This window comes from Ranitomeya variabilis, chromosome 4 (assembly GCF_051348905.1).
Source record: "Ranitomeya variabilis isolate aRanVar5 chromosome 4, aRanVar5.hap1, whole genome shotgun sequence".
Classification (NCBI taxonomy): domain Eukaryota; kingdom Metazoa; phylum Chordata; class Amphibia; order Anura; family Dendrobatidae; genus Ranitomeya; species Ranitomeya variabilis.
In genome coordinates this window covers 69,025,653-69,147,548 of record NC_135235.1, presented here as the reverse complement: position 1 = coordinate 69,147,548, position 121,896 = coordinate 69,025,653, and the positions used below count along the sequence as shown (strand labels likewise).

Sequence of the window (121,896 nt, the reverse complement as noted above, 5' to 3'; positions counted from 1 at the left end):
GGCATTGTGCTTGGTGGTGTAAGGCATGCGGCTGCTCAGCCACAAAAACCCATGCCATGAAGTGCCCGGTGGTGGCACAGTTTTGTGCTTATGCTAACACCAGGGGAAGCTTGGCCTCTGCAGATATGGAGTCATCAGAGCGCTGGTGACTTTTCTGCCTTCTGCTCCTCAGCACCTGGCCTAATGCATATCCCACTGCTGCCACCAATATGTGATGAACAGCATTTCGCAGACCCGCCTATTATGTTGGAGGGATCACATGGTATAGTCTTCCCACTTTCACCAATGTGACGTTCCGCACCCCCTAGGAAAATGTAAGGTCAGCTTGGCACAGATTTACACAGACATCCCCTTTCCATACTGGCACAGGAAGTTAAAGAGGATGGCCCACACAGCCACTGGCATGGTACAACGCTCACAACCCTGGCATGCTGTGTGGCCCCTTACACTAGCATCAGTGAAACAGAGCCCTACCAGCCCAGTAGGACTGCCACCAGTTCCTCGCTAGATATAAGCCTGGTCTGTAAACAAGATTATATTGGGCTAGAAACCAGCCCCCGTAGCATGTGAAGTTAAACCGAGAACACAGATGTGTGGATTCGTGAATCGAGATAAAAGAGCAGCCCAAGGTTAAATTATATATTTAATCGCCTTAAGGGCACACTAGACAAAACACTATATACACAATGGATATACTGTACATATACAATGGTCTGCTATGCAAATACAGGTGTAGTGTACAAGGTATAAGCAAATGAAACATGTCAGTTACCATCTTAGAATTTGGCCTTGGAGTTGGACCACATGGGGGTTGTGGGGTGCCAGCCGTTTCCAGTTCCTTCCAACACATTACCCAACGTGACTCGCCTCAAAAGTGAACATCAAGAAAAAGACAGAGACAAGACGCCACATGGCATCCCAAGAGTGTTTAACCACTTGGTCGGTCACTCCCTTTTCCGCCCCAACATGGCCCTAATCCCCCTCCCCTGGGTTTTTGTAGCTGAAACTCCAAACCTATGATGGCTCATAACTTTTCCTTGAAAGTTCATAGGGTGGTGGTTTTGGCACCATCGTATCTAGCCAGGCCCTGCTATGTTTGGAGACCAAACACGACTTCTGGCTTCTACTAGCTGTTCCACGGATCTCCTCATCCTGGGGTGCTAGTACAGATCGAGACACTGGCGGGCGTTTGGCTCGTTCCCGAGATCTCAAAAATGTAACCGGTATACAGCTAGGACATACAATAACTCCATAATGTTCTCATGAAATTTTGACGGGGGAATTTGATTGAAGCAGTTACACTGGAGGTAAGTGGGGTGTAAGTTTGTTCCTTTTGAAGCTGATTAAACTAGACCACTTGCTGAGCCAAGTGTCCTGTTTCAGTTTCATATTTTGAAGGAGGATTGCAACCTCTGACTTGATATGATACAGTTGATTGGCATGACATTAAATGGCATGACATTAAATCAGCCCATATTCTTCACAGTTAGTAAAGACAGACAGCATTGCTAGGGTCTGGATGTTATACATTTGTGCCAATGCATCTATCAATATATAGCATGTATATAATTGTAGAGATATCTAAAATATGGAGGCCATATTAGAAATGCTTTAAGAATGACAGAGCAATCTCTGAGATCTCCAGGTATCTGAATGCCAACATAGTTTGGTAAAAAAGAAATACCAGTCCAGTACGTAATAATTACCTCTTGCCTTATATTTTAAAACCAGTTATTCCAGTCACAGTATAAGGTGTGCTCTCAAATATTGTGTCTGTGTCTTTATTTTTCCGGTCAAATTCAGACAAACTTTTTAAGAGCGCAATTTGCAAAATTTGTTTTCCAAACACCGATCCAAATTTATAAGGTTATCAGACAGGATTAAAAGAAAATCTCCAAATTCTAATTGGTTTTCTACAACTAAGGTAGGTTTATGCTTTATTCTTTCCACTTCATGTGACATAAAACACCTGAATAATAGAAGTGAGATAACTATACTAATATATGATCCCGCACTCACATTTTCCAGGGGCATTTATCACTGGCAGTGGTCTGTTTTTTATACTTACAGCAATTGAACTGATATTTATCACTTTAAGCAAATATTACCAATAACCATCATTGTTAAATAGTTAATTTGTGTTAAACGGCAGGTGACTTTGTTATATTATTCTGTGTGTGCCTAAAGAGTTTTCTTTGATAGGCGACCATTGCATCCAGGTAAACTGATCAGAATACAACCCCTGGCAAAAATTATGGAATCACTGGATTTGGAGGATGTTCATTCAGTTGTTTATTTTGTAGAAAAAAAGCAGATCACAGACATGGCACAAAACTAAAGTCATTTCAAATGGCAACTTTCTGGCTTTAAGAAACACTAAAAGAAATCAAGAACAAAACATGTGGTAGTCAGTAATGGTTACTTTTTTAACCAAGCATAGGGAACAATTATGGAATCACTCAATTCTGAGGAAAAAATTATGGAATCATGAAAAATAAACAAACAAAAAAACACTCCAAAACATCACTAGTATTTTGTTGCACCACCTCTGGCTTTTACAACAGCTTGCAGTCTCTGAGGCATGGACTTAATGAGTGTCAAACAGTACTCTGAGTCTTCATCAATCTGTCTCCAACTTTCTCTGATTGCTGTTGCCAGATCAGCTTTGCAGGTTGGAGCCTTGTCATGGACCATTTTCTTCAACTTCGTCCAAAGATTTTCAATTGGATTGAGATACGGACATCTTGCAGGCCATGACATTGACCTTATGTGTCTTTTTTCAAGGAATGTTTGCACAGTTTTTGCTCTATGGCAGGATGCATTATCATCTTGAACAATGATTTCATCATCCCCAAACATCCTTTCAATTGATAGGATAAGAAAAGTGTCCAAAATATCAACATAAACTTGTGCATTTATTGAAGATGTAATGACAGCCATCTCCCCAGTGCCTTTACCTGACATGCAGCCCCTATCATCAATGACTGTGGAAATTTGCATGTTCTCTTCAGGCAGCCATCTTTATAAATCTCATTGGAACGGCAACAAACAAAAGTTCCAGCATCTTCACCTTGCCCAATGCAGATTCGTGATTCATCACTGAATATGACTTTCATCCAGTCATCCACAGTCCACGATTGCTTTTCCTTAACCCATTGTAACCTTGTTTTTTTCTGTTTAGGTGTTAATGATGGTTTTCATTTAGCTTTTCTGTATTTAAATCCCATTTCCTTTAGGGGGTTTCTTACAGTTTGGTCACAGACGTTGACTTCAGCTACCACCCATTCATTCCTCATTTGTTGTGCATTTCCTGTTTTGGAGACATATTGCTTTAAGTTTTTGGTCTTGACGCTTTGATGTCTTCCTTGGTCTACCAGTATGTTTGCCTTTAACAACCTTCCCATGTTGTTTGTATTTGGTCCAGATTTTAGACACAGCTGACTGTGAACAACCAACATCTTTTGCAACATTGCGTGATGACTTATCCTCTTTTAAGAGTTTGATAATCCTCTCCTTTGTTTCAATTGACATCTCTCATGTTGGAGCCATGATTCATGTCAGTCCACTTGGTGCAACAGCTCTCCAAGGTGTGATCACTCCTTTTTAGATGCAGACTAACGAGTAGATCTAATTTGATGCTGGTACTATTTTTAGGTATGAAAATTTACAGGGTGATTCCATAATTTTTTCCTCAGAACTGAGTGATTCCATAATTTTCCCCTATGCCTGGTTAAAAAAAGTAACCATTACTGACAACCACATTTTTTTGTTCTTGATTTCTTTTAGTGTTTTTTAAAGCCAGAAAGTTGCCATTTGAAATGACTTTAGTTTTGTGCCATGTCTGTGATCTGATTTATTTCTACAAAATAAACAACTGAATGAACATCCTCCAAGGCCGGTGATTCCATAATTTTTGCCAGGGGTTGTAGATGGTCATCTGTTATGTCATTCATTTAACTAATTTATTTTAGCCCCTTCCTTACAATTTTCTTCATTTTTGCATTTTTTTTTTCCTCCCCTCATTCAAAAGTCGTAATTGGCATAGCTGTAAGGGGACTTGTTTTTTATGGGACGAGTTATACTTTTGAATGACACCAGTCATGTTTGCATACATTGTGCTGGAAATTAGGGACACAAATACAAGTGCGGTGCAATAGCAAAAAAAACCCCAAAACCCTGCAATTCCACCAGTGTTTTTTGGAGTTTGGATTTTTACCATTTATTTTACAGTAAAAATTACCTGATAAAATACATAAAAAAAATAAATCTCAATTTATTCAGAATCAGGTATGATCTGCACATAGAGAAATCTCCGCACTTACACACCTTGGCTACTAACAGTGAGATTATTAATGGTTGTCCGAGAAATGTTCTGCCGCACTGAATGCACTTGGGCAAATTATCAAGGTCCGCTGCTGGCATCTCCCTTTACAATTGTTGATCAATGCTGTCTCGGATGTGCTCACTGAGAGACAAATCTGGAGATGATGTATACCATAGTAGCACTTTTTTCAATACGATAACACAATAGGCTGCATGTTGTTCAAGTTATTCAGAGCAGCCTGCGTGACCTGACCTAAACTCTACCATAGCCTGCAGCATCACCAGACTTGTCTCCTATCAAGTACTTCTGGGACATCATTGGTCAGCAAATACAAAAGGAGCTGCCAGCAGTGGATGTTGATTTGCCAAAATGCATTAAATGCAGCAGAAAATTTCCAACACAATCATTAACAACCTCATTGATAGCAGCCAAGGCCATACTCAAACTGAATAAATCGAGATATTTTGAACTTTTTGTTTCCTTTTTCCCATAATTTGCATATCATTAACATGTCCATCCCATGATTTCCATAATTCCGCAACTTTTTCTTTCTTGGTTTTGTAATTTCTATGATGAGGAGTGTAATTATATAGTTCGTTATTCAGTGTAATTTTTATACTGATCATATTAGATCAGTTATAGTTTATCATATAATCTCTATGACACCATTAATGCTTCACCATAACTAAGCAAATTTGTAAAGAATACTGGAGATATAATTCCGTGTCAATCATTTGTATCCTATTTGGCACTGGATTATAAAAAATCCTTCAAGTGTGCAGTGGTAACATAACACCTAGCAGCAGCAGGGGGGAGTCAAAGGGCTGTGAGTGACAGATCTCACCTCTTGACCAGCTCAGAGCAGAACAAAAGGCTTGCTTGTCATGTGTATCCAAACCACGCAGTCTAAAGGTACCTTCACACGAAACGACATCGCTAGCGATCCGTGACGTTGCAGCGTCCTCGCTAGCGATATCATTTCGTTTGACACGCAGCAGCGATCAGGATCCTGCTGTGATGTCGCTGGTCGCTGAATAAAGTCCAGAACTTTATTTGGTCGTCCGATCGCTGTGTATCGTTGTGTTTGAAAGCAAAAGCAACGATACCAGCGATGTTTTACACTGGTAACCAGGGTAAACATCGGGTTACCAAGCGCAGGGCCGCGCTTAGTAACCCGATGTTTACCCTGGTTACCAGCGTAAAAGTAAAAAAAAAAAACAGTACATACTCACCTGCGCGTCCCCCAGTGTCTGCTTCCTGACCACTGAGCGCCGGCCCTAAAGTGAAAGTGAAAGCACAGCGGTGACGTCACCGCTGTGCTGTTAGGGCCGGAGCTCAGTCAGTGTCAGGAAGCAGACGCTGGGGGACACGCAGGTGAGCATGTACTGTTTGTTTTTTTACTTTTACGCTGGTAACCAGGGTAAACATCGGGTTACTAAGCGCGGCCCTGCGCTTAGCAACCCGATGTTTACCCTGGTTACCCGGGGACCTCGGCATCGTTGGTCGCTGGAGAGCGGTCTGTGTGACAGCTCTCCAGTGATCAAACAGCGACGCTGCAGCGATCGGCATCGTTGTCGCTATCGCTGCAGCGTCGCTTCGTGTGAAGGTACCTTAACTGCTTTGTTGAGTCAGTTCTGATGTCATTAGGAGAATTTGGACTTAACATATGTCATGGCCACACACTGCTTACATTTACGAGATCCTCAGAACATGGCGAACGCTCGGCTGGGTCTTGACCCGTTCTAGCACCCTGGGGTATGGAGATATATAGAACAGCCAGTAGTAACCAGATAGTAAAGCTGTGTTTGGTCCTAACACATAGCAGGGGCCCGGCTTGATCTGATGGTGCTAAAACCACCACCCTAGGATCGCACAGAAAGAAGTAATGATCTTTCATAGGTTTTTGGAGTTTGCAGCTGCAGAGGCAAGGGGAGGCTGATTTAGGTTCAGTCCAGAGGGCAGGTGGGAAGTGACCCAAAGGGGATAAATGGTGAAAGGGTGTTCACGTTGAGTAATGTGCTGTGGAGGACCTAGGCCCCAGCTGGCTGCCCATGCACCCTGCGGCCCAGCGCACCCATGATGTAACATAACCCGGTAGTTGACATATATTCTGTTTATATCTTTTGTCCTACCACTATCTGTATTTCTGCATATGCATATCTAACCATTGTATATGTGTAACCTTTGTGTATATAGTGTATTGTCTAGTGTGCCCTTAAGGTGATTAAATATATAATTTAACCTTGGTCTGTATCTCAGTTTGACGCTCCATGCTATTAAAATTTGACATATTCGAAGCCCAATTAATAGTTAGGATGTAGAAAGTAGGCTTTTTTACCCCAAAAGCAAGGATGGGAGTCTAGTTCTTTAAAGTTCTGTTCCTCTTAGTTTTTTTGCCTGATTTTCTTTCTTAGTCTAGGTCACACCCGCATATATTCTCTAATCAAAGAGAATTGGGCCGATTAGGCAAATCACACTCTCATCAGAGTTTGACCAAAGTGTGATCCAATTCTCTCGGATGATAAGAAGATGGAGATGAAAAAATGTCTCCATCTTCTCCATTCTGTCATCTGTTCTTTTCATGCACTCATTGACTTCCGTGCAGAGGGGTAGCTAGGGTTTTGATTCAGGGGGGCTGAAACTTCTGAGTGGGCCCCTAACCAGGTAACCTTGATTACAACTCGGTGACGCACCCTAATAGTGGAGGAGAACCTCAGTATATGACAGCGCTATTACTGAAGATAATCTCTATATAAAGACCAACATGGATATTTCCTCCATATGGTCAGTGGTAAATACCAGTCCTACAGAACATATAACAGATCACAGTACAGTTACAGATAATTACTTACTGCTGATGTTCTTTCTGATGGAGTTGTTCACTTTTCACATCTTTTCCATCTGGCCCAAACCGACAGCACCCCATAGGCAGACCCTGTAGTATAAGGCAGCAACCCACAGGCAGACCCTGTAGTATAAGGCAGCACCCCCATAGGCATACCCTGTAGTATAAGGCAGCACCCCCATAGGCAGACCCTGTAGTATAAGGCAGCACCCCCATAGGCAGACCCTGTAGTATAAGGCAGCACTCCATAGGCAGACCCTGTAGTATAAGGCAGCACCCCCATAGGCAGACCCTGTAGTATAAGGCAGCCCCCATAGGCAGACTCTGTAGTATAAGGCAGGACCCCCATAGGCAGACCCTGTAGTATAAGGCAGCCCCCATAAAAAACAAACAATATATACTCACCTTTCTTCCTCCTTGTTCCCGTGGTGCTCCGTGCTCCCGCTCATCTCCTGACAGCGGGCGCCGGGCATTGACATCATCGCGCCCGCTGTCAATGTCACCTTCAGTAGCGTCAGACACTGACAGGGGGATGATGGGAGAAGGAGTGTAACGCTCCTTCCCTCATCAATGCGGTCAGCTGTACCAGGAATGACCTGATAGTTAAACACAGAATCAGGACGAGCTCTGGGGAAATGAGAACTATGCTGACCGCAAACCCTACTCCTATCAACACAACTAGAAACAGCCGTGGAGCGTGCCTGACTCTGCCTAGACGCCTCTTCACAGCCTAAGAGCTAACTACCCCTAAAGAAAGGAAACAAAGCCTTACTTGCCTCAGAGAAATTTCCCCAAAGGTAAAAGCAGCCCCACCACAAGTATTGACTGTGAGATAAGAGGAAATCACAAACACAGGATGAAATAGGTTTTAGCAAAGTGAGGCCAGTCTAACTAAACAGATTGAGGATAGAAAAGGGATCTTTGCGGTCAACACAAAAAGCTACAAAAACCACGCAGAGTGTGCAAAAAATACCCCCGCACCGACTCACGATGTGGTGGTGCCACTCTGCACCCCCAGAGCTTCCAGCTAGCCAGGTAGTTTCATGATAGCAAGCTGGACTGGAACTTAGCAAGAAAAACCATATGTAACAAATGAACAAGCAGGAACTTAGCTTGTGCTGGAGTAGACAGGTCCTCAGAAAGATCCAGGAGAGATCTGAACCAGTACTAGAACATTGACAGCTGGCATGGAGTAACGATCTGAGTGGAGTTAAATAGAGAATCAGCCTAGCCCCAAACGAGGGCAGCTGGAGAAGGAATCTCAGAACCAGCAGCTCCACTCACAGCCACCAGAGGGAGTCCACGGACAGAACTCACCGAAGTACCATTCATGACCACAGGAGGGAGTTCGAGAACGGAATTCACAACAGTACCCCCCCTTGAGGAGGGGTCACCGAACCCTCACCAGAGCCCCCAGGCCGATCAGGACGAGCCAAATGCAAGGCACGAACTAAATCGGCAGCATGGACATCAGAGGCAACAACCCAGGAATTATCCTCCTGACCATAGCCCTTCCATTTGACCAAGTACTGAAGTTTTCGTCTCGAAATACGAGAATCCAAAATCTTCTCCACCACATACTCCAACTCCCCCTCGACCAACACCGGAGCAGGAGGATCAACGGAGGGAACCATAGGCACCACATATCTCTGCAGCAACGACCTATGGAACACATTATGGATGGCAAAAGAAGCAGGAAGGGCCAAACGAAATGATACAGGATTAAGAATTTCAGAAATCTTATAAGGACCAATGAAACGAGGCTTAAACTTAGGAGAAGAAACCTTCATAGGAACATAACGAGATGATAACCAAACCAAATCCCCAACACGAAGTCGGGGACCAACACGGCGACGGCGGTTAGCGAAACGTTGAGCCTTCTCTTGGGACAAGGTCAAATTGTCCACCACATGAGTCCAAATTTGTTGCAACCTGTCCACCACAGAATCCACACCAGGACAGTCCGAAGGCTCAACCTGCCCTGAAGAAAAACGAGGATGAAAACCAAAATTAATGGCAAGAAGGTCACCCAATCATCCTGATCAGCAGAAACAAAGCATCTCAGATAAGTTTCCAAAGTCTAATTGGTTCGTTCGGTTTGGCCATTTGTCTGAGGATGGAAAGCCGAAGAAAAAGACAAATCAATGCCCATCTTAGCACAAAAGGACCGCCAAAACCTTGAAACAAACTGGGAACCTCTGTCAGACACGATGTTCTCCGGAATGCCCTGCAAACGAACCACATGTTGGAAAAATAATGGAACCAAATCAGAGGAAGAAGGCAATTTAGGCAAGGGTACCAAATGGACCATTTTAGAGAAGCAATCGCAAACCACCCAGATGACCGACATCCTTTGAGAAACAGGAAGATCTGAAATAAAATCCATGGAAACATGCGTCCAAGGCCTTTTCGGGACCGGCAAGGGCAAAAGTAACCCACTGGCACGAGAACAGCAGGGCTTAGCCCGAGCACAAGTCCCACAAGACTGCACAAAAGAACGCACATCCCGCGACAGGGAAGGCCACCAAAAGGACCTAGCCACCAAATCTCTGGTACCAAAAATCCCAGGATGACCAGCCAACACCGAACAATGAACCTCAGAGATAACTCTATTAGTCCATCTATCAGGGACAAACAGTTTCTCCGCTGGACAACGGTCTGGTCTATCAGCCTGGAACTCCTGCAGCACCCGCCGCAAATCAGGGGAGATGGCAGGCAGAACTACCCCCTCTCTGAGAATACCAGCCGGCTCAGGAACCCCAGGAGAATCAGGCACAAAACTCCTTGAAAGGGCATCAGCCTTCACATTCTTAGAACCCGGAAGGTACGAAACCACAAAATTGAAACGGGAGAAAAACAGCGACCAACGAGCCTGTCTAGGATTCAACCGCTTGGCAGACTCGAGATAAGTCAGATTCTTGTGATCTGTCAAGACCACCACGCGATGCTTGGCTCCTTCAAGCCAATGTCGCCACTCCTCGAATGCCCACTTCATAGCCAACAACTCCCGATTGCCAACATCATAATTACGCTCAGCAGGCGAAAACTTTCTCGAAAAGAAAGCGCATGGCTTCATTACAGAGCAATCAGAACTTCTCTGAGACAAAACAGCCCCTGCTCCAATTTCAGAAGCATCAACCTCGACCTGAAAAGGGAGCGCAACATCTGGCTGACACCACACAGGAGCCGAAGAGAAACGACGTTTCAACTCCTGAAAAGCCTCAACGGCCGCAGAGGACCAATTCACCACATCAGCATCCTTCTTGGTCAAATCAGTCAATGGTTTAACAACACTAGAAAAATTAGCGATGAAGCGACGGTAAAAATTGGCAAAGCCCAGAAATTTCTGAAGGCTCTTCACAGATGTAGGCCGAGTCCAATCATAAATAGCTTGGACTTTAACAGAATCCATCTCGATAGTAGAAGGGGAAAAAATGAAGCCCAAAAAGGAAACCTTCTGAACTCCAAAGAGACACTTAGATCCCTTTACAAACAAGGAATTAGCACGAAGGACCTGGAACACCATTCTGACCTGCTTCATATGGGACTCCCAATCATCCGAAAAGACCAAAATATCATCCAAATATACGATCATGAATCTATCCAGATACTTTCGGAAGATGTCATGCATAAAGGACTGAAATACAGAGGGAGCATTAGAAAGGCCGAATGGCATCACCAGGTACTCAAAATGGCCCTCGGGCGTATTAAATGCTGTTTTCCATTCATCGCCCCGGTTTAATACGCACGAGATTATACGCCCCTCGAAGGTCTATCTTGGTGAACCAACTAGCCCCCTTAATCCGAGCAAATAAATCAGACAGTAGAGGCAAAGGGTACTGAAATTTGACCGTGATTTTATTAAGAAGGCGGTAATCTATACAAGGTCTCAGAGAACCATCCTTCTTGGCCACAAAAAAGAACCCTGCTCCCAATGGTGACGACGACGGGCGAATATGCCTTTTCTCCAAGGACTCCTTTATATAACTCCGCATACCGGCGTGTTCTGGCACAGACAAATTGAAAAGTCATCCCTTAGGGAACTTGCTACCAGGAATCAAATTAATAGCACAATCACAATCCCTATGAGGAGGTAGGGTACTAGACTTGGGCTCATCAAATACATCCCGGTAATCCGACAAAAACTCAGGGACTTCAGAAGGAGTGGAGGAAGAAATTGACAATAATGAAACATCCCCATGTACCCCTTGACACCCCCAACTGGACACCGATATTGATTTCCAATCCAATACTGGATTATGGACCTGCAGCCATGGCAAACCCAACACGACCACATCATGCAGATTATGCAACACCAAAAAGCGAATATCCTTCTGATGCGCAGGAGCCATGCACATAGTCAACTGGGTCCAGTACTGAGGCTTATCCTTGGCCAAAGGCGTAGCATCAATTCCCCTCAAAGGAATGGGATGCTGCAAGGGCTCCAAGAAAAAACCACAGTGCCTGGCAAACTCCAAGTCCATCAAATTCAGGGCAGCTCCTGAATCCACAAATGCCATAACAGAATAGGATGACAAAGAGCAAATCAGAGTAACGGACAGAAGAAATTTAGGCTGTACAGTACCAATGGTGACGGACCTAGCGAACCGCTTAGTGCGCTTAGGACAATCAGAGATAGCATGAGTGGAGTCACCACAGTAAAAACACAGCCCCTTCTGACGTCTATGTTCTTGCCGTTCAGCTCTGGTCAAAGTCCTATCACATTGCATAGGCTCAGGCCTTTGCTCAGAGGATACCGCCAAATGGTGCACAGTTTTGCGCTCATGTAAGCGCCGATCGACCTGTATGGCCAAGGACATTGATTCATTCAGACCAGCAGGCATGGGGAACCCCACCATAACATCCTTAAGGGCTTCAGAAAGACCCTTTCTGAAAATTGCTGCCAGGGCACACTCATTCCACTGAGTAAGCACAGACCACTTTCTGAACTTCTGGCAATATACGTCCGCTTCATCCTGACCCTGACACAAAGCCAGCAAAATTTTCTCTGCCTGATCCACAGAATTCGGTTCATCATAAAGCAAACCCAGCGCCAGAAAAAACGCATCTACATTACGCAATGCAGGATCTCCTGGCGCCAGGGCGAATGCCCAGTCTTGAGGGTCGCCACGCAACAAAGAAATAATGATTCTTACTTGCTGAATAGGGTCACCAGAAGAGTGGGGTTTCAGAGCAAGAAACAGTTTACAATTGTTTTTGAAATTCTGAAATTTAGATCTATCTCCAGAAAACAAATCAGGAATTGGAATTCTAGGCTCCAACATAGGATTCTGAACTACATAATCTTGAATGTTTTGTACCCTTGCAGCAAGTTGATCTACACTAGAGGACAAACCTTGAATGTCCATATCCACACCTAAGTTCTGAACCACCCAGAGTTTAACGGGAAAAGAAAGGCAAAACACACTGCAGAGAAAAAAAAAAAAATGGTCTCAGAACTTCTCTTTTCCCTCTATTGAGATGCATTAACACTTTGTTGGCCAGCTGTACTGTTATGGACCTGGTGGTTAGGTGCACCAGGAATGACCTGATAGTCAAACACGGAATCAGGACGAGCTCTGGGGAAATGGGAACTCTGCTGACCGCAAACCCTACTCCTATCAACACAACTAGAAACAGCCGTGGAGCGTGCCTGACTCTGCCTAGACGCCTCTTCACAGCCTAAGAGCTAACTACCCCTAAAGAAAGGAAACAAAGCCTTACTTGCCTCAGAGAAATTTCCCCAAGGGTAAAAGCAGCCCCACCACAAGTATTGACTGTGAGATAAGAGGAAATCACAAACACAGGATGAAATAGGTTTTAGCAAAGAGAGGCCAGTCTAACTAAACAGATTGAGGATAGAAAAGGGATCTTTGCGGTCAACACAAAAAGCTACAAAAACCATGCAGAGTGTGCAAAAAATACCCCCGCACCGACTCACGATGCGGTGGTGCCACTCTGCACCCCCAGAGCTTCCAGCTAGCCAGGTAGTTTCATGATAGCAAGCTGGACTGGAACTTAGCAAGAAAAACCATATGTAACAAATGAACAAGCAGGAACTTAGCTTGTGTTGGAGTAGACAGGTCCTCAGAAAGATCCAGGAGAGATCTGAACCAGTACTAGAACATTGACAGCTGGCATGGAGTAACGATCTGAGTGGAGTTAAATAGAGAATCAGCCTAGCCCCAAACGAGGGCAGCTGGAGAAGGAATCTCAGAACCAGCAGCTCCACTCACAGCCACCAGAGGGAGTCCATGGACAGAACTCACCGAAGTACCATTCATGACCACAGGAGGGAGTTCGAGAACGGAATTCACAACAGGCCCCATAGCGGCAGAGCAGGGAGATCGATTCTCCCTGCTCTGCCGCAGAATGTAACTGTATCGGCGCGCTGTGCACGCCAATATAGTTACAGTAGCGTAGCTCCGGGTGGGCCCCCTCTGAGCATCGGGCCCGGGGCCACCACCCCCTCTGCCCTCCCCGGTAGCTACGCTACTGCTTCCATGGTTGAGTGCGATCCAAATATCGGATACAACTCAAGCATGCTGTAATTTTCTCCTCTGACAGTCTCGCTCTATGCTATCCCATGGTTTGTCGGATTGCACTTGGACCGAAAATTCGTTTAGTGATCAAGACATGCAGGAGCTCCTTACTCTTCCCTGACAGATGATTTTGGGGAATAGAAGGAATATTGGTATGTTGACTTTGGAGATAAGCAGATGAAAGAGGAGTCTGGCAGCAACCTAATCAACTTAGGGTACCGTCACACAGTGCCATTGTCATCGCTACGACGGCACGATTCGTGACGTTCTAGCGATATCGTTACGATATCGTAGTGTCTGACACGCTACTGCGATCCGGAACCCCACTGAGAATCGTACGTTGTAGCAGATCGTTTGAAACTTTCTTTCGTCGTCTAGTGTCCCGCTGTGGCGGCATGATTGCATCGTGTGACACAGGTTGTATACGTGCGCACAGTAACCAACGGCTTCTACATCGCAAATACATCATGAAATTATCGCTCCAGCGCCGTGTATTGCAACGTGTGACCGCAGTCTACGCTGCGAGCGATAATCATACGACGCTGCAACGTCACGAATCGTGCCGTCGTAGCGATGAAAATGGCACTGTGTGACGGTACCCTTACCCTGTTGAAAACACTTGTATATCTATAGAAATAGCAATCGCTCGACAGTCATCTAAAATGCATGAGATGAGCACCTTTACAATAAAGTGCTAAAAATTATAAATAAAAAATAATTTTTATGTTTGTGCTGTAGAAATCATCATGGAAAGGGTTCTGAAATACTTGAAGTCGGGAGCTGAAGCCAAGCTGAACATAGTTTGCGGGGCAGTTCTTCTAACGAGCATGGTCGTTTTCAAGGCCTATGAATTCAAGTGTCCATGTGTACCAGGCTTCAACAAACCTTATTCTCTGATGGTCTTGTTGGCTCCACCATTGATCTTCTTCTTTGTTGGGGTTCTTGTCAGTCAGTATTGTGGATCATTGACAATCGAATATTCTAGACCTGAAGGAAGCCGAGCTAAAAACAAGAAAGTTTTACGGTAAGCCTGAAAAGTATAAACAATTTCCAATCTACCGCTATTTGTTTACTCACATATATAATTCCACAGCACATTACAGACATTATAATTGCTGTCTCCAATGGGGCTCACAATCTAAATTCCCTATCTGTATGTCTTTGGATTGTGGGAGGAAACCAGAGAACCTGGAAGAAACCCATACAAACATGGGGAGAACATACAAACTCCTTGCAGATGTTGTCCTTGGTAGGATTTGAACCCAGGACTCCAGCACTGCAAGGCTGCAGTGCTAACCACTGAGCCCGCTATGACATAATACAGTCTGTGTAATGCTGCTGCAGTGCAGTATAGCGCAACCTCCGCCAGGGCATGGTGGTGAGGGAAGATAGGTTGCACAGACAGCGTAACACCACTGAGCAGCAGCACAAGCGCCACCTAATGGCGAAAGAGTAGTCAGACAGGCCAAGTAAAAAACAGTCAGGACAAGAAGTACCAGAGGTCACAGCAATACACGTGGTCAAATACAAGCAAGAAGTTAGAGCCAGATGGGAGCAGAGATAACAGAGACGAGAGACAGTCAAACAGGTCACAAGACAAGCCGGGTCACATGCCAAGAGGTCCAAGAACAGGGAACGAATACTAAGACAAGCGGGGTGGCAGGAAAGGGAAGTCACGGGAACAGAGTAAACGGGTAGAGGACAAAAACACGGTATCAAGTGGGTCAGCTGCTCTAGCCTGGGAGCATGAACTATCACTGACATTGGTCTGCAGGCACACCAGACTGAAATAGCCACACCGAACGTAAAACGAGGCAGAAGAGGTTAACCCCAGCATGACCAGACCGGGGATAGAATAACATGAAACAAACCCCGGCCTGGATCATTCAGTCTGCTCCTCGAACCCAAACATGGCCTTGAATTTGATACAATCTCCATTCCTTTTCATTGACCCTTGGGACAATTCCTCACTCTCAGATACTTCACAGATTCTCATCAACCACTGCCAGTTGGTAAATAACCCAACGAGAGTGGGTCAATTCTCCCTGATGGCATCACGGTCTTCCTCTATGGTATAGTATGAACGTTCTTGCACTCCTGTTGCAATTATTGAAGGCAGTTAGTGTCCAGTGCTAAACACCGAACACGGACTTCTTCCGGAAGTCCATTGCAAATTTGGGAGTTCCGAGGGAAGTCCGTTGCATAGAGAGAGAATTTTCCAGCTCAAAAGTTTGGTCCTCATTGGGTCAATGGATTTTGGGTACACTTCTGTTACCCGAATTGAACTTGGAATAAAGTTCGGTTTGGGTACCAGAACCTGGACTTCCATGGGTCGGTTCAACCCTAATCAGAAGTTATGAAGTTGCTCTTATATAACATAAATCTTCATCACTATGACAGAAGATGTAAGAAAAATTGTGAGATTTGTGTTTGTAACAGTTCCATAATTATCACATGGAGGAGATGACAGACATCATGTCTTGGACCAATCGTCCTGATGGGTTTTAGATGCCCCCCATCATGTACTTTCTTTCTTACAAGATAGTAAAACCCACTTGGATCAAAGCATGAAAAAAGACGACCATTGTGAGTCCCACTGGAGAGGACACAGCTTTTTGTAAAGATCAAGGCCGCTGATGTGAATTAATTTGCCCAATGAGTAATTATAATGAATCATTCCATTCATTTTACAGAGCATTAAATAGGTGTCCATTATATTTCTCATGCAGGTCAATATGCCAATGCCATTGTGTTTCAGGGTTTTCAAGCCTTTTAACTTTCATCCAGTGGCATTGTACAGCTGTGTACACACTGCTTCAAAGTGAATGCATCTTCAAACTAGTGAATGATGTTATTCCACCCATATAGTGTTTGCATCCTCGTGAGAATGGCAATGAGTAACCAAGGTACTTGTCCTCGAGTCACTTACATGTGTATCTAAGGGCTGAATAGTTTTATTTCTCTAAGTTTCTCCTGTTTTATCCAGATTAGTCCACCAGTTAGTTCTGAGGCCATCATACATGATGGAAAACACTGAAAAAATCCCCAAAAATACTACTATTATCTCCCTCTAATAAATGGACACTGAAAAAAAATGGTCAAAGTTTCATATTTTGGACACTGCCTCACAATGATAACATGTTTAACCCCTTACCAACATCCGTTATAGATGTATGGCGCAATTCGGTAGCGGGTGCGGACTTACCGGGTGAGGTCACCCCATACCCAGCAAATTATGGCTGTGTGGCATGAGGTGCCACCTGTGATTGCTAACTTGTTAAATGTCAGATTATTGTGCTGGTACCCAAGTGGCAGAGAAATATTTTGTTTTTCTGATGATAAGGGATTCCTACAATGTCATGAAACACCACAGATTCCAAACCTCTAATATAGCACTCACTGGTATTCTCTTGTTTCAGGCAGATGTTCATTGCAATGATGATTAGAGCATTGGCACCACCCATCATGTGGATACTGGTCTGCTTTTTAGATGGAAAGTTATTAGTCTGTGGATTCAGTGAGACTCTTGATCCTGACCAATTTGGGGGATTTGATGACTTCACCGAGTATGATACGTCAGTCCTACTTGCTAAAGTGCCCTGCAAGAACTTTGACTTGCTCCATCAGTCTTCAACCAGGAAGGCAATCTCCAGGTTTCTCAAATTTGTATCACAGGTAAAAGCTCAGAAAAAATAATGATGTATATATATATATACATATACTGTATATATATATATATATATATATATATATATATATATATATATATATATATATATATATATATATAACTATGGTATATATCTAGCTGGGAGAAAGAGCAATGTTGTTGTAATCCAGCACAAATAGGTTCCTAACGATATGCACTAAATTTATCCAAAGGCAATGTAATGCCGAGATGCCATAGGTCACGCCCCATGTGGGGTGAGGATGGTATCACTTTGCTATGGCAGGGACAAAAAAAAAATAGGAAACAAAGTTTGTGACTCCAGGATCCACTTAATTAACCTCTGCTTCCTGCTTGTCTGATGTAATGTGGTGCACTCCAAATAGTCCAGAAAACAGGGAGGCATGAGAAGCTATTGATAAACTTTATTTGTTACACGTATACACAGGTACATCCAGATAAACCAGTATTTAATAGAGATTCAATTCTAATGGAGAAATTACAGTTACTTTCCAGTATAGTAATGGTGCAGTGATTTTTGAGTCTCCACTTCTGCTTTTATGTACAGTCCTTATCACACAGCTCTCCAAGCTGAGACTGTGGTTTACAGGAGCTCTACCTGTTTCCTACCTGTTCCTTCAGTCTTTCTAGGCACCTCACTTGTGCATACAAAATGTCTTCTTCTCTCAGTGCTAAACAAGGACTGGTCATGTGGTCTAACCATGTGACATTAAGGCTATATACAACAACTGCTTTGTTAATTCTTTACAGCCTCCTGATAGCAGAATATAATAAGCACATCACTTTGTGCATACATAAACCACTTCTATGTACTGAATTCTCATGTACATTATCTGCAATTGGAAATGTGACCATTGTGCAAACCTAATGAGGTAGTAGCTAGCTCTGCTACATGTTAAAGGTAACATCAACTTTGGGGCATTACAACAACGCTCCTATAAATAAGAGGTATAAATGTATATAGAATTACCATATCCCTCTAAATAAGTCTTATATGAGACTCCAACATCAAAGCTGCAAACTAAGTAGTAGTCTCCTGATTTTCAGAAGTTTCAAAAATGAAAATAAGCTACCGTAAGTGGTGAAACTGTTTTTAAAAATGATATAATAACTATTTCTATCCTACTCAATCTCCCATCGCTCTTGAGCTCCAGTGGTCCAAACCAGTCCTGCTGTGATAATTTCATATACGTTAAACACAAAACTGCTGCAGGCAATCACACCCCAAACACATCCAAACAACGCTGCGAGCAGTTATTTGCTGCAGCACCGTGAGAATGATGGACAGGACATCATCAGTGCAGGAGAGGTGGGAACTACCGAAACAGTATGATTACTAAGTGGATACTGTACATGAATGTAGACTTTCATGGGAAACTGATAGCTGATACCTACTGCCCGATCCACAGGCTGCAGTTATCAGTCACTCTCTGTATGATTTTAGCCATATATATGTTTAACTCTGAAACATTTTCAGAGAAAAACATACCTTAAAAGCAGCCATGGTCCAAGCTGCTTAGGTGACTAGTGGGACACGTGGATCTTTGGCTTCGTCTCCCCACCTGCTGCCAATGACTGACAGGCCTCTCTATACACACACAGCAAGAAACATGTCACTACAAGGATGCGGGAAGAAAGAAGCCACTTGGAACCCGCCTGTCTGACTAGTCTGTCGATTCCTCGGTGGCGTTTGAAGTATTCGCTGTCAGGTTCCCTTTAATTCCTTTGCCTTCTTTAGATTGATATCTCTTGTCCTTTTTTTCTTGTGTCTTTTCAGGGTATTGGCTATATAGCAGTTCTTGCACTTATTCTTCTTGGTGCCATTGCTCGTTGTGTGTTGCCGCTTTTTGCCTCACATGAAACTCTACAAGTCCGCTACTGGAACAAATACTCGGACATGGAGGAGAAATGTTTTGAGGAAATGTGCATTATGCATAATCATAAGGTTGCTGAGAAGTGTGTGAAGAATTATTTTGAAAAGACAAGAAAGGAAAAAGAAGAGGAAGAAGCCTATCACAATAGAAGAAAATTCAGCGATGCTCAAGTGGACACACTGGTGTTCGTGCACCAATGGTACCAATGTCGTCCACCAATACTTGGTGGAGATCTCCCAGATAATGAAAGCTAAATAAAGATACACATCTGACCAGAAACTGAGAGATACTGAGTATGGTTGCATTGTAAGAGATGTGGACCTGACTGTTACGTTCCTACCCTTGAAGACACCAGTCGCATTGTCTTGTGTCTTTATATATATTGTGTCATGTGAATTGTGTTGTAATGTTTAACCACTTCCCCCCCAAAAGCCTATTTTCACCTTCCTGATCAGGCCAAATTTTACAATTCTGACCAGTATCACTTTACGTGATTATAACTCTGGAATGTTTCAATGGGTAAACAGCAAAACATGGCAGAGATGCTTACCTGCCTAGGCCTCCAAACAAATGCACTATCAGGATGCAGTGGACCCATGTGGTTAAGATGGAAAAAACACAGGTGCAGCATAACCGATGAGGCAGCCACTCACGACCTACCAAACTAATGGAGGGGGTGGCTGCTTGGCACATTGCTGCACATAAGACTTGTATGTGGCGCTGTTCACACTATGGAGATGCAAAGCATCCAGGCAGGCCTAGTAGTGACACCCTTCTATTAGATCAGGCGGGCTGCCCAGTGCTATCCAAATGCACCCCATGTGAACAGACACCACAGTTTACAAGAGAAAAATGGGCCCAACTGCACCCCGGAAAAAAGTGCAAAGAACACATTAAAAAATAGCTACCATTAGTTTGGTAGGTCGTGAGTGGCTGCCTCATCGGTTATGCTGCACCTGTGTTTTTTCCATCTTAACCACATGGGTCCACTGCATCTTGATAGTGCATTTGTTTGGAGGCCTAGGCAGGTAAGCATCTCTGCCATGTTTTGCTGTTTTTCTCATTTTTGGAGGATCTCTGAATCCTCTTTTTGTGCTAATGTTTCAATGGGTCCCACTGATTCAGAAATTGTTTTCTCGTGACTTATTGTACTTCATGATAGTGGTAGAATTTGTTCGATATGACTTGCATTTATTTGTGAATATATCGGAAATTTGGTGAAAATAATAAATAACGTTTCTTACATGTCAACTTTATATCAGCACAATTTTTAAAACATATTTGTTTTTTGTTAGGATGTTATAAGGGTTGAAATTTGCCATCAATTTCTCATTTTTGCAGCAAAATTTACAAAACCATTTTTTTAGGGACCACATCACATTTGAAGTGACTTTGAGGGCCTATATGACAGAAAATACCCAAAAGTGACACCATTCTAAACACTGCACCCCTCAAGGTGTTCAAAACCACATTCAACAAGTTTATTAGCCCTGCTTCACAGGAATTAAGATAATGTGGAATGAAAAAATTAACATTTAACTTTTTTTTCACAAAAATTTTACTTTACAGACAATTTTATTTATTTTTGCAAGAGTAACAGGAAAACTGGACCTCAAAATTTGTTGTGCAGTTTTTCCTAAGTACATCGATGCCCCACATGGGGGGAAAACCACTGTTTGGGCACACGTCAGAGCTCGGAAGGGAAGGAGTGCCATTTGACTTTTTGAATGTAAAATTTGATGGAATAATTAGCAGACGTCACGTCGCATTTGAAGAGCCCTTGATGTGCCTAAACAGTGGAAACCGCTCAAAAGTGACACCATTTTGGAAAGTAGTCCCTTTGATGAACGTATCTAGCTCTATGGTGAGCACCTTAAACCCCCAGGTGCTTTATAGAAGTTTGTGACGTTGAGCGGTGAAAATAAAAAAAATCAAATTTTTCACACAAAAATGTTTTTTAGCCCAATTATTTTAGCTTCACAAGGGTGACAGTAGAAAATGCACCATTTGTTATGCCAATTCTCCTGAGTACGCCCAAAATGTGGAGGAAAACTATTGTTTATGCGCACGGCAGGGCAAGGAATGGAAGGAGTGCCATTTGACTTTTTAAATGCAAAATTTGCTTGAATCATTAGTGGACTCCATGTCAAGTTCGGTGAGCCCCTGATGCGACTAAAGAGTGGAAACCCCCATAAATGACCCTATTTTAGAAACTAGACCCCTCAAGGAATTTATCTAGATGTGTGGTGAGCACCTTGTTTTCACAAGGTTAACAGGGGAAAATGGACCCCAAAATTTGTTGTGCAATTTATCCTAAGTACACCAATACCCCATATATACCTGAAAACTAAATTTGAGGCACAGTGCAAAGCACAGAAGAAGCTTCATATTGGAGTTCAGATTTTGACTCCATGGGTGTTTTCCAGAAACAAGCCGCAGTGGATGTTGCTGAGTGAAAATTCCAAACTGCCATTGTGGTCAGGTGTAGATTATGGGTAGCCAGGGCCCCGGGCTGTTCAGACACTGTGGGCCCCCCGGTCATGTGACGGGGTCATGTGACGGGGTCATGCGACGGGGTCATCATATACCTGAACCAGATTATTCCAGAAAAATAGTTGCTGTGTGAAACTATAACCTGTCAAACATCCATCTTCAGTTAGGAAGAAAAAAAAAACACAATACTATCACCATAAGTGCCAGTATTCACAGGAGATCTGTACTTAGTATGCAGTGTCTGTGTAGAGGTAATACAGTGATCACCGGCGGTGACATTATACACAGGACCTCTGTATATAGCATACAGTGTATAGTGCCATTGTATAGGTAACACTGACTCACCAGTGACGTCTCTAGGTGAAGTCCTTCGTCTTTCATCCAGCACAGACCGCCATCACTTCTTCCAGCCAGGACTCGTCTCTGCAGGAAATAACACCGTTATCTCGAGCTCCGCTTGCAGAACACATTATTTAATTTTTCCTAACTTCTACATTACACCACATGAAGAAAAAGAGGCAACATAGTGTCACTCTACACAGTAACAGGACCGCCCCCCATTTAAAACAGGGTCCTCAGTGCCCCCCCACACCACTGGGCCCTGGGCCACCGCCCAGATTGACCTCATTATAATCCGCCACTGATTGTAGTGACCGTACCTTGCAGTCACCAGTAGGTTGCAGTCACCAGTACATGGTGGTGCCCAGCTCATGCTTCTGGAGACATGTACTGAAGCGTAGACAATTTGCCAAAGAACATATCAACTGGCCTAAAGAGAAATGGAGAAATATTTTGAAGACTGATGAAAGTAAAATTATTCTTTTTGGGTCCAAGGGCCGAAGACAGATCGTCAGATGAACCCCAAACTCTGCATTCAATCCACAGTACACTCTGAAGACAGTGAAGCATAGTGGTGCAAGCATCTAGATATGGGCATGTTTCTCTTACCATGGGACCGGACCTATTTACCACATACCAGTATCATGCACTAGCTTGCATATATTAACCCCTTTCTGACCTCAGACGGGAGAGTATATCCGAGGTCAGAACCCCCGCTTTGATGCGGGCTCAGTAATAGTGCCCCCTTTATACCTTAATATAGTAATAGTGCCCCATTTGTACCTTCTGTGCTTCTTTATAGTAAAACCTCCCCCTCTGTCCCTTCACATAAGTACCTCCTCTATAACTTCTCATAGTCAGAGTGTGTCCCTTTTTTGCCTCTGTAAAGTAACAGTGCCTCCTCTGTGATTTTACATATTAACCCCTTTCTGACCTTGGATTGGGTTTGGACGTCTGAGGTGAGATCCCCAGCTTTGATGCGGGCTCCAGCGGTGAGCCCGCATCAAAGCCAGGACATGTCAGCTGTTTTGTACAGCTGACATGTGCCCGTAATAGCGGCGGGTGGAATCGCGATCCATCGCCGCTATTAACTAGTTAAATGCCGCTGTGAAACGCTGATTGGGGGTCAGCGATGCATCGGCATGACAACCAGAGGTCTATTGAAGACCTCTATGGTTGTTGATGCCGGATTGCTGTGAGCGCCACCCTGTGGTCGGTGCTCATAGCAATGCAGCAATTCTACTACATAGGAGCTATCTGAGCATCGCTCCTATATAGCAGAGCCGATCAGTCTATGCCAGCTTCTAGCCTCCCATGGAGGCTATTGAAGCATGGCAAACGTTTAAAAAAAATGTTTTAAAAAATATGAAAAAAATAAAAAATATATATAAAAGTTTAAATCACCCCCTTTTCGCCCCATTCAAAATAAAACAATAAAAAAATCAAATATACACATATTTGGTATCACTGCATTCAGAATCACCCGATCTATCAATAAAAAAAGGATTAACCTGATCTGTAAATGGCATAGCGACAAAAAAATTTGAAACGCCAGAATTATATTTTATTGGTGGCCGCGACATTGCATTAAAATGCAATAACGGAGAAACAAAAGAACGCATCTGCACCAAAATAGTATCATTAAAAACATTATCTCGGCACACAAAAAATAAGCCCTCATCTGACCCCAGATCACGAAAAATGGAGACGCTACGGGTATCGGAAAATTTGCACAATTATTTTTTTTTTTTTAGCAAAGTTTGGAATTTTTTTGACCACTTAGATAAAAAATAACCTAGACATGTTTGGTGTCTATGAACTTGTAATGACCTGGAGAATCAAAATGGCAGGTCGGTTTTAGCATTTAGTGAACCTGGCAAAAAAGCCAAACAAAAAACAAGTGTGCGATTGCACTTTTTTTGCAATTTCACCGTACTTGGAATTTTTTCCCGTTTTCTAGTACATGACATGGTAAAACCAATGATGTCGTTCAAAAGTACAAAAAATAAGCCCTCGCATGGCCATATTGATAAAATATAAAAGTTATGGCTCTGGGAAGGAGGGGAGCGAAAAACGAAAAGCGAAACCGAAAAAAGATGGGGTCATGAAGGGGTTAACCCCTTAATCCCATATGACGTACTATACCGTCGAGGTGGGGTGGGCCTTAATTCCCGGTGACGGTATAGTACGTCATACGCGATCGGCCGCGCTCACGGGGGGAGCGCGGCCGATCGCGGCCGGGTGTCGGCTGCATATCGCAGCTGACATCCGGCACTATGTGCCAGGAGCGGTCACGGACCGCCCCCGGCACATTAACCCCCGGCACACCGCGATCAAACATGATCGCGGTGTACCGGCGGTACAGGGAAGCATCGCGCAGGGAGGGGGCTCCCTGCGGGCTTCCCTGAGACGATCGGTACAAGGTGATGTACTCACCTCGTACCGAACGTCTTCTCCCTGCAGGCCCCGGATCCAAAATGGCCGAGGGGCTGTATCCGGGTCCTGCAGGGAGCACTTCCGGGTCGGAGCAGGCTGCAGATGAAAGCTGCAGCCTGCTCCGATGAAAGTATGATCACGGATCTGATAGAGTGCTGTGCACACTATCAGATCTGCGATCTGTGATGTCCCCCCCTGGGACAAAGTAAAAAAGTAAAAAAAAAAATTTCCACATGTGTAAAAAAAAAAAATAATAATTCCTAAATAAATAATAATAAAAAAAAAATATTATTCCCAAAAATACATTTCTTTATCTAAAAAAAACAAACAAAAACAATAAAAGTACACATATTTAGTATCGCCGCGTCCGTAACGACCCAACCTATAAAACTGGCCCACTAGTTAACCCCTTCAGTAAACACCGTAAGAAAAAAAAAAAAAAAACGAGGCAAAAAACAACGCTTTATTACCATACCGCCGAACAAAAAGTGGAATAACACGCGATCAAAAAGACGGATATAAATAACCATGTTACCGCTGAAAACGTCATCTTGTCCCACAAAACGCGCGGCCATGCAGCATCATCAGCAAAAAAATAAAAAAGTTATAGTCCTCAGAATAAAGCGATGCCAAAATAATTATTTTTTCTATAAAATAGTTTTTATCGTATAAAAGCGTCAAAACATAAAAAAATGATATAAATGAGGTATCGCTGTAATCGTACTGACCCGACGAATAAAACTGCTTTATCAATTTTACCAAGCGCAGAACGGTATAAACGCCTCTCCCAAAAGAAATTCATGAATAGCTGGTTTTTGGTTATTCTGCCTCACAAAAATCGGAATAAAAAGTGATAAAAAATGGTCACGTGTCCGAAAATGTTACCAATAAAAACGTCAACTCGTCCCGCAAAAAACAAGACCTCACATGACTCTGTGGACCAAAATGTGGAAAAATTATAGGTCTCAAAATGTGGAGACGCAAAAACTTTTTTGCTATAAAAAGCGTCTTTTAGTCTGGTTTCACACTTGCGTTTTTATCTGCATGCGTTTTTTAAAAAAACCGCATGTGTGAAAAAATGCATGTAAACGCGGTAAAACGCATGCGTTTTTATAGAAAAACACAAGAAAACAAGAAAAAAACAAAAAACCCTAACCCTACCCCTAACCTGAAATACGTGGCACTGAAATACGTGGCACTGAAATATACGTTTATATACGTATATACGTATATAAGTGCCACGATATTTCAGTGGCCACGTATTTAAGTGCCACGTATTTAAGTGCCACGTATTTAAGTGCCACGTATTTAAGTGCCACGTATTTAAGTGCCACGTATTTAAGTGCCACGTATTTCAGTGCCACGTATTTACGTGCCACGTATTTTTCAGTGCCTGAAATACGTGGCACTGAAATATACGTTTATATACGTATATACGTATATAAGTGCCACGATATTTCAGTGGCCACGTATATAAGTGCCACGTATTTAAGTGCCACGTATTTAAGTGCCACGTATTTAAGTGCCACGTATTTAAGTGCCACGTATTTCAGTGCCACGTATTTACGTGCCACGTATTTACGTGCCACGTATTTTTCAGTGCCTGAAATACGTGGCACTGAAATACGTGGCACTGAAATATCGTGGCACTGAAATATCGTGGCACTGAAATATCGTGGCACTGAAGTATTTACGTGCCACGTATTTTTCAGTGCCTGAAATACGTGGCACTGAAATACGTGGCACTGAAATACGTGGCACTGAAATACGTGGCACTGAAATATTGTGGCACTGAAATATCGTGGCACTTAAATACGTGGCACTTAAATACGTGGCACTTAAATACGTGGCACTTAAATACGTGGCACTTAAATACGTGGCACTTAAATACGTGGCACTTATATACGTGGCACTTATGACTGTCAGAAAATGTTCAGTAAACGGTTAGGGGTAGGGTTTCAGGTAGAATTGGGGAGTTTCCACTGTTCAGGCACATCAGGGGCTCTCCAAACGCGACATGGCGTCCAATCTCAATTCCAGCCAATTCTGCGTTGAAAAAGTAAAACAGTGCTCCTTCCCTTCCGAGCTCTCCCGTGCGTCCAAAAAGGGGTTTACCCCAACATATGGGGTATCAGCGTACTAGGGACAAATTGAACAACAACTTCTGGGGTCCAAGTTCTCTTGTTATCCTTGGGAAAATAAAAATTTGGGGGGCTAAAAATCATTTTTGTGGGAAAAAAAATATGTTTTATTTTCACGGCTCTGCGTTGTAAACTGTAGTGAAACACTTGGGGATTCAAAGTTCTCACAACACATCTAGATAAGTTCCTTGGGAGGTCTAGTTTCCAATATGGGGTCACTTGTGGGGGGTTTGTACTGTTTGGGTACATCAGGGGCTCTGCAAATGCAACGTGACGCCTGCAGACCAATCCATTTAAGTCTGCATTCCAAATGGCGCTCCTTCCCTTCCGAGCTCTGTCATGCGCCCAAACAGTGGTTCCCCCCCACATAGGGGGTATCAGCGTACTCAGGACAAATTGGACAACAACTTTTAGGGTCCAATTTATCCTGATACCCTTGTGAAAATACAAAACTGGGGGCTAAATTTCATTTTTGTGAAAAAAAAAAATATATATATTTTCACGGCTCTGCGTTATAAACTGTAGTGAAACACTTGGGGGTTCAAAGTTCTCACAACACATCTAGATAAGTTCCTTGGGGGGTCTAGTTTCCAATATGGGGTCACTTGTGGGGGGTTTGTACTGTTTGGGTACATCAGGGGCTCTGCAAATGCAACGTGACGCCTGCAGACCAATCCATTTAAGTCTGCATTCCAAATGGCGCTCCTTCCCTTCCGAGCTCTGTCATGCGCCCAAACAGTGGTCCCTCCCCACAAATGGGGTATCAGCGTACTCCAGACAAATTGGACAACAACTTTTGGGGTCCAATTTATCCTGATACCCTTGTGAAAATACAAAACTGGGGGCTAAAAAATCATTTTTGTGAAAAAAAAAAATAATCTTTATTTTCACGGCTCTGCGTTATAAACTGTAGTGAAACACTTGGGGGTTCAAAGCTCTCAAAACACATCTAGATAAGTTCCTTAGGGGGTCTACTTTCCAAAATGGTGTCACTTGTGGGGGGGTTTAATGTTTAGGCACATCAGGGGCTCTCCAAACGCAACATGGCATCCCATCTTAATTCCAGTCAATTTTGCATTGAAAAGTAAAGTAGCGCTTCTTCCCTTCTGAGCTCTGCTATGTGCCCAAACAATGGTTTACACCCACATATGGGGTATCGTCGTACTCAGGACAAATTGCACAACAACTTTTGTGGTCTAATTTCTTCTCTTACCCTTGGGGAAATAAAAAAATGGGGGTGAAAAGATCATTTTTGTGAAAAAATATGATTTTTTATTTTTACGGCTCTGCATTATAAACTTCTGTGAAGCACTTGTTGGGTCAAAGTGCTCAACACACATCTAGATAAGTTCCTTAAGGGGTCTACTTTCCAAAATGGTGTCACTCGTGGGGGGTTTCAATGTTTAGGCACATTAGGGGCTCTCCAAACGCAACATGGCGTCCCATCTCAATTCCAGTCAATTTTGCATTGAAAAGTCAAATGGCGCTCCTTCCCTTCTGAGCTCTGCCCTGCGCCCAAACAATGGTTTACACCCACATATGGGGTATCAGTGTACTCAGGACAAATTGCACAACAATTTTTGGGGTCCAATTTCTTCTCTTACCCTTGGGAAAATAAAAAATTGGGGGTGAAAAGATCATTTTTGTGAAAAAATATGATTTTTTATTTTTACGGCTCTGCATTATAAACTTCTGTAAAGCACTTGTTGGGTCAAAGTGCTCACCACACATCTAGATAAGTTCCTTAGGGGGTCTACTTTCCAAAATGGTGTCACTTGTTAGGGGTTTCAATGTTTAGGCACATCAAGGGCTCTCTAAATGCAACATGGCGTCCCATCTCAATTCCAGTCAATTTTGCATTGAAAAGTCAAATGGCGCTCCTTCCCTTCCGAGCTCTGCCCTGGGCCCAAACAATGGTTTACACCCACATATGGGGTATCAGCGTACTCAGGACAAATTGCACAACAATTTTTGGGGTCCAATTTCTTCTCTCACCCTTGGGAAAATAAAAAATTGGGGGTGAAAAGATAATTTTTGTGAAAAAATATGATTTTTTATTTTTACGGCTCTGCATTATAAACTTCTGTGAAGCACTTGTTGGGTCAAAGTGCTCACCACACATCTAGATAAGTTCCTTAGGGGGTCTACTTTCCAAAATGGTGTCACTTGTTAGGGGTTTCAATGTTTAGGCACATCAAGGGCTCTCTAAATGCAACATGGCGTCCCATCTCAATTCCAGTCAATTTTGCATTGAAAAGTCAAATGGCGCTCCTTCCCTTCCGAGCTCTGCCCTGCGCCCAAACAATGGTTTACACCCACATATGGGGTATCAGCGTACTCAGGACAAATTGCACAACAATTTTTGGGGTCCAATTTCTTCTCTCACCCTTGGGAAAATAAAAAATTGGGGGTGAAAAGATAATTTTTGTGAAAAAATATGATTTTTTATTTTTACGGCTCTGCATTATAAACTTCTGTAAAGCACTTGTTGGGTCAAATTGCTCACCACACATCTAGATAAGTTCCTTAGGGGGTCTACTTTCCAAAATGGTGTCACTTGTGGGGGGTTTCAATGTTTAGGCACATCAGGGGCTCTCCAAATGCAACATGGCGTCCCATCTCAATTCCAGTCAATTTTGCATTGAAAAGTCAAATGGCGCTCCTTTGCTTCCAAGCTCTGCCATGCGCCCAAACTGTGGTTTACCCCCACATATGGGGTATCAGCGTACTCAGGACAAATTGTACAACAACTTTTGGGGTCTATTTTCTCCTGTTACCCTTGGTAAAATAAAACAAATTGGAGCTGAAATAAATTTTGTGTGAAAAAAAGTTAAATGTTCATTTTTATTTAAACATTCCAAAAATTCCTGTGAAACACCTGAAGGGTTAATAAACTTCTTGAAAGTGGTTTTGAGTACCTTGAGGGGTGCAGTTTTTAGAATGGTGTCACACTTGGGTATTTTCTATCATATAGACCCGTCAAAATGACTTCAAATGAGATGTGGTCCCTAAAAAAAAATGGTGTTGTAAAAATGAGAAATTGCTGGTCAACTTTTAACCCTTATAACTCCGTCACAAAAAAAAAATTTTGGTTCCAAAATTGTGCTGATGTAAAGTAGACATGTGGGAAATGTTATTTATTAAGTATTTTGTGTGACATATGTCTGTGATTTAAGGGCATAAAAATTCAAAGTTGGAAAATTGCGAAATTTTCAAAATTTTCGCCAAATATTCGTTTTTTTCACAAATAAACGCAAGTTATATCGAAGAAATTTTACCACTAACATGAAGTACAATATGTCACGAGAAAACAATGTCAGAATCGCCAAGATCCGTTGAAGCGTTCCAGAGTTATAACCTCATAAAGGGACAGTGGTCAGAATTGTAAAAATTGGCCCGGTCATTAACGTGCAAACCACCCTCGGGGCTTAAGGGGTTAAAATAATTGAAGAGGTCATGTTGTCTTACGCTGAAGAGGATATGCTCTTGAAATGGGTGTTTCAACAAAACAACGACCATAAGCACACCAGTAAACGAGCAAAATCTTGGTTCCAGTCCAACAAAATTGAGGTTATGGAGTGGCCAGCCCAATCCCCGGACCTTAATCTGATAGAACCCTTGTGGGGTAACATTAAAGATGCCGTTTCTGAGGCAAAGCCAACAAATGCCAAAAAATTGTGGTATGTAGTCCAAACATTCTGTGCTGGAATAACAGGTGACAGGCGCCAGAAGTTGATTGACTCTATGCAACATAGATGTGAAGCAGTTCTAAAAAACTGTGGGTATACAACTAAATATTAGGTTAGTGATTCACAGGAAATCTAAATCCACAAAAAAGTGCATATTGTGAGTTTGTAAAGACAAATGCTATTTTTTAGAATAACTCAATGTTCATTTTTTGTTATTTTCCGTAAAGTAGATAAAAATTATATACATTTCTCTACATGTTTTGAATTAAAAAAACAGTGTGAAATGTTCCCAATGCTGGAAATAAAAACTAGTATAAAGATTTTGTGATTAACTCATGTTTTTGAACACACTGCTATTATTTTGAACACTACTATATGTAAAATTGTGCTTTTAGTTGGGTAGAAAAGCACCGATAAAATATTTCTACACTATTGGTGTCATTTTCTCCTAATATTCTGTTGAGGTCTTTTGTTATATTGTCATTCCATAAAAGACACAATTCCCTTTCAATAAACCCGTCAGTGATGTATTCAAGAAAACAAACATTTGACTAGCTCATTTACCTACACAAGGCTGACACCACCTCGACAGTCCACATCACGGGCTTCAAGAACATTCTGCAGACTGAAATCCTCCAGGAAGAGACCTCCACAAATCTAAGCACTAAGTGTCCATACAGGCAAAGAACTGCAATTTTTCAGATTTCATCTACATCATATTGGAATAGAGAAGAAATCAGAACACCATGGATCGCTTTAAGATGATATTTCAGTACTTCCAGTCAAACTCAGAGTCGGTGATGAATGGGATTTGCGCACTTTTAGCTCTGGCCAGTGTTAAAATCTACAATTCACTAGATTTTAATTGCCCATGTCTTCCCAGATACAACATGATATATGGCATGGGTATTATGTTTGTGCCTCCAGTCGCCCTTTTTCTTTGTGGTCTTATGGTGAACAGACAATCGGTGATTATGATGGAAGAGTGGATGAGACCCACTGGAGGGAGAAAAAAAGATTTGGCGATTGTGAAGTAAGTGTTAATGTCAACTTTGTATGAAATTTGGGTTGAAATATTTCTACAAAAACAGTAAAAAAAACTTAAGAAGTAGTAATATAAAAGAAATAGATATTAATTAATAGTATGGGTATAGATATAGGGCTAAATGTACAAATGATAAATTAGATGAATCTGAACTGGGAAGACTTTGGCCAATCGGTCTGTACACTGGAAAACCTGTTTATTTCTACTTTCTGACAAAGTGTTCAGTATAATGTTATATTTGCCTAAAACTTTATATTCCCAATAATGATTATAGATGTAGAGTTTGCCAGCTACTATATATTTAAAGGTCTATTAACCCCTTGGTGACTGACTGAGTCCATTTTAACCTTAAAGGGAACCTGTCAGCAGGATTGTGCGCAGTAACCTACAAACAGTGTCAGGTTGGCGCCATTATACTGATTACAATTATACCTGGCGATGAAATCCGTCTTGTGGTTGTTGTTTAATCTTTATTTGCAGTTTTCAGTTAATGAGATTCTCGTGCTTCAGGGACGCCTGTGGATGGGGCTGTGGGCAGGGCTTTATGTGGAGCTCTGCTTACATATTCATCCTTATGGGCTTATGACAGGTGACTGATCCCTCAGTGACCAGCCTCCTATTTTACATATTGCATATAATAGTGTTGGCTTTGAAAAAAATTAACTTCAGCAAAATGGCGACGGTGGCGGCAGCACATGCCCAGTAGCATCTATTGCTTGCATATAATGGTGTTGGCTTTGAAAAAAAAAAAAGTAACTGCAGCAAAATAGCGCTGGCGGTGGCGCTTGCACCTTAGCATCTATTGGCAAGCGAAAGAAAGTGACCTAAATCTGTATTCAGTGAAGTGAGATTTTCATTAAAAATTCTATGTAGGAAGAAGCGACCAGCAGACACAGACATTCTGCTGCAGTTTCTCCTGAAAAGAGTGAACAATTTCAGTTTGTGCAGCAGAAATTTCTGCACCAAAAATACTGCAGTTTACAGTACGAGCAAAATGAATGAGATTTCTGAAATCCCATGCACACCCTTCTTATTTTTCCTTGCAGGTTTGAATCAGCTTCCGATTTGCAGCATGTCAATTCTTTCAGTGTTTTTGCAGCATTGTTAACACATTCAAAATACTTTAAAAAAATGTGCGTTTTGTGCAGGGTTTTTTCCTGACAAGATATGTGTTTTTGGTGCAGATATTTCTCTTGCAAATATGAAACATACCCTTAGGCTATGTGCACACGTCAGGATTTTTTGCGTTTTTTTCACGTTTTTTCCGCTATAAAAACGCGAAAAAAACGCTAACCTATGCCTCCTATTATTTACAGTGTATTCCGCATTTTTTGTGCAAATGTTGCGATTTTTTCCGTGAAAAAATCGCATCGCGGAAAGAAAAGCAACATGTTCATTAAAAATGCGGAATTGTGGGGATTCCGCACACCTAGGAGTGCATTGATCTGCTTACTTCCCGCACGGGGCTGTGCACACCATGCGGGAAGTAAGCAGATTATGTGCGGTTGGTACCCAGGGTGGAGGAGAGGAGACTCTCCTCCACGCACTTGGCACCATATAATTGGTAAAAAATAAAAGAATTAAAATAAAAAATAGTCCTATACTCACCTTCGATGTCCCCCGCAGTGTTCCCGCCTCACCGCTGCATGCTGCCGCTTCGGTTCCTATAGCTGGTGTGCGGTGAAGGACCTGTGATGACGTCACTGTCTTGTGATTGGTCGTGAGCGGTCATGTGACCGCTCACGTGACCGCTCACATGACCGCGACGTCATGGAAGGTCCTGCGCGCACACACCAGCTATAGGAAGAGGAACGGACGCCGCTGAGGAGATCGTCTGGGTGAGTATAAGCATTTTTTTTATTTTTTTTATTATTTTTAAACATTCTATCTTTTACTATAGATGCTGCATAAGCTGCATCTATAGTAAAAAGTTGGTCACACTTGTCAAACAGTATGTTTGACAAGTGTGACCAACCTGTCAGTCAGTTTTCCAAGCAATGCTACAGATCGCTTGGAAAACTTTAGCATTCTGCAAGCTAATTACGCTTGCAGAATGCTAAAAAAAACGTGAGTTGCGGTGAGGCGCCCTCTGGTGGATGAACTCATATGAACTCGAGCGTGGGAACTTTTCCAAGGCTGCAGTTCATGAGTTCATCCACCAGAGGGCGCCTCACCGCAACTCAATGTGAGTACAGATCACCCAGCTTTCCTTCATTAACCCGGGGATTACAACCACGAGCGAGTGCATTAGCGCAGCTCATGGCTGTAAAATAATTAACCCCTTCAGATGGATTACCGCGTGGGACGTGACGGTTCACCTGAGGGTATGTATCTTGTGTTTTATTATTTTATCCAAGCGAGGGATTGCAAATGGATTGAGAGAACAATAAAATATTTAAAAAACCGCTGTGTTTATTTCATTAAAATCCTTTTAAATCATGTGTGTGTGTGTGTGTGTGTGTGTGTGTGTGTTTTAACCCTTTCAAACAATTGGATTAATAATGGATAGGTGACATAATTGACACCTCTCCATTATTAATCTGGCTTAATGTCACCTTCCAATAGCAAGGTGGCATTAACCCTTCATTACCCCATAGCCCACCGCTACAGGGAGTGGGAAGAGAGTGGCCAAGTGCCAGAATAGGCGCATCTTCCAGATGTGCCTTTTCTGGGGTGGCTGGGGGCAGATGTTTGTAGCCAGGGGGGGGGCAATAACCATGGACCCTCTCTAGGCTATTAATATCTGCCCTCAGTCACTGGCTTTACCATTCTGGCGGAGAAAATTGCGCGGGAGCCCACGCCAATTTTTTCCGCCATTTAACCCTTTATTTCAGCAGCTACAGCGCTGAAATTTTGCACATACACACTACTAACATTAATAGTGTGGAATATGCCAAAAAAAGGGGATATGAGATGGTTTACTGTATGTAAACCATGTCTCATATCCTGTCGGGTTTGTGCAGGAGAAATGAAAAGCCGGCAATTGAATTACCGGCTTTTCAATAGAACACCGCTGCATATTTCTTGCAATGCACACGCATGGTCCGTGTGTAATCCGATTTTTTCTCGCACCCATAGACTTGCATTGGCGAGTCTCGGCCGAGATATGCTGACAATCGCAGCATGCTGCGAGTTCCCTCGGATCCGAAATACGGTGGAGAAAAAATCGGATGATGGGAGCTAGACCATAGATTAACATTGGGCCGAGTGCTATGCGATTTTTTATCGCATAGCACTCGTCCGTATTACGGTCTAGTGTGACCCTGGCCTTAGACCTCCTCTCCATTCATTGTCTATGGGACTGCTGGAAATAATCAATCACATAACTAGCGCATGCGTACTTCTTCTTCATAGAAGACCGGACTCTGCAGAGTTCTCTGGATCGCCCCATTCTCAGGATCATAGGTGCGCTTAGTGGCTGGACCTCCAGCAATCAGTAAGCTACCCCCAATAGTATGGAGAGGAGTCATCAATAAGTGATCAACGAGCACTAAAATGCTCGGGTGCTTGACCCGAGTAACTAATATATTGGAAGTCAATGGGAAACTCGAACAATTATCCGGCGACCACCCCCTCCCCGGAGGTCTGGAGGGGGTCCAAAAATTGCTGAAAACTATGTACACAGCGCTGAAATGGGTAAACAGCGCTGAAATGGAATGTGAACAGCATGGGGAAAAGCATCTCTGAATCCCAGGTCGCTGCTGGGAACAAGGTTGTTAGAGTATTATGACACTTTTATGGACTGACAATAAAACATACAAAATCACAGTTAGAATGGATTTGACTGGAAAAAATGTTAAGAAACATTCTTTCCAGGATAATGACTTGTATATAAGCCGAACAAAATGCTCCTCCACACCTTGGGCTATGTTCACACCTGGTGTTTTTGCTGCGTTTTTGCACATTTGCATTGCTTTCAATGGTGAAAAAAATATTCTAGAGGAAATGTAGTTTTATCATTTTAATACCTTATCTGTCCATATGGTGTGTGGGACATGATCAGACATATCTTGTTTAATTTATGAAGAGGGACTCTGAAAGTCAAATTTTTTCCCTGGGACACCACTATTTGTATAGGGCCATCAGGTGACCCTCACTATTGTCAGAGGGCCCACAGCCAGCCCTCACTAAGCGTTTTTGGAGGGCTGGCAGATGGGTATGCTTTACATAGCCATTTATTTTTAAGTGCAATATAATTTATCCATCTGAGGTGGGCAAATTTTCTTTTTCATCTTAATACTGTAAATTCTGAAACTTAGAGGGCCAGCAAATGAGACCAAGATAGAGTTTGTTGGAAAAACACATCATTCAACTGTTTACTGTAAATGGAATGAGGCCTACAAATAAAAGCACACAGCAGTTACAGTCAGATATGGTTGAGGTTCAAAGAAATGTAGGTGTTGTTTTGCTGCCTCTGGCCCTGGATGCCTTGACTGTGTGCAAGACATCATGAAATGTGAAGATTCCCCAAGGATTTTGGTTTGCAATGTAGTGTCCGGGGTCTGAAAGCTGGGTTTGCATGCTAGATCATGGGTCTTACAGCAGGACAATGACCCCAAACATACTTAAAGAAGCACCCAAAAATAGATGGAAACAAAGCACTCAAGAGTTCAGAAGTGGTAATTCCAGCTCCAGTAGCGTAAAGTCTCCCACCACTACCTCTTACATAAAAATAGTAGAGAGAAACTGTGAATGGACACATTAGATCAGTTAATTTTGCCTACTTTGATGAATCAGTTCATCGCAAAAAAAACATGAGTTGGTCAATGAGTCCATGGAAAAAAGCAGCAGCAAGGCTTAGAATTTATAAGGCAATAATCCCTGACTAGTCATACCCTATACCTACTGCAACACCTCACTGTAGACGAAGTGCAGATAAGAGTGGTATTACTATAACAGAATAGAATCTATTTGAATTAGGCCTGATAAAAGCAATTAGTGTAACGAAGCAGCTTTTAGGACTGTTATTTCATGAACCCTGCTGGGGAATATAGCGGAGCGTTTCGCATCTACTCAGCCTGATATGAAGGAGACAGGATCTTCTGTACTTACTGTACAAACTCTCCTGTCTCGGCTACAAAATCCTGTATGCAGTGTGAGAACTCCATATGTGATGACCACCTGACAGCCCACAACAAGGCACTGGATTATGTACTAATAAAACCCATCAACTATTGGTTTCAAAAAATTTCCCTCAACTAGAAGGTGGATCCACTGAAAAGTTTTTTTCCTATTACTAAGAAGTGGGTCTCCTACACTGGTAAAGTGTATGCCTTAAGTGCAAGGGATGCCAAAATTAGAAGGAGGCACTCCAATATCCCTTTGAAGAGACATAGTACAGGGCCTTAAAAAAATATTTTTTTTTCCATTATTAAGGAGTGGCTATCCTACACTGGTAATTCCCCTGCACTCAGTGCATGGGCTGAAAAACATTTAACCCTGGTGGTATACATATATATAAAATAATATTTGAGGTAGACCTCAAAAAATTGTAAATGCAGGCATCATAAACACCATAAAAAATGTATAGCAAAGGTAGCATGATCACCCTGTTAATATGGTGGAGGAGGAGGACGACACAAAAAAAAAGATGAAATCTTGAAGAATATTCCCATGTTTGGGTAGGAAAGGGTTAATGGGAATAGACAAGAAAAAAAAACTGGAAAAAAACCCGCACTGGATTTGAGTTTATGTTTCTCTGCTGTCATCCGGTGGTGTACAGAAGTTTGGCCAAATCCAGCTCTAAATACAATCTATCACTAATAACGCATGTCACAATGCACATTATACACCTTACTCATGTCTTCCAGGAGGAACATGAGCAGCATGTTCATCTCCTTACAAGTGCACCAAATCTCTGCTCTGTGCTCATCAGGCCCTAAGACCAAAATGTATCTGTCAATACATGACACATTTTCTGTGATACTTTCCGGAGGGGGATATTTGGGAAGAATGATCGAAGCTTGTAACGGTATTCACATTTAGGCCACATTCACATGTTCAGTATTTGGTCAGTATTTTACATCAATATTTGTAAACTAAAATCAGGAATGGGTGATAAATACAGAAGTGGTGACGCGTTTCTATTATACTTTTCCTCTGATTGTTCCACTCCTGATTTCGGCTTACAAATACTGAGGTAAAATACTGACCAAATACCGACCGTGTGAACGAGGCCTTACATAAACTGGATAGGTTATAATTTTTGGATCTGTGTAGACCACACTGTTGGGAGCCCATGGATCTCCATAGCAAGACACGATAGACCACTCTTCTCCTGAAGATGGAGGCCAGGAGAATTGAGTGGAGTGTTGCTAGCTCTGCATTGGAAATTGGTCTGTTGCCGGATGGTATAATAGAGACTGTATAAATGTTTATTCTGGCTTCCAAGTTCCAATTCCAGCCTCGGCAGAACAAAGAGTTAACTTTAGTGACTGTCTCAGCTTATTTGTCTCGCTTCCTTCTGCACCTTTCAGGCGGTGGGCACAATGGAGTCACTACCATCAGCAGCAGATTTTCTTTAAACACCTCCACACACACAAACACCCCAGCCTACCCCTTATTTCAAAATAAAAATAGTCAGGATTTGAAATGCGATGATCAAAAAAAAAGCTAATTCATAGCTAACTGCTGTATAACTACGTGCAATAATCTATGTTGTTCTTTCAGATACATGTGTACTTCCGTCTTCACACGCGCCATGGTTGCCCCTGTTGTCTGGATTCTGACGACACTCTTGGATGGAAATTGTTTTGTCTGTGCTTTTAGTGGCTCCGTGGACCCTGACAAATTCCCAGGCTTTGCAAATAACACTTCAACAGAATTACAGATCCTGCTCTACAAGGTGCCTTGTAAGGAAGACGTCTTGATCAGGAACAACACTTCAAGAAAAGCTGTTTCAAGATACTTGAAATGCTGGTCACAGGTGAATGAACACAAGAGACTAGAAAGATCAGTAAAAATTATATGTAATGCTCAGAGGTGTAAGCAGCTGATGATGGATGAATCTGTATATATAATGCATTGGTTTACATGGTACCACCAACTAACGGGCAGCAAACTGGGACCGGATGTAGAGTAATTACACTACAACATTAATGGGAGGTTTCCAGTATTAAAGCTTTCATGACATGTCCTTAGGATAGGCCATCAAAGTTGAATTGGTGACGGTGATGATGATGATTATGATGAATGGCTCCTGCACCACTTCATTATCCAGCCTTGTCTCATCATAGCTCAGGCCACCCTCTCATAGACTACAAATGTAGGACAGGGAGGTCTAGGCTCCAGTATCCCTAAGAAATGTATGACATCAATAGGGTACAACATCTTGACTCTACATAGTGACTCAACCTTGTAACCGCCGTGTTTTTTACATTGGATGCTGAAGACCATGTGGATGTGGCCCAAAAAGTCCTCCTGGTCTAAGGGGTCAGGTCGCAAATGGGACTGCTGTGACCCCTATAAATATGTGGGTGGGACACCAACTCCTTTGAAAAATGAAAGGGCCCTTCCTTTACTTATTCAGAGACAGAAACTCATCCATGTGCGCTGCTGTGCTTGGTAGTGTTGCTCAGCCTCCTACTTAAACTTTTCCAGAATTGGAATACCACCAATGAAATGTACACAACCAGTGTTTTAGCTGTGGGAAACCTCTTTAATACTCATAGGCCCCAATTCATCATTTGCTTTTTATTTGCCCCAAATATATCAAAACGGCGCACCAGATTCATTAAAGCACCACTAATCTAACTTCCCTGCCCCAAGTCTCATAAATACCAGTCACCATATTCATCCATTCTTGGCGCTGCCTTGGTCGGGCTCCAGCAGTTTCTGAGCTGCCCGGTCACTCCAGTGCCTTACATTGATAGCTTGTGATTGTGACCATTACCTCTGACATAGGCTGCCGTCACACTAGCAGTATTTGGTCAGTATTATACATCAGTATTTGTAAGCCAAAACCAGGAGTGGGCAATAAATACAGAAGTGGTGCATATGTTTCTATTATACTTTTCCTCTATTTGTTCCACTCCTGGTTTTGGCTTACAAATACTGATGTAAAAATACTGACCAAATACTGCTAGTGTGACGGCAGCCTTACAGTCAGACGGAAGTTGCGGTCACCAGATAGCAGATCGGGATCATAGCAGTGCTGGGCAGAGTTGAAGACAGCGGCTTGTAAATATAATACTAGGCTCAGGGACCTTATGTTGCTTCACTCCACTCCAGGGCTGAAATTAAAAAAAGACATTAGAATGGTGCTTTAATTTGGCTCAAAGACAAAAATAGGCTGTCTCACTGTCTTAAACTGTTTTTGCAACTGTTGACACCAAAAGTCACGGTAACTACGACAAGAGCGGAAAACAAAGAAAACAGGCGATCACATATAAAGTAGATTTCACAAAAGGCACAAATAGAACCATGAATTGGATGCAAATGAAAAAAGGCACAAAACACACAAAACTAGGCAAAATGAGGCATAAAGACAATGATGAGTCCTGGGTCTTCGATCTTGCATTCACACAGCCTTTGAAATGTTTCATAGTGTAATTTATTGTCTCTTCTGTCCAGGCTTTAGGATGGAGTATCCTGTTGTTCCTTATTATCTTGGCATTCCTTGCCCGAACCCTTAAACCCTGCTTTGATCAAACATCTTTTCTACAAACTCGCTACTGGAGTAACTACATCGATATCGAGCAGAAGATCTTTGATGAGACTTGCTGTGAACACGCAAGAGATTTTGCCCGTAAATGCATTCTCCATTTCTTCCAAAGCATGCACAGTGAGATGAAGGTCGCTCGCATGATAAAGAAGAAAGAGGAGGAGAAGGAGGAGGTGGACCACCTCCATGGCATCACGGACCATGAGCAAGTGAACAAACTCTTAAAGTCTTGGTACCAAAGTAAACCCCCACTGTCTATAAATCTCCCAACTCATCGGCAACATGTGAAAGGAAAAAGCAACGGCTGCTGCTTGGATGATAACAACAGCAAACAAACAGATGTGTAAAGGGATTTTTTAAAATGTTAATCTAGAAACCACCAATCTCTGTACGTCAGGCCTAATTATCCTTTTCTTTATATGACCAATGGAGAAAGTTGAGTGCAACTTTCAGCTGTCTCCATCACTTCCAAAGAGAATGAATGGACCAGCAATGATCATGGGTGACAATGCTGCTCCATTCACACAGAGTAGTTGGGGAACCCCATCACTTTGATTCTTGGGGGTTCCAGTAATAAGATCCCTGTGGATCAGAAACTTATCACCTATTACCTGCATCATGGTTTTATATTTTCATTAGTGCCATCTCCACACTTCTAATCCAACATTCCCAATTCTGTGCATCTTTTTCCCATACAGTCCTATGGTTTTCCTCCCATTATAGCCAGTACATGCTCTACCTTAGACATTATTTCATCTCTATTTACATCTCTTAGCCAGCTTGATTACATGTGGGGGTTTCCTGGTTGCTAGGGAATCTCCACATGTAATCAAGCTGGCTAAGAGATGTAAATCATTCAGCTGCGGTGAGGAAAACTAAATCTCCGAGCTCTAAAAAATACTCGGAGGACGCCGGAGCGTGCTCGAAAAATCTCGAGTAACGAGTATATTCGCTCATCACTAGTCGCTACTCATTACTCAATGCTCAGCTATGTATGGCTATTATGTGTACAGTCAAATATAGTCACTCCTAATGACGCTGCAGATCATGATGAATTGACACAAACTCCCTTTTTAACCGTTTATGTAAAAGGCATATTAAGAATTTATGTAGAAGGCATCGTGGGAAATAAACAGAGATTGGGAGCCCTCACCCCCAAAATGGAATGAAAAGAGATCAAAAAGTCATAAGCAACCCAAAGTCAATATCAATAAAAAATATAGCTTGCCACACACAAACAAGTCCTCGTACAATTCCATTGATAGAAAAAAAGTTATGGATATGAAAAAATTGTGACACAAGTCATATTTAAATGAAAAGAAAAGCTTTTTTATAAACAGTAGAAACTATATATGTTTGGTATCAATGTAATCGTAATGACAGAGAATTTTGTTATCAATTCATTTTTTCTTAACAATGAATGCAAAGCTCAAAAAATAATGACCGAATTGCAAGTTTCACTCCTTCATTTACCATTTCATGGAATTGTTTGCCTGTTTTCTAAGTACATTACAGTGATATTAAAAATTACAACTCATCCCACTAGGATCGCTCCCCCTATGCCAACAGTGAAAAAAGTTGCGGCTCTATGAAGAATGGAAGTCAAACACAACAATATTTTGCAATAAATGCAGTTATTAAATGTTCCTATATTTTCCTGTGGTTATACCCAGAATTGCCTTCATGTAAAGTGCATTCCTATTCAAGAAGCAAAGTTTACGATTATGACAAACATGAATTAGGTTCATATCTGTGCTGTCAATCATGATTGAGTGTGGGTCTTCTGTACGAATCACCGAAAAACAAGATTCAGACGTGCCTCTGACTAAGCCATTAACCTCAAAAAGGCAAATTTCAAATTTTGTACTCATTTTGCCTCCCTAAAGTCAATGGCTTCATCAGAGGCACAACTGACAACAGGATTTCCCAAAATCATAAGGTACAAAACATAATACAACTCAATCCTAATCTCACAGGTGCATATCCAAAAAGTTCACATTTGGGAACACAATGTCCCCCGATTCTTCATGTGTGGTATTGTTGAAGGGACTTTTTTCTATTGATTTATTATATTCGATACTGTTTTTTGCGCCATGTTCTTCAAAGTGGTGCCTGAGGACTGATTCATTTTTTGCTAAGTCAAATCTGCTGTTTTTCTTGTCTTTCACCTATTTTGCTCCATTTTAAAGAAAAAAGTTGCATCATCCTTTAAAAAGTTTTCAATCATGTAAAAATAACATTAGACAGGTTCTGTACTCCAGAAGGATACTGGAGAACAATTGTACAACGATTTTGCGACGTTTCAAAAAGTCGCAAATGATGACCACCTCCATAATGCTGAATATAGAAGAAAAACAGAGGAAAACAGGTAAAGTTAATATAATTAAAGGCTCAAGTTGAATAACAAAGAGAGCGCAAACTTTTTTTTTTTATGTAACTATCCACAGAAATGTTTTTTTTTTCCCACACTGGCCAGTACATAAATGACAATAAGCTGATACTTCTGTTACACTGTAGCTCACTTGTCAGATTCGCTGCATGAAATGTACAGGATATGGATAAGGAAAACCATCTCATTATCATGCCAGTGTCCTGACAAGTCTCTGCACGTATTTGCCCTGGGTTTTGGAGAAAGGGCCTGTACTCTTCTGATAAACACAACTCTCAGAGGAGGAGACTGGTGGTGACAATTTTACTGCAACTCTCATCACCCCCCTCTACCCTAATAAAGGGATTTGTAAAGTTTCAGAACTTTCCATGCTGGACAAAATTCTTAAAAAAAATAAAAGTTTAGTTACTCTTTAAAGTGTACCTGTCATTTAAGGAGAACTTACAGTAGAATGTCCTTGTCTGCTTCTAGCTTCTCCTCTCCCCTCTCCATGGAACTTCACGAGGATCAGCTGTCATCCGCTGTCTCAGTAATGAGAATGTCTGTGGTCACTGGACACATATTTTGCCTATAAATTGAGAATGAATGATCAGTCCAGGAGAAGAAAAAATCAGATTTCTCTAATAATATATATTACAAAGTGACACCAAAATTAAGCACGCAACACCTTGTTTGAAAAGGAATCCTTCAGGTCAATGAGGGAAGCATACTGTAGATACAGGCACAGTGATTTCAGCTATTTGTCACTTAGGAGTTACAGTGGGGGAAATAAGTATTTGATTCCTTGCTGATTTTGTAAGTTTGCCCACTGACAAAGACATGAACAGTCTATAATTTTAAGGGTAGGTTAATTTTAACATTGAGATATAGATTATCAAAAATAAAATCCAGAAAATCACATTGTATAAATTATATAAATTTGTTTGCATTTTGCGGTGAGAATTAAGTATTTGATCCCCTACCAACCAGTAGCAGTTCTGGCTCCTACAGACCAGTTAGACGCTCCTAATCAACTCGTTACCTGCATTAAAGACAACGGTCTTACATAGTCACCTTTATAAAAGACTCCTGTCCACAGACTCAATTAATCAGTCAGACTCTAACCTATAAAACATGGGCAAGACCAAAGAGCTTTATAAGGATTTCAAGGACAGGATCATAGACCTGCACAAAGCTGAAGTAGGCTACAAAACCATAAGTAAGACACTGGGTGAGAAGGAGACAACTGTTGGTGCAATAGTAAGAAAATGGAAGAAATAAAAAATTACTGTCAATCAACATCGATCTGGGGCACCATGCAAAATCCCAACTTGTGGGGTATCCTTGATCATGAGGAAGGTGAGAGATCAGCCTAAAATTACACATGGATGAACTTGTTAATGATCTCAAGGCAGCTGGGAACACAGTCACCAAGAAAACCATTGGTAACACATTACGCTGTAAAGGTTTAAAATAATTCAGTGCCCGCAAGGTCAGCATGCTCAAGAAGGCACATGTGCAGGCCCGTCTGAAGTTTTCCAATGAACACCTGTGAGTGATTTGGAGAAGGTGCTAGGGTCAGATGAGACAAAAATTGAGGTCTTTGGCATTAACTCAACTCGCCGTGTTTGGAGGAAGAGAAATGCTGCCTATGACCCAAAGAACACCATCCCCACTGACAAGCATGGAGGTGGAAACATTATGTTTTGGGGATGTTCTCTGCTAAGGGCATAGGACTACTTCACCACATCAATGGGAGAATGGATGGAGCCATGTACCATAAAATCCTGAGTGACAACCTCCTCTCTGCCAGGTCATTAAAAATGGGTCGTGGTGAGTCTTCCAGCAAGACAATGACCAAAAACATACAGCCATTGCAACAAATAAGTGGGTCAAAAAGAAGCACATTAAGGTCATGGAGTGGCCTAGACAGTCTCCAGACCTTAATCCCATAGAAAACTTATGGAGGGAGTTGCAGCTCTGAGTTGCCAAGCGACAGCCTCAAAATCTTAATGATCTAGAGATGATCTGCAAAGAAGAGTGGACTAAAATTCCTCGTGACATGTGCACAAACCTCATCATCAACTACAAAAAACATCTGACTGCTGTGCTTGCCAACAAGGGTTTTTTGCCACCAAGTATTAAGTCTTGTTTGCTAGAGGGATCAAATTTGGATTTCTCACTGCAAAATGCAAATAAATGTATATAATTTATACAATGTGATTCTCTGGATTTTATTTTTTACATTCTATCTCTGAATGTGAAAATTAACCTATCCTTAAAATTAGAGACTGTTGGGCAAACTTACAAAATCAGCAAGGGATCAAATACTTATTTCCTCCACTGTATGGCTCATTCAGACAAGTGTATTTTGCAACCACCTGCTGTCCACATGCGAAGCAGACCTCATATGGACAGCACAGTGACCACTGCAAACCACTGGGTTGAGTTTACATGGGCATTTTAAAAGACTGATTGTCCACTTGTAACCAATCACAACATAAACCACTTTGATCCAAGTTTTAGATCATACTTGCTCATTAAACTCAAAAGGTGCATTATATGTTGCTATGCTGACTACATTCATATGCTTTCCATTTTTGTACTGGTACGTTATGGCACGTTCCTCTTAATGACCCCTTAAACAGATGCCATAAGGATGTCATTTTGGTGTAGAAAGTGTCATTTTCCTTGGCATTTCACCCGCAATGTAATGGGCAGACTGAGCGGGTGAAGCAGAATCTGGAGACATATCTCAGGTGTTTTGTATCGGAAAATCAGCAGGATTGGGTTACTTACTTACCGTTAGCCGAATTCACTGTAAATAATCGTTGTTACAAATCTACTGTTAAGTCCCCGTTTTTCGGGGCATATAGTTTCCATCCTCAGTTCAGTTCATTATATAAAAATTGTCCTTCTGTGTTACCTGAAGAGTAGGGTTGAGCGACTTTCATTTTTTAAAGATCGAGTCGGGTTTTGTGAAACCCGACTTTGTCCAGAGTCGAGTCGAGGGCAGTCGGCCGATTATCGCTAAAAGTCGGGGATCGACCGAAACACGAAACCCAATGCAAGTCAATAGGGAAGCATAGTCGGCAGTGAGTGGAGGCCAGGAAAACACCTACAGTGCCCATTTTAATGCCAAAAACATCCATTCTTGTTTCTGAAGCTTGTCAATCTTAATTAACTTTATAATAATAGTTGTTCATTGGAACTTGGGGGTCATTTGGCAAAAGTTGTGGGGGGGTAGGGCTGATTCAAGGTTTTAGTGGGCCCAGGAATCGTGGACTACGTCACGGCGGTGGAGCAGGGAGAGGTAAGTATTTCAACGTTGCAAGTGCTGTGATCCTGAGCAAGCGGGGGGCCCACTCGTTCGCATTGGCACTGGCACAGGGCCCCTCAAAGTACAGCGGTGTGTTTGCACGGCGGGGGCGCCTCCCACCAGCAGAGACACTTTTGCGTACTCTGAGGGGCCCTGTGCCAGTGACGTCGCCAACGAGTATGCCCCCCCACCTGATGAAGGAACCTGCACTTTCATCTGCACCTTCCTCTTTGTCCCTGTGTAAGGTGGTATAACATGCGGGAAGGGGAACCTTACTTTCAGCAGGGTCAGATTCTGGCTGTGTAGAGTGCAAGGGGAATGTAGTGGTCTAGGTCAATGTACCAGCAGACTCATCTAGCAGTGGCTGGGCAATGGGCAGGATGAGGAGGAAACAGATATAGGGCCAAAGAATAAAGTAGGCTAAATGCAGTTCAAAATTGGTAACAGGACTAAACAGGCGGCATTGCTTTGTTCAGTGGAGTAGCAAACCCAGGAGCAGCAGACACTGTTTTAAGGGCCCAAACACACTAATAGGCCAAATGCAGTTTAATATCTGATACTTTAGGCCAAAAGCCTAAAGACTGAAGCTCAGCTTTATACAGTGGAGGACAACACCAGGGAGGGGCAGACACCATTAGTAGGCTGTAACCACCAAGTTTTTTAAAAAACAGCACTTAATGAGAGCCAGAAGGTTGAAGCTCAGCTTTATTCAGTTGGGGACAAACACCAGGGAGGGGCAGACACCGTTAGTAGGCCGTAACCAAAGTTGAAGGCCAAATGCATTTTAATATCTGATACTATAGGCCGAAAGCCAGAAGGTGGAAGCTCAGCTTTATTCAGTTGAGGGCAAACACCAGGAAGGTGCAGACACCGTTAGTAGGCCGTAACCACCAAGTTTTTAAAAAACAGCACTTAATGAGAGCCAGAAGGTTGAAGCTCAGCTTTATTCAGTTGAGGTCAACACCAGGGAGCAGCAAACAGAGGTATTATGCCCCAACCAGCACTCAAAAAAAAAAAAAAAAATTAGAGCCAGAAGGTTGAAGCTCAGCTTTATACAGTGGAGAACAACACCAGGGAGCGGCAGACACCGTTAGTAGGCCGTAACCAAAGTTGAAGGCCAAATGCATTTTAATATCTGATACTATAGGCCGAAAGCCAGAAGGTGGAAGCTCAGCTTTATTCAGTTGAGGGCAAACACCAGGGAGGGGCAGACACCGTTAGTAGGCCGTAACCAAAGTTGAAGGCCAAATGCAGTTTAATATCTGATACTATAGGCCGAAAGCCAGAAGGTGGAAGCTCAGCTTTATTCAGTTGAGGGCAAACACCAGGGAGCGGCAGACACCGTTAGTAGGCCGTAACCAAAGTTGAAGGCCAAATGCAGTTTAATTTCTGATACTATAGGCCGAAAGCCAGAAGGTTGAAGCTCCGATTTAGACAGTGGAGGACAATTTGAATTAGGGACTGCAGACAGACTTAGTAGGCTGTCCCCTGTGGACCATGCATCCACCACATTAACCCATTGCGCCGTAATGGACACGTAATCTTTCGTGGCCATGCCTACAGGTCCATGCGTCTGTTGTCAGGTGCACCTTTGTACTCACAGATTGCCAGAGTGCATGGACAATGCGGTCTTTTACATGCTGGTGGAGGGTTGGGATGGCTTTTCTCGCAAAAGAAGTGTCGACTGGTTAGCTTGTAGCGTGGTACAGCGTAGTCCATCATGGCCTTATTAATAGTAAATAAAATATATAACTAGGCTCTATGAACTTTTAAATAGGTTCCAGGGGTACACGGGCAGCATTGGTGTGGTCAGTGGAGGAGTATTGCAAGTAGGGACCGCAGACAGGCTAACAAAGGCCTAAAATAACAAACAATAGGCTTATGGCAGTTTTACATCGGTTACATGGATACACAGGCAGGCACTCCAGGCAGCATTGTGGTCAGTGGAGGAGTATTGCAAGTAGGGACCGCAGACAGGCTAACAAAGGCCTAAAATAACAAACAATAGGCTCATGGCAGTTTTAAATCTGTTACATGAATACACAGGCAGGCACTCCAGGCAGCATTGTGGTCAGTGGAGGAGTATTGCAAGTAGGGACCGCAGACAGGCTAACAAATGCCTAAAATAACAAACAATAGGCTCATGGCAGTTTTAAATCGGTTACATGGATACACAGGCAGGCACTCCAGGCAGCATTGTGGTCAGTGGAGGAGTATTGCAAGTAGGGGCCGCAGACAGGCTATCAAAGGCCTAAAATAACAAACAATAGGCTCATGGCAGTTTTAAATCAGTTACATGGATACACAGGCAGACACTCCAGGCAGCATTGTGGTCAGTGGAGGAGTATTGCAAGTAGGGGCCGCAGACAGGCTATCAAAGGCCTAAAATAACAAACAATAGGCTCATGGCAGTTTTAAATCGGTTACATGGATACACAGGCAGGCACTCCAGGCAGCATTGTGGTCAGTGGAGGAGTATTGCAAGTAGGGACCGCAGACAGGCTAACAAAGGCCTAAAATAACAAACAATAGGCTCATGGCAGTTTTAAATCGGTTACATGGATACACAGGCAGGCACTCCAGGCAGCATTGTGGTCAGTGGAGGAGTATTGCAAGTAGGGGCCGCAGACAGGCTATCAAAGGCCTAAAATAACAAACAATAGGCTCATGGCAGTTTTAAATCGGTTACATGGATACACAGGCAGACACTCCAGGCAGCATTGTGGTCAGTGGAGGAGTATTGTAAGTAGGGGCCGCAGACAGGCTATCAAAGGCCTAAAATAACAAACAATAGGCTCATGGCAGTTTTAAATCGGTTACATGGATACACAGGCAGGCACTCCAGGCAGCATTGTGGTCAGTGGAGGAGTATTGCAAGTAGGGGCCGCAGACAGGCTAACAAAGGCCTAAAATAACAAACAATAGGCTCATGGCAGTTTTAAATCGGTTACATGGATACACAGGCAGGCACTCCAGGCAGCATTGTGGTCAGTGGAGGAGTATTGCAAGTAGGGGCCACAGACAGGCTATCAAAGGCCTAAAATAACAAACAATAGGCTCATGGCAGTTTTAAATCGGTTACATGGATACACAGGCAGGCACTCCAGGCAGCATTGTGGTCAGTGGAGGAGTATTGCAAGTAGGGGCCGCAGACAGGCTATCAAAGGCCTAAAATAACAAACAATAGGCTCATGGCAGTTTTAAATCGGTTACATGGATACACAGGCAGACACTCCAGGCAGCATTGTGGTCAGTGGAGGAGTATTGCAAGTAGGGGCCGCAGACAGGCTATCAAAGGCCTAAAATAACAAACAATAGGCTCATGGCAGTTTTAAATCGGTTACATGGATACACAGGCAGGCACTCCAGGCAGCATTGTGGTCAGTGGAGGAGTATTGCAAGTAGGGGCCGCAGACAGGCTAACAAAGGCCTAAAATAACAAACAATAGGCTCATGGCAGTTTTAAATCGGTTACATGGATACACAGGCAGGCACTCCAGGCAGCATTGTGGTCAGTGGAGGAGTATTGCAAGTAGGGGCCGCAGACAGGCTATCAAAGGCCTAAAATAACAAACAATAGGCTCATGGCAGTTTTAAATCGGTTACATGGATACACAGGCAGACACTCCAGGCAGCATTGTGGTCAGTGGAGGAGTATTGCAAGTAGGGGCCGCAGACAGGCTATCAAAGGCCTAAAATAACAAACAATAGGCTCATGGCAGTTTTAAATCGGTTACATGGATACACAGGCAGGCACTCCAGGCAGCATTGTGGTCAGTGGAGGAGTATTGCAAGTAGGGACCGCAGACAGGCTAACAAAGGCCTAAAATAACAAACAATAGGCTCATGGCAGTTTTAAATCGGTTACATGGATACACAGGCAGGCACTCCAGGCAGCATTGTGGTCAGTGGAGGAGTATTGCAAGTAGGGGCCGCAGACAGGCTATCAAAGGCCTAAAATAACAAACAATAGGCTCATGGCAGTTTTAAATCGGTTACATGGATACACAGGCAGACACTCCAGGCAGCATTGTGGTCAGTGGAGGAGTATTGCAAGTAGGGGCCGCAGACAGGCTATCAAAGGCCTAAAATAACAAACAATAGGCTCATGGCAGTTTTAAATCGGTTACATGGATACACAGGCAGGCACTCCAGGCAGCATTGTGGTCAGTGGAGGAGTATTGCAAGTAGGGGCCGCAGACAGGCTAACAAAGGCCTAAAATAACAAACAATAGGCTCATGGCAGTTTTAAATCGGTTACATGGATACACAGGCAGGCACTCCAGGCAGCATTGTGGTCAGTGGAGGAGTATTGCAAGTAGGGGCCACAGACAGGCTATCAAAGGCCTAAAATAACAAACAATAGGCTCATGGCAGTTTTAAATCGGTTACATGGATACACAGGCAGGCACTCCAGGCAGCATTGTGGTCAGTGGAGGAGTATTGCAAGTAGGGACCGCAGACAGGCTAACAAAGGCCTAAAATAACAAACAATAGGCTCATGGCAGTTTTAAATCGGTTACATGGATACACAGGCAGGCACTCCAGGCAGCATTGTGGTCAGTGGAGGAGTATTGCAAGTAGGGACCGCAGACAGGCTAACAAAGGCCTAAAATAACAAACAATAGGCTCATGGCAGTTTTAAATCGGTTACATGGATACACAGGCAGGCACTCCAGGCAGCATTGTGGTCAGTGGAGGAGTATTGCAAGTAGGGACCGCAGACAGGCTAACAAAGGCCTAAAATAACAAACAATAGGCTCATGGCAGTTTTAAATCGGTTACATGGATACACAGGCAGGCACTCCAGGCAGCATTGTGGTCAGTGGAGGAGTATTGCAAGTAGGGACCGCAGACAGGCTAACAAAGGCCTAAAATAACAAACAATAGGCTCATGGCAGTTTTAAATCGGTTACATGGATACACAGGCAGGCACTCCAGGCAGCATTGTGGTCAGTGGAGGAGTATTGCAAGTAGGGACCGCAGACAGGCTAACAAAGGCCTAAAATAACAAACAATAGGCTCATGGCAGTTTTAAATCGGTTACATGGATGCACAGGCAGGCACTCCAGGCAGCATTGTGGTCAGTGGAGGAGTATTGCAAGTAGGGGCCGCAGACAGGCTATCAAAGGCCTAAAATAACAAACAATAGGCTCATGGCAGTTTTAAATCGGTTACATGGATACACAGGCAGGCACTCCAGGCAGCATTGTGGTCAGTGGAGGAGTATTGCAAGTAGGGGCCGCAGACAGGCTATCAAAGGCCTAAAATAACAAACAATAGGCTCATGGCAGTTTTAAATCGGTTACATGGATACACAGGCAGGCACTCCAGGCAGCATTGTGGTCAGTGGAGGAGTATTGCAAGTAGGGGCCGCAGACAGGCTATCAAAGGCCTAAAAAAACAAACAATAGGCTCATGGCAGTTTTAAATCGGTTACATGGATACACAGGCAGGCAGCATTGTGGTCAGTGGAGGAGTATTGCAAGAAGTGTCTGACACAGTTAGTACTCCCAAAAAATAAATAGATGTTAATGTCTCGCAAAACAACTATAAATAAAAAAAGGGTGGCATGCTTAGGTACAGGGGTGGGCTCATTTGCAGAGTTTATGACAAAGTAATTTGGCAGTAAATTAGTATTTACTGGTGTCAATATAGGACACTGACCCAGACTACTTTAACTAGCATCATAGATGTCAACAAATTGGTATTGTTTGTCAGTGCCAGGCATTGAATGATGTCAGCGCATAGACTAAACATTGGTGGAGCTGTGCGAGATAATTTTGCACGTGGTAGAGCACAGTTTGAGCTGGGGGGGGGGGACTCTCTTGTGGCCGGCGGTACCGCCCCAGGGCCCCTCATGTTACAACGATGTGTCTGACGTTGGGTGCGCACCACCACCGCCAGAGACACTACATTGTACTATGAGGGACCCAGTGGCAGTGCCGTCGACCAAAAGCGAGCACACCCACCTCTTCTGACAAACAGCACTGTAACTAACGGGTGCTTGCGCCAAGTGTCGAGAGTGAGACAACGGCCCCGTGGGGGGAGTTTTCCCATTGGGGGATGTGTAAACATGTTGTATGCTGTTCAAACAGCTGCTGCAAATTAAGAGATTTGAACACTCAGTAAGACCACTCCACAAGCAAGACCTTTTTATAGGAAAGCTAGGTGTCAGCCGGGAAAGGTGGGGCAAAATAATTTGAAATCCAGGAGTGGTTCATTTTAATGAAGGTGAGATCATCCACATTTTGGGTAGCCAGACGAGTCCTTTTTTCGGTTAATATTGAACCAGCAGCACTGAATACTCTTTCTGATAGCACACTAGCTGCTGGGCAAGCAAGCTCCTGCAACGCATATTCTGCCAATTCAGGCCAGGTGTCTAATTTGGATGCCCAGTAATCAAATGGGAATGACGGTTGAGGGAGAACATCAATAAGGGCTGAAAAATAGTTAGTAACCATACTGGACAAATGTTGTCTCCTGTCACTTTGAATAGATGCTGCAGTACCTGTCCTGTCTGCGGTCATTGCGAAATCACTCCACAACCTGGTCAGAAAACCCCTCTGTCCAACGCCACTTCTGATCTGTGCACCTCTAACACCTCTGCCATGTAGCCCCCTGCAGCTTGTGTGAGAACCATCACCGGCGCTGTGTGATGGGAATGCCTGAATCAAACGGTCTACAAGAGTAGCTTGTTTGGTTGCTAAGATTTGTTCGAGGTTCTCATGTGGCATAATATTTTGCAATTTGCCTTTATAGCGAGGGTCAAGGATGCAGGCCAACCAGTAATCGTCATCGCTCATCATTTTAATAATGCGTGTGTCCCTTTTGAGGATACGTTAAAATAGATGAATGTGGATAAAATCTGCGCTGCTGTGACAAATAATAAATCCAGATATAGTTGTAAGGTGTTTCGGTGGTTTATTCAACGCGTTTCGAAGCTCATGGCTTCTTCTTCAGGAAGTTTCCACACAAAGATATCTTTGTCACAGCAGCGCAGATTTTATCCACATTCATCTATTTTAATGTCTCTAAGAGGTCGCAGCGCCGACCTGTGGATCTGCAGCAGCTGACAAATTACACGCCTTTACTTTGCACCATCAGGTGAGCAGTTCTCTCATAATTCTTTAAGAGCAGTCCTGAGGATAAGACCCTATATGCGCTTTTTTGTCTCCTATTCTTCTATACTACCTTTTGAGGATACGTAAGGCATAATCCGCCATGTGGGCCAAAGTTCCAGTTGTCAAATCTGCGGTTGTGCTTGTTGGAGGGGCAGTTACAGGCAAATCTACGTCACTTGTCTCCCTTAAAAAAACAGAACCCGGCCTTGCAATGCCACTAATTTCTGTTGGCCCAGGAGAAGCTTCCTCATTCAAAAAGTACTCATCCCCATCATCCTCCTCGTCCTCCTCCTCTTCGCCCGCTACAGCGTCCTCTACACGGCCCTGACCAGACAATGGCTGACTGTCATCAAGGCTTTCCTCTTCCTCGGCTGCAGACGCCTGCTCCTTTATGTGCGTCAAACTTTGCATCAGCAGACGCATTAGGGGGATGCTCATGCTTATTATGGCATTGTCTGCACTAACCAGCCGTGTGCATTCCTCAAAACACTGAAGGACTTGACACAGGTCTTGTAGCTTCGACCACTGCACACCTGACAACTCCATGTCTGCCATCCAACTGCCTGCCCGTGTATGTGTATCCTCCCACAAAAACATAACAGCATGCCTCTGTTTGCACAGTCTCTGAAGCATGTGCAGTGTGGAGTTCCACCTTGTTGCAACGTCAATGATTAGGCGATGCTGGGGAAGGTTCAAAGACCGCTGATAGTTCTGCATACGGCTGGAGTGTACGGGCGAACGGCGGATATGCGAGCAAAGTCTGCGCACTTTGAGGAGCAGATCGGGTAGCCCCGGGTAACTTTTCAGGAAGCACTGCACCACCAGGTTTAAGGTGTGAGCCAGGCAAGGAATGTGTTTCAGTTGGGAAAGGGCTATGGCAGCCATGAAATTCCTTCCGTTATCACTCACTACCTTGCCTGCCTCAAGATGTACAGTGCCCAGCCATGACTGAGTTTCATTCTGCAAGAACTCGGACAAAACTTCCGCGGTGTGTCTGTTGTCGCCCAAACACTTCATTGCCAATACAGCCTGCTGACGCTTGCCACTAGCTGTCCCATAATGGCACACCTGGTGTGCAACAGTGGCAGCTGTGGATGGAGTGGATGTGCGACTGCGGTCTGTGGACGAGCTCTCGCTTCTGCATGAGGAGGAGGAAGAGGAGGAGGGGGGGCGAACGCCTACAGCCAACTCTTTCCTTGACCGTGGGCTAGGCAGAACTGTCCCAATATTGCTGTTCCCTGTGGACCCTGCATCCACCACATTCACCCAGTGTGCCGTGATGGACACGTAACGTCCCTGGCCATGCCTACTGGTCCATGCATCTGTTGTCAGGTGCACCTTTGTAGTCACAGACTGCCTGAGTGCATGGACGATGCGGTCTTTAACATGCTGTTGGAGGGCTGGGATGGCTTTTCTAGAAAAGAAGTGTCGACTGGGTAGCTCGTAGCGTGGTACAGCGTAGTCCATCAGCGCTTTGAAAGCTTCGCTTTCAACTAACCGGTAGGGCATCATCTCTAATGAGATTAGTCTAGCAATGTGGGCGTTCAAACCCTGTGTACGCGGATGCGAGGATGAGTACTTCCTTTTCCTAACAAGACTCTCATGTAGGGTGAGCTGGACTGGAGAGCTGGAGATCGTGGAACTAGCGGTGGTGCCGGTGGACATGGGTGACTGAGAGAGGGTTGGAGATGGTATTCTTGCCGGTGCCCTACATGCAGTGTTTCCTACTACTAACCTGGTGATTCCCTGACTGCTTTGGCCTGGCGACGAAAGCTGCACAGATACTGCAGGTGGTGTGGGAAATGGTCGGCTTACAGGGAGGGAAGGGATGTAGCGTTGCTGACTAGCTTCATTGGCCGAGGGTGCTGCAACCTTTAGGGACGTTTGGTAGTTAGTCCAGGCTTGCAAATGCATGGTGGATAAATGTCTATGCATGCAACTTGTATTTAGACTTTTAAGATTCTGACCTCTGCTTAAGGTTGTTGAACATTTTTGACAGATGACTTTGCGCTGATCATTTGGATGTTGTTTAAAAAAATGCCAGACTGCACTCTTTCTACTATCGGATACCTTTTCAGGCATTGCAGACTGAGCTTCTTTAACCGGATGGCCACGATGTCCTCCAACTGGTTTTGTTTTTGCCACGCGTTTTTGGCCAGATACGGGCCCGGTAGATGGAACCTGTTGTGATGTTGATGCCTGCTGCAGCTCCTCCTCCTCCGCTTCAGAACTACTGCCGCCTGCACCCTGTTCCCCCAATGGCTGCCAATCGGGGTCCACAACTGGGTCATCTATGACCTCCTCTTCTATGTCGTGTGCAATTTCGTCTGTGTCACCGTGTAAGCCGGTGGTATAGCGTTCGTGACAGGGCACCATAGTCTCCGCTGGGTTTGATTCTGCCTCAGTACACTGCGAGGGCAATGTTCTGGTCTGAGTCAAAGGAACATCATAGTAATCTGGCTGTGGCTGTGCATCTGTGCACTCCATGTCCGATTCAACTTCTAATGGGCATGGCCTGTTAACTGTTTCACTGTCTAACCCAGGAACGGTATGTGTAAAGAGCTCCATGGAGTAACCTGTTGTGTCGACTGACGCATCCTTAACTGTTGTTTTTAGTGAAGGACACAAGGAAGCGACTTGTTCCTGACCGGGAGCATCCACTGACGATGCACTGCTCTGACATTTGGCACTTTCCGAGGAGGAGGCGAAAGAGCTAGAGGCAGAGTCAGCAATGAAAGCCAATACTTGTTCCTCCTGCTCCGGCTTCAAAAGTGGTTTTCCTACTCCCAGAAAAGAGAGCGTTCGAGGCCTTGTGTAGCCAGACAACGAACCTGGCTCGACAACTCGAGACTTAGGTGCTGTACTGCTTTTACCATGACCACCTGATGCTCCACCACCACTACCATCATTACCAGCTGACAATGACTGCCCACGGCCACGACCTCTTCCACTAGACTTCCTCATTGTTTGGAAAACGTAACCAAAGTAACGCTATTTGTTACTGTAAAACAACTTATAAGGTGAACTCAAACTTCTGTAGGATTTATATATACCTTTATAGGTGCCTGACACTGAAAGGAAAATCAGGCCCAATGTTACACACTAGGTTTTCTGTGCCCCAATAATTTGAGACAGATGGCACACACAGGACCAGCACTCAAGCAGAAATGCCAATCTTAATCTCCCACTATTATTTTTTTTTAAAAGGGAGAATTTACCCCCCCCCCCAAAAAAAGGCCAAGTATTACACAGTGTTTTCGGTGGCACACAATGAGAGACAGATGCCACACACAGCAATGGCACGGAGGCAGACTTGCCAATATTTAGCTCCCACTAATTTTTTTTTTTGAAAAGGGAGAATGTACCCCCCCAAAAAAAAATGGCCAAGTATTACACAGTGTTTTCGGTGGCACACAATGAGAGACAGATGCCACACACAGCAATGGCACAGAGGCAGACTTGCCAATATTTATCTCCCACTATTTTTTTTTTTTTGAAAAGGGAGAATGTACCCCCCCCAAAAAAAATGGCCAAGTATTACACAGTGTTTTCGGTGGCACACAATGAGACAGATGCCACACACAGCAATGGCACGGAGGCAGACTTGCCAATATTTATCTCCCACTATTTTTTTTTTTTTGAAAATGGAGAATGTACCCCCCAAAAAAAAAATGGCCAAGTATTACACAGTGTTTTCGGTGGCACACAATGAGAGACAGATGCCACACACAGCAATGGCACGGAGGCAGACTTGCCAATATTTATCTCCCACTAATTTTTTTTTTGAAAAGGGAGAATGTACTCAAAAAAAAAAAAAAAAATGGCCAAGTATTACACAGTGTTTTCGGTGGCACACAATGAGAGACAGATGCCACACACAGCAATGGCACGGAGGCAGACTTGCCAATATTTAGCTCCCACTAATTTTTTTTTTGAAAAGGGAGAATGTACCCAAAAAAAAAAAAAAAAATGGCCAAGTATTACACAGTGTTTTCGGTGGCACACAATGAGAGACAGATGCCACACACAGCAATGGCATGGAGGCAGACTTGCCAATATTTATCTCCCACTATTTTTTTTTTTTTGAAAGGGAGAATGTACCCAAAAAAAATAAATAAATGGCCAAGTATTACACAGTGTTTTCGGTGCCACACAATGAGAGACAGATGCCACACACAGCAATGGCACGGAGGCAGACTTGCCAATATTTATCTCCCTGCAGTTATCTCAGAAAAGTATGCTATAAAAAGGACTGCTGCACACAAAAGTGTGGACAAACACACAAGATAGCTGTGCAGAAAGGAAGGAAAAACAGGATTTGTGCTTTGAAAAAAGCAGTTGGTTTGCACAGCGGTGTACACACAGGCACAGCAACGCAGCTATCAGGGTCAGGGAGCCTTCTAGTGCAGCCCAATGAGCTACAGCGCTGAGGAAAAAAAATGTAGCTTCCACTGTCCCTGCAAACAAAAGGTGGTGTTGGACAGTGGAAATCGGTACAGCACAAGCGGTTTGTGGCTTTATGTACCCTGCCTATAAGAGTGTGGTTGATCGGAGACTTTTGTTGGGTCAGGACCAGATTAAGTTGAAAGTTCCATCTTGGGAACTGGGTCCCAGGTTTATAGGTCCTTACAAGTTCATAGCCATTGTTGATCCTGTAGCATTTCGCCTTGCTTTACCACCTACTTTTAGGATCCATAATGTGTTCCATTGATCTCTCCTCAAAAAAATATGTTACTTCTCCAATACCAGGAATAGGAAAGACAGAGAGCTCATTCACTGCAAAGACACAAGAGTGCCTGCATCCTCCGCTGCACCACCACTGACTCGACTATATGATAAAGGCCATTAATTGGCCGAAACGTTTTTAAATTGTCACTTCACCTATCAGCATCAAATAAATACTCACTTGAAGCATTATTTTTCTTGTACATGTGCAGTGATTATTTTTCTGAACTTCTCCAATACCATCACCACTACCAACATCTCCTGTCATTGTCGATGGAAACTTGGAGTTTCAGATAGAAAAAATCATGGATTCTCGTTTTGTCCATTGGTCGCTTCAGTATCTGGTACATTGGAAGGGGTATGGTCCTGTGGAGAGGATGTGGGTACCAGCATCTGATGTCCATGCGGCCTGACTGGTCAGGGCTTTTCATGTGGCACACGCCAATAAACCTGGTCCTGAGGATCTGGAGCTCCCTCGTAGAAGGGGGGGTACTGTTATGGGGTTTCCGCAACAGGGAGTAGCTAGAAGACTGTGGTGTCTGATTACTCCCACTCATGCACTGAGAAGAAGCACTTCTCCTTCATTTTAATGGTGCTTAATTCTTCAGGTAGAACAGGGATTAATCAGCTATGTTTGGGAGCCCTGAGCTCACAGCTGAGCTCAATTAGCCATTCCCATTCCCTTTATAATCTGGGCTCTGATGCAAATCCTCGTCAGAGTTAGCATATGCTGGATGGCTTCAGCAGGGAGAGGTGGAGGAGTATTGGAGGAGTTATCTGTGACTGTTACGTGGTTTGTAAGTGTGGTAATTCCCTTCTGTTCTCTATTTTTGTTTTTTCCCCTACCTCCACTCCCCGATGCATTCCTCTGTTATATGTGAGTGAATATTTTGTATGCCTGGAGTTTTCTGTTAAACCTTGTTTGTTTAGCCTTGTTTGTCGGGTTGGTGTACTGCGGTGTACAATAGCGCCCTTCTTCCTTGGGTGGGGGAAGAGAACAGATGGAGGGCTAACTCAGGAGATAAGGCAAGGGTGGAGGCACCGGCATCTTCACCTTCAGAAGTATCCCAGGAAACAGGGCAAGCTAGGGCGCCCCCTAGAGATAGGGACAGCCCCTGGTCCCGGATCACCCAACAGCTGTGTTGTGACATCTAGCCACCGACAAGCCATGGTCCTGAATTACAGCATTTCCAAAGTACTGGCCTTTGAAATGCTGCCATTTCGGCTGGTGGAAACAGACAGTTTTAAAAACTGATGTCGGTAGCTGTCCCTCAGTATGTTGTTCCCAGTCATCACTACATTTTCTGGCAGGCCATCCCTGCCCTGCACAAACATGTTGCAGCCCAAATCAAGTGAACACTGTGCAACGCCATCAGTGGCAAAGTCCACATAACCACCGATACGTAGCCCAGTAAGCACGGCCAGGGACGTTACATTTCCTTAACTGCCCACTGAGTAAATGTATTGGTGGCTGGGGTATAAGCGGAAAGCATTCTAGCTCATGTCCTACCACCACCTGGTATTGCTGGACGTTATCTGTCCATGTTACCTCCTCCTGCTTTTCTTCTTCCCCCACCGCCTCCTCATTCGGCACAGGAAGTCAGTTCTCCACATCCCTTGCCTAGTGCATGTGCTAAACTTGGTGATGCAGAGCTTTCTGAAAAACTACCCACACATGTTGTAGTTGGTGCTGAAAGTGCAGCAGTGTGTGCACTTTTTGCCTTCTCACCCTGCATCTGCTTGCCTGTTTGTGCTGCAGCGTATTTTCTGCCTTCCCCCTTACCGGCTGATATGCAATGTAACAACAAGGTGGAACTCAATCCTGCGTATGCTGGAGAGACTGTGCGAGCAGCAGCAGGCAATAGTGGAGCTTCAGCTGCAGCACACATGGCTGAGTCGCACTGTAGAACAACACCACTTTACCAAGAATGACGTGTGTGCCGTGTAGCACTGCTTTGAATATTTCACCAATATAGCCAGCGCAGGTTTCGCCAGCATGAGCATTACAATACCACTTATATTCCTGCTGGAAAAAACAATTCAGGACATGATGGATGAGATGGTGCACAGGAAAAAGAGGAGCAGGAGGAGGAGCACACCGTCCACACCGTTATCAGGCCTGTCATCCACACATGGTTCGGAGGGTGGGTTACTGTCCCAACATCGGCTAGGTACCCAACTGTACAGCCAGGGGACAGTTTGGGAGGATGATGATAATTATGATGAGGAGGAGGAGGAACAACCGTGTTCACAGCAGGGTGGCACTCAGAGGCAGAAAAACAAGGCAGAGGCAGAGGAGAAACATGCCAACCCAGCTGGTGCACCATCAGCACCTCAGAAGGCAGGGTTAACATGGACAAAATGTGGCAAAACTTCATGAGCAAGCTACATTCAGCACCACCATCTCATACATCACAAGTCACTGTATCATTGTATCAAAGATGCCAATACAGTTGAATGCGGCGTGCACTGGGGGCGGCGCTGGCATCGGGCCCCCCTGACTTACAGGCTCCGTAGGTGCCAGGTTGGCTGGGGGCCTCTGGGGGAGTGGGGGCCCTGGTCTGTCAGCCCTGATAGCGGGCAGCCACTGCCTGCAGCTAACACTGCCGGCTATAAAAGTGAAATTAATATTCACTCCTCTCCACGCCCATGGGGGCATGGGAAAGAGTGAATATTCAATTCTCTTTAGCAGCGGGGACAGGCTTTAGCCTCAGCAGCCGGCTTCTGCCTCCTGTCACCCACTGCTCCGCTGGCACCAGGTGGGCCCCATTGACTCATGGGCCTCATAGCAGCTACATGGTGTGCTGCTATTAGCGACACACGACTAGCTGGGGGCTCCTGGAGCAGTGGGGTCCCTAGCCAGCTGCCAGCCCTGTATGTCAGCAGGTGTCAGCGCCTGGGCCCACTGGAGAATCCTCTGGTTCTCCGGTGGGCTAGTCCGACCCTGTGTGTTATACTATTATAGTGACATCTCTGTGTATAACATCCCTGTACTGTAATTTCACTGTGTGCATTATTTCAGTATTGTGACATCACTGTGAACATTATCCATGTACTTTAATGTCACTATGTGCATTCTCTCTACTGTGACATTACTATGCATATTATCTCTGTACTGTAACATCACTTTTTGCATTATGCCTATTGGCTGGTATTTGGGATAAAAAAAAATTAAAAGTTTCATTGGATATGCTGCGAAAAATGGTAGTGGCGGAGAGAGACAATTTTTTGCTATGAGCCCTATGATCATGTGTTACATTTGTGATTTTTAATATTATTCTGTGTTCCAAATCCTTAATACGATAATTAATTTTGAAAACGTGCACCAAAAGGAACTAGATCCATAAATTAAATTCATGAGTAGCCTCAGTCCAGAGGTGGCCGCTGGTGGACAGTGATATAAAGGAGAGATGAGTGAACATGCTTATTGTCCCTGTTTCTTCCATGACAGTGGAATATAAGCGTGTGTACACACATGACCACATCCCTGTTGAGAATAAAAATATTGCTTGCTCAGAACAGGAGCATGAACTTCTACAGATAAAAATCTACGGATAAAAAGTTCTTGTAGGAAAACGTGTTTACCCCAATTTACACAATCTACAAGTTTGCACTATTTAACATATTGTTTTTTCATAAAAAATGATGGTGGAAATTGATCATATTAAAAATCAGAAAGCTTCCTGGTAATTGCTGATCTTCAGATCTGATAAAAACTTCAGCATGATATTTCAATGAGCAATAGTGTTTGTTAAACTCAGGGATGTATTTTGTGTGTTAAGAGTGCTGGCATATGCAAAAGGTCCGATATTTGAGGAACTTTGGTTCCAAACTAGACATTATGCAAAATTATGATGTTCCTTGTGGCCTCTACTCTTATGGAGATCTCCCACGAGCAGAAACATTTGCATGACCTGTTTGCATCCTCTGTACAGCATGACAGGTAGTCCAACACTGGGATAAATGCAAAACATGAGTACTGATATCAATTAAAGGATCATAGAGTAACATAACTTCAAACTATTAGGGTATGTGCACACGTCCGGATTTCTTGCAGAAATTTCCTGAAGAAAACCGGAAATTTTCTGCATGAAGTCCGCATTTTTTTTTTGCGTTTTTTTTCTGTTTTTTTCGCGTTTTTTTTAGCATTTTGCAAGCGTAATTAGCTTGCAGAATGCTAAAGTTTTCCAAGCGATCGCTTGTTTGACAAGTGTGACCAACTTTTTACTATAGATGCTGCTTATGCAGCATCTATAGTAAAAGATAGAATGTTTAAAAATAATAAAAAAAATAAAAAAATGGTTATACTCACCCTCTGCAGACAGCCAATCTCCTCAGCGGCGTCCGTTCCTATAGATGCCGGTGTGGTTCAGGACCTTCGATGACGTCGCGGCTTGTGATTGGTCGCGTGAGTCACATGAGCGGTCACGCGACCAATCACAAGACAGCGACGTCATCACAGGTCCTGAACCACACCATCTATAGAAACGGAAGAGAAAGCATGCACCGGAGAGGTGGGAACACTTCGGGGGCCATCAGAGGGTGAGTATAGGACTATTTTTTATTTTAATTCTTTTTTTTTACCAATTATATGGTGCCCAGTCCGTGGAGGAGAGTCTCCTCTCCTCCACCCTGGGTACCAACCGCACATAATCTGCTTACTTCCCGCATGGTGTGCACAGCCTCGTGCAGGAAGTAAGCAGATCAATGGGCTCCTAGGTGTGCGGAATCCCCGCAATTCTGCATTTTTAATGAACATGTTGCTTTTTTTTCCGCGATGCGATTTTTTCGCGGAAAAAATCGCAACATTTGCACAAAAAATGCAGAATACCCTGTAAATAATAGGAGGCATATGTAAGTGTTTTTTTCGCGTTTTTATGACGTTTTTATAGCGAAAAAAACGCGAAAAAAACGTGAAAAATCCTGAACGTGTGCACATGGCCTTAGTGTTCTAATATAATGCAAATAAAGGGGGATTGTTTACTCCAGAAACAACTTAAAGGGGGTTTTCAATTTAAAAAACACATTTTCGTGTATTCTGTTATGAAGTTCTTAAGTAACGGAGCTGGGGGTTTTCTGTTCCGCAAAATGCAAAGTACAGGTGCATCTCAGAAAATTGGAATATCATCAAAAAGTTAATTTATTTCAGTTCTTCAATACAAAAAGTGAAACTCATATATTATATATGAGCTGAAATGTGCTGGAAAAGATGTGGGCTCAGCACCGGAGCCCACATCAAAGGGAGGGAGTCCGACATCAGCGTACTATTACGCCCGATGTCGGAAAGGGGTTAAATGTACTTGGCTTTTCTTTTTTTCCCACACTTACTCTTTCACTATGTTTACATATGCCCTTACAGTTTTTGCTCCACTAATCATCACTCTCCTTCACTATCCCCAAACCCCAGCACCCTCTAAACAAATATATTATCTCTCCTTCCCTCTTGCCTCCCCATCTGACCTCATCTGCAGACCTGCTCCTTAACCTCAGATCGATCCTACTAAAACAAAACAAGCCAGCTACTCTCCTTCTCCCACCTGCTCTATCTGCTTCTCCTCACTGCTGGCAACGTTTTTCCCAATCCTGAACCCCCACAACTGTTACTTACCATTAATTCCCCCTCCTATCATTCCAAACCTAATGAATCTCTCCTATGTAAAACCTGTGTCTTTGACGCCACCCACTCCCTCTCTCTGGAGCACTCTGGAACACCCACTTCATCTGCAATAAGCTCCACATAATCCTGACAAGCTCTTTACCTCTCACAATCTTTCCTTCCTGGGCCTCACCAAAACATAGCTGACACTCTCTGACACTGGCTCCACTGCTACACTTTGTTGCGGTGCCCTCTTCTTCATCCACTCTCCTCAGACATGGTGGAGGAGTGGATCTTCTCCTTTCTACCAACTGCAACTTCAACCTAATCCCACCTCTACCCTCCCTTATCCTCCCTTCTTTAGGAGTGTACTCTGTATCTACTCTCCCTTCAACCTGCAAGAGGCTGTCATAAACCAACCCCCAGGTCCAGCCACTGCCTTTATTGACCAATTCTCCACCTAACTTCCTCACTTTCTCTCTGCTGGCATTCCCACCGTCATCAAGAATGACTTCAACATTCCCACTGACACCCATCAGTCAGAAGCCTCCAAACTCCTGTCGCTTACTTCATCTTCTGGATTTACTCATTGTTTCTCATCAGCCACCCACACAAACGGACATACATTAGACCTCATCTTCATCCGTCTCTGCTCCCTGTCTAACCTCACAACCTACTCACTTTCTCATTTCTATCCTCCTCACCTGTCACCCATGTCAAGCAACTAGCACGCCTCTGCAGAAACCACGCAAATTTAGACACTCACACACTCTGACTCCATTTTACCACTGGCATCCATATCCTCACTCCATGACACAGACAGTGCAACTACTTTCTATGCCACTCTCGCATCAGCTATTGACATGATAGCCCCTCTTGTGCATGGCAGAGTGTGACGAATCAATAGTTAACCCTGGTACAATAACCTCATTAAAAAGGTTCGGCAAGTGTCCAGGGTTGCAGAGCGGCATTGGAAGAAAATGCAGTCTTCACTACATTCAAACAAGCAACGCTTGCATTCAAATCAACCCTCACCTCTGCTAAACAGGCCTACTTCACAACCCTTGTATCTTTCTAATCCTACAACCCTAAACAGTTATTCAACACTTTTACCCTCCTTCATCTCTGGTGAGGACTTTGCCACATACTTCTACCACTGCTCCATCACTATATGGAGCAAACTCAAGACCTATACAGTGCATTATGTTGTATAGGTGATCAGAGGATCGCAGGTTCAAGACCTCTAAGGAGACTAAATGAAATTGACAAAAACTTTGAAAAGAGAAAAAAATGTGAACATTTAAGCCACCCCCTTTCCTCCTCGTAGCCATCTTGAACTTGCAATCCTTTGTTTTATATATTGCAAAATTTCAGAATACAGCGAAAAACAAGATCTCATTTGAAGTACTAGAATGGCAGAAGTGTGGAATTTTAATAGATTTGGCAATCTATTCGCACCCAACAATCACATCTCAGGGAACTAATGGGAATTCTACTGTTAGGCCAGTGTCACACTTGCGAGTGCAATGCGAGAAACTCACGCGAGACTCTCACATCAATACCCGGCACTGCCGCCGGCACTCGGGACCGGAGCGTTCAGCTGCATGTATTTCTATGCAGCCGCACACTCCGGTCCCGAGTGCCGGCGGCAGTGCCGGGTATTGATGAGAGATACTCGCCCAAGTTTCTCACATTGTACTCGCAAGTGTGACACCGGCCTTAGAGTTTAAAGGGGTTAACAGCAGCAATCGGAGCTAGTTCTGATTGTAGCTCCTGAACCAGCTCTATGCACCCACTCCATAATGTAATAATACATCATGGGAAGAAGTTAAGAACTGAGCCAATTTTGATGTTAAGGACCATAGGATATTTTGGTTTTAAAGAGAAAAATCTTTATTTTTCATGTACATGTATGAGTAACAAGACAGCTAGTCTGACATTCTGTGCTTTTGTTTTTTTTTTTAATGTATTCTTTCATTATGATATTAGGAGGTTTGAGACCTGACTTTTTATTTAGGAGATACTAATGCTGTCATACAATAGAAAACTAACATCACAACACAGTGTCACAGTGGACAAAGAACCAATAATACCCATGTTTGCTGTCAGTGGGCCCAACCCACAGAAAATCTTCAAACACAGTGACGGTAAATATTAGGGGCCTTTATGTGGCGAGATCTTTTACTTATACGAGCCGTTGTTATACATCGGGCACCTAGGTTTCTCACTGATCTCCACTTTAGAAACGATCTATTTGATTGCTGACATGTTAGATACTAAGATTCACAGAAAAGTTCCAAATAGCAGACAGGTGACAGAGACAGGTCAGATAGAAGGTTTATTGGAGGTAAAGTAGATGGCAGTCATAATATAATATTGGAAATCTCCCTTAAAGTCATATTATATCACACTATTATAGCATTAAAATACTTGATATGGATTATTAAAGTTTTTTTTCCCCAAGACTTCGATATTGAATGCTTATCCTTAAGGGTAAGTTCACACTCGGCATTTTTTCAGTGTTTTTTTCCTGCCGCAATACCTGATCTCTTGGCAGGAAAGAAGCTGCAGAAAAAAAACAGTTTTTCCTTGTTTTTTTTCTTGCGTTTTTTTTGCACTTATTGCTGTGTTTTTTTGGTATGCTACATTTGTCTCTTGTGCATGCTGATAAAGGTTAGTGTTGAAAAAAAATCCTATTCTATAAAATCAGGTTTTGGCACAAAAAAAGCAGCAAAACCTGATATCTGCGTTTTTGGTGCTTTATTTAATGTTTTTCATCACCCATTCATTTCAATGGGTGAATAACACTGAAAGAAGTGACATACTCAATTGTGCAAAAAAAAACGCAAAGCACAAAAAATCCTGATGACAAAAAAAAATAAGGTGTGTGCCTCAGATTTCTGAAATCTCATAGACTTTGCTGGTACTGTGAAACGCAGCTGAAAATTTGCATTAAAAAAAAATGAATTAAAAAAACGCTGCAATTACGCCCAGTGTGAACTTAGGGTACTGTCTCACAGTGGCACTTTGGTCGCTACGACGGCACGATCCGTGACGCTCCAGCGTCGCTCCATTATTGCTCCAGCGTCGTAGACTGCGGTCACACTTCGCAATGCACGGCGCTGGAGCGATAATTTCATGATGTATTTGCGATGTAGAAGCCGTTGGTTACTGTGCGCACATCGTATACAACCTTTGTTACACGCTGCGATCATGCCGCCACAGCGGGACACTTGATGACGAAAGAAAGTTTCAAACGATCTGCTACGACGTACGATTCTCAGCGGGGTCCCTGATCGCAGTAGCGTGTCAGACACAGCGAGATCGTAACTATATCGCTGGAACGTCACGGATCGTGCCGTCGTAGCGACCAAAGTGCCACTGTGTGACGGTACCCTTAGTCTAAGACCAATCAGATATGATTGGTACAGTCTGTCTAGAAGCAACAAATGAACAGCTGATTAAAAGAGCCACTGCAGTCCGGCGAGTGCCACATCCCCTTAAATGTTTACCTGTTTTACCAGAGCAGTTTTGTGCAGCTCAATCCTACTGACTGAAGTGGATAGCGCTGAGGTACAATACCAATAGGCTAAGCTGAAGGGGATGTGGTGCTCAAAAGTCGCCCCTTCAATCATTTAAACATAGAGTTACTGGGATCTGATATGGACGACCTGTTGTGATGACAAACCATCAATATCGCTGTTCCACAAGACTCCCTTAGGTCGGGGTCACACTTGCGAGTGCAATGCGGAAATGCGCGCGAGTCTCTCGCATCAATACCCGGCTGCCGGCACTCGGGACCGGAGCGTGCAGCTGCACAGAAATACATACAGCTGAATGCTCTGGTCCTGAGTGCCGGCAGCAGTGCCGGGTATTGATGCGAGAGACTCGCGCGCGTTTCTCGCATTGCACTCGCAAGTGTGACCCCGGCCATAACCTTAAAAATATCTCCTGTGTAATCTCTAAAATATTAAAAAACTTAAACAAAAAGTGATTTGGAAATTTGCTTGTATATATATATATCCCCTTTCTGACCTCGGACGGGATAGTACATCCGAGGTCAGATCCCCGCTCCGGCGGTGAGCCCGCATCAAAGCCGGGACATGTCAGCTGTTTTGAACAGCTGACATGTGCCCGTAATAGGCGCAGGCAGAATCGCGATCTGCCTGCGCCTATTAACTAGTTAAATGCCGCTGTCAAACGCAGACAGCGGCATTTAACCGGTGCTTCCGGCCGGGCGGCCAGAAATGAGCGCATCACCGACCCCCGTCACATGATCAGAGGTCGGCGATGCTTCTCCATTGTAACCATAGAGGTCCTTGAGACCTCTATTGTTACTGATCGCCGGTAGCTGTGAGCACCACCCTGTGGTCGGCGCTCACAGCACACCTGCATTTCTGCTGCATAGCAGCGAACATCAGATCGCTGCTATGTAGCAGAGGCGATCGAGTTGTGCCAGCTTCTAGCCTCCCATGGAGGCTATTGAAGCATGGCAAAAGTAAAAAAAAAAGTTTAAAAAAATGTGAAAAAAATTTAAAAAATATGAAAGTTTAAATCACCCTCCTTTCGCCCCATTCAAAATAAATCAATAAAAATATCAAATCTACACATATTTGGTATCATCGCGTTCAGAATCGACCGATCTATCAATAAAAAAAACATTAACCTGATCGCTAAACAGCGTAGCGAGAAAAAAATTTGAAACGCCAGAATTACATTTTTTTGGTCGCCGCGACATTGCATTAAAATGCAATAACTGGCGATCAAAAGAACGTATCTGCACCAAAATGGTATCATTAAAAATGCCAGCTTGGCACGCAAAAAATAAGCCCTCAACCGACCCCAGATCATGAAATATGGAAACGCTACGGATATCGCAATTTTTTTTTTTTTTTTTTTTTTTTAAGCAAAGTTTGGAATTTTTTTTCACCACTTAGGAAAATAACCTAGTCATCTTAGGTGTCTATGAACTCGTAATGACCTGGAGAATCATAACGGCAGGTCAGTATTAGCATTTAGTGAACCTAGCAAAAAAGCGAAACAAAAAACAAGTGTGGGATTGCACTTTTTTTGCAATTTCACCGCACTTGGAATTTTGTTCCCATTTTTCAGTACAAGACATGCTAAAACCAATGATCTTGTTCAAAAGTACAACTCGTCCCGCAAAAAATAAGTCCTCCCATGGCCATATGGACGGAGAAATAAAAAAGTTATGGCTCTGGGAAGGAGGGGAGCGAAAAACGAACATGGAAAAATGGAAAATCCCAAGGTCATGAAGGGGATATATATATATATATATATATATATATATATATATATATATATATATATATATATATATATATATAGGCTTCATTAGCGAATGGCTGGACATAACCTTGAGGGAAAAAAAATTATAGCAAAAAAAAATCAATCATAGTCTCTAAAACAACGACATAAATAAAAAGTTTTTTTATGCCAAGTCTAAAGATATATTATATATTCACATTTTACAGCTATGTTGCATTTTTGTCTCAATTTATAAAAATACCTACATATCCGTATTGTTTTGATTTTTTTACCAAAGTTTTTGTTTTACCAGAAAATTGGGAAAAATGCTGCAAAAGCCTCAACATACTACATGCATGTGGTCACATTATTTTTCTCAGTCTTACATACAGCAATTTTGCTTAAAAGAGTATACAGATGGCTTTTATGTGCATGTTTCTGTATTGCTTTAATTAATTTCCAGGACCTTCTTCTATGCGCTGGCCAAATTTACTTGAAATTTAGGATATTTTTTTTTCACTTTTTAAGCATTCAGATTTACTGTCCCATTGAGGCACCAGTATCATTATTACATAACCCGGCATGGAATGTAAACCTTACTTGATATTCTGGGTATAAGAAGGTATCGGAAATGTGCAATTCCCATGCAAACAGCAAAGAGGTTTATGAAAATAAGCAAGGATTCCGGAACATTCTCAGCAATTTGTTTAAAACATGCACTAAAAGTTGCTGTGTCATAATTGATGTCACACCTGTGCCTCGAGGAGTCGATATGTGCTACAAAAAAATGTGTTTTAACAAACACAGCTTAGTAATAAAACACTTTGTACAAGTGGAAGAAGAACACCTTTGTTAACTTAATTCCATCCTAAAAGCACAAAAGTGAACTCCTAGCAGAGTTAGGGCTCATGCCCACTTGCAATGAAATCGGACGAATTCAATCCGATAAAAAATTGGATTGAATTCGGACCAATGTTAATCTATCATGGTGTGCTCAATCTGCATTTTTTTTTCCAGCTTGGATCAGATCACGATCGGGCTGGAAAAAAATCGCAGCATGCTGCGATTGTAATCAGAAAAAGGATCGCATCCCACAATAGAAGTCAATGGGTGCGATAAAGAATTGCACAGCACTCGCACTATGCGAGTGCTGTGCAATTTTTACGCACCGTTGTCCTTTGAAAAGTCATCAATTCATATGCTGCTACTGTAAAAACACACTGACAGGTTAAAGTAGAAAAGATAGATTGCACATATACACATAGAATGGGTGTATATATATATATATATACATATATATATGTCAGTGACACACATCTATACAGTGCCTTGCGAAAGTATTCAACCCCCTGGAACTTTTCAACCTTTTCTCACATATCATGCTTCAAACATAAAGATACCAAATGTACATTTTTGGTGAAGAATCAACAACAAGTGGAGCACAATTGTGAAGTTGAACGAAATTTATTGGTTATTTTAAATTTTTGTGGAAATTCAAAAACTGAAAAGTGGGGCATGCAATATTATTCGGCCCCTTTAACTTAATACTTTATTGTGGCACCTTTTGCTGCGATTACAGATGCAAGTCGCCTGGGTTATGTCTCTATCAGTTTTGTACATCGAGAGACTGAAATTCTTGCCCAGTCTTCCTTGGCAAACAGCTCGAGCTCAGTGAGGTTTGATGGAGATCATTTGTGAACTGCAGTTTTCAGCTCTTTCCACAGATTCTCGATTGGATTGAGGTCTGGACTTTGACTTGGCCATTCTAACACCTGGATACGTTTATTTTGTGAACCATTCCGTTGTAGATTTTGCTTTATGTTTGGGATCATTGTCTTGTTGGAAGACAAATCTCCGTCCCAGTCTCAGGTCTTTTGCAGACTCCAACAGGTTTTCTTCAAGAATGGTCCTGTATTTGACTCCATCCATCTTCCCACCAATTGTAACCATCTTCCTTGTCCCTGCTGAAGAAAAGCAGGCCCAAACCATGATGCTGCCACCACCATGTTTGACAGTGGGGATGGTGTGTTCAGGGTGATGAGCTGTGTTGCCTTTACACCAAACATATCATTTGGCATTGTTGCCAAAAAGTCTTGGGACTGCCAGGTCTTGGTAGATTTGCAGTGGTATGATACTCCTTCCATTTCAATATGATTGCTTGCACAGTGCTCCTTGGGATGTTTAAAGTTTTGGAAATCATTTTGCATCCAAATCGGCTTTAAACTTCTTCCCAACAGTATCATGGACCTGCCTGTTGTGTTCCTTGGTCTTCATGATGCTCTCTGTGCTTCAAACAGAACCCTGAGACTATCACAGAGCAGGTGCATTTATACGGAGACTTGATTACACACAGGTGGATTATATTTATCATCATTAGGCATTTAGGACAACATTGGATCGTTCAGAGATCCACAATGAACTTCTGGAGTGAGTTTGCTGCACTGAAAGTAAAGGGGCCGAATAATATTGCACGCCACACTTTTCAGTTTTTGAATTTCCACAAAAATTTAAAATAACCAACAAGTTTCGTTCAACTTCACAATTGTGTTCCCCTTGTTGTTGATTCTTCACCAAAAATTTACATTTGGTATCTTTATGTTTGAAGCATGATATGTGGGAAAAGGTTGAAAAGTTCCAGGGGGCCGAATACTTTCACAAGGCACTGTACTGTATATATGTTTTTATATTTCATAGACAGATAGATAGAAGAATAGCTGTTAATTCATTTGTCATTTCATTTCATTCAACAGGATAGGAGACATGGTTTACATACAGTAAATCCATGCTGAATAGTTAGATATATAGATGTCAGTGACCAATATAATTAGTATAGTGTGTGTGCAAATTATGGGACATGTGCGTATTTAATAAAATAACCTTTTTGGGCAAAAAAATGGTGTGGGCTCCAGCGCAATTTTTCAAGCCAGAGAGGGAAAGCCGGAGACTGGGGGCAGATATTCATAGCTTAGGAAGGGTCCATTGTTATTGCCCCCCCTGGCTGCAAACATCTGCCCCCAGCCGCCCCAGAAATGGCAGATCTCTAATATGCGCCAATTCTGGCACTAAGCCTCTTTCTTGTCACTGCACTGTAGAGGTGGCATTTGGGGTAATAATTTGGGGTTAATGTCACCTTTCTATTGTAAGGTGACATCAAGCCCGGCTTAGTAATGGAGAGGTGTCAATAAGACACCTATCTATTACTAATCCTATAGTTGTTGAAGAGTCAAATAAACACACAGCCAAAATAAAGTATTTTAATGAAGTAAAACACAACACAGTTTTCCCATCTTTATTGTTCTGCTAATCCATGCGACGCCCTCGATCTCCTGTAATAAACATACGGTAAAATAATAAGCCAACATTTATACCATACCTGTCCGTTGTTGTGTCCCACGCCGTAATCCATATCTGGGGTATATACAGTTTGCAACCAGGATGGTGTCAAGATGCGACCGGCCACGCTGTAAACTACTGGGGAATTAATGAAATCCTGCCAGCGCAGACTCAGTGACTAGCGGTGCCGTCACTGAGTCTGCGCTCCCTCACAGCCTGAACTCAGATGAACTCTTGAACGTGGGAGAATGCCAGTAATTGTTCCTTGTATCAATATGTGTGTGTGTGTGTATATATATATATATATATATATATATATATATATATATATATATATATATATATATATATATATATATATATATATATATATATATATATATATATATATGTGTGTGTGTGTGTGTGTGTGTGAATTATCTTTTTTGCACATCATGGTACTGTACAATTATTTATTTTTATTTTTTTTGTATTGCATTATCATGTATGGTCAAAAAATATTTTTCATGACTTGGTGTTAACTTGGAAATGAATTTTTGTCTTCCCCTGGTTGGATATTTCATCTTGTTTTTTATTATTGAATACATTTATTAATATGATTAAATTAACATTTTGTAGTTGTATATCATGTTTGTAGGTGTTATTGTTTAGTGGATACACAACCCATTTATATTGGTCTTGTATGTGTATATTGTATGTTCAATAAATGCTAAAACTGACCTTTCATTATGATTCTCCACATCATTAAGAGTTCATAGACACTAATCCTGTCTAGGTTCTGTTTTATCTAAGTGGTGAAAAAAAATTCCAAACTTTGTTAAAAAAAAAAATGCCATTTTTCCGATACCTGTAACGTCTCCTTTTTTTTGTGATCTGTGGTTGGGTGAGGGCTTATTTTTTGCGCGCCAAGCTGTAATTTTTAATGATATTATTTTGTCATAGTGGTAGGAATGTACAAGACCACAGAGCTGAATGAAATGAACTGCCCATAAAATTAACACAATATGCACCAGTAATTTTGGTGCCCTGTATCTGTACAACAAAATGGAGAAAAAAACACTTTTATGTACATTCCTGCTATTATGAATAGAAATGTACAGTTTATACAGCAAACATTGGTGAAAGGTCCTCTTTAAACAAAGCATTAACAGAGATTCTTTTCTGGTGCCGTTTATTTTTTCCCCTTCATGATGTTGCCCAATCATAAGCAATTAATTAGCAAAAATTAGTCAACAAGTATTCAGTTAAGTAATACTTCTCTACTCAAATAACCATGCTACTAATTAACCCTTGTTGTGTATCTTTAGAGTTGCAAAAGAAGTATATAAGACAAATAAATATAAGATAAAAAGTAATTTTTATTTCACAAAATATCAAAACAATTGCTTTAGAAAGTACATAATTGATCTAGAAAGGTGCTGGAAAAGAGGGAAAAATAATACCAACAATGTGCAGAGTGTGTCAAAAATGGCCCAGAATCAAATACTGTATAAATGCTAAAAATTTGGATTCAGGAGTTGTACACTATAAGAAAACTTTTTTATGTTGCTGCTATAGGTAGCATGCTAAGTTTTGTAATAGCACCCTATCCCTGAAAGCAATGCTAGTTGGATATAGATGACAGGTATGATATTGAGGACATACTCCGTGCTCAGTTTATGTGCTTAATTTTTAAGTGCCTCTTGTGCACGCAAATATCGCAGAGCAGCAAGTCATGTCAAGGTTCAAAATATTTATAAAGTATACTTGTCAGAGCTGAGCCGCTATCGCACAAGGTGGATTTCCTCTGCCCCGACGCGCGTTTCGCTCCACTTCTTCGGGAAGCGAGCAAACAACATCATACAGAGGGAAAAAGCAAATGCCCCCTTAAAGGTTTGGAACCAGGTTTCTCACTATGATCTGATAATACTCATATGCAGGGAAAAAAAATTATATACACCCACCCACTGTAACCCATGTAACTCCAGCACAGGTGTTTAAGATGGTTTCCAGACGGACAGGAAGTAATGACATCCACAGTCTTTCTCACTTTTATAACAGAGATGTCACACTGATCGCAGCCTACACAAAGTATGAGAGCAAGTAAAGCAGTCATCCAGAAATAACATAGAGCACATAGGGTAGAATGATTTCCCATCATGATAATAGAAATGGAAATTACTATCCTAAGAAGGAGGTGATGAGAGTTCTACCACTAAATCAACACTTTTTATTTATACGTCTGGGGGAAAAAAAGCATTAAAGACATTGTTCAATACAGGAAAGAGATGCATCTGAGCAAGCACTTGGTGCAGTTCTCTAGTGCAAGGACCCCTTATATAGTGGCCCAAATATCTACAGATTGGCATAAACCAGACATGAAGAAACTAAAAAGCAAAAATTCTGATCATTAGAATGTGTACGATGTTGGCAGCTGGACAAACTAGATTTTCTCTTCTGCTGCCATAAAATAACTATTTTCAAGGCTGGAGGCGTGAAATTGCTGTCATTTTCATTTTAATCAATTGGGTTAAGTGAAGAGTAGACCATAAAGAAGAGCCCAGGCTTTCCAGGGCTGTAATGTTCATGGTGCATCCTTAGATTTGATTTCAGCTGACCAAAGTTGGCCATGGACATCCAGTGACTGTGCCCTCCTTATTTCTTACCAGGCACATTGCCATTTATTTTGTAGTGGCATTACCCCCTATTGAAGCTCAGTCCTAGTCACTGAAATTAGACAAAGATGCACTGAGCAGCAGTGCTGAGGCACAGCTACTACCAAGTGTAGCTAGGTAATAAAGTGCCTGCTGCATGTTTTTCCATTCCTGTATAATACAGCTCAGGCCCATTCACTTGAATCACTTGATTATATAAATCAATTTATATAAACCAGTATTTTTGTAAAATGTTAACTTAAGTGTTTGTGGGACCTTAAAAAAATTCCTAGGTATGGCTGTTTTCAAAATAACAAATGGTGGCATACTGACCTTCTATCACCTTCTTGGATCCAATTTGGATCCAACACAGAAGCTATGTGGGTGCCATCTAGAAATCACACTAGTGCTGAAGGATGTGGCTACAGTCATCAAGGAACTGGAAGAGTGAATCAGCGACTATTTCTGTGATGACGCTCTGTGTGATCCTGTGACAAAACAAACAATTGTAGAAAAAAATGTTAGGGTTGGACAACCCTATGAAATTTTTTTTTTAAAAACTCCTTGAATCGCTTTTTGAAGACTTTTTTTATCCTTTCTGTGTTCAATAAAACCCAGACAAAACAAACAGCCCCCTAACAATCCATCAGTCTGTAAGGGGTGTACCAGGATTGACTTGTACCCCTCCCCTTTGAACAAGTTAAGTCAGTGTATAAATGTGAATTGCTATTTATGTTTTACTCTGTAAATATTGTTGTGTTCCTTTATGCTGCTAAATGTATATGCTTTCTATTGTACATGTAGGGAAAGTGCAGTACGTAAGTTAGTCCACTAGATGTGGACACCTTAGCACACATAAGATAGTAAATAGATAATGTAGGAAGGGCCAGCTGTGGGTAAGATAGGAGTATTTCCATATTGGAGTTCACTTGTCCAGGGAGCCCAGACAGTCCAGTAGGGCCTTAGAGCAAGACAATGGGCCCCGTAACATTTGAAGCTAGGAGCCTAGCAGTCCAGGGCTTGGGAACTGAAGGAAACAGCAATAGTGTAATGCAGAGCAGCACCAAGATGTGGCAGCTTACTACACGGGCAGATGCCCTTATATCTGGTGTGACATAGACAGGAGAACTCCTAAAGGTAGTGAAGCTGGACAGAGGAAACGCTGCGGTACCGGATGAAATGGTACAACCTGGGAGCATTCTAAAAGAAGTAGGGAAAAGCACAGGAATAGACAAGGATGTGTACTATAACAACACAGAGCACCATGGAGTACAAAGAACACCAAAAGGTGAAACCGAAAAGTAATTTATTGAGTCAAAAATACATACAGATAATGCTAGCCAAATAATTTAGGCATCAAAGAAAAGAGGGGAATAAGTATAAGAGACATGCTGGCATAGCAGGAGGACCAAACGGTGCGAACAGTAAAATCGCCAGAGGTGGGAGAAACAATACCCTGATCAGGTGGATACGTGTAAAACCATCAAGACCATAGTAAGTACAAACCAAGCGGCTACTAGAAAGTATCGTAAGCTATGCCCCATAGAACAAGCCCCCAAAATCACACGTACCCCAGAGGTTGTTTAAAGCTCACCCACAGTAGCTGGCATAAAGTGTAAATCCTCCTGCTGAGACCCCGAGACGCGCGTTTCGCGTAGATGCTTCTTCAGCTAATGTATTTCTTTGCATTTATGCATTTATTTAGGGAGCAAGGCTTCAGCCTTCCTCGGCTTTGGTACTTTTCTGTGCTTATGCAGCGCCCCAGGGTCCTGGTTGTTGCAGTACTGATGCTCCGCCGCTAAGGGGGGCTATGGTACGTATGATGGCACTGAAGGAGTTCTTCTGACCAGGTATCACAGTCACCAATACACTTCACAGTCTGGCCTCTAGGGGGAGCTAAGGGTTCTATGTATTAGGCCACTCCTCACAATCTGGTAAAACTGGGGGTTAGGCAGAAAGTTAGACAGAAGCTGACTGGGAATCGAACAGGCAACACCCTGTGGCAGAGGGTGTTGTGGGGAGAGACTCAGGGGGGTCCCTGTCAGGGGTGGGATCCTGACAGAGGCCTAGCGAACAGAGAGAACGTTACGGGACCGCGCCTGCACGAGATAGCGGCGGTACCCCAAGAAAGGACAAGAAGCGAGGTTCATTGTGCTGAGTGAGAAACGAGATCAACGCAACAAGGAGAAATACCAGTAGGAGTCGTGCTGTAAGACGAGGCAACATCCTACTGAGGCGCGTAGCCGGAGGCCGGAACGCCGAGGAAGTACTAGGCTCCAAGCAATACTTCAAACCTACGGCAGGACAGTCAGCTATAGGCGGGCTGTCTCACACAAATCACCTACGAAGACACAGGGGGCAACAATAGGAGAGGGGCGACGCTAGGGTCCCGGAAGAACTCCGAGCCTACCCGTCATACGGGTGCATCCTAGCCATATCATCTGGGGGACGAAGAAGAACATCATAATCGAGTTGTGAGGGAACTTCAGAAACAGACACAACAGTTGTGGGGACTATCCCGTAAGCACAGCAGGGGAGGACCACAACACACAAGCGCTAGAAGGTAGGCACAGATTTCCACCTGCAAAGGGAACTCTGGAGGTGCCATCGGACCGGCCGGACTTGCGCAGCCCGGTTAACCGTATTCCGGACTGAGGATCCTGAAGCCTTCAGTAAAGAGGTAAAGAGACTGCAACCTGGTGTCCTCGTTATTTACTGCGACCTGCACTGCACCGCACCACCACAACATCATCATCGTTCCATCCACACCCTTCATTGTACGCCCCTCAGCAGGGTCACGGACCGGGCCTAGCCACCGTGACAATCCCAGAGCAGAGACCCAGAGGCCCGGTACCGGGTACCCCTCGGCCCTGCGGCAGTGGGGGGCGCTACACTTACTTTGACTTTAGTCTTAAGGATGTGTACTGTGATGTTCCCTGTGAAATTGCTGTAACTGAACTGGACGTGCTGCGAAAGAATTCAAGTATAGTTGTCTGTTACAAGTTGAAACTGGACTGTGTCTCTCTTTGTGTGGAACCAGCAGGAGTGAACCCACAGCACACCAGAGTGAACCCTGATGGTACAGAAAGCATTATAGAAGGTATGCTGCAAAGTGGACATTGTATGTATGTGTCAGATGGCCAGGGTACGCTCCAGCAGCTATCTTTGCGGGCCACGACTATGGCCCCGGCTCCCCTCACAACTCAACCCTTCAATGCAAAGAAGGATACAGGAAAATATAGAAAAAGAAAAAGCACAATATCCGACACATATCATAAATAAGGTATATTTTAATGATTTACACCAGGGGTGTCAAACTGCATTCCTCGAGGTCCTCAAACCATGAGTGTTTTCAAGATTTCCTTAGCATTCCACAAGGTGCTGGAATCATTCTGTGCAGGTGATTAAATTATCACCTGTGCAATACAAGGAAATCCTGAAAACATGACCTGTTTGCGGCCCTCGAGGCATGCAGTTTGACACCTCTGATTTACACTGTATTGTTTTGTCAGTAGAGTTCACTACTAGTTCTTAAAGTTCTGAATGCAAAAAATCTTACAAAACTGAGATATGTAAGAATAGGGCCTTTAAGTTTTGGTCTACACTAAGGCCATGTGCACACGTTCAGGATTTCTTCGCTATAAAAACGTGATAAAAACGCTAACATATGCCTCCTATTATTTACAGTGTATTCCGCATTTTTTGTGCAAATGTTGCGATTTTTTCCGCGAAAAAATCGCATCGCGGAAAAAAAGCAACATGTTTATTAAAAATGCGGAATTGCGGGGATTCCGCACACCTAGGAGTCCATTGATCTGCTTACTTCCCGCACGGGGCTGTGCACACCATGCAGGAAGTAAGCAGATTATGTGCGGTTGGTACCCAGGGTGGAGGAGAGGAGACTCTCCTCCACAGACTGGGCACCATATAATTGGTCAAAAATAAAAGAATTAAAATAAAAAATAGTCCTATACTCACCCTCGATGTCTTCCCGCCTCACCGCTGCATGCTGCCGCTTCGGTTCCTATAGCTGCTGTGCGGTGAAGGACCTGTGATGACGTCACTGTCTTGTGATTGGTCGTGAGCGGTCATGTGACCGCTCACGTGACCGCTCACATGACCGCGACTTTTACTATAGATGCTGCATAAGCTGCATCTATAGTAAAAAGTTGGTCACACTTGTCAAACAGTATGTTTGACAAGTGTGACCAACCTGTCAGTCAGTTTTCCAAGCGATGCTACAGATCGCTTGGAAAACTTTAGCATTCTGCAAGCTAATTACGCTTGCAGAATGCTAAAAAAAATGCGAAAAAAATGGAAAAAAAATGCAAAAAAAAAAATGCGGATTTCTTGCAGAAAATTTCCGGTTTTCTTCAGGAAATTTCTGCAAGAAATCCGGACGTGTGCACATACCCTAAGGCTATGCGCACACGTCAGGATTTTGTCAGGATTTTGTCAGGCTTTTTCATCAGGTTTTGTAGCCAAAACCAGGAGTGGGTGATAAATGCAGAAGTGGTGCATATGTTTCTATTATACTTTTCCTCTAATTGTTCCACTCCTGGTTTTGGCTACAAATCCTGAGGAAAAATCCTGACAAAATCCTGACAAAATCCTGACAAAATCCTAACAAATTCCTGACGTGTGCACATAGCCTTAAGGTACCTTCACACTAAGCGACTTTACAACGATAACGATAGCCATCCGTGACGTTGCAGCGTCCTGGATAGCGATTTCGTTGTGTTTGACACACAGCAGCGATCTGGATCCTGCTGTGATAACGCTGGTCGTTGCTGAAAGTTCAGAACTTTATTTGGTCGTCAGATCGGCGTGTATCGTCGTGTTTGACAGCAAAAGCAACGATGCCAGCGATGTTTTACAATGGTAACCAGGGCAAATATCGGGTTACTAAGCGCAGGGCCGCGCTTAGTAACCCGATATTTACCCTGGTTACCATTGTAAAAGTAAAAAAAAAACAAACAGTACATACTCACCCTCTGATGTCTGTCACGTCCCCCGGCGTCCGTGCTGCTGCTCAGAGCTTCCTGCACTGAATGTGTCAGTGCCGGCCGGAAGCAAAGCACAGCGGTGACGTCACTTACACAGTGCAGGGAAGCGGACGCCGGGGGACGCGAATGTAAGTATGTAGTGTTTGTTTTTTTACATTTAACACTGGTAACCAGGGTAAACATCGGGTTACTAAGCACGGCCCTGCGCTTAGTAACTCGATGTTTACCCTGGTTACCTGGGGACTTCGGCATCGTTGGTCGCTGGAGAGCGGTCTGTGTGACAGCTCTCCAGCGACCAAACAGCGACGCTGCAGCGATCGGCATCGTTGTCAATATCGCTGCAGCGTCGCTTAGTGTGACGGTACCTTAAGAGATTGACCCCCAGACAGGCTCGGTGGTCACTTTTTTTTCTCAATTTCAATTTACCATTACGTTCCGACCAGGGTCTAAAAATGTAAAGAATTATTGAAGAGTAAACTGCATTACAAAATGACACTTGCATAAATAAACTCAAGGAATAATATTTGTATAGTTTTTATTACATGTACTTACAACAGAGTGACCGCCTCAGGACAAGGATTTCCTCCTGTTCACGCCAATACTTGCATAAAATGGTATTAGTTCCGGTGGTAGCAGGTCAAATATTTGCATAATTATTCAGCAGGATGGAACAAATCACCAGTACTTCTTCATGTACTGAAACAGATAATAGAAGTGGAATTTCTGAACACAATTTCTTGCACCCACGTTCTTTTTTTTTGTGACTACCTAAAATGTTGATGAACAATAATACCAGGAAAACTCTTTAATAATAATAATCTTTATATAGCACTAACATATTCTGCAGCGCTTTACAGTTTGCACACATCATCATTGCTGTCCCCGACTGGGCTCACAATCTAAATTCCTTATCAGTATGTCTTTGTAGTGTGGGAGGAAACCCATGCAAACATGGAAAGAACATACAAACTCTTTGCAGATGTTGTCCTTGGTGGGATTTGAACCCAGGACTCCAGCGCTGCATTGCTATCCACTGAGCCACCGTGCTGCCTGTTTTGCATTGTTATTTAGATTTTAAGGGATGCAGAGAAAAGAGCAATCAGCTCACTTGTCCGATGTTCGGTAGGGGTACTCAGGGCTGTCACCAGGAATTTCCCACTCTGCCACTCTTGGAAAAACTCTTCTGCACCACGTTCTCACCAATCTCACATTAACAGTTCCCATCGCACACCATAGCCATCAGCTTTTGATTTGGCCTAAAGATTTTTTAAGCCACCACCACGAGAATGTAGACTCTTTTGACAGCACCCTACTCTATTGTAACCTATTAAACATTTGTTAAAATACCCAATACTCTTTTCAGGTATATTTTTGTTTATTTTTCTTTAAGGGAACGTGTCACATACATTTTTTTTTAAAAAAAGATCGATAATACCATGTACAAGGAACAAATATGGCCATACCATGACCAGACCACATATTACCACCACATAGTGACCAAATAATACCACATACAGGGATAAATACCACCACACCATGAACAGATCACATGATACCACCACATTGTGGACAAATTGTCATGAATCCTGGGTATTACTGCTGCAGGGAGAGCTGCACACAGCAGCGAGAGAGCTGAGAAAAGCGCCGGGTAACTAACCAGGTAACAACCAGGACCTGAACCATGTGACAGAGTAGGAGTGGGTCGGGGGCGGAGCCAGACACCGGGATGCAGAGAAGATGATAAACACAGGAGAGTAGTCAAACAAGCTAAGACCAGAACCAGGAGATCACGGGGTACCAAAGGGGTGAGACAGGGGATTGTCAGTAGGAAAGCCAGAGGTCAGAAATCCAAAAGAACCAACAAGCAGAGTTAAGTACGTAGAGCAAGGAAAACAATTGCAAACCGGACACACATTCCAGGGGTCAGGCACACAGACTAGATGACAGTATAGCTGACAGGGAATCCTAGTCTGGAGTGAGTATAGATACCCCTCCCAGATCCAAAGGGAGGCCAGCAAAATTAACCCTGGTTGAACAGGACATTAACCATGTCCTAACCATGACAGTACCCCCCTCTTAACAGGAAGGCACTGGACCACCAGGCTTCTCAGGGTATCTGGCATGAAAAGCCTGCACTAGTCGATCAGCATGCACAGAACTGGCCGGAACCCATGACCGATCCTCAATGGAATATCCCTTCCAGTGGATTAGGTACTGAAGCCCCTGGCGCACCCACCGTGAATCAATGATGCGCCCTATCTCATAATCCAGCTGACCCTCTACCAACACTGGCGGAACATTGGATGAGGAATCTTCTCTAACCGTCCCCATAGGTTTTAATAGGGACTTGTGGAAGACATTAAATATTTTGAAGGAGGTGGGCAACTGTAATCTATAGGCCACCGGGTTGATCACCTCTACAATCTTGTATGGGCCTATAAACCTGGGGCCCAACTTCATAGAGGGTATCATAAGTTTGATGTTACGGGTGGATAACCACACCTTCTCCCCCACAGCCAACGCAGGAGCTGACCCCCTCCTCCTGTCTGCAAAATGTTTGTACTTCTTCTGGGCTTTGGAGATGTTCTCCTGAACCTCCCTCCAAAAGGTTCTTAACTGTTGCTCCATACCCTCGGCACCAGAGCAACCAGAATCCATGTGGGAAAATTCTCCAAACTGCAGAGCAAACCCATAATTGACCTGAAAGAGAGATTTACCAGTAGACTGATTAATACGACAGTTGAACGCAAATTCTGCCATGAGCAATACCTCACACTAGTCCTGTATGGAAGAGGCCAGGCATCTCAAAATTTGTTCCAACGACTGATTTATGCGTTCAGTCTGTCCATCAGATTCCATGTGATAAGCAGTGGAGAATGACAACGTAACCCCCAACTTCTTACAAAAAGCCCTCCAAAACCTGGCCACAAATTGCACACCCCTGTCAGATACCACATTCACAGGTACCCCATGCAACCGAACTATATGCTATATAAACAACTGAGCCAAGGTTTCAGCAGAAGGTAACGCAGGTAACGGCACAAAGTAGGCTTGCTTTGAAAACCTATCAACCACTACCCATACTACTGAGTTGCCCTTGGAAGACGGAAGATTAGTGCTAAAGTCCATGGACAGGTGTGTCCATGGTTAATCTGGAATTGGCAAAGGTACCAATTCCCCGGCCAGCTGGACCTGAGAGCTCTTAGAGTGAGCGCACACCCCACAAGTATTTACAAACCTTTTGATATCAGTACCCATAGAGGGCCAACAAAACCTCTTAGCTACTGCCCCCCGGGTATCTGCAATCCCAGGATGAGCACTTAACACAGAATCATGAAATTCTTGCAGGAGTGTGAGATGGAAATGTTCAAGTATAAACAATTTACCTGGGGGCTTATTCCTGTGAGCTTGTGCTTCCAAAATCTCTCTCTGTAACTCAGATGAGACTTCTGTCACAACCACTTCCAGTTGAAGAATGGAGGAAGGAGGTTCTGGAGGGGACACAGAATCAAAACTTCGGGATAAGGCATCCGCCTTTACATTTTTAGACCCTGGTCGGAACGTAATGGTAAATTGAAATTGAGAAAAAAAAGTGACCACCGAGCCTGTCTGGGGGTCAATCTCTTAAGGTACCGTCACACTCAGCGACGCTGCAGCGACATAGACAACGAGCCGATCGCTGCAGCATCGCTGTTTAGGTCGCTGGGGAGCTGTCACACAGACAGCTCTCTCCAGTGACCAACGATCAGGGGAACGACTTCGGCATCGTTGAAACTGTCTTCAACGATGCCGAAGTCCCCCTGCAGCACCCGGGTAACCAGGGTAAACATCGGGTTACTAAGCGCAGGGCCGCGCTTAGTAACCCGATATTTACCCTGGTTACCATTGTAAAAGTAAAAAAAAACACTACAAACTCACCTTCTGATGTCTGTCACGTCCCCCGCCGGCGGCTTCCCTGCACTGAATGTGTCAGCGCCGGCACCCGGCAATAACAGCAGTGACGTCACCGCTGTGCTCTGCTTTACGGCCGGCACTGACAGTCAGTGCAGGGAAGCTCTCGGCCGGAGCGCGTGCATTTAGCAGCGCTCCTGCCGAAAGCAGTTTAACCCTGTGGACGCCGGGGGACGTGACAGACATCAGAAGGTGAGTATGTACTGGTTTTTTTTTACTTTTACAATGGTAACCAGGGTAAATATCGGGTTACTAAGCGCGGCCCTGCGCTTAGGCTAGTTTCACACTAGCGTTTACCTGATCTGCGGCGGGCTGCGGACTTCCTCTGTGAAGCCCCGCCCCCCACCGCACCTCCGCCGCTAGCTCCGCCTACTTCTGCATGCGGTCTGTGTACCTATATTTAACATTAGGTACGCAGGTCGTGCCGCAGTATGCGGATGGTGCCGCATGCGTCGTTTTGACGATGCGGCAACCATCGTAGACGCAGCCATGCAGCATTTTTTTTTTCCGCGTCGTCAAAACGACCTGCGTACCTAATGTTAAATATAGGTACACAGGCCGCATGCAGAAGTAGGCGGAGCTAGTGGCGGAGGTGCGGCAGGGGGCGGGGCTTCACGGAGGAAGTCCGCAGCCCGCCGCAGATCAGGTAAACGTTAGTGTGAAACTAGCCTTAGTAACCCGATGTTTACCCTGGTTACCATTGTAAAACATTGCAGGCATCGTTGCTTTTGCTGTCAAACACAACGATACGCACCGATCTGACGACCAAATAAAGTTCTGGACTTCTAGCTCCGACCAACGATATCACAGCAGGATCCAGATCGCTGCTGCGTGTCAAACACAACGAGATCGCTATCCAGGACGCTGCAACATCACGGATCGTTGTCGTTCTCGTTGTAAAGTCGCTCAGTGTGAAGGTACCTTTAGCGGACTCGATATAGGACAGGTTTTTATGATCAGTGATGACTGTAATGGGATGAACAGCCCCCTACAGAAAATGCCTCCATTATTCGAAGGCCAATTTAACCGCCAACAATTCCCTGTTGCCGACATCATAATTTCTCTCGGCCAAAGATAATTTTTTAGAGAAAAAGGCACAGAGTTTAAGGTTAGAGAGGGTGGATGGACCCTGGGACAACACTGCTCCCACCCCCACCTCCAAAGTTTTGACCTCCACGATAAAAGGTCTTGATGGATCTTGTTATATCAACAAGGGTGCTGAAGTAAAACATTTCTTCAGTGTCTGGAAGGAATTTTTTGTAGCCACGGACCAATTTTTTACATCTGCCCCTTTGAGAGTGAGGTCCGTCAAGGGTTTCACCACCTGCGAGAACCCTTTAATGAACTTCCTATAGTAAATAGCGAAGCCCAGGAATCGTTGCAACCCATTCAGGTCAAGAGGTTGCACCCAATCTGAAATGGCCTGAACCTTCCCCGGATACATGCGGAATCCCTCCCCTGATATAATTAAACCCAGAAAAGACAGTTCTTGCATAAATAATGAACACTTCTCCGGCTTAGCGTATAAATGGTTATCCCTGAGTCTCATAAGAACCGTACGTAAGTGGTGTAAGTGTGACTGAGTGTCCTCTGAGTATTTCAAGATGTCATCCAGGTAAATGACCATATAGCGCCCAATCAGGTCAGAAAAAACAACATTAATGAAATTCTGGAAAACAGCAGGGGCGTTAGTGAGACCAAAGGGCATAACTAGGGTTGAGCGAAACGGGTCGATCATTTTCAAAAGTCGCCGACTTTTGGCGTCTCATGAAACCCGATCCGACCCCTGTGCTTGTCGGCCATGCGGTACGCGACTTTCGCGCCAAAGTCGCGTTTCAATGACGCGAAAAGCGCCATTTCTCAGCCAATGAAGGTGAACGCAGAGTGTGGGCAGCGTGATGACATAGATCCTGGTCCCCACCATCTTAGAGAAGGGCATTGCAGTGATTGGCTTGCTGTCTGCGGCGTCACAGGGGCTATAAAGGGGCGTTCCCGCCGACCGCCATCTTACTGCTGCTGATCTGAGCTTAGGGACAGGTTGCTGCCGCTTCGTCAGAAGCAGGGAGAGCGTTAGGCAGGGTCCACTAACCACCAAACCGCTTGTGCTGCAGCGATTTCCACTGTCCAACACCACCTTCGGTGTGCAGGGACTGTGGAAGCTATTTTTTTTTTTTTCCCCCTCAGCGCTGTAGCTCATTGGGCTGCCCTAGAAGGCTCCGTGATAGCTGTATTGCTGTGTGTACGCCACTGTGGAAACCAACTGCTTTTTTCAAAGCACATATCCTCTTGTTCCTTCCTTTCTGCACAGCTATCTTTTTTGTTTGTCCACACTTTTTATTTAATTTGTGCATCAGTCCACTCCTATTGCTGCCTGCCATACCTGGCTTACATTACTGCAGGGAGATAGTAATTGTAGGACAGTTTTTTTTTTTGTTTGTTTTTTTTTGTGGGAGATTAAGATTGGCATTTCTGCTACAGTGCCATCCCTGTGTGTGCCATCTCTCACTGAGTGGGCCATAGAAAGCCTATTTATTTTTTCCGTGATTTGTGTTCTAAAATCTACCTCAACACAAAAACACTACATCAATCAGTGGGAGAAAAATATTGGCCTCAGTCAGGGCTTGTGTGCCACTGCTGTGTGTGCTATCTCTCATTCAGTGGGCTATAGCAAGCCTATTTTTTTTTTTTTTTTTTTAATATTATTTGGTTTCTAAAGTCTCCCTGAAAAAAAAAAAAAAACCTAAAAAAACAGTGGGAGAGTAATATTGCCCTTTCAGCTTGTGTGCCAGTCTTGACTCCTGGGTGTGCCACCTCTCTCCCTTTCATTCAGTGGGCCATAGAAAGCCTATTTATTTTTTCCGTGATTTGTGTTCTAAATTCTACCTCAACACAAAAACACTACATCAATCAGTGGGAGAAAAATATTGGCCTCAGTCAGGGCTTGTGTGCCACTGCTGTGTGTGCTATCTCTCATTCAGTGGGCTATAGCAAGCCTATTTTTTTTTTTTTTTTTTTTTTATATTATTTGGTTTCTAAAGTCTCCCTGAAAAAAAAAAAAAAACCTAAAAAAACAGTGGGAGAGTAATATTGCCCTTTCAGCTTGTGTGCCAGTCTTGACTCCTGGGTGTGCCACCTCTCTCCCTCTCATTCAGTGGGCCATAGAAAGCCTATTTATTTATTTTTTTAAATATTATTGGGTTTCTAAAGTCTCCCTTAAAAAACAAAAAATACATAAAAAAACAGTGGGAGAGTAATATTGCCCTTTCAGCTTGTGTGCCAGTCTTGACTCCTGGGTGTGCCACCTCTCTCCCTCTCATTCAGTGGGCCATAGAAAGCCTATTTATTTTTTTTTTAAATATTATTGGGTTTCTAAAGTCTCCCTTAAAAAACAAAAAATACATAAAAAAACAGTGGGAGAGTAATATTGCCCTTTCAGCTTGTGTGCCAGTCTTGACTCCTGGGTGTGCCACCTCTCTCCCTTTCATTCAGTGGGCCATAGAAAGCCTATTTATTTTTCCCGTGATTTGTGTTCTAAATTCTACCTCAACACAAAAACACTACATCAATCAGTGGGAGAAAAATATTGGCCTCAGTCAGGGCTTGTGTGCCACTGCTGTGTGTGCTATCTCTCATTCAGTGGGCTATAGAAAGCCTATTTATTTATTTATTTATTTTCTTATTATTTGGTTTCTAAAGTCTCCCTGAAAAAAAAAAATACATAAATTAGGTGGGAGATTAATATTGACATTAGTGCTTGAGTGACAGTCCTGCGTGTGTGTCATCTCTGTGATTTTGTGCCACAGAAAACAGAGTGTGTAACATTGTGCCTGATTTTCCTTGTGGTCTCACCAACCTGTTAAGGGATATTGAAATCATACTGAAGTTATAGCTCACCGTGTAAGTTGTTTGACAGCAACAAATAAAGTTACTTTGGTTAAGATTTTAAAACAATGAGGAAGTCTGGTGCAAGAGGTCGTCGTGGGCGTTCATTGTCAGCTGGTAATGATGGTAGTGGTAGTGGAGCATCAGGTGGTCGTGGGGATAAAAATATTCCACCTAAGTCTGGAGCTGTGGAGCCAGTTTCGTCGTCAGGCTACACAAGGCCTCGAACGCTCTCTTTTCTGGGAGTAGGAAAACCGCTTTTAAAGGCGGAGCAGCAACAGCAAGTTTTGGCTTACATTGCAGACTCAGCCTCTAGCTCTTTTGCCTCCTCTTCCGAAACTGGTAAATGTAAAAGCAGCGCGTCGCTTGTGGATGTTCACGGTCAGGGACAAGTCGCTTCCTTGTCCTCCTCAGCAAAAACTACAACAAGAGAGAAGGATGCAGCAGGCGACACAACGGGTCACTCCATGGAGCTCTTTACACATACCGTCCCTGGCTTAGAAAGTGAAACATTTAACAGGCCATGCCCATTACAAGTAGATTCTGACATGGAGTGCACTGATGCACAGCCACAGCCAGAGTACTATGCTGCTCCTTTGACTCAGACCACCACATTGCCCTCTCAGGGTACAGATCCACAATCAGACCCTGATGAGACTATGTTGCCCCGCCACGAACGCTATACCACCGACCGACACAGTGACACAGACGAAGTTGCACACGAGCTCGAAGAGGAGGTAATAGATGACCCAGTTATTGACCCCGATTGGCAGCCATTGGGGGAACAGGGTGCAGGCGGCAGTAGTTCAGAAGCGGAGGTGGAGGAGGGGCCGCAGCAGGCATCAACATCGCAACAGGTTCCATCTGCCGGGCCCGTATCTGGCCCAAAACGCGTGTCAAAGCCAAAACCTGTTGGAGCACAGCGTTGCCATCCGGTTAAAGCTCAGTCTGCAATCCCTGAAAAGGGATCCGAGTCTAGGAAGAGTGCAGTCTGGCATTTTTTTAAACAACATCCAACTGATCAGCGCAAAGTCATCTGTCAAAAATGTTCAACTAGCTTAAGCAGAGGTCAGAATCTGAAAAGTCTAAATACTAGTTGCATGCATAGACACTTAACCACCATGCATTTTCAAGCCTGGACTAACTACCAAACGTCCCTCAAGGTTGTAGCACCCTCGGCCAATGAAGCTAGTCAGCAACGCAACATCCCTTCCGTCACTGTAAGGCCACCATTTTCCGCACCACCGGCAGTATCTGTGCAGGTTTCTTTGCCAGCCAAAAGCAGTCAGGGTCAGGGAATCACCAGTTTTGTAGGAGGAAATATTGCATCTAGGGCACCGGCGGAAACAATACCGTCTCCAACCGTCTCTCAGTCTGCCATGTACACGGCACACCCGAAAGTTCCACGATCTCCAGCTCTCCAGTCCAGCTCACCCTACATGAGACTCTGGTTAGAAAAAGGAAGTACTTATCCTCGCATCCGCGTACACAGTGTTTTAACGCCCACATAGCTAGACTAATCTCGTTAGAGATGATGCCCTACCGGTTAGTTGAAAGCGAAGCTTTCAAAGCCCTGATGGAGTACGCTGAACCACGATACGAGCTACCCAGTCGACACTTTTTTTCCAGAAAAGCCATCCCAGCCCTGCACCAGCATGTTAAACAGCGCATCGTCCATGCACTCAGGCAATCTGTGAGTACAAAGGTGCACCTGACTACAGATGCATGGACCAGTAGGCATGGCCAGGGACGTTATGTGTCCATCACGGCACACTGGGTGAATGTGGTGGATGCAGGGTCCACAGGCGACATCAATTTAGGGACAGTTGTGCCTAGCCCACGGTCTAGGAAACAGTTGGCTGTAGGCGTTCGCACCCCCTCCTCCTCCTCCTCCTCGTCCTCCTGCAGAAGCTACAGCTCTTCCACAGAACGCAGTCTGCCAACCACTCCATCGGCAGATGACACTGTTGCACACCAGTTGTCCCATTATGGGCCAGCTACTGCCAAGCGTCAGCAGGCTGTATTGGCTATGAAGTGCTTGGGCGACAACAGACACACCGCGGAAGTTCTGTCCGAGTTCTTGCAACAAGAAACGCAGTCGTGGCTGGGCACAGTAGATCTTGAGGCAGGCAAGGTAGTGAGTGATAACGGAAGGAATTTCATGGCTGCCATCTCCCTTTCCCAACTGAAACACATTCCTTGCCTGGCTCACACCTTAAACCTGGTGGTGCAGTGCTTATTGAAAACTTATCCTGGGTTCTCCGACCTGCTCCTCAAAGTGCGTGCACTTTGCTCACATATCCGACGTTCGCCTGTACACGCCAGCCGTATGCAGACCTATCAGCGGTCTTTGAACCTTCCCCAGCATCGCCTAATCATAGACGTTGCAACAAGGTGGAACTCAACACTGCACATGCTTCAGAGACTGTGCGAACAGAGGCGTGCTGTTATTTATTTGTGGGAGGATACACGGGCAGGCAGTAGGATGGCAGACATGGAGTTGTCAGGTGTGCAGTGGTCTAAGATACAAGACATGTGTCAAGTCCTTCAGTGTTTTGAGGAATGCACACGGCTGGTTAGTGCAGACAACGCCGTAATAAGCATGAGCATCCCCCTAATGCGTCTGCTGATGCAAAGTTTGACGCACATAAAGGAGCAGGCGTCTGCACCAGAGGAAGAGGAAAGCCTTGATGACAGTCAGCCATTGTCTGGTCAGGGCAGTGTACAGGACGAGGTAGCGGGTGAAGAGGAGGTGGAGGACGAGGAGGATGATGGGGATGAGTATATTTTTAATGCCGAACCTTTCCCGGGGGCACAGGAAATTGGTTGCGTGTCACGGCCGGGTTCTGGTTTTTTGAGGGACACAAGTGACGTAGATTTGCCTGCAACTGCCCCTCAACCAATCACAACCGGAGATTTGACAACTGGAACTTTGGCCCACATGGCGGATTATGCCTTACGTATCCTAAAAAGGGACACACGCATTACGAAAATGATGAACGATGACGATTACTGGTTGGCCTGCCTCCTTGATCCACGCTATAAAGGCAAATTGCAAAATATTATGCCACATGAGAACTTGGAACTAATATTAGCAACCAAACAATCAACTCTTGTTGACCGTTTGCTTCAGGCATTCCCAGCACACAGCGCACGTGATCGTTCTCACACGAGCTCCAGGGGGCAGCAGACTAGGAGTGTTAGGGGTGCACACATCAGAAGTGGCGTTGGACAGAGGGGTTTTCTGACCAGGTTGTGGAGTGATTTTGCTATGACCGCAGACAGGACAGGTACTGCTGCATCAATTGAAAGTGACAGGAGACAACATTTGTCCAGTATGGTTACTAACTATTTTTCATCCCTTATCGATGTTCTCCCTCAACCGTCATTCCCATTTGATTACTGGGCCTCCAAATTAGACACCTGGCCAGAATTGGCAGAATATGCATTGCAGGAGCTTGCTTGCCCGGCAGCAAGTGTCCTATCAGAAAGAGTATTCAGTGCTGCAGGTTCAATATTAACCGAAAAAAGGACTCGTCTGGCTACCCAAAATGTTGACGATCTAACATTCATTAAAATGAACCACAACTGGATTTCGAAATCTTTTGCCCCACCTTGCCCGGCCGACACCTAGCTTTCCTATGAAAAGCTCTTGCCTGCGAATTACTTTTCTAATGTCTAATTTGCTGCAGCTGATTGTACAGCATACGACATGTTTACACCTCCCTAAATGGCAAAACTCCCCACACGGGGCCGTGGTATCGCGACTTGGCGCAAGCACCCGTGAGTGTCATGATCTCCATGGCCAGAGAACTAGCATAAGCCTCAATAGGAACAAGCTCTTGGAAGATGTAACTATACTGACCATGAACTAAACCTACCGCATCATCTAGAAGTAGCCAGGTAGCATGTCCTACTTTTTATCCCTATATGCCCAGCGCCGGCCGGAGAACTAAATAATGCTAGCAGAGGGAAATATAAGACCTGACTCACCTCTAGAGAAATGCCCAAAAAGGAGACAGAGGCCCCCCACATATATTGGCGGTGATATGAGATGAAACAACAAACGCAGCAGGAAAATAGTTTTAGCAAATTTGAGGTCCGCTTTCTAGATAGCAGAAGACAGAAAGCATACTTTCATGGTCAGTAGAAAACCCTAACAAAACACATCCAGAAATTACTTTAGGACTCTGGCATTAACTCATAATACCAGAGTGGCAATTCCTGATCAACAAGAGCTTTCCAGACACAGTAACGAAACTGCAGCTGTGAACTGGAACCAAAATACAAAAACAAAACATGGACGAATGTCCAACTTATCTAGTAGATGTCTGGGAGCAGGAACAAGCACAGAGAGGCTTCTGATAACATTGTTGACCGGCAAGCATCTAACAAAGAAGCCAGGTTATATAGCGACACCCAGATCTAATCAGAACAGGTGAACAGGGAAGATGATGTCACAAGTTCAATTCCACCAGTAGCCACCGGGGGAGCCCAGAATCCAAATTCACAACAGTACCCCCCCCTCAAGGAGGGGGCACCGAACCCTCACCAGAACCACCAGGGCGATCAGGATGGGCTCTATGAAAGGCACGAACCAGATCAGAGGCATGAACATCAGATGCAGTGACCCAAGAATTATCCTCCTGGCCGTATCCCTTCCACTTGACCAGATACTGGAGTCTCCGTCTGGAAACACGGGAGTCTAGGATTTTTTCCACAACGTACTCCAACTCACCCTCAACCAACACCGGAGCAGGAGGCTCAACGGAAGGCACAACCGGTGCCTCATACCTGCGCAATAACGACCGATGAAAAACGTTATGAATAGAAAAGGATGCAGGGAGGTCCAAACGGAAGGAAACAGGGTTAAGAATCTCCAATATTTTATACGGACCGATGAACCGAGGCTTAAACTTAGGAGATGAGACCCTCATAGGGACAAAACGAGAAGACAACCACACCAAATCTCCAACACAAAGCCGAGGACCAACACGACGGTGACGGTTGGCAAAAAGCTGAGTCTTCTCCTGGGACAACTTTAAATTGTCCATCACCTGCCCCCAGATATGATGCAATCTCTCCACCACCGCATCCACTCCAGGACAATCCGAGGATTCCATCTGACCGGAGGAAAATCGAGGGTGGAACCCCGAATTACAGAAAAACGGGGACACCAAAGTGGCAGAGCTGGCCCGATTATTGAGGGCGAACTCCGCCAATGGTAAAAAAGCAACCCAATCATCCTGGTCAGCAGACACAAAACACCTCAGATATGTCTCCAGGGTCTGATTAGTCCGCTCGGTCTGGCCATTAGTCTGAGGGTGAAAAGCAGACGAAAAAGACAAATCTATGCCCATCCTAGCACAGAATGCCCGCCAAAATCTAGACACAAATTGGGTTCCTCTGTCAGAAACGATATTCTCAGGAATACCATGCAAACGAACAACATTTTGAAAAAACAGGGGCACCAACTCGGAAGAAGAAGGCAATTTGGGCAGGGGAACCAAATGGACCATCTTAGAAAAACGGTCACACACCACCCAGATGACAGACATCTTCTGAGAAACAGGCAGATCTGAAATAAAATCCATCGAGATGTGTGTCCAAGGCCTCTTAGGAATAGGCAAGGGCAACAATAATCCACTAGCCCGAGAACAACAAGGCTTGGCCCGAGCACAAACGTCACAAGACTGCACAAAGCCTCGCACATCTCGTGACAGGGAAGGCCACCAGAAGGATCTTGCCACCAAATCCCTGGTACCAAAAATTCCAGGATGACCTGCCAATGCAGAAGAATGTACCTCAGAGATGACTCTACTGGTCCAATCATCAGGAACAAACAACCTATCAGGCGGACAACGATCCGGTCTATCCGCCTGAAACTCCTGCAAGGCCCGCCGCAGGTCTGGAGAAACGGCTGACAAGATAACTCCCTCCTTAAGAATACCTGTGGGGTCAGAGTTGCCGGGTGAATCAGGCTCAAAACTCCTAGAAAGGGCATCCGCCTTAACATTCTTAGAACCCGGTAGGTACGATACCACAAAATTAAACCGAGAGAAAAATAATGACCAGCGCGCCTGTCTAGGATTCAGGCGCCTGGCGGTCTCAAGATAGATCAAATTTTTGTGGTCAGTCAATACCACCACCTGATGTCTGGCCCCCTCGAGCCAATGGCGCCACTCCTCAAACGCCCACTTCATGGCCAAAAGCTCCCGATTCCCAACATCATAATTCCGCTCAGCGGGCGAAAATTTACGGGAAAAGAAGGCACAAGGCCTCATCACGGCGCAGTCAGAACTTTTCTGCGACAACACTGCCCCAGCCCCGATCTCAGAAGCGTCGACCTCAACCTGAAAAGGAAGAGTCACATCAGGCTGACGCAACACAGGGGCAGAAGAAAAACGGCGCTTAAGCTCCTGAAAGGCCTCCACAGCATCAGGGGACCAATTAGCAACATCAGCACCCTGTCTAGTCAAATCGGTCAATGGCTTAACGACATCCGAAAAACCAGAAATAAATCGACGATAAAAGTTGGCAAAGCCCAAAAATTTCTGAAGACTTTTAAGAGAAGAGGGCTGCGTCCAATCACAAATAGCTTGAACCTTGACAGGATCCATCTCAATGGAAGAGGGAGAAAAAATATATCCCAAAAAGGAAATTCTCTGAACCCCAAAAACGCACTTAGAACCCTTGACACACAGAGAATTAGACCGCAAAACCTGAAAAACCCTCTTAACTTGCCGGACATGAGAGTCCCAATCATCCGAAAAAATCAGAATATCATCCAGATACACTATCATAAATTTATCCAAAAAATCGCGGAAAATATCATGCATAAAGGACTGGAAGACTGAAGGGGCATTAGAAAGACCAAAAGGCATCACCAAATACTCAAAGTGGCCCTCGGGCGTATTAAATGCGGTTTTCCACTCATCCCCCTGCCTGATCCGCACCAAATTATACGCCCCACGGAGATCAATCTTAGAGAACCACTTGGCCCCCTTTATGCGAGCAAACAAATCAGTCAGCAACGGCAATGGGTATTGATATTTAACCGTGATTTTATTCAAAAGCCGATAATCAATACATGGTCTCAAAGAGCCGTCTTTTTTTGACACAAAGAAAAAACCGGCTCCTAAGGGAGATGACGATGGACGAATATGTCCCTTTTCCAAGGACTCCTTTATATATTCTCGCATAGCAGTATGTTCAGGCACAGACAGATTAAATAAACGACCCTTTGGGTATTTACTACCCGGAATTAAATCTATAGCACAATCGCACTCACGGTGCGGAGGTAGTGAACCCAGCTTGGGTTCTTCAAAGACGTCACGATAATCAGACAGGAACTCAGGGATTTCAGAGGGAATAGATGATGAAATGGACACCAAAGGTACGTCCCCATGAGTCCCCTTACATCCCCAGCTCAACACAGACATAGCTCTCCAGTCAAGGACTGGGTTGTGAGACTGCAGCCATGGCAATCCCAGCACCAAATCATCATGTAGATTATACAGCACCAGAAAACGAATAGTCTCCTGGTGATCCGGATTAATACACATAGTCACTTGTGTCCAGTATTGTGGTTTATTATTAGCCAATGGGGTGGAGTCAATCCCCTTCAGAGGAATAAGAGTCTCCAAAGGCTCTAAATCATACCCACAACGATTGGCAAAGGACCAATCCATAAGACTCAAAGCGGCGCCAGAGTCGATATAGGCGTCCGTAGTAATAGATGACAAAGAGCAAATCAGGGTCACAGACAAAATAAATTTAGACTGTAAAGTGCCAATGGAAACGGATTTATCAAGCTTTTTAGTACGCTTAAAGCATGCTGATATAACATGAGTAGAATCCCCACAATAGAAACACAACCCATTTTTCCGTCTAAAATTCTGCCGCTCGCTTCTGGACAGAATTCTATCACACTGCATGTTTTCTGGCGTCTTCTCAGTGGACACCGCCAGATGGTGCACTGGTTTGCGCTCCCGCAGACGCCTATCGATCTGAATGGCCATTGTCATGGACTCATTCAGACTTGCAGGCACAGGGAACCCCACCATAACATCCTTAATGGCATCAGAAAGACCCTCTCTGAAAGTAGCCGCCAAGGCACACTCATTCCACTGAGTAAGCACAGACCATTTACGGAATTTTTGGCAGTAAATTTCAGCTTCATCTTGCCCCTGCGATAGGGACATCAAAGTTTTTTCTGCCTGAAGTTCCAAATGAGGTTCCTCATACAGCAAGCCCAAGGCCAGAAAAAACGCATCCACATTGCGCAACGCAGGATCCCCTGGTGCCAATGCAAAAGCCCAATCTTGAGGGTCGCCCCGGAGCAAGGAAATCACAATCCCAACCTGCTGTGCAGGGTCTCCAGCAGAACGAGATTTCAGGGACAAAAATAACTTACAATTATTTCTAAAATTCTGAAAGCTAGATCTATTCCCTGAGAAGAATTCCGGCAAAGGAATTCTCGGCTCTGATACCGGAGCATGAACAACAAAATCTTGCAAACTTTGTACTTTCGTGGCGAGATTATTCAAACCTGCAGTTACACTCTGTAGATCCATTATAGACAGGTGAACATAGAGCCATTCAAAGATTAGAAGGAGAGAGAAAAAAAAGAAAGACTGCAGAATAGACAGACTGGCAAGTGATCCAATTAAGAGCACACTAACTACTAGAGAAAAAAAAAAAAAAAAAAAAAAATTTTCAGCAGACTTCTTATTTCTCTCCTTTCTCAGCCAAGGATTTTAACCCTTTAGTGGGCCGGTCAAACTGTCATGATCTCCATGGCCAGAGAACTAGCATAAGCCTCAATAGGAACAAGCTCTTGGAAGATGTAACTATACTGACCATGAACTAAACCTACCGCATCATCTAGAAGTAGCCAGGTAGCATGTCCTACTTTTTATCCCTATATGCCCAGCGCCGGCCGGAGAACTAAATAATGCTAGCAGAGGGAAATATAAGACCTGACTCACCTCTAGAGAAATGCCCAAAAAGGAGACAGAGGCCCCCCACATATATTGGCGGTGATATGAGATGAAACAACAAACGCAGCAGGAAAATAGTTTTAGCAAATTTGAGGTCCGCTTTCTAGATAGCAGAAGACAGAAAGCATACTTTCATGGTCAGTAGAAAACCCTAACAAAACACATCCAGAAATTACTTTAGGACTCTGGCATTAACTCATAATACCAGAGTGGCAATTCCTGATCAACAAGAGCTTTCCAGACACAGTAACGAAACTGCAGCTGTGAACTGGAACCAAAATACAAAAACAAAACATGGACGAATGTCCAACTTATCTAGTAGATGTCTGGGAGCAGGAACAAGCACAGAGAGGCTTCTGATAACATTGTTGACCGGCAAGCATCTAACAAAGAAGCCAGGTTATATAGCGACACCCAGATCTAATCAGAACAGGTGAACAGGGAAGATGATGTCACAAGTTCAATTCCACCAGTAGCCACCGGGGGAGCCCAGAATCCAAATTCACAACACGTGAGACTGCTGTTTGTCTGAAGAGGTGGGTGTGCTCGCTTTTGGTTGACGGCATTGCTACTGGGTCCCTCATAGTACAATGTAGTGTCTCTGGCGGTGGTGGTGCGCACCCAACGTCAGACACACCGTTGTAACATGAGGGGCCCTGGGGCGGTCCCGCCGGCCTCAAGAGAGTTCCCCCCTACCCCAGCTCAAAATGTGCTCTACCACGTCCAAAATTATGTCGCACAGCTCCACCAATCTTTAGTCTATTCGCTGACATCATTCAATGTCTGGCACTGACAATACAAATTTGTAGACATCTATGATGCAACTTAAAGTAGTCTGTGTCTGTGTCCTATATTGGCACCATTAAATAGTTACTGCCAAATTACTATGTCAGAAACTCAGTAGATGAGCCCACCCCTGTACCTAAGTATGCCACCTTTTTTTTTGTTGTGGTTGTTTTGCGAGACATTAACATCTATTTATATTTTGGGAGTACTGGGACAGACACTCCTTGCACTACTCCTCCACTCACCACCAAGCTGCCTGTGTATCCATGTAACCGCTGTAAAGCTGCCATGAGCCTATTGTTTGTTATTTTAGGCCTTTGATAGCCTGTCTGCGGTCCCTACTTTAAATACTCCTCCACTGACCACCAAGCTGCCTGCCCGTGTATCCATGTAACCGCTGTAAAACTGCCATAAGCCTATTGTTTGTTATTTTAGGCCTTTGATAGCCTGTCTGCGGTCCCTACTTTAAATACTCCTCCACTCACCACCACCAAGCTGCCTGCCCGTGTATCCATGTAACCGCTGTAAAACTGCCATGAGCCTATTGTTTGTTATGTTAGGCCTTTGATAGCCTGTCTGCGGTCCCTACTTTAAATACTCCTCCACTGACCACCAAGCTGCCTGCCCGTGTATCCATGTAACCGCTGTAAAACTGCCATGAGCCTATTGTTTGTTATTTTAGGCCTTTGAAGCCTGTCTGCGGTCCCTCCTTCCACTAGTCCTCCACTGACCAGACCACTGCTGCCCGTGTACCCCTGGAACCAATTATAAAGTGCCTACAGCCAGCCCATTTTCTTATGTTAGGCCTTTGAAGCCTGTCTGCGGTCCCTACTTTAAATACTCCTCCACTGACCACCAAGCTGCCTGCCCGTGTATCCATGTAACCGCTGTAAAACTGCCATGAGCCTATTGTTTGTTATTTTAGGCCTTTGAAGCCTGTCTGCGGTCCCTCCTTCCACTAGTCCTCCACTGACCAGACCACTGCTGCCCGTGTACCCCTGGAACCAATTATAAAGTGCCTACAGCCAGCCCATTTTCTTATGTTAGGCCTTTGAAGCCTGTCTGCGGTCCCTACTTTAAATACTCCTCCACTGACCACCAAGCTGCCTGCCCGTGTATCCATGTAACCGCTGTAAAACTGCCATGAGCCTATTGTTTGTTATTTTAGGCCTTTGAAGCCTGTCTGCGGTCCCTCCTTCCACTAGTCCTCCACTGACCAGACCACTGCTGCCCGTGTACCCCTGGAACCAATTATAAAGTGCCTACAGCCAGCCCATTTTCTTATGTTAGGCCTTTGAAGCCTGTCTGCGGTCCCTACTTTAAATACTCCTCCACTGACCACCAAGCTGCCTGCCCGTGTATCCATGTAACCGCTGTAAAACTGCCATGAGCCTATTGTTTGTTATTTTAGGCCTTTGAAGCCTGTCTGCGGTCCCTCCTTCCACTAGTCCTCCACTGACCAGGCCACTGCTGCCCGTGTACCCCTGGAACCAATTATAAAGTGCCTACAGCCAGCCCATTTTCTTATGTTAGGCCTTTGAAGCCTGTCTGCGGTCCCTACTTTAAATACTCCTCCACTGACCACCAAGCTGCCTGCCCGTGTATCCATGTAACCGCTGTAAAACTGCCATGAGCCTATTGTTTGTTATTTTAGGCCTTTGATAGCCTGTCTGCGGTCCCTACTTTAAATACTCCTCCACTCACCACCACCAAGTTGCCTGCCCGTGTATCCATGTAACCGCTGTAAAACTGCCATGAGCCTATTGTTTGTTATTTTAGGCCTTTGATAGCCTGTCTGCGGCCCCTACTTGCAATACTCCTCCACTGACCACAATGCTGCCTGGAGTGCCTGCCTGTGTATCCATGTAACCGATGTAAAACTGCCATGACTGCCTACTGTTTGTTATTTTAGGCCTTTGATAGCCTGTCTGCAGCCCCTACTTGCAATACTCCTCCACTGACCAGACCACTGCTGCCCGTGTACCCCTGGAACCAATTATAAAGTGCCTACAGCCAGCCCATTTTCTTATGTTAGGCCTTTGAAGCCTGTCTGCGGTCCCTACTTTAAATACTCCTCCACTGACCACCAAGCTGCCTGCCCGTGTATCCATGTAACCGCTGTAAAACTGCCATGAGCCTATTGTTTGTTATTTTAGGCCTTTGATAGCCTGTCTGCGGTCCCTACTTTAAATACTCCTCCACTCACCACCACCAAGTTGCCTGCCCGTGTATCCATGTAACCGCTGTAAAACTGCCATGAGCCTATTGTTTGTTATTTTAGGCCTTTGATAGCCTGTCTGCGGCCCCTACTTGCAATACTCCTCCACTGACCACACCAATGCTGCCCGTGTACCCCTGGAACCTATTTAAAAGTTCATAGAGCCTAGTTATATATTTTATTTACTATTAATAAGGCCATGATGGACTACGCTGTACCACGCTACAAGCTAACCAGTCGACACTTCTTTTGCGAGAAAAGCCATCCCAACCCTCCACCAGCATGTAGAAGACCGCATTGTCCATGCACTCTGGCAATCTGTGAGTACAAAGGTGCACCTGACAACAGACGCATGGACCTGTAGGCATGGCCACGGAAGATTACGTGTCCATTACGGCGCAATGGGTTAATGTGGTGGATGCATGGTCCACAGGGGACAGCCTACTAAGTCTGTCTGCAGTCCCTAATTCAAATTGTCCTCCACTGTCTAAATCGGAGCTTCCACCTTCTGGCTTTCGGCCTATAGTATCAGAAATTAAACTGCATTTGGCCTTCAACTTTGGTTAGGGCCTACTAACGGCTTCTGCCCCTCCCTGGTGTTGCCCTCAACTAAATAAAGCTGAGCTTCAACCTTCTGCTCCAAATTACCATTTTGAAAAATGCAATAGGCTTTTCCGGCCTACTAAAGGTGTCTGTCTGTGTGCCCCTGCCTGGTGTTGTCCTCAACTAAATAAAGCTGAGCTTCAACCTTCCGGCTCTCATTAAGTGGTTTTAAAAAAAAAAATGGTGGTTAGGGCCTACTAACGGCTTCTGCCCCTCCCTGGTGTTGTCCTCAACTAAATAAAGCTGAGCTTCAACCTTCCGGCTCTCATTAAGTGGTTTTAAAAAAAAAAATGGTGGTTAGGGCCTACTAACGGCTTCTGCCCCTCCCTGGTGTTGTCCTCAACTAAATAAAGCTGAGCTTCAACCTTCCGGCTCTCATTAAGTGGTTTTAAAAAAAAAAATGGTGGTTAGGGCCTACTAACGGCTTCTGCCCCTCCCTGGTGTTGTCCTCAACTAAATAAAGCTGAGCTTCAACCTTCCGGCTCTCATTAAGTGGTTTTAAAAAAAAAAATGGTGGTTAGGGCCTACTAACGGCTTCTGCCCCTCCCTGGTGTTGTCCTCAACTAAATAAAGCTGAGCTTCAACCTTCCGGCTCTCATTAAGTGGTTTTAAAAAAAAAAATGGTGGTTAGGGCCTACTAACGGCTTCTGCCCCTCCCTGGTGTTGTCCTCAACTAAATAAAGCTGAGCTTCAACCTTCCGGCTCTCATTAAGTGGTTTTTAAAAAAAAAATGGTGGTTAGGGCCTACTAACGGCTTCTGCCCCTCCCTGGTGTTGTCCTCAACTAAATAAAGCTGAGCTTCAACCTTCCGGCTCTCATTAAGTGGTTTTAAAAAAAAAAATGGTGGTTAGGGCCTACTAACGGCTTCTGCCCCTCCCTGGTGTTGTCCTCAACTAAATAAAGCTGAGCTTCAACCTTCCGGCTCTCATTAAGTGGTTTTAAAAAAAAAAATTGTGGTTAGGGCCTACTAACGGCTTCTGCCCCTCCCTGGTGTTGTCCTCAACTAAATAAAGCTGAGCTTCAACCTTCCGGCTCTCATTAAGTGGTTTTAAAAAAAAAAATGGTGGTTAGGGCCTACTAACGGCTTCTGCCCCTCCCTGGTGTTGTCCTCAACTAAATAAAGCTGAGCTTCAACCTTCCGGCTCTCATTAAGTGGTTTTAAAAAACAAAAAAAGGTGGTTAGGGCCTACTAACGGCTTCTGCCCCTCCCTGGTGTTGTCCTCAACTAAATAAAGCTGAGCTTCAACCTTCCGGCTCTCATTAAGTGGTTTTAAAAAAAAAAATGGTGGTTAGGGCCTACTAACGGCTTCTGCCCCTCCCTGGTGTTGTCCTCAACTAAATAAAGCTGAGCTTCAACCTTCCGGCTCTCATTAAGTGGTTTTAAAAAAAAAAATGGTGGTTAGGGCCTACTAACGGCTTCTGCCCCTCCCTGGTGTTGTCCTCAACTAAATAAAGCTGAGCTTCAACCTTCCGGCTCTCATTAAGTGGTTTTAAAAAAAAAAATGGTGGTTAGGGCCTACTAACGGCTTCTGCCCCTCCCTGGTGTTGTCCTCAACTAAATAAAGCTGAGCTTCAACCTTCCGGCTCTCATTAAGTGGTTTTAAAAAAAAAAAATGGTGGTTAGGGCCTACTAACGGCTTCTGCCCCTCCCTGGTGTTGTCCTCAACTAAATAAAGCTGAGCTTCAACCTTCCGGCTCTCATTAAGTGGTTTTAAAAAAAAAAATGGTGGTTAGGGCCTACTAACGGCTTCTGCCCCTCCCTGGTGTTGTCCTCAACTAAATAAAGCTGAGCTTCAACCTTCTGCTCCAAATTACCATTTTAAAAAATTCAATAGGCTTTTCCGGCCTACTAAAGGTGTCTGTCTGTGTGCCCCTGCCTGGTGTTGCCCTCAACTAAATAAAGCTGAGCTTCAACCTTCTGCTCCAAATTACCATTTTGAAAAATGCAATAGGCTTTTCCGGCCTACTAAAGGTGTCTGTCTGTGTTCCCCTGCCTGGTGTTGTCCTCAACTAAATAAAGCTGAGCTTCAACCTTCCGGCTCTCATTAAGTGGTTTTAAAAAAAAAAAATGGTGGTTAGGGCCTACTAACGGCTTCTGCCCCTCCCTGGTGTTGCCCTCAACTAAATAAAGCTGAGCTTCAACCCTCTGCTCCAAATTACCATTTTGAAAAATGCAATAGGCTTTTCCGGCCTACTAAAGGTGTCTGTCTGTGTGCCCCTGCCTGGTGTTGCCCTCAACTAAATAAAGCTGAGCTTCAACCTTCTGCTCCAAATTACCATTTTGAAAAATGCAATAGGCTTTTCCGGCCTACTAAAGGTGTCTGTCTGTGTGCCCCTGCCTGGTGTTGTCCTCAACTAAATAAAGCTGAGCTTCAACCTTCCGGCTCTCATTAAGTGGTTTTAAAAAAAAAAATGGTGGTTAGGGCCTACTAACGGCTTCTGCCCCTCCCTGGTGTTGTCCTCAACTAAATAAAGCTGAGCTTCAACCTTCTGCTCCAAATTACCATTTTAAAAAATTCAATAGGCTTTTCCGGCCTACTAAAGGTGTCTGTCTGTGTGCCCCTGCCTGGTGTTGCCCTCAACTAAATAAAGCTGAGCTTCAACCTTCTGCTCCAAATTACCATTTTGAAAAATGCAATAGGCTTTTCCGGCCTACTAAAGGTGTCTGTCTGTGTTCCCCTGCCTGGTGTTGTCCTCAACTAAATAAAGCTGAGCTTCAACCTTCCGGCTCTCATTAAGTGGTTTTAAAAAAAAAAAATGGTGGTTAGGGCCTACTAACGGCTTCTGCCCCTCCCTGGTGTTGCCCTCAACTAAATAAAGCTGAGCTTCAACCTTCTGCTCCAAATTACCATTTTGAAAAATGCAATAGGCTTTTCCGGCCTACTAAAGGTGTCTGTCTGTGTGCCCCTGCCTGGTGTTGCCCTCAACTAAATAAAGCTGAGCTTCAACCTTCTGCTCCAAATTACCATTTTGAAAAATGCAATAGGCTTTTCCGGCCTACTAAAGGTGTCTGTCTGTGTGCCCCTGCCTGGTGTTGTCCTCAACTAAATAAAGCTGAGCTTCAACCTTCCGGCTCTCATTAAGTGGTTTTAAAAAAAAAAATGGTGGTTAGGGCCTACTAACGGCTTCTGCCCCTCCCTGGTGTTGCCCTCAACTAAATAAAGCTGAGCTTCAACCTTCTGCTCCAAATTACCATTTTGAAAAATGCAATAGGCTTTTCCGGCCTACTAAAGGTGTCTGTCTGTGTGCCCCTGCCTGGTGTTGCCCTCAACTAAATAAAGCTGAGCTTCAACCTTCTGCTCCAAATTACCATTTTGAAAAATGCAATAGGCTTTTCCGGCCTACTAAAGGTGTCTGTCTGTGTGCCCCTGCCTGGTGTTGTCCTCAACTAAATAAAGCTGAGCTTCAACCTTCCGGCTCTCATTAAGTGGTTTTAAAAAAAAAAATGGTGGTTAGGGCCTACTAACGGCTTCTGCCCCTCCCTGGTGTTGCCCTCAACTAAATAAAGCTGAGCTTCAACCTTCTGCTCCAAATTACCATTTTAAAAAATGCAATAGGCTTTTCCGGCCTACTAAAGGTGTCTGCCCCTCCCTGGTGTTGTCCTCAACTGAACAAAGCTGAGCTTCCACATTCTGGCTTTCGCCCTATACTATCAGATATTAAACTGCATTTGGCCTACTAGTGTGGTTAGGCCCTTGAAACAGTGTCTGCTGCTCTTGGGTTTGCTACTCCACTGAACAAAGCAATGCCGCCTGTTTAGTCCTGTTACCAATTTTGAACTGCATGTAGCCTACTTTATTCTTTGGCCCTATATCTGTTTCCTCCTCATCCTGCCCATTGCCCAGCCACTGCTAAATGAGTCTGCTGGTACATTGACCTAGACCACTACATTCCCCTTGTACTCTACACAGCCAGAATCTGTCCCTGCTGAAAGTAAGGTTCCCCTTCCCGCATGTTATACCACCTTACACAGGGACAAAGAGGAAGGTGCAGATGAAAGTGCAGGTTCCTTCATCAGGTGGGGGGCATACTCGTTGGCGACGTCACTGGCACAGGGCCCCTCAGAGTACGCAAAAGTGTCGCTGCTGGTGGGAGGCGCCCCCGCCATGCAAACACACCGCCGTACTTTGAGGGGCCCTGTGCCAGTGGCAATGCGAACGAGTGGGCCCCCCCCTGCTTGCTCAGGATCACAGCACTTGCAACTTTTAAATACTTACCTTTCCCTGCAACACCGCCGTGACGTAGTCCGCATTTCCTGGGCCCACGAAAAACTTGAGCCAGCCCTACTCCCCCCACAACTTTCCCCCAATTCCCTATGCCCAACTATTATTATACAGTTAATTAAGATTGGCAAGCTTCAGAAACAAGAATGGATGTTTTTGGCATTAAAATGGGCACTGTAGGTGTTTTCCTGGCCTCCACTCACTGCCGACTATGCTTCCCCATTGACTTGCATTGGGTTTCGTGTTTCGGTCGATCCCCGACTTTTAGCGATAATCGGCCGACTGCACTCGACTCGACTCTGGACAAAATCGGGTTTCCCAAAACCCTACTCGATCTTAAAAAAATGAAAGTCGCTCAACCCTAGGCATAACCAAATTTTCAAACAACCCCTCTGTCGTCAGAAACGCTGTTTTCCATTCATCTCCCTCCCGGATCCTTATGAGGTTATAAGCCCCTCGTAAGTCAAGCTTAGAAAACCATTTGGCCCCTGTGAGTTGATTACATAAATTGTGAATCAGAGGAAGAGGGTATGTGTTCTTCACAGTAATCTTATTCAGTTCCCGAAAGTCGAGGCATGATCGCAAACCACCATCTTTCTTCTTCACAAAGAAAAACCCTGCTGCCACGGGTGAGACAGAGGGCCGAATATGCGCCTTGCGGAGGCTCTCTGTGATGTACTCTTTCATGGCTTGGCACTCAGGCCCGGACAAATTGTACAGACGAGCCTTGGGTAATTTGGCTCCTGGGACTAAATCAATAGCACAATCACAAGATCGATGTGGTCGAAGCGCCTCAGCCTCACTTTCGGAAAAAACATCTTCAAAGTCCTTCAGGTACTCTGGAATACCCTCCAGACCAACAGACGACACAGATACAGACTTCAACGGGTTAACAGAAGGTCCCAGGTTACAACTCGGACCATTACTCTTTCATCCCCATTGAGTGATCTCCCCCGCCACCCAATCAATGACTGGATTGTGGCATTGCAGCCAGGGCATCCCCAATACCAGTCATGCAGGCAGATTATTCATGACGAAACAACTTAATTTTTCCACGTGAGTGGAACCCACTTTCAGAGAAAAGACATCAGTCCTGAAACAAGTTCCATCCCGGGTAAGAGGGGATGAATCAACAGCCACAATTTTAACAGGGTCTTTCAGCCTGACTGTCCCTATCTTATTACGATTCACAACTCAGGCAACAAGCACATTAATGGAAGAACCCACAGTCAACAAAGGCGGTGGTCACCACAGGACCGCCAGCAAGTTCCAATTCCACCTGGAGCACAATTTTTGCAAGCGCGAAATATTGTACCTGGGAGTCTGGACAACCTCCTCAATTGTTGCCCAGACTCAGTCGTTTCTCTGACAGTTTCACTGAAAAAGGGCAGGAGGGGCAGTTCCTTTTCCAATGTCAAGAGGCTCCACAGTAAAAGCATAGTAGGTTGTCTCTATGGTGCCTTCTCTCTTTCTCCATAACCGAGACTGACCCAATCTCCATTGGCTCAGATACAGGTGCAGGAGTACAAGGGAGTCTCTTGTTGCATCACTCCTCCAGCATGGAGTCTCCGTTCCATCTGGACCGCCTGCGTCATGGCATCCTCCAGGGTATCAGGAGGAGGATGAAGTGCAAGAGCGTTCTTTAGACGGTCAGACAGGCCCTTGTGGAAAAACCCACTCAGGGCGGCCTCACTCTAAGATACTTCGGCTGCCCAATGTCTAAATTCTGAGTAGAACCATTCAGCGGAGTGCCTCCCCTGTGTCAGTGTCACACTCATCACCATATCCTCTGCCAGATGCACTCTATCAGGCTCATCATAAATGTGCCCCAGAGCCTCAAAGAACAGGTTCACAGACATACGTTCAGGAGCAAAGGAAGAGAGAGAGATAGCCCATGCCTCTGGAGCCCCCATTAACAAGGACATTACGACCTCCACCCTCTGCTTTTTATTTCCAGAGGCCCGGGGACACAATTCGAAAAACAGCTTGCATCCCTCCTTGAAGACCCTAAACAATTTTTCATCTCCGAAAAAATTGTCGGTAACTTTACCGGTGGCTCGGGGTCTGCAACGGATACATCAGTGGGGCCCCCCTCCCAGAACCCCAATGGAGCAGACCCCTGTAAAGCACCTGCCACATCTCTCTGCAACTGTTGGTGCGAGTGGACCATGGCTTGCTGCTCCATGGACAGCTTCTGCATAAGCTGGTAGAGCTCATTAACCTGCCCCGTAAGAGCCTGTACCAAATCCATAGCATACTAACATCCCCCCATCAGGGAAAAGACTGTATGGTCAGCTATAATGTCATGACTCCCGGGTATTACTGCTGCGGGAAGAGCTGCACACAGCAGTAAGGGAGCTAGGCAAAGTGCCGGGTAACTAACCAGGTAACAACCAGGACCTGAACCATGTGACAGAGTAGGAGGTGGTCAGGGACGGAGCCAGATGTTGGGGTGCAGAGAAGACGATAACCTCAGGAGAGTAGTCAAACAAGCTAAGATCAGAACCAGGAGATCACGAGGTACCAAAGGGGTGAGATAGGGTATTGTCAGAAGGGAAGCCAGAGGTCAAAAATCCAAAAGAACCAACAAGCAGAGTTAAGCACAGAGAGCAAGGAAAACAATTGAAAACCGGGCACACACTCCAGGGGTCAGGCACACAGACTAGGCGAAAGTATAGCTGACAGGGAATCCTAGTCTGGAGTGAGTATAAATACCCCTCCCAGATCCAAAGGGAGGCCAGCAAAATTATCCCTGAGAGAACAGGACATTAACCATGTAATAACCATGACACAATTTTTGCCACATACAGGGACAAATACCACCACACCAGGGCCAGACCACATATTACCACCACATAGTGACCGAATAATACCACATACAGGGGCAAACACCGCCATACCATGACCAGACATTACCACCTATAGTGACTGAATTATACAACATTCAAGGAACAAATGTCGTCACACCATGACCAGACCAAGTGCAACTTCTCACAACCATCCAGGGGCAATGTAGCAATGAAGAATGTGTGTTTCCAGCATGATGGAGACCATGTTACAAGGCAAAAGTAATATCTAAGTGGCTTGGTGATCAAAACATTGAAATTTTGGATCTATGACTAGGAAACACCCTAGAACTCAGTTGCATATAAAACTTGTGCTAAATCTTCAAAAAAAAAATGGATAACAATAACACAGAAATTGCTATGAACTTTAAACCTTGAATATGCAAGAATGAGTTGCCGTCAATCAGGATTTGGCCCAAAGGCTGATTTCTATTAGCCAAGGCCAGTTGCAGAAGTCTTTATTGAGTCTTTGCATAAACCTGATGCATTTGTCAACAAACGTTTAAAATCTTATAAAATGTTAATAATTGCACTTCAGTAACCATAGAAACATCTGACTAAAAGATCTAAAAACACTGATGTAGCAAACTATGTGAAAACCCACATTTGCGTCAGTCTCAAAACCTTTGGTCACAATTTTACATACAGGTGGGTCATTGTCTGAGAAAGGAAGGGGAGCACTGTCAGTGTCCATTTCTGGTACAGTATGAAGTAATTGTGCAATCCCTATCATTTCTCCCCCCGCAGGACAAGATTGTTTACTTATTGCTTTCTAAGGAATAAAAATGACAGCTGAATAAAAAGGAAAAAACAAGTTCTTCTGCAGTCAGGACTGTGCTCTCCGGGCAGCGATGAGGTGACATGATCGTCAGCTAGCTCCATCTAGTTTTTGCATAGGTGTGTTGAAGGTTGGTCTCCGTCTGTGGGAGGGAAGACGTCACAGAAACATATGCAAACAACTTTTCATGTAATAGATTTCAGAGAAAAGCCGAGACTGCCGAAGAGACTAAACCAAATAATATTTTCTACAACCACATATGTATTTTTCAATAAACCATCAACGAGCTGAATGAATTGGGCAGAAGGCAAGAATTTAGAAAATTAGAAAAGACAAAAAGACATCCGAACAGGTAAAAGATTCCATCTTCTAACAATTAACCCTATCCATCACAAGTCTTGAAGGATCATTTCACTCCGCAACAGGCAAACTTAGTTAGTTTGAGAAACAGAAAAGATGGATAAATTTCGTATGATCTTCCAATTTCTGCAAGCCAACCAGGAATCATTCATGAATGGAATATGTGGCATTATGGCACTTGCGAGTGCCCAGCTATACACAACATTCGACTTCAACTGTCCATGCCTTCCGAGCTACAACCTATCTTATGCCATGGGAGTTTTGTGTGTACCGCCTATTGTATTATTTTTACTTGGATTTGTTATGAACAATAACGTGTCGATGCTGGCGGAAGAATGGAAGAGACCAACGGGCATGAGGCAAAAAGACTCGGCCGTACTGCGTTACATGTTCTGCTCAATGACACAGCGTGCGTTAATTGCCCCTGCCGTATGGATCTCGGTGTCCTTATTACATGGCGAGTGTTTTATATGTGCTTTTAGCACGTCAGTACCCATTGATCAACTGGGAAACATCACTGGAATCACTCTGTCCGAGAAAGAAATTAAGCGAATACTTGCCAGGATTCCCTGCAAGGAAATTTATGATGGACATCATATCGTACCGCAAGAAGTGGCGTCAAGATATCTGCGCTGTATCTCACAGGTAAGACATTGGGCATGAACACCATCTAAAATAAAGAGAGACTCTTTGTATTTATTTATTTTTTTAATTCCTAACATACAATAAATATTTATTGAAAAAGTTCCATAATATACAAATACAATATTCTGTTTCATTCTAAGTCATGTTTTAAAAAGTGGCCATCAGAAAGCAGTATATGTCCCATTTTCTAGATATGTGTACTGCAGGGGATATGTACCACATATGTGTAGAAAGAAGAAAAATATTTCAGCAAATACCAAAAGACAAGAAATCTATAGGAGGCAGATATTGGTCACTTTAATGCTATGTTCAAATTATAACTATGGTGTATGTTCACTTTGTACCCCAGATGTGCCCATATCCTATAAGAAGACCGATATATTCTAAAGGAGAGTCTTTTTGGCATGTGTTCAAGTGGTATCTACAGTGTAATATTTTCTGTACTGAACTGAAAGAGGATCCAACAATTTACAATGGAAGTCAATTGACAAAGGATGCGACTTGGGGGATACACTGCATTTGGGGGATATGCTGCATGTGCATGGCAAATTTATCATTTATTTATTATGTTTACTTATATAGCACCATTAATTCCACAGCACTTTATATCATCACCCCCAAATCTATATTCCCTATCAGTATTTCTTTGTATTGTGGAAGGAAAGCCATGGAAACACGGGGAGAACATACAAACTAGATGTTAGTGCCCTCTTCATGAAATCATTTTCCTACATTCTGCCACATCTTTCTATTGTTACCATATGAATATACTTTTTTTTACCTAAAATGTTTTTTTTTTATATTGGATTATTGAATAATATTCTTCCTTTTATATCCTCAGTTTAGTTTTTTTCTGCTTTTACATTAAAGGAGGGTTCAAAAATTAGAAAACGATTAATTCTTTTTTTACAAAAAAGAAGTTTTCAAAAGCTTAGAAAAACATTGAAAAAAAAACAAAAAACAGTGCCACACCTGTCCACAGGTTGTGTGTGGTATTACATTTTAGCCCTGTTCACTTCAACAGAGCTGAACTGCAATATCAGGCAGAAGCCATCCTGCAGCCCCAGGTGTGGTTGTAACCCTAAAATAAAGCAGCCAAAATCAAGTGGCAGTGATTTTTTTTGTAAGCAAAAAAAAAAACAGTTGCACAAAAAACACAAGATAAATGAGGCATAAAGATAAGCCCAACAATGGAGTATATTGCATCCAAAATAAATATTTGATAAAATATAAAAAAAAACAAATTAATTAATAAATACACAGTTAGATCAATAAAAGCAGGTTGCTATATAGTACAGAAATCACAATACTAATGAACCAGTCTGATCAAATGCGATTGTAAAAATTATCTGCTGCGCCCTATGAAGTATAGTATGAATCATAGGGAGAAAGTGTATCCAATATCTAGCAGTAGGGCTAAAAGTGCAGACTTACATTGTGACTGGTTTAGATATGTGTCGCTGCCACCCCAATGCACTTTTTGCCCTTCTTCATCAGGAGGTGTGTAAAAAGGAGGAAACAAAACAAGTTCTCCTGAAATAACATTTACAGTTCTCCATAGAACTTTATGAGCACCAACTGCCATCTCCTATCTCAGTATTGGGAGAATTTATGATCGCTGAAGTCAGATTTTACCTGTAAATTGGGAATTTTGAGAATGAATGACCAGTCCAGGAGAAGAAAGAAGTTGATTTCTCCAATAAGATATATTATAAAGTTTTTTTTAATTTTTACATGTACTATATGCAAAATATGTAAACAACGGTTACTCTTTAAAGAAAAGAGAAGAAGCAGCAGTTCACATACAGTTTTTTTTACTGGAATTGTATCAGAATTTTACATTTTATGACATGCCAAGTAGAGAGGATCAAATCTTCTGAAAGTCAAATTCATTTCACTGAATATTTTCCAAATATTCAATTTACAGCAAATCGATTCTCAGTGAATCGCAAAGTACTCCAAATGCCCTGAAAAGATGTGCATGACACTCTGAGGTTTCCTAAGACTGTTTCCAACTCCTTTCAAGCTCTTTAATGCAACCAGAGCCTTAGAAGTGTCACAGTGACCTCAACAGATGTGGCTATGGGTATTATTCAGATGGTACCAGGTTTTCACTGTTTAGGAATTTGTTCACTCTTAGCTGTGACATCTACACATTATCCAACAATGGCTGCTGCATTCCCTGCCTTGACTTTTATATAGGCTACAGATAGTTCTTCTGGAATGGCTGTGCTATATCAGATGATATGCTCACCAATGTCCCGTATAAATAAAGCTGGCACTTCAAATACACTATAAACAACACATGGTTGCCCAAAGGGTAACCATAACAAAGAGATCCAGAATAATATTAATCAAGGCTTTATTGGAAAACTTGATAAAATGCATAAAAATGCCCAAGCATCCTAAGATAAGGTGGAGGCTATGTGCAATACATCACATCAACATATCACTTTGCATGGTAATGGTGTCATTGTAATATATTTACTTCTGTATATTTTAAGCTGCCTAAGCATGCCCAGAGTATACCAACAGTATTAAATAGTTTATATGGCCATATCTACCTGCAAGCAGCACAGCGTTCCACCTCACCCCAACGCACGTTTCGCACCAGGCTTCTTCCGGGGGCGTAAGAAGGGGGTGCTTGGGCATTTTTATGCATTTTATCAAGTTTTCCAATAAAGCCTTTATTAATATTATTCTGGATCTCTTTGTTATGGTTACCCTTTGGGCAACCATGTGTTGTTTATATATCAGATGATAGCTGCAAGGCATTATGCAGTGACTACTGTATGGGGAAATGCCTGGGTGGTAACGGCTTATATCAGAGTGAAAGTAGCTGTTTGCTGAGGTGCCTGGGGACTACTTTTGACAGCTTTTGCCATACCATAGGGACAAACAGATTTCTTGTTTGTCTTGTTTATAACGTTGTCCCCAAATGTACTAATAAATATGACCATCTACCATTTGACTCACCATAGAAGTTCCTCCATAGAAGTTCTTAATTTTTCTCTAGACGAAACAAAAATCTAAATTCAACCAAATAACTTTCCCTTTCCGTTCTTGCAGGCATTTGGCTGGACCTTCATCCTACTGATGACTTTTTTGGCCTTTCTTGTGAGAGCCATCCGACCCTGCTTTACACAAGCTGCTTTTCTGAAAACCAAATACTGGTCTCACTACATTGACATAGAAAGAAAACTATTTGATGAGACCTGCACAGAGCATGCAAAAAGCTTTGCAAAACTGTGCATTCAGCAATTCTTCGAGAACATCAATCGAGATTTTAACTTGGGGCATTCACATGTATTGGAGAAAACACTAGAACAAGAAGAAATGGATAAACTCCTGGGAGTCACAAGCCAGGGCACAATGAACGATGTTCTTAAGAACTGGCACAGATGTAAGCCATCTTTAAAAGTGAATTCATATGAACATCAAAATGGGAATGGATGTATTAAAAACAATGAGCAGCAGATGAATAATCTAAACGGACCCAAGAAGGAAGCTGCGACGTACATCAGCAAAGTGTAACAATGGAAAAGCGGAAACAAATGGATACTAAAAAGACATCTAATCTCTGGAAATAAATGCTGCCTGGAAGACCATGAGCAAATAAAGTAAGAAACAAAGGAGAAAGAAAGTTTTCTGACACAAAAATACTGAAGGATGCTATGTGATTAATAGAGAGGTGCTGATATATATATATATATATATATATATATATATATATATATATACTGCAATGAAGTCACAAGAGAGGTTCTGCAGCAGCTGCAAAACTTGACAAGCCTTTGCTAACCAATTCTACGTCACTGGATTTGGGAAGTTAGAACAAGACGCAGCATCCAGAGGCAAGATCTGCCATTAGCAATGACACTTTGTAAAACGTTTGAGCCATTACATTCAATGGTCTTTCAAGGAAGAAGTATAAAATAAGAAATATTTGTATCAGTATTACTGAGAGAGAGCATTGTACCTTGAAAAATGGGAACTTTTGTGACTTTTTATACTCTGATAATGGTGCCTGAACTAATGTTTTTTTTTACTTCACTGGAAATTAAACTATGAAGGACTTTTGTATAAATATTATATAATAAGACTCCAAATAAATAATAATAGCAATAACAAATGTTTTGTTTGTCTGGTTTCGCCCTGTATTATTATTATTAACAGTATATTCTGTGATATAATAACTTTTTGATTATGTACAAATTAAACAAAAAAAGCAGACATTTGTGATGTTCCCCATATTGTTTTGTTTACAGCTCTCAATTATACTGGGAATTAAATGCAACAGCTTCATTGGTTGCCATAGACAAAGCTCTTTGTTTGGCAAAAGCTACAGTTAATCTGTTTAGATTAAAAAAGCTCTCCCCCCAACAAAATGTATATCTTCTTAATATATTGCACAGGAAAGATATGTATCTTTGGACCGTGTTAGCCAGTGGATAGAAAAATATTTAGAATTGAGAGTCCTCAGTGGTTGATACCTTTTAATGGCTAACTGAAAAGATGGTAACAGATTGCAAGCTTTCAAGACTACACAGGTCTCTTCATCAGGCATAGACTAATAGAAATTCTGAAGAATCACATATTTATGGACAACACAGCACAGAAAAATGCCATAGACAAGACAGGTGACGTGAAGCAGAATTACCATTCTGTGAGTGATAAACAGTTATGTCCATAAATATTGGAATCGTTTACAGATAAAGAGTGTGAATGGTTTATTGTCCTCTGATTGGGGTCTGGTACTGTGACACTCTCAGTGCAGGAATGAATGTGTCGCATGGATTTATGTCTTTTTACATCAACTAAGGAATTTGCACTTCAGACCTTATGGGGCATCATAACAAACAACCAGATCCCAATCAGAGTACAATAAAACATTAAGACTTCCTTATCTATGAACTGTTCTAATATTTATGGACATAAATAACTCACATAATGGTAATTCTGCTTCACGTCACCAGTCTTGTCTATGGCATTTTTCTGTGCTGTGCTGTGCTGTGCATAAATATGTGATTCTTCAGAATTTCTATTAGTCTATGCCTGATAAAGAGACCTGAGTAGTCTCGAAAGCTTGCAACTTGTTAACATCTTTTCAGTTAGCCATTAAAAGGTATCAACCACTGAGGACTCTCAATTCTAAATATTTTATTAATATACTGCAGTCATCCTATTACACATCACTGTGTACTTACAATTGCTCATTTTGCCTTTCTACCCAGTGAATTTGTCTCTTTTCCATTAGGTCACAAAGGTGTTTACATCCCCCTGGAAGACCAGGAGTTAAAGGGTCAGAATCACAGGTCTTCTTTAGAGATGGTGTGATTTGTGTCCCATATTAAATTAATTTAGTTTCTTCTCGTGCAGAAGCGGTTAATGACCCTATCTATGCTGGTTAGAAACTTTCCAGCTCCATTTCAGCTGCTTCTGATCTGGTTATTACCTCTTCCTATAAAAACTGGTCAGACCTTCTTGTCCCTGCTGATGAAAGATTTGTCTTCCTGTGCTGTGTGCTAAAGTGAAGTGGTTGGAGTGGAGCTGCTGTAGTAGTGATCCGTGGTTTGCTGTAGTACGTGTGTGTTTATCTCCCGGACCCTGTTCCCATTTAGCTTATTCCTCCCTGACCCTATCCTCCTCCCTATTGTTGGTTAGTGCTTTTGTATGATAAGAGGTTTTCTATTATCCCTGTTTTGTCTTTGTGTCTTGTTTACCTTACATTTTTGTCCCATGCCTCATGGAGTGGGGGAGGGGACAAACCAGGGATTAACAGGAGCATAGTAAGGTCGTAGAGTCGGACCTCCCTACCTTCAAGAGTTTCCCTGGGACAGGGATCGTTAGGGTTCCAGTCCCAGGGCCAGTTTGAGGCCACCTCTCCTTACCTCTCCTGACAATGACATCACCTGATTAAAAACTCACTAGCTGAATCCTTCTAGGCTCTTTTTAAAACAGGAGGTCTCTTTTCCATGCATGAGTCAACACTGCAAAAATCACTAGCAGGGGGGAGCAGTGATCAGATGGGTCAGAAGTTGAAGAATGGGATGACTCATGCAGGGAAAATTTACTTACTGTTTCTACTTAGAGCTTAGAAGGATTCAGCTAGTCTCTTTATAATCACCTGATGTCCCAAACTAATGGAAAAAAGAATTATCTGGGTAGGCAAAGTGAGCAATAATTGTAAGTAGACAGTGCTATATAATATGATGACTGCAAAATCTTTAGAGGATAAAAACTTTGAAGGGAGTGCTTCCAAAATATCCCCAATGACAGTTGTCGAAGATCAGGCATGTTAAATTCAACATGGTTGATCCTCTTTTGCTGTTGCAATTAAAACAAGCATGAGCAAATGTCTAAACTGTACAGGCACGATTACAGCAGAGCGGGGTGAAATAGCAGGCTGAGAGCAATCTTGTTGGCACCGCCAGTATGTTGACAGATATAGTTCATTTTGGAGAGAATTGTCAGAATTATATTGTATTTTAATCCTTCAAATATATATCTTACTACAAAGAATGGTCATCTTTTAGAAGATGTCGAGCAAAAAAAGAAATATCAAACAAAAGAAAAAAAAACAGATTATATTTATAAAGTTGAAACTAGAAGTTTACATACACTGCTGTATATAAAAAGACACACATTCATGTTTTTCTCTGACATGAAATCAGAATAAACCTTTCCTGTTTTAGGTCAGTTAGGATTACCATAACTATTAATATTTGTCAAATGCCAGAATAATGAGAGAGAGAATGTTTTAAGGCATTTTTATTACTTAATGCAAAGCCAAAAGTTTTCAGATATTGCGAAAAACATGCATATGTATCGTTTTACATAGTGTATGGAAACTTCTAAAATGTTGATATTTTATTAGAAATACAATAAAAACATTTAAAAAAATGGATAAAGAGACAAGAATTTAAGGGGATACCGACAAAAATCAATTACCGAGCAGATATGCCCAGGGAGGTAAGGAAGAGCACAGATGCTTACGGTAACTTTCCCTATATGTATCCCTATCTGGATCCTCCTTACCTCCCTGGATATATGTTTATTCATTTTTTTTCTGTGTTTTTATAGCATTACTAATAAAATATTTAAATTTTAATATATAAAGAAAGTTTTTTTTATTTTGTAGATATTTATCTTTCAGCAAATCCAATGTCTATTGCCAAAATACATTTATTTACTGGTAGCGTTTTTCATAATAGCAGTTGACATTTCTCCTATATGTGGACAGGGATGCAGGTATCTATTTATGATGCGTTATCATATAGCAATTACATTGTACATATGTGCTATATTCTAAGCAGTCAATATGACGTTCTCCTAGTTATTGGAATACATTGATAAGAATGTTATTGTACGGTTGCTTTTCTCCATAAAGCACAATGCCCATTTAGCATTATGGATGAAACGTCACTCAGATTGCCGGTCACAGGCTTTATCTGCAACGTGTTGTGAAATGTTTTGATGATTGGCATATTGTCACCTTTTCTGCACTTGCACCTTGTATGGATTTATGGAACGTCTCGTAGATGCACCACGCATGGCCACAACTGATAGGAGTTCCTGTATAAAACAAAAGTGCAACCACACATATTATGCCATCAAAAATCTACTTGTCATGGCACAAAATCATGCAAACTACAATCTAAAAAAGATCTTTTGTCATGTTCTTCACAGATGTTTTAAAAAAAATGTAACAAAAAGCCTCTGAACTTCAAGAAACCAAACCAACGCTCCAGGGCTAACAACATTCCTGGCCACAAAGCCATTTCAGTCATGATTACTAGTGCGGCACTCAAGCTGACTACATTTGTTAATCTTACATTTTTACGGCAGACACGGACTTTACAAAAATGTGATGTCCCTTCAGGCTTCTTCCCTGCATAATAGTAAGCATTCAAAGAATACCTACCCTTACAAAACCACAATCCCGATCTTTGAGGAAGTTGCTGTAGAAGTTCACTAGATGTGGTGCTATCAGAAATGTTTTGTCTAAAGTTGGCCAAACATATGAGATAGCCACTGTCATCTCTCCCTCCCGATGTTCCCATACACAGTAGCGCTCGGCTCTGTCATCGGTTCCCCCCTCCCTCCCACATCATCTGTCAGGGAAAAGTTGGGAGACCCCAGTACCCATTAGATGGTTGGCTGATGTATATGTCAGTCCTGCTGATTTTTATCTAATGTGTATGTAGGTCTAATAAGCATATTTTGGGCTCTTTATTTAATCAACACTCCCCATGTATATTAAAGGGATTGTCTGGCCTTAGGGTATGTAACGCCGACGTCCCTGTATAACTCCCCTCCCCCTCACAGTAGGGACGTCTACATGCTCATCACCAGAGCCGTTCAGAGTCTCCTGCTCTGGCTCCCACAGCGGTTCCCAAGTTCCAGGGTCCGCGCACGTGACGCAGGTCTCCCAGGAATGAGCTTAGGGCGTGCATGCTCCCCGATTCTTGCATACTCCGGGAGTGTCGCCAGCCTATAGCTGGGAGGCATTAGGTATTTAAGGCACCCTCCCTTGTAGGGAGGTGCCTGAGCAACTTCAGTACCTAGTATGTGTATTCAACTTAAATTAGAATATTACAAAACAATAAGGGTATGTTCACACGTTTCATTCTTGCAGCATTATTTTTAGTGTGTTAAAGAAGCCGCATTTTACAGTACCAGCAAAAGAAATGCAATATCAGAAATATGCACATGCTTGTTTTTTCACTGACTGAATTCGAGCACTGCAGCATTTTTGAAAATCTACAGCATGTCAGTACTTACAGCGTTTTTGCAACATTTTTTACCCATTCAAAGTAATGATAAAGTGAAAAAAAATTGCAAAAAACGCAGCATAATATTTGTATTGCACTTTTGCAGCGTTTTGGTGCATAAAACTGATATTAACTGATATTAACTGTAGGCAAATCACACATGTAATAAGCAAGCAGCATCGCATTATGACCAGTATTTTTCCTGCCACCAATCAGATTTTGCCTGCAGAAAAAAACGCTGTAAAAAAGCAAAGTGTGAACATGCCCTAAAACCCAGTTTTACACTTTAACCCCTTAACAACCGCCGATACGCCTTTTAACGGCAGCAGTTAAGGGTACTTATTCCTCAGCGTCGCTTTTAACGGCACTGGAAAATAAGGGTATAGAGTGTCCCCAGCGTTGGAAAATCTCTGGGGTCTCGGCTACTGGGGGGGTAGCTGAGACCGACCCCGGAGAACATGATTCGAGTCGGTTTTCTCCGTCCCCAGTCTTGCGATTGCCGTTATTCACCAAATAACGGATATCACAAAAAAAAGGCAGATTTCCCATTCATTCTCTCTCCTCTGATATGATCTAGCATACCAGATGAGAGAGAAATGGGGTCCCCGAGCCCTCCCGGTACGTCCGCCATCCCCGGACCCTCCGGCTCAGTCCCCCAGCCCTCTGCGTCTTCTCCCTGAAAGAAAATGGTGGGCACATGCACAGTGCGCCCGCTGAGTACTTACAAATACTCGGAGGACACCCGAGCGTGCTCGGGAAATCTCGAGTACTGTTATGATCCTTAGTGGTTGAGGATCACAAATTACTCCAGCTAAGTAACATACATAGGACAAGCTCTAGGGAGGTGGCAAACTGGACTGACCGCAAATCTGAACCTATCCAAACACACTAGAAGTAGTCGGTGAACGTGCCTAAAAAATCCTAGACGTCTCGAGCCAGCCTGAGGAACTAACTACCCCTAGAGAGAGAGAAAGACCTCACTTGCCTCCAGAGAAATAATCCCCAAAGATATAGAAGCCCCCAACAAATAATAACGGTGAGGTAAGAGGAAGGCACATATACAGGGGTGAAAACAGATTTAGCAAATGAGGCCCACTAATACTAGATAGCAGAAAATAGTAAAGGGGTCTGTGCGGTCAGTAAAAAACCCTTACAAAATATCCACTCTGAGATTTCAAGAACCCCCGCACCAACTAACGGTGTGGGGGGGAGAAACTCAGTCCCCTAGAGCAACCAGCAAGCGAGGAAATCACATTTTAGCGAGCTGGACTAAAAACATAATAAATGCTGATAATCAAAAAATGATCAAACAAAAACTTAGCTTGTCTTGGAGAGACTGGGAGCAAGGTAGTCACAAGGAATCTGAAGAGCACTGAGTACATTGAGAGCAGGCAAGGAACTGAGTATCCAGGTGAACTAAATAGGAAACCCAACCAAGGATAACAAACCAGCTGATGCTGCCAACCTGCAGAAAGACAACACTACACAGTACCGCTTGTGACCACTAGAGGGAGCCCAAAAACAGAGTTCACAACAGTACCCCCCCCCTTGAGGAGGGGTCACCGAACCCTCATCAAGACCCCCAGGGTGATCAGGACGAGCCGCGTGGAAGGCACGAACCAAATCGGCCGCATGAACATCAGAGGCGACAACCCAGGAATTATCCTCCTGACCATAGCCCTTCCACTTCACCAAATACTGAAGCCTCCATCTAGAGATACGAGAATCCAAAATCTTCTCCACCACGTACTCCAATTCGCCCTCGACCAGCACCGGAGCAGGAGGCTCAACAAAAGGAACCACAGGTACCACATACCTTCGCAACAAAGACCTATGGAACACATTATGAATGGCAAACGATGCTGGGAGATCCAAACGAAAAGACACCGGGTTAAGGATTTCCAAGATCTTATAAGGACCGATGAAGCGAGGCTTGAATTTAGGAGAGGAGACCTTCATAGGAACATACCGAGAAGACAGCCACACCAAATCCCCAACACGAAGTCGGGGACCCACACTGCGGCGGCGGTTGGCAAAGCGCTGAGCCTTCTCTTGTGACAACCTCAAATTGTCCACCACATGGTTCCAAATCTGCTGCAACCTATCCACCACAGAATCCACCCCAGGACAGTCAGAAGGCTCAACCTGACCCGAGGAAAAACGAGGATGGAAACCAGAATTGCAGAAAAAAGGCGAAACCAAAGTAGCAGAACTAGCCCGATTATTAACCCCTTAATCCCATATGACGTACTATACCGTCGAGGTGGGGTGGGCCTTAATTCCCGGTGACGGTATAGTACGTCATACGCGATCGGCCGCGCTCACGGGGGGAGCGCGGCCGATCGCGGCCGGGTGTCGGCTGCATATCGCAGCTGACATCCGGCACTATGTGCCAGGAGCGGTCACGGACCGCCCCCGGCACATTAACCCCCGGCACACCGCGATCAAACATGATCGCGGTGTACCGGCGGTACAGGGAAGCATCGCGCAGGGAGGGGGCTCCCTGCGTGCTTCCCTGAGACGATCGGTACAAGGTGATGTACTCACCTCGTACCGAACGTCTTCTCCCTGCAGGCCCCGGATCCAAAATGGCCGAGGGGCTGTATCCGGGTCCTGCAGGGAGCACTTCCGGGTCGGAGCAGGCTGCAGATGAAAGCTGCAGCCTGCTCCGATGAAAGTATGATCGCAGATCTGATAGAGTGCTGTGCACACTATCAGATCTGCGATCTGTGATGTCCCCCCCTGGGACAAAGTAAAAAAGTAAAAAAAAAAATTTCCACATGTGTAAAAAAAAATAATAATAATTCCTAAATAAATAATAATAAAAAAAAAAATATTATTCCCATAAATACATTTCTTTATCTAAAAAAAACAAACAAAAACAATAAAAGTACACATATTTAGTATCGCCGCGTCCGTAACGACCCAACCTATAAAACTGGCCCACTAGTTAACCCCTTCAGTAAACACCGTAAGAAAAAAAAAAAAAAACGAGGCAAAAAACAACGCTTTATTACCATACTGCCGAACAAAAAGTGGAATAACACGCGATCAAAAAGACGGATATAAATAACCATGTTACCGCTGAAAACGTCATCTTGTCCCGCAAAAAACGAGCCGCCATACAGCATCATAAGCAAAAAAATAAAAAAGTTATAGTCCTCAGAATAAAGCGATGCCAAAATAATTATTTTTTCTATAAAATAGTTTTTATCGTATAAAAGCGTCAAAACATAAAAAAATGATATAAATGAGGTATTGCTGTAATCGTACTGACCCGACGAATAAAACTGCTTTATCAATTTTACCAAGCGCAGAACGGTATAAACGCCTCTCCCAAAAGAAATTCATGAATAGCTGGTTTTTGGTTATTCTGCCTCACAAAAATCGGAATAAAAAGTGATAAAAAATGGTCACGTGTCCGAAAATGTTACCAATAAAAACGTCAACTCGTCCCGCAAAAAACAAGACCTCACATGACTCTGTGGACCAAAATGTGGAAAAATTATAGGTCTCAAAATGTGGAGACGCAAAAACTTTTTTGCTATAAAAAGCGTCTTTTAGTCTGGTTTCACACTTGCGTTTTTATCTGCATGCGTTTTTTTAAAAAACCGCATGTGTGAAAAAATGCATGTAAACGCGGTAAAACGCATGCGTTTTTATAGAAAAACACAAGAAAACAAGAAAAAAACAAAAAACCCTAACCCTACCCCTAACCCTACCCCTAACCTGAAATACGTGGCACTGAAATACGTGGCACTGAAATATACGTTTATATACGTATATACGTATATAAGTGCCACGATATTTCAGTGGCCACGTATTTAAGTGCCACGTATTTAAGTGCCACGTATTTAAGTGCCACGTATTTAAGTGCCACGTATTTACGTGCCACGTATTTACGTGCCACGTATTTTTCAGTGCCTGAAATACGTGGCACTGAAATACGTGGCACTGAAATATCGTGGCACTGAAATATCGTGGCACTGAAGTATTTACGTGCCACGTATTTTTCAGTGCCTGAAATACGTGGCACTGAAATACGTGGCACTGAAATACGTGGCACTGAAATATTGTGGCACTGAAATATCGTGGCACTTAAATACGTGGCACTTAAATACGTGGCACTTAAATACGTGGCACTTAAATACGTGGCACTTAAATACGTGGCACTTAAATACGTGGCACTTATATACGTGGCACTTATATACGTGGCACTTATGACTGTCAGAAAATGTTCAGTAAACGGTTAGGGGTAGGGTTTCAGGTAGAATTGGGGAGTTTCCACTGTTCAGGCACATCAGGGGCTCTCCAAACGCGACATGGCGTCCAATCTCAATTCCAGCCAATTCTGCGTTGAAAAAGTAAAACAGTGCTC

At 43.6% G+C, this 121,896-nt stretch overlaps 3 protein-coding genes and 1 long non-coding RNA gene across 4 annotated transcripts; 3 read left to right on the top strand and 1 right to left on the bottom strand.

Annotated features, from left to right (window-relative positions):
- The first annotated feature begins 1,752 nt into the window (after positions 1-1,752).
- Positions 1,753-20,524, top strand: LOC143769802 (calcium homeostasis modulator protein 3-like). The gene is made up of 4 exons (XM_077258682.1): positions 1,753-1,924; positions 14,450-14,735; positions 17,131-17,386; positions 19,177-20,524. The coding sequence occupies exons 2-4, from the start codon at positions 14,458-14,460 to the stop codon at positions 19,525-19,527; spliced, it is 885 nt and encodes a 294-aa protein (XP_077114797.1). The 5' UTR covers positions 1,753-1,924; positions 14,450-14,457; the 3' UTR covers positions 19,528-20,524.
- Positions 20,525-31,002: 10,478 nt separating this feature from the next.
- Positions 31,003-40,693, top strand: CALHM3 (calcium homeostasis modulator 3). Its single transcript, XM_077257090.1, has 3 exons — positions 31,003-31,404; positions 38,086-38,341; positions 39,988-40,693. Exons 1-3 carry the CDS (start codon positions 31,118-31,120, stop codon positions 40,423-40,425), a joined length of 981 nt encoding a protein of 326 aa, XP_077113205.1. The 5' UTR covers positions 31,003-31,117; the 3' UTR covers positions 40,426-40,693.
- A 692-nt stretch (positions 40,694-41,385) lies between these two features.
- LOC143768407 (uncharacterized) lies at positions 41,386-74,911 on the bottom strand. The gene is made up of 3 exons (XR_013213849.1): positions 74,778-74,911; positions 42,913-43,035; positions 41,386-42,415 (listed from the first exon to the last, which is right to left on the bottom strand). It is a non-coding gene; the product is annotated as an uncharacterized LOC143768407 (long non-coding RNA).
- A 32,806-nt stretch (positions 74,912-107,717) lies between these two features.
- CALHM1 (calcium homeostasis modulator 1) lies at positions 107,718-113,158 on the top strand. Its single transcript, XM_077257089.1, has 2 exons — positions 107,718-108,744; positions 111,814-113,158. Exons 1-2 carry the CDS (start codon positions 108,196-108,198, stop codon positions 112,276-112,278), a joined length of 1,014 nt encoding a protein of 337 aa, XP_077113204.1. The 5' UTR covers positions 107,718-108,195; the 3' UTR covers positions 112,279-113,158.
- The last annotated feature ends 8,738 nt before the right edge of the window (positions 113,159-121,896 follow it).

Bases quoted from the DNA above. Each gene is read 5' to 3' on its own strand.
- LOC143769802 (XM_077258682.1), top strand. From the start codon at position 14,458: ATGGAAAGGGTTCTGAAATACTTGAAGTCGGGAGCTGAAGCCAAGCTG. The intron at 14,736-17,130 runs GTAAGCCTGAAA...CTCTTGTTTCAG, and splicing joins AAAAACAAGAAAGTTTTACG to GCAGATGTTCATTGCAATGA. The intron at 17,387-19,176 runs GTAAAAGCTCAG...GTGTCTTTTCAG, and splicing joins TTCTCAAATTTGTATCACAG to GGTATTGGCTATATAGCAGT.
- CALHM3 (XM_077257090.1), top strand. From the start codon at position 31,118: ATGGATCGCTTTAAGATGATATTTCAGTACTTCCAGTCAAACTCAGAG. The intron at 31,405-38,085 runs GTAAGTGTTAAT...TTGTTCTTTCAG, and splicing joins AAAGATTTGGCGATTGTGAA to ATACATGTGTACTTCCGTCT. The intron at 38,342-39,987 runs GTGAATGAACAC...TCTTCTGTCCAG, and splicing joins ACTTGAAATGCTGGTCACAG to GCTTTAGGATGGAGTATCCT.
- CALHM1 (XM_077257089.1), top strand. From the start codon at position 108,196: ATGGATAAATTTCGTATGATCTTCCAATTTCTGCAAGCCAACCAGGAA. The intron at 108,745-111,813 runs GTAAGACATTGG...CCGTTCTTGCAG, and splicing joins ATCTGCGCTGTATCTCACAG to GCATTTGGCTGGACCTTCAT.